The sequence below is a fragment of the Manihot esculenta genome, chromosome 17, assembly GCF_001659605.2.
Source record: "Manihot esculenta cultivar AM560-2 chromosome 17, M.esculenta_v8, whole genome shotgun sequence".
Lineage (NCBI taxonomy): Eukaryota > Viridiplantae > Streptophyta > Magnoliopsida > Malpighiales > Euphorbiaceae > Manihot > Manihot esculenta.
Genome location: NC_035177.2, coordinates 26616701 through 26760879, shown reverse-complemented (window position 1 = coordinate 26760879; position 144179 = coordinate 26616701). Strand labels below are relative to the sequence as shown.

Genomic DNA, 144179 nt, shown 5'->3' with positions numbered 1-144179 from the left:
TGGTGGTTCCAAAGGACTTTCACCATCGGGATTTCCTTGTTCCTCAACTTTCTGATCTGAGTGTCAAGAATCCGCACTGGCTGTTCAACATACGTGAGATCCTCTTGGATCTCCACATCAGGCTCGCTAAGAACCTTGCCCGGATCTGACACGAACTTCCTCAACATGGAAACATGGAAACCGGATGGTTCTTCCATAGAAGCAGGCAAGTCCAGCTTGGATGATACAGTCCCAATCCTTTCAGACTTCAAAGGGTCCCATGTACCGCGGAGCCAGCTTACCCTTTTTCCCGAACCGAACCACTCCTTTCTTGGAGACACACCTTGAGCAATACGAGATCCCCCTCCTGAAACTCTACTAGTTTCCTGGGATGTCTGCATAACTTGTTCTGCATGCTGGTGGCCAGCTTGTCTTATTCCTTATCTGATATGGGACCATCCTGCTGCGTGATTCACAGCTCAGGCCCTCCTAGACCTCTCTCCACCTCTTCCCAGCAAACAGGTGATCTGCACTTCTTCCATATAACGCTTCATATGGAGCCATCCCGATGCTAGCAGATAGGCTGTTATTGTAGCCAATCCACCAAAGGTTAGATGTTGCTCCCAAGACCGCCAAAGTCCAGCACACACATTCTCAGCATATCTTCTATGTCTGGATGGTCCTCTCTGACTGTCCCGTCTGGGTGTGGATGGAGGCCAGTACTGAAATCAACCTGGTACCCATGGCATCCTCAGACTCCTCGCCAAAACCTGGAGGGTGAACTGGGGCCCTCTATCTGACACTATAGATACGGGAACCCCAGGTCAGTCTGACTATTCCACACGTAACCTGGCCAACTTAGTCACAGAATGATCCACTAGGAATGAAGTGAGCAATTTGGTGAGTCTGTCCACAATCACCCATATGGAGTCTATCTGTTTGGACGTCGCCGGAACCCCAATACAAAGTCCATATATTTCTCCCATTTCCATTCTGGAATGGGTAGCGGGTTAAGCACATTCCAGCCGGCTTCTGATGTGTTCCAGCTTCACCCTTGACATACTTCGCAGGCTGACACAATGTGCCATCTCTCTCTTCATAGCTGGCCACCCATAACCTTCTTTCAGATCTTGATACATATTTGGTGGCTCCGGGGTGAATGCTGTATCTTGCATTATGAGCCTCTCTCATAATGTCTCTTTTAAGCCCCATGTCATCTGGTAACATAATGTTCCCCATAGCGGAGGATCCCCTTGTCAAATCTGAACTCACTGTCCTTGCCTGACTGAACAGTCCTGGCAATCTTCACTAACTCTGGGTCCTCATGCTGTTTCTGAGCCACCTGCTCCAGAAACACGGGGGGTACTTTCATCTGAGCGACCAAGCACCTGTACCAGACAACTCCAATCTGTAGACCTTCCTCAATGAGCTTTAAACTCCTTCACCTCGGTTCCTCTGCCGTGATTGGGATAGACTGCGAGTGATTTCCGGCTTAGGGCGTCGGCCAACATTCGCCTTAACGGATGAATGTATGTATCTTGCAATCATAGTCACTCAGGCAACTCTACCCATCTCCTCTGTCTCAAATTCAAATCTCTGTGACTCAGGATGTCTGCAGGTCTTATGATCTGTGAAAGATCTCACATTTTACCCCATAGAGGTAGTGCCTCCACATCTTGAGTGCAAAGATTACTGCTGCCATCTCAGTTCCAATGTGTGGGTGGTAATTCAATTCATGCCTCTTTAGCTGCCTAGAAGCATAAGCAATCACCCTACCATTCTGCATCAACACACAACCAGCCATACTCGGGACTTGCATCCAAAAAAACTGTAAAGTCCTCACCACTAGATGGCAGAGGCTAAACTGGGGTGTGAGTTCAACCTCTTCTTGAGCTCTTCAAAACTCTTCTCACTGGTTGGTCCACAGAAAATTTCTGATTCTTTCTGGTTAGTCTGGTTAGAGGAGATTGCTATTCTTGGAGAAGTACTGAACGAACCTCCTTGTAGATAACCGTGCCAAACCCAAGAAACTTCTGATCTCTGTTCAATGAGTGGGTCTAGGGCCAGTTAGCCACAGTCTCTCTCTTCTTTGGGGTCTACCTCATTCATTCTCTGACACTACATGCCCCAAGAATGAAATATCTCCTTAACCAGAACTCACATTTAGAGAACTTGGCATACAAGCCATTGTTCCCTCAAGGTCTGCCAAAACCAACCGCAGATGATGGGCATGCTCCTTCTGGCATTCTGGAATACACTAAGGATTCATCTATGAAGACAATAACGAAGTGATCCAGGTACTGGCTAAACACTCTGTTATGAGATCCATGAATGCTGCAGGGGCGTTAGTTAACCCGAAGGCATTACAAGGAACTCAAAATGCCCATATCTGGTCCTGAAAGCTGTCTTTGGCACATTCCTCTTCCCTGATTCTCAACTGATGATGACCCGGATCTCAGATCTATTTTTGGAGAAACAAACCGCTCCTGCTAGCTGGTCGAATAGAGTCGATCCTTGGCAATGGGTACTTTTCTAGTGATGTGACTTTGTTCAACTGCCTGTGTCGATACAAAGCTAGAGGATCCATCCTTTTTTTCACAACAAGAGTACTGGAGCACCCAAGGTGAGGTACTCGGTCGGTGAAACCCTTGTCACCTAGCTCTGCAATGCTTCAACTCTTTCATCTAGCTGGCGCCATCCTGTAGGGAGGGATAGAGATAGGCCTAGTTCCGGCATTAATCTCATCTCGAAACTCTATCTCCTACAGGGTTGGTAACCTGGCAGCTCGTCTGGGAACAACATCTAAGAACTCTCTACACCACTAGGCACGAGGCGGGCTCTCTAAACATGACTACCAACTCACTCACATGAGCTAGAAACCCTGACATCCCTCCTAAGCAACCTACGAGCCGGAAGAGCTGAGACATACCTCTAGGTGTACCCTCCTGTCTCTCTGAAGACACCTCTGATCCCATCCTTGACATCTAAACTATACTTGTCCTGCGTCCAAGGGTAGCACCATGGGTAGATACCAGTCCATCCCTAGAATGACGTCAAAGTCTGTCAAATCTAGAAACCACTAAGGTCGGCGGACATAGCATCTCCCCTCTACAAAAACGGGACTACACTGAGCAGATGACTCTGCAACTGAGGTCACAATTGGGTCCCACTGACCCAAGGGACACTCTAAATCAGAGATCATCAACCCAACCTCTGACGGCTCTCGGATGCAATAAATGAGTGAGATGCACCAGGGTCCATCAATGCATAAACCAGAACATCCAATGACGAGATTACCTGCACACCCGGTGTTGGATGCGTGTAGCCTCCTGCTCGTTCATTGTGAAGATCCTGGCTGGAGCTGACGGACTTCACCTCTGAACTCCGCAGAAGAGCTGGACCTCTCTCCTCGCCTCTGCCACTGGCCGTTTGTGTGAGGCTGCTCTGGCTGTGCCACACTTCCTTGAGCTCGCTGGTCGTGCCATGAGGAACGCTTTAGGACAATGCATGACATATGCCCCTCTTGACCCACATCGAAGCAAGTGTTCGTCCCAAAAACGCATAGCATACCCCTGTGTGCCTTCCACACATCGACACAACATGCATTATCGCCCCAGATAACTAGAATTCCCACTACCCCAGATAATTGACCTTGTTCCAGAAACTTTTTTTCTTACCCTTGGGTCTACCCATTCCTTACCTGCCTGAAGCTGCTGCACTCAAGAGAGGGATTAAACCCTTCCCCTCCCGGAGTTTTAGAACCAGAGAAGCTTGCCACTGTCTGTTACTGTCCCCTGAGAGGCACTAGCCTCCATTCCCTAGCCATGTCTACTATGGGTGAAAACTCTCTCTATCTGCCTGACTGTACAAGGAGGAATACTAGGATGGAGCTTCATGATATACCTCCTCGACTTCTTCTGGTTGTGCTAAGGTCTTGCCCGCAAAAGCAGCAACTCCAAAAACCTGTCAGTATATCTCGTCTACACTCATGTCATCAGTTTGCGCTCAACTGCTCGAATTCTATCATCTTCACAATTCCCTCGAACTATCAAGGAAAGCCCATCCTGCAAATTCTTAGCAAATCCTCCCAACGATAGCTTCCACCTCGGCTTCACATAAGTTTTTGACCCCTCGTGCCTTTTGCATTAAGCGTGAACCAGCCATCTGAATGGTCTACTATCATCAGCTCCGATCTACTCTGTGATTTGACCTTCTCCAAATACACAAACGGGTCATCACCTGACTCAAACTGGGGAGCACCCAACTTCATGTAATCTGTCATTTTAGCCTTACTTCCCCCAGATGAGCTAGGCTGAGTATCTGGGTATCTGGGCATGTAGGTGCTGGTGGTGGAGGAGGTACAGCATCCCCTGAGGTAGGGTTTTGCTGGATTTGGATATGTATGGTGGAGGGTGGGTAACTGTTTGGTACTGTGGATATGTGGGGTAGTATGGTGGGTATGGCATCTGTGTGGGGTAAGGGTTAAAACTAGGGTAATCCGATGTACCTCCCATCGAATACCCGGGATTTTGGTTGTAGGGCGGATAGTGAGGTGGCTGAACAAATCCCGAGGCCTGAGTGCCTCCTTGGGATTCTCCCATACCCTCTTCTGACATACTGACGCCCAAACTGCCATCCCTCCTTTGATCAACATCCATCTGATCCCCCATATCCTCTGACATACCTCCCTGCACTGTTCCTCTGACTGATCTGCTTCTTCCCAGATCTAAAGACCTTCTAGGGTCTCTCACTGCTCGGTCCCTGTTGGACCTACTCGACATTGCCCTAGGCAATGTTGAAGGACGGGCATCAATGCCCTCGTCCTGAGGTGGTATTCCAGTCAATCGTGCAGATCGACGGGTTCCTCTCATCCTGTTTTCTGAGAAACAGTAAACATCACATAAACATTAGCATTAAATGGTTCATGTCGGCAAGCATGAACCTCACAGCTACATTACACACATAGCATATCATCATGGCATATCATACAATCATAGCAAGACAGGACTCTACATCCTATCCTAGTGGACATGATTTTTGCCTATTGTGCTTGACCTTCTATAACATCTATGAGCCCGACACTCTAGGTCCGACCACATGAACCTAGGGCTCTGATACCACTCTGTAACGCCCCGGAAATCCGGACCGCTACCGGCGCTAGGATTCAGGTCGGCTTAAGGCCGCCGGAACCCGTAGCAAGCCTACATACATCCTGTTCACCTGTTTAATCCCATACATGATCAACAAACATACATAAGAATTAAAAACTTTTCTTTTTCTTCATTCACCAAACTCAACCTGTGCATGCACTATATTCATCATATACATAAACATTAATCCCTCTGTGGGATTTCAACAAAGCCTCAAGGGCTATACATCATATGGTGAGTTGGTTTACATCAATATCAAAACACAAGATCATGTACATACCAAGGGATTAACATATACTATGGTCAAGCACAACTCTATCCTCAATAACATAATTACATTACATTCTTATCATTTGTCATGTCCACATACTCTAGCTATTACATACATATGACTTTTCTCTTCTTCTCTTCTCTATCACTCCCGTACCTGCAAACCTGGGGTTAGGGGAGAGGGGTGAGCTAAAAGCCCAGTGAGCAGAAACTAAAAACATTATATTAAAGTTCATGCTTTCATGAAATGCATCATATCACAGACAATCCACATCAAGGGTGAACCTGTCACCAATTAGTCCCAACATAGTCTCGTGCCAGGCCGTAGCATGGGGTCCTGGTCTTCCTGTCATAACATACATAAAGTCTCGTGCCAGGCCGTAGCATGGGGTCCTGGTCTTCCTGTCATATCATATATAAAGCCTCGTGCCAGGCCGTAGCATGGGGTCCTGGTCTTCCTGTCATATCATATATAAAGTCTCGTGCCAGGCCGTAGCATGGGGTCCTGGTCTTCCTGTCATATCATATATAAAGTCTCGTGCCAGGCCGTAGCATGGGGTCCTGGTCTTCCTGTCATATCATATATAAAGCCTCGTGGACTAATTGGATCATACAGCATTCACCCACAACCACAAAATAAAATGCAATGCGACATATTCGTGAACTAATGCAATCAGCCTATTACATGTCATCATGATGCATGAAACATGCTCAAAACATTTAATTGCTTGATTTAAAACATTAAGCTTGTTTCCACTCACCTCTGGCTAGCTCTGACCAGACACTGAAGCAGCTCACTCACTGCTGGGGTCCTCGGTTCCTCGGGTCCGAACCTACACAGGTGGACTCCAATGAGGGACCAAACATATATAAACACAACTCTAATATATCCCCCAAAAACCCCCTAAAACATCATGAAAACATCACAGAAAATATGCATGAAACGGCTGAACAGGGCACCTTCGGCGGCACTTTCGGCGGCCGAAAGTCCTGGACAGAGACGAAACTCAGCTAGGTTCGGCGGCACCTTCGGCGGCCGAAAGTGCCAGACAGAGACGAAAGTCTCTTTTCGGGGGCACCTTCGGCAGCCGAAAGCTGCCTTCACAAGAGGGGTTCGGCGGCCGAAACTCCCTTCGGCTGCCGAACCTGGTTTCTGCCAAACGGCAGAAACTTGGTTCAAATGAACCTCCTGCCTCCCAAAACCATAGATCATGCATATTTCTCAACCAAAACACGCATACAAGTTCCTAGGGGTCTCAAACATGCATATACCCCATCTACAACACTTCATTCACCCACAAACAAGCTACATTGCTCAAACATCATCAAAACCCCATAAACTCAACATATGTCCTAACATGCATTTCTACCCATAGATCTTACTTAAAACTTGTTTAAAACATAAAAAGGGTTCAAGATCGACCCTTACCTCTTGAAGAAACGAGAGGAAAGCGATCCTAGCTTGGAGATGGAGAGATTAAGCTCTTTGAACCTCCAAGCACTCAAAACTTGCTCAAAGCTCACAAATCTTCAAAACAAAGTTATAAACTTGTTAAAACCATGAAAGATCTAGAGGAAACACTCAAGATCGAGGGAGGAACGGTGGAGACTCACCTTGGCCGACAATGGGAGAGAAAAAGCTCGCCCGTGCGGACCAAGGGGACCCTTTTATAGTGGCTGGCCAGGCCACGTTCGGGGGCCGAATGTGCCTCCGCATCCATGCAATGTTCGGCGGCCGAACATAAGGTTCGGCGGCCGAACCTGCACTTCCCTCACTTAGACTTTCGGGGGCCTAACGTGCCTCCCAAAGTCCATGCATGTTCGGCGGCCGAAAGTGAGTTTCGGCGGCCGAACCTGAGTTTTTCCTTAAAGAATTTTCATGCAAAAATTTATTTAAAATCATACTTAAAACATTAAAATACATGAAAACATTTTATAAAAACATGCTTTTACCCTTCTAGAGGTATCCGACACCCAAATTCCACCGGACGGTAGGAATTCCGATACCGGAGTCTAGCCGGGTATTACAATGAGCCTCTCTCATAATGTCTCCTTTTAGCCCCATGTCATCTGGTACACATAATCGACTCCCATAGCGGAGGATCCCCCTATTGTCAAATCTGAACTCACTGTCCTTGCCTGACTGAACAGTCCTGGCAATCTTCACTAACTCTGGGTCCTCATGCTGTTTCTGAGCCACCTGCTCCAGAAACACGGGTGTCACTTTCATCTGAGCGACCAAGGCACCTGTACCAGACAACTCCAACTGTAGACCTTCCTCAATGAGCTTGTAAAACTCCTTCACCACTGGTCTCCTTTCTGCCGTGATGTGGGATAGACTGCCTAGTGACTTCCGGCTTAGGGCGTCTGCCACGACATTCGCCTTACCCGGATGATACTGAATCTTGCAATCATAGTCACTCAGCAACTCTACCCATCTCCTCTGTCTCAAATTCAAATCTCTTTGACTCAGGATGTACTGCAGGCTTTTATGATCTGTGAAGATCTCACATTTTACCCCATAGAGGTAGTGCCTCCACATCTTGAGTGCAAAGATTACTGCTGCCATCTCAAGGTCATGTGTGGGGTAATTCAACTCATGCTTCTTTAGCTGCCTAGAAGCATAAGCAATCACCCTCTCATTCTGCATAAGCACACAACCCAGTCCCACTCGGGACGCATCACAAAAAACTGTAAAGTCCTCACCACTAGATGGCAGAGCTAAAACTGGTGCTGAAGTCAACCTCTTCTTGAGCTCTTCAAAACTCTCCTCGCACTGGTTGGTCCACAGAAATTTCTGATTCTTCCTGGTTAGTCTGGTTAGAGGAGCTGCTATCTTTGAGAAGTCCTGAACGAACCTCCTGTAGTAACCTGCCAAACCCAAGAAACTCCTGATCTCTGTTACTGAAGTGGGTCTAGGCCAGTTAGCCACAGTCTCTGTCTTCTTGGGGTCTACCTCAATCCCATTCTCTGACACTACATGCCCCAAGAATGAAATACTCCTCAGCCAGAACTCACATTTAGAGAACTTGGCATACAAGCCATGTTCCCTCAAGGTCTGCAAAACCAACCGCAGATGATGGGCATGCTCCTCTGCATTCCTGGAATACACTAAGATGTCATCTATGAAGACAATAACGAAGTGATCCAGGTACTGGCTAAACACTCTGTTCATGAGATCCATGAATGCTGCAGGGGCGTTAGTTAACCCGAACGGCATTACAAGGAACTCAAAATGCCCATATCTGGTCCTGAAAGCTGTCTTTGGCACATCCTCTTCCCTGATCCTCAACTGATGATACCCGGACCTCAGATCTATTTTGGAGAAACAACCCGCTCCTGCTAGCTGGTCGAATAGATCGTCGATCCTTGGCAATGGGTACTTGTTCTTAGTAGTGACTTTGTTCAACTGCCTGTAGTCGATACAAAGTCTAAGAGATCCATCCTTCTTTTTCACAAACAAAACTGGAGCACCCCAGGGTGAGGTACTCGGTCGGATGAAGCCCTTGTCTACCAGCTCCTGCAACTGCTCCTTCAACTCTTTCAATTCTGCTGGCGCCATCCTGTAGGGAGGGATAGAGATCGGTCGAGTTCCAGGCATCAATTCTATCTCGAACTCTATCTCCCTAGCAGGTGGTAAACCTGGCAGCTCGTCTGGGAACACATCTAAGAACTCTCTAACCACTGGCACCGAGGCGGGCTCTCTAACCTGACTATTTAGCTCTCTCACATGAGCCAAATACCCCTGACATCCCTTCCTAAGCAACCTACGAGCCTGAAGAGCTGAGATCATACCTCTAGGTGTACCCCTCCTGTCTCCTCTGAAGACAACCTCTGATCCATCTTGACCTCTGAACCTGACTACCTTGTCCCTGCAGTCCAAGGTAGCACCATGGGTAGATAACCAGTCCATCCCTAGAATGACGTCAAAGTCTGTCAAATCTAGAACCACTAGGTCGGCGGACATGCATCTCCCCTCAACAAAAACTGGACTACACTGACAGACTGACTCTGCCACTGATGGATCACACTTGGGTCCACTGACCCAGAGATGACACTCTAACTCAGAGATCATCAACCCCAACCTCTGGACGGCTCTCGGAGCAATAAATGAATGAGATGCACCAGGGTCCATCAATGCATATACATCCGAACATCCAATGACGAGATTACCTGCCACCACGGTGTTGGATGCGTCTGCCTCCTGCTGTGTCATTGTGAAGATCCGTGCTGGGGCTGACGGACCTTCACCTCTGAAACCCGCTGAAGAAGAGGCTGCTCCTCTCCTTCTGCCTCTGCCACTGGCCTGAGTCATGGCTGGAGCTGCTGGCTGTGCTACACTGCCTGAAGCTGTCTGCTGGGACTGAGCCATCGGGGCCGCTCTTGGACAATCTCGAGCCATATGCCCCTCCTGACCACATCTGAAGCAAGTGTTTGTCCCAAACCGACATACTCCCCTGTGTGGCCTTCCACACCTCGCACATAAAGCATTATCCGCACCAGAGCTTGAGCCACTCCCAAATCCCAGACTAGATTTGACCTTGTTCCAGAACTTGTTCTTTTTACCCTTGGGTTTACCCCATCTCTTACCGCCTGAAGCTGCTGCACTCAAGGTAGAGGGATCTACCCTTCCCCCTCCCGGAGTTTTAGAACCAGAAGCTTGTGCCACTGTCTGCTTAACTGTCCCCTGTACGATGGCACTAGCCTCCATTCTCCTAGCCATGTCTACTATGGCGTGAAAACTCTCTCTATCTGCCGACTGTACCAAGGAGGAATACCTGGGATGGAGCTTCATGATATACCTCCTCGACTTCTTCTGGTCCGTGCTAAGGTCTTGCCCTGCAAATGGCAGCAACTCCATAAACCTGTCAGTATATTCGTCTACACTCATGTCATCAGTTTGCCTCAACTGCTCGAATTCTATCATCTTCAATTCCCTCGAACTATCAGGAAAAGCCCATCCTGCAAACTCGTTTGCAAACTCTTCCCAAGTCATGCTGTCCACTCTCGTGTTCACATAATTTTTGAACCACTCTCGTGCCTTCTTGCACTTAAGCGTGAACCCGGCCATCTGAATGGCTCTACTGTCATCCGCCCCTATCTCATCTGTAATTGCCTTGACCCGCTCCAAGTACACGAACGGATCATTACCGGTTTCAAACTGGGGAGCACCCAGCTTCATATAGTCTGTCATCTTAACCTTGCTCCCACTGGCTGAGCTAGATCTAGGTGGCTGAACAACTGGGGCTGCTGGTTCTGCAGGTGGTGGAGATGGTGCAACATTTTCTGAGGTAGGGTTTGCTGGATTTGGATAATAGGGTGGAGGTGGATACATTGGGTACTGAGAGTACGGTGGGTAGTATGGTGGGTATGGCATCTGTGTGGGATAAGGGGTGAAACTAGGGTAATCCGATGTACCTCCCATCGAATACCCTGGATGGTGTGAATAGGGTGGGTAGTGATGTGGCTGGACATAACTCGAGGCCTGAATGCCTCCTTCTGATTCTCCCATGCCCTCTTCCGGCATGCTCACACCGAGACTGCCATCCCTCCTCTGATCTACTTCCATATCCTCAGACACTCCTCCCTGCACTGTTCCCCTTACTGATCTGCTTCTATCCAGATCCAAAGACCTTCTAGGGTCTCTTGCTACTCTGTCCCTGTTGGACCTGCTAGACATTGCCCTAGGCAATGCTGGAGGACGGGCGCTCATGCCCTCATCCTCAGGTGGTACTCCAGTCAATCTTGCTGATCGACGAGTTCCTCTCATCCTGTTTTCTGAAAAACAGTACACATAGCACAAACATTAGCATCATATGGTTCATGTGAGCACACATGAACCCGCATCACATATCATAGCATATCATTAATGCACATGCATATTATCATGGCATTTCACATCATCATGCAAGACAGGACTCCACATCCTATCCTAGTGGACATGATCTTTTCCTATTGTGCTTGACCTTCTATGACCTCTATGAGCCCGACACTCTAGGTCCGACCATATGAACCTAGGGCTCTGATACCATTCTGTAACGACCCGAAAATCGGACCGCTACCGGCGCTAGGATCCGGGTCGACTTAAGGCCGCCGGGACCCGTAGCAAGCCTGACATATAACCTGTGAACCTGTGTAATCCCATACATGATCAACAATAAGCATAAAAATTAAAACTTTCCTTTACATACTCATCAACCAAACTCAACCTGTGCATAAACATGAACATAACTTTGATCCCCCTGTGGGATCTCATCTGTGCCCTCAAAGGGGTAACATAACCTGTGTTGAGCTGGTTTACATAAACATCATCAAAATCTCTAAGATCATGTATAAAAAGGGATACAACATTCTATGGTCAAGCACACACTATCATCCATAAAACTCATTACATAACTATACTGTACTTTTACATTACAATTTGATCATGTCCGTTACTAGCTATTACATAACATGACTTCTTTACTCTATCCGGACTCCCGCTCTATACTGTACCTGCAAGCCTGGGGGTAAAGGGAGAGGGGTGAGCTAAAAGCCCAGTGAGTAGAGCTAGTAAAACACATTAACACTATGCTCAAATGGAATGCATCATAACACAGACAATTCACATAAGGGTTGGGTGAACTTGTCACCAAATAGTCCAAGTTAACTCTGTGCCAGGCCTGTAGAATGGGGCCTGGTCTTCCTGTCATAACATACATTACTTACCATTTTCCAGGGCCTCCTCTGGGCTCCTGGTCTTCGAGTCCCATAACCGTGCATTACTCTGTGCCAGGCCTGTAGACTGGGGCTTGGTCTTTCTTACTCTGTGCCAGGCCGTAGCATGGGGTCCTGGTCTTCCTGTCTTGGACTAATTGGGTCATCCAACATTCACCCACATCAACAACAATTTATGCAATGCGGCATATTCGTGAAAACTAATGCAATCATCCTATTGCATAATCATGATGCATGAAACATGATAAAACATTTAATTTAAAAGATTCAGTTTAGTTCCACTCACCTCTGGCTGACTCTGACAACACCGCAGCTGAACTCACTGCTGGGGTCCTCGGTTCCTCGGGTCCGAACCTACACAGGTGGACTCAAATGAGGGACCAAACATACTTGAACACAACTCCAAACTACTCCCCAAAAACCCCCTAAAACATCCTGAAAACATCACAGAAAATATGCATGAAATGGCTGAACAGGGCACTTTCGGCGGCACCTTCGGCGGCCAAAAGTCCTGGACAGAGACGAAACTCAGGCAGGTTCGGCGGCACCTTCGGCGGCCGAAAGTCCCAGACAGAGACGAAAGTCTCTTTTCGGGGGCAACTTCGGCAGCCGAATGGCCTGCCTCCCCAGCCATGTTCGGCGGCCGAAAGTACCTTCGGCTGCCGAACCTGGTTTCTGCCAAAGGGCAGAAACTTGGTTCCCCTAGCACATTTCGCCTCCAAACCTTCCAAACATGCATATTTTTCAACCAAAGCATGCATACAAGTTCCTAGGGGCCTCAAACAAACATATACCCCATCTACAACACTTCAAACACACTCAAACAACACACATTGCTCAAAACATCAATATATATACCCATAACTCAACATATACCCTAGCATGCATTTCTACCCTTAGATCTTGCATAAAACTTATTTAGAACACATAATAAGGGTGGATCCGAGCTTACCTCTTGAAGAAATGAGAGGGAAGACGATCCTAGCTTGGAGATGAAGAGATTGAGCTCCTTGAACCTCCAAGCACCCAAAACTTGCTCTTTGTTCACAAATCTTCAAAATAGAAGTTAAAACTCGTGAAAACCATGAAAGATCTAGGGAAAACACTCAAGATTGAGGGAGGAGCGGCGGAGACTCACCTTGGCCGACAATGGGAGAGAAAAAGCTCGCCCGTGCGGACCAAAGGGACCCTTTTATATGTGGCTGGCCAGGCCACGTTCGGGGGCCGAATGTGCCTCCGTATCCATGCAATGTTCGGCGGCCGAACATGAGGTTCGGCGGCCGAACCTTGACTTCCCTCACTCATGCTTTCGGGGGCCTAACGTGCCTCCAAAACGCATGCATGTTCGGCGGCCGAACTTGACTTTCGGCGGCCGAACCTGGGTTTTCCTCCAAAGCTATTTTCATGTAAAAACTCATTTAATTCACACTTAAAATCATTTAAAACATAAAAACATTTCATAAAAACATGACCTTACCCTTCTAGAGGTCTCCGACATCCGAGATTCCACCGGACGGTAGGAATTCCGATACCGGAGTCTAGCCGGGTATTACAGTCCAGGTGTGGCCTAATCGCCCCTGGCATAGAGTTATGTGAAGTCCAGGTGAGGCCTAATCGCCCCTGGCATAGAGCATTCTTGGTTTGTGATGAGATGAGATTTATGTGTAAAGGGCTAATGGTGACAAATTCATCTTTGTTGTGATTGGCTTGTGCTGTGATGCATTTCATGAGAGCATATGTGTTTATCATGTTTTATTGTTCCTACTCACTGGGCTTTAAAAGCTCATCCCTTTCCCGTAATCCCAGTTTTGCAGGTTCAGAGTTAGCTGGGAAGTCAGAAGCAGCAGAGTGTTGACTAAAGGATTGCTTGTGTAAGAAAATAGTATGGACATGATGTAAAATAAAGAGATGTACGTAAAGGCATGTAATAGCTAGTAAGTCAGTGTGTTATGGTTTAGAATGTGCATTGCCTAGTGTTTGCTTAATCCCTTGTGTATGCATGTATCCTGTTTTATGTTTCTTGATGAGAAATGAGTCAAACCAGGCTTAATAGATGTTGTGTTTCGAAAACTCCAGTGAAATATAACTGTGAGGGAAGAAAGGGTTTGATTCCCTTGACCCAAGACCAGGCTGTGAGGGAAGACAGGGTTTGATTCCCTTGACCCAAGATCAGACCGTAAGGGAAGACCGGGTTTGATTCTCGTGACTCTACGGACAGAGTTACTGGTGTAAGCCCTGGGGGCTATTTCAGATTGGTATATCTGAATATGTTTAAGGTTAAGTCTGGTAGTTTTACAGAAAAAGATTGAAAAGCTAGTAGTCGAGTCGGATCATGTATGGGATGTTTGGAGTTCAAGTTAGGCTTGCTACGGGTTCTGGCGGCCTTAAGCCGATCTGGATCCTAGTGCCAGTGATGGTTCGGACCGTTATAGAGGGGTACCGGTTTCCGGGTCGTTACAGCTGGTTTCTTTTTCTTTTCTTTTCATAACAGTTTGGGCAAATAAGCTCATAGGGAGTTACACTAACTTTTTATTCGCATGTATTTGTATTTTTATTTCTCTTGACCTCAGTAGATTTAAAGATTCAATTCAAGAGAAAAACTTCCTAAGTGAAGGTAACATACTGTAAATGATTCAATTTAGGCTTAAAGGGTTGGAAAATTTAATGGGGTCATGAGATAGGAAGCTCTTTTAACTTTGTCATCTATGCTGAGTAGAGCAATAGGCTAAAACAAAATTCTGTGTGTATGTGCAAAAAGTGAAAGATGTGTGCAAAAGAAAAAATGTGTGAAAAAAAAAATTTAGTGTGTTTAATAGGGTAAAAAGAAACAAAAAGAGAGCAAAAAATGGTGTAAACAATGCAAAAATAATGTCCAGTACCCCCACACCTATTGCAAACATTGTCCTCAATGTTAAATATATAAATAAAAATCAAGAGGGAAAGGGACTTCTTGGCCTGTGAGTGATTTGGTCAGTGATTTGGGCAAATCACTCGGCCAAATCACTATCTGTTATGGTCTGTGGGTAGGAAATTGTCCACAAGCAGTTGCAGTAGGCACTCCATGTGTTGCATTCTGTCCTCTATTTTGCTGAGGCGTGCTTCCACTGTCTGGTCTTGAGGTACTTCTAGTGGTACCTCATCTGTGGCTTACTGAGGTGCCTCTGGAGGTGCTTCTTCTGCTGGTTCGTTCACTGCCACCTCTGCTGGCTCTTGTACTGGACCTTCTGTTGGGGCAGGGTTCTGAGAAGTGGTTGGCTGGCTGGTTGTCCTCCTTCTGAATACACGCTCATGGCGTGGTGTGATAGGTCCTGCAGGTGCAATAGAAAAATTTTCCCCCACTGATCTTGAAGTCCTAGTGCTTTAAGGGTGCCATGGTTAGGGGTGAGCATTCGGTCGGTTCGGTTCAAAACCGAACCGAACCGAATAAATCGAAAACTGAAATTTTAGTGTTTATAAAAACCGAACCGAACTGATTTTGGTCAGAAACCGAATCAAACCGAACCGGTCTGATTCAGTTCGGTTCGGTTTGATCGGTTTTGATTTTTAATAATTTTTTTATTTTTTACACTTTATTTTTAATATTTTAAAATTTAATTAAAATATTTTAATCTTAATATGATTTAATTTCTCTATATTATTGAAAAAACATATTATTATCACTAATCGGTTTGGTTCGGTTTTTTTGGTTTTTTCTGATCAAAACCGAACCGAACCGAAATAACCGAAATTTCTAAAATTAAAAACTGAATCAAACTGAAATATATAAAAAACCGAACCAAATTTTCAAATCGATTCGGTTCGGTCGATTTTTTCGGTTTGAACCGAATACTGCGCACCCCTAGCCATGGTGTATGAACTTACCCGGATGGTATGGTAGAGAAGAGACTTTGTCCAGCCTGGCACGCTTAGATTGGTTGTTGAAGGTCAGCGCCTTTGTCACACGGTCTGGGTGCGCTGGTTTGGGCAAATCGCTGGGCAAGTCGCCTTCGTTGTGGCTCGTAGGGGATGCGTCTGGTGTGTCGATGGGGGCTTCGGGCTGTCGCTTTGGGCTCGACGATGGCGGTGGTGAAGGCATTCTTGGCCGTTTCTGCCCGTGGCTGGTGGAAGGCATGGCTTCTGGAAGTGTTGCGTCTTCAGGGTGGTTTGTTGCGACTGTTGGTGTGATAGGTGGTGGTAGGGGTGTGCATCGGTCGGTTCGGTTCGGTACCGAATCGAACCGGCCAAAACTGAATTAACCGAATTGTTTCAAAATGTAAACCGAACCGAACCAAATAAGATAGAAAACCGAACCGAACCGAACCGGTTCGGTTCGGTTCGAAACCGATTTTTGAACTTTTTTTTCTAATTTCATTGAATTATATAATAATTTGGGCCTAATAAAAATTGATTTAAACCTAATATATTTGTTTAGAATTTGCTGTAATTCCAATTTGCTGTAATTCCAACTTAGACATACTTAGACACTCATAGTATTTTTCCCTCTCAATTTGCTGTAATTCCAACTTAGACACTCAATTGCTGTAATTCCAACTTGCTGTAATTATGAGACTCAATGACACTCAATGACAAGGGCTTTTCATAGTATTTTTCCCTCTCAATTTGCTGTAATTCCAACTTAGACACTCAATTGCACAAGAGTTTGAGAATCAGATATCTACAAGAAACTTCTAAAGCCAAAAAGAAATCGACATTGCCAACCAAGTTCTAGAAACAATAGGAGAGAACTAGAGAGCATCAAAGCAGGTAGTGCAAAAACCAGCAACCAATGGCATTGACATATAATATTCTCATATCAACAAAAATCAGGAAGAGTAAATAGATACGAATCTCCATAACACAGTATCTACACATGTAATTTAACAATTTTCAACAATAGAATTTGAGATGACTAATTGTCATTAAAAAAGGCAGCAATTACATGCTCACCTACATCAGAACAACCAAAGGAGACAAAAAAATTTCATTTAAAATCAAAACCCAATAAACCGATTTTATACCTGTACGCCTTGGATAATCTAGAATAGGGGATGTCGATTACAAAGAGGGATTGAAACTGGAAAAGCGTTGTTCGGTTTTGAAGTCGCGAGAAAGAATACCAAAATCTGTCTGACCGCCGGTGTGAGTCGCGAGAATGACGATTCAACGAGATGACGATTCAACGAGAGAGCGACGGCTATGAGAGAGAGAGACGCGAGCGATGGCCGTGAGAGAGAGACGCGAAGGGTGGCAGGGTGGGTGGCCGGTGGGTAGCGACTGGGGTGGGTGGCTGTGGCTACGGATTGAAGACGCGAATGATGGAGATTAGGGATTTGGTTTGAGAGAGACGAAGGTATGCCGCGTGAAGAATGACGACGGATAGGATTAGGAAGTGAATTGATATAACCTATAATAAAACGCTGCGTTTAAAATTAAAATCGGTCGGTTCGGTTCGACCGAATTATTTTGACTCCAAAACCGAACCGAACCGACCAACCCGAAATTTTTTAAAATTAAAACCGAACCGAACCGATTTTATTTTAAAACCGAACCAAATTATTAAATTAAATCGGTTCGGTCGGTTTATTCGGTTCAAACCGAACAGTGCTCAGCCCTAGGTGGTGGTGCAATCAACGACGCTCTAGTTCGTTGGCGGTAGGTCTGAGCGACCAGACTTTCTGTGTTTCTTGTTTCGTCGGCTGTTCCGGTGTTGGCGTCGTCGGCGATGGGAGGAGGGTTGTCCATGACTTCCTCATCACTGTCAGTGGGAATGCGGATGGGTCTAGGTATCCCGCGCCTCCTCCACATGCCGGGGCCGCCGGTGGCCATTATCTTGGTTCTGGCCATGGTCCTTGTCTGCGCCGGTGATGGAAATCTCGGGGAAGAAGAAAGAGATGAAACAGAAAGGGATAGCGTGAGGGAAAAGAAAATAATAAAAAGATATTTAAAGTGATTTGGGGTAGTTGAACTGCCCTGATCATCTAATGCTGGGTCTGGGACTTCTTGGAGGGGTGATTTGGTCAGTGATTTGGGCAAATCACTTTGCCAAATCACTTCTTCATTGCAATTGCTTGATTGGCCCTGTTCACGTCTTTTTTTGATGATAGGCTGATCTGGCGATTTGGCCTGGCGATTTGGGCAAATCACCTGCCCCGATCACTTGTGATTATGGTACAATCAGTCAATTTGCCCCAGTGATTTGGGCAAATCACGTCATTTGGGCTGCCTCCCAGTAGCGCCCTATTTTCTGTCTTGGGCTGGACTGCCTTGTCTTGGTCAGCAGGCTGGGGAAGGGGGATCCAAAGGAACCTCCTCCACAAGATGAACAGTAAATCCTTCATAAAATTGCTTCAAATGGTGCCCATTGACCTTGAAAACTTTGCTTGTTTGTGGACTGCGTATGTCCACAGCCCCATGTGGATAGACATGCTCAACCAAAAATGGCCCAATCCACCTGAACGGAAGCTTTCCAGGAAATAATTAGAACCGTGAATCAAAAAGCAAGACCTTATCACCAACCTGGAATTGTTTTCTGGAGATGTGTTTGTCATGGAAGGCTTTAGTCTTGGCTTTATAATCCCATGAAGCTTCATATGCATCACGTCGAATCTCCTCCAGCTCTTGAAGTTGCAATTTTCTGTGGGCTCCAGCCTCTTTTTCATCAAGATTATACCTTTTGACAGCCCAATAGGCTTTGTGTTCAAGTTCTACGGGCAGATGGCAAGCTTTTCCATAAATCAGCCTATATGGAGACATTCCTATTGGTGTTTTGTAGGCTGTTCTATATGCCCACAAGGCATCATTGAGGTGCACACCCCAGTCCTTGCGATTTGGGCAGACTGTCTTCTCGAGGATGGACTTGATCTCCCTGTTTGATAATTCGGCCATCCCATTTGTTTGAGGGTGATAAGCAGTAGAAGTTCTATGGACAATATGGTGCTTTTTAAGGAGAGTTTCCACCACCTTGTTGCAGAAATGAGTGCTTTTGTAACGACCCGAAAATCGGACCGCTACCGGCGCTAGGATCCAGATCGGCTTAAGGCCGCCGGGACCCATAGCAAGCCTGACATGTAACCTGTAAACCTGTTTAATCCCATACATGATCAACAATCATACATAAAAATTTAAAACTTTTCTTTCATACATTCTATCATACACCAAACTCAACCTGTGCATGCACTGAACATAGCCATAATCATAAACTTGACCCCTCTGTGGGATCTCATCAATGCCCCCAATGGGTGGCATAACAAGTGTTGAGTTGGCTAAACATAGTCATCAATAAACATTAAGATCATGTATCAAAAAGGGATTACAATATACTATGGTCAAGCACACTTCTAACCTTAATATCGTTACATTACATATCCATACATCATTATACAATCTGTCATGTCCACATTCTAACTATTACATGCATAAGACTTCATTACTCTTCTTAACTTCTCTGTCTAACCCGTACCTGCAAACCTGGGGAATTTGGGAGAGGGGTGAGCTACTAGAGTCCAGTGAGCAGAATCATAAAGCATTTAAAACACATGCTATCATGGAATGCATCACATCACAACTAATCATATCAAGGATGAACTTGTCACCATTTAGCCCTCTACATATTCCAATCATGCCAGGGGCGTAGTGCAGGCCACACCTGGTCTTTCTCTTATACATAACATAACATACATAATCCATGGTGCCGGGGGCGTAGTGCAGGCCACGTCCGGTCTTTCTCTTACACATAACATAACATACATAATCCATGGTGCCGGGGGCGTAGTGCAGGCCACGTCCGGTCTTTCTCTTACATAGTGCCAGGGGCGTAGTGCAGGCCACACCTGGACTTCCATACCATATCATCATGTCATAACATATGAGGGCTAATGGATCATTCAACATTCATCCACATCAACAACATATTATGCAATGCAACATATTCGTGATTTCTAATGCAAACAACCTAAAATATCACATGGCATCCGTGATGCATGAACATGCTCAAAACTGATTTATTTACTTAAGAGCATAAGAGTTATTCCACTCACCTCTGGCTAGCTCTGACACTGACTGAAGCAACTGACTCACTGCGGGGGTCCTCGGTTCTTCGGGTCCGAACCTACACAGGTGGACTCAAATGAGGGACCAAACAACTAGAACATAACTCTAAAAACATCCCCCAAAAACCCCCTAAAATATCATGAAATAACCATAGAAAAACATGCAAAGGAGGCCTGGACAGGGCACTTTCGGGGGCAGGTTCGACGGCCGAAAGTCCCTCCAGAGCCGAAAGTCAGGCAGGTTCGGCGGCACCTTCGGCGGCCGAAACTCCCAGACAGAGACGAAACTCATGCATGTTCGGCGGCACTTTCGGCGGCCGAAAGTCCCTTCGGCTGCCGAACCTGGTTTCTCCCAAAGGGCAGAAACTTGGTTCAAACATGCACAAATGCCTCCAAACTCAAACCATCATGCATTTAGCTCAACCAAAACATGCATACAAGCTCCTAGGGGTCTCAAACTACCTTAAACCCCAACTACAACACATCAAACGCACATTACAAGCCACATTGCTCAAAAACTCATCAAAAACTCATAAACTCAACATAAGCTTACTCATGCATTTTCTACCCCATGAACTTCATAAAACTTACTTAAAACGTACAATGAGCTTAAGATCGGCTCTTACCTCTTGAAGATCGAGAGAGAGATGACCTAAAACTCGGAGGTGGAAGAGATTGGGTTCTTGAACCTCCAAGCTCCAAAACTTTGCTCAAAAGCTCAAATCTTCAAAACAAAGTTAAAACAAATGAAAAACTTGAAAGATCTAGAGGAAAAACATCAAAGATCGGTGAGGGACGGCAGAGAGCTCACCTTGGCCGAAAATGGGGAAAAAGCTCACCCGTTTTCGGCTAAGGGACCCTTTTATAGTGGCTGTCCAGGCCACGTTCGGGGGCCGAATGTGCCTCCGTATGCATGCCATGTTCGGCGGCCGAACTTGAGGTTCGGCGGCCGAACCTGGGCTCCCCTCACTCATGCCTTCGGGGGCCTAAGGCTCACCCGAAATGCATGCATGTTCGGCGGTCGAACCTGAGTTTCCTCTAAGGGTGTTTTTATTCAAAAACTCATTTTCTCTTTACTTAAAATCATCAAAACATTAAAACATTTCATGAAAACATGGTTTTACCCTTCTAGAGGTCTCCGACATCCGAGATTCCACCGGACGGTAGGAATTCCGATATCGGAGTCTAGCCGGGTATTACAGCTTTGGTCACTGATTATTGCTTTGGACAGACCAAACCTGAAAAATATGTGGGATTTCACAAAGTCAACAACCACTTTTGCATCATCAGCCCTTGTTGCTTTGGCCTCTATCCACTTGGACACATAGTCCACAGCCAGCAATATGTAAGTGTTGCCAAAGGAGGGTGGGAATGGTCCTATGAAGTCAATACCCCATCTGTCAAAGATTTCACAAACCATGATGGGGGCTTGTGGCATTTCACTTCGGTTGCTAAGGTTTCCCGTTTGTTGGCATCTTGCACATGACCTGCAAAATAGATAAGTATTTCGAAATATGTTAGGCCAATATAACCCACATTCAAGAATTTTCAAGGCTGTCTTGTGTGGACCAAAATGTCCTCCACAGCCATATGAGTGGCAGAAGGCTAGGACAGAAGGTATTTCTTGATCCGGGATGCATCTTCTTATCACTTGGTCTGCACAATGCTTCCATAGGTAAGACTCATCCCACACATAATACCTTGCATCTTTCTTGATCTTGTCTCTCATGTATTTGGGCAAATCAGAAGGTAAATCACCTGTGGCAAGGTAATTTACTATATCAGCATACCATGGTTCTTCTTCTTGGACAACAAATAGGTGCTCATCAGGAAAATCTTCATTGATGGGGCAGGTCTCCATTTCTGAAAGTATTCTACTGAGGTGATCAGCTACAAGGTTTTACTTCCCCTTCTTGTCACGGATTTCCACATCAAAGTCCTATAACAGCAATATCCAACATACCAGCCTTGGTTTTTCTTCTTTTTTCTTGACCAAGTACCTTAGTGCAGCATGATCTGAATAAATAATCACCTTTGTCCCAAGTAGATTGTAACAGCCCGGACGTGATCCCCGGCACTGTTACCGTTCACACCTAGGGCTATCCCTCGCCTGGCCTCTTGCCACCTCGGGCTTTCCACTGGCGTATGAACAGCTCTTAACATCCCTTCACCCTCACGGGTTCCGGGCAGGATTTGTCCCCTTGGGTTCTCGTCAAACGCATCCTTCCCCAAGTGGATTTGGCCCAAATTTCCCTTAGGAAATTAGGTCGCCTCCCCCACTGCTCGAACCCTTGACCTCCCACTTTAAGGGAATAGTCTGGTGAGAGTGAGTACCAATTGTGCCAATGGAACAATTGGTACTCACTCTCACCAGACTATTCCCTTAAAGTGGGAGGTCAAGGGTTCGAGCAGTGGGGGAGGCGACCTAATTTCCTAAGGGAAATTTGGGCCAAATCCACTTGGGGAAGGATGCGTTTGACGAGAACCCAAGGGGACAAATCCTGCCCGGAACCCGTGAGGGTGAAGGGATGTTAAGAGCTGTTCATACGCCAGTGGAAAGCCCGAGGTGGCAAGAGGCCAGGCGAGGGATAGCCCTGGGTGTGAACGGTAACAGTGCCGGGGATCACGTCCGGGCTGTTACATAAAAAGGCGCCTTTTTATGTAACAGCCCGGCCCTTCTCGCACGGCACTGTTACCACTCACGGCCCAGGGCTATCCCTCGCCTGGCCTCTTGCCACCTCGGGCTTTCCACTGGCGTCGTGAGCAGCTCTTAACATCCCTTCACCCTCACGGGTTCCAGGCAGGATTTGTCCCTCGGGGGAGCCATTACGGCCCGCCCTAGCCCGAGTGGATTTGGCCCAATTCCTTCCTCTGGGAATTAGGTCGCCTCCCCCACTGCTCGAACCCTTGACCTCCCACTTTAAGGGAATAGTCTGGTGAGAGTGAGTACCAATTGTGCCATTCTCTGTAACGCCCCGGAAATCCGGACCGCTACCGGCGCTAGGATCCAGATCGGCTTAAGGCCGCCGGGACCCGTAGCAAGCCTAACATACATCCTGTATAGCTGGTATAATCCCATACATGATCAAACATAAGCATAAACTGTAAAGCATAAAACTGTAAACTTCTTCTTTAACCCGTTTGACCTGTGTATGCACTATGACTGAACTCATAGAACCCCTAGGGTCAGCATACCCCTTTGTCAAACTCGGTCCATTACATGAAACAACATAAAACAAAACTCATGTACAAAGGGATTAACCAACTCGGGCCAAGCACAATACTAAAACTCTGATCATATAACATAATATCATAATACAATACAACTCTTGTTACATCAATACATAACCTTACATTACATCATGTCCACAACTATTCTATTACATAATCATGACCATGGACGTAACCTGCTGATCTCCTGACTATCTCTATCTACTCTGCACCTGCAAGACTGGGGTTAGGGGAGAGGGGTGAGCTAGAAAGCCCAGTGAGCAGAAACTAAAAATATTTGCTTTAATTCCTCCATTTTTAGGTATCTTATTATTCATTTTATTATTATTATAGTTCCTCCATTTTTAGGTATCTTATTAAGTAACTTTTTCTTATTCATGCTTTCATGAAATGCAACACATCACAAACATATCACATCAAGGATGAATTTGTCACCTATAGCCCTCTATATACTGTAGTACGTCCAACTATACCAGGGGCGATGAGGCCACACCTAGTATTTGCTTACATAACTCATATCCTAACAAGTCCAACTACACCAGGGGCGATTAGGCCTCACTTAGTGTCCGCTTACATAACATAGTACCAAGGGCGACTTGGTCTTTCTGTCTCATATCATACCATGGCATATCATATCATATCATCTCATCTCATACTGAGGGCTAAGGATCATCCAACATCCATCCACATCAACAACATATTATGCAATGCATCATATTCGTGAGTTCTAATGCAAAACAACCTAATACATATATCATGGCATTTATGATGCATGGATCATGCTCTAAAAACATTTAATTTCTTAGCTTAAAACATTAGGTTTAGTTCCACTCACCTGAGACTAGCTCTGCACCGATTCTGAAATGGTTGACACTGCTAAACACCTTGGTTCCTCGGGTCCGATCCTACACAGGTGGACTCCAGTGAGGGACCAAACATACATAAACATAACTCTACTATACTCCCCAAAAACCCCCTAAAACATCCTGAAAACATCACGTAAAACATGCAAGAAAAGTCTGGACAGGGCACTTTCGGCGGCACCTTCGGCGGCCGAAAGTCCAGACAGATCCGAAAGTCAGGCAGGTTCGGCGGCACCTTCGGCGGCCGAAACTCCCAGACAGAGACGAAACTCATGCATGTTCGGCGGCACCTTCGGCGGCCGAAAGTCTCGGACAGAGCCGAAACTCCAACTTTCGGGGGCAGGCTTCGGCAGCCTAAAGCTGCCTCCCAAGCTGGTTCGGCGGCCGAAAGTCCCTTCGGCTGCCGAACCTGGTTTCTGCCAAAGGGCAGAAACTTGGTTCTTCTTGCCCATTCCAACCCCCTACACAACCAATCATGCAAAGACCTATTCTTCAACATGCATACTCAAGCATACAAGCTCCTAAGGGTCTCAAACTAACTTAAACCCCAACTACAACACACAAACAAGGCACATTGCTCAAGAACATGCACATTGAACCCATAAACATAACAGAAACTTCAACAAGCCTACTCATGCATTTCTACCCCATAAATCTACTTAAAACTTTCTTATAACATGCAAGAGAGGTTGGATCTAAGCTTACCTCTTGAAGATCGAGAGGAAAAACGATCCTAGCTTGGAGGTAGGGAGAAATCCGCTCTTTGGTCTCCAAGCTTCCAATCTTACTCTAACTTCAAAACTCTTCAAAAACAAGATGTAACTTGTTAAAATCTGAAAGATTTGAGGGAAAACACTTAAAATGACCAAAGGAGGGCTAGAGCTCACCGTCGGCCGAAATGGGAGAGGAAACCTCGCCTGTTTCGGTCACGGGGCCTTTTATAGGGCTGGTTCTGCCACCTTTCGGCGGCCTAACGTGTCCCCACATCTCATGCATGTTCGGCGGCCGAACATGAGGTTCGGCGGCCGAACCTTAAGTCTTTCAAACAAGGCTTTCGGGGGCCAAAGGCGCTCCCAAAACCTATCCATGTTCGGCGGCCGAACTTAACTTTCGGCGGCCGAACCTGGTAAAGCCTCCTTAGGCCTTTTTCATTCAAAACTCATTTTCCTTTTTACTTAAAACATAAAATACCTTAAAAACATTTCATAAAACATGGTTTTCCCCTTCTAGAGGTTTCCGACATCCGAGATTCCACCGGACGGTAGGAATTTCCGATACCGGAGTCTAGCCGGGTATTACATTCTCCCCCCCTTAAGAACATTCGTCCCCGAATGTTCCTCAGCTAGGACATGCATAACATGAGACATAACATACAATCATAACAACACATAAGTTCGAATTTAAAAAGAAACACGGTGTCACTGGAGTATGAACTCTCGGTCTCCCTGATGCACTTTTCATCTTAAGGTGATTCTAAGGGACTTTCACCATCGGGATTTCCTTGTTTCCACACTTTCTAACGTGCGTGTCTGCGGTCTGTACTAGCTGCTCAACATAGGTGAGATCCTCTGCGATCTCCACCTCTGGTTCCTTCAAGAACCTCACTCGGACCCGACACAAACTCATATACCGTGGAAACATGGAAAAACGGATGGATTTCTTCCATTGAAGTAGGTAAATCTAACTCGTGGGATACATTCCCAAATCCTTTGCAGGATTTCAAAGGGTCTAATGTATCTTAGAGCTAATTCACCTTTCTGCCCATAACGAGTCACCCTCTCTTTAGGAGACATCTCCAGTAACCTCATCTTCCTCGAGAACCTCAACACGCTTCCACTGCGCACTCTAACAAAAACTCTTCTTCTCTTCTGAAATTTACATGTCTCTTGCGGACGACTCCATACTCTCCTGCTGACTCTCAGCAGTTCTGTTTCTTCTCATCGTCTGACTAGTGGCTTTCTTCTTACTGTACTCAGGGATGGGGTAAGTTGCCAAGTGGTTTCCGGTTGAGGGCATCTATCGAAATATCTGCCTCAGCCGAATATACCGAACCTTGAAGTCATAACCACTACGCAGTTTTTACCCATCTCCTTTAATTCAGGTTCTTCTCCCTTGACTCAAGATGTATTGCAAGTTTCATCGATCTGTAAGGATCTACTACCACGCCTTATACAGGTACCGCCTCCACATCTTGAGTGCAAAGCTTACCATTGCCATCCTTAGATCATGTATAAGATGATTCAACTCATGCTTCTCCAACTACCTAGAAGCATAAGCAATCATCCTACCCCTTTTTCATTAATACACAATCTAGTTCCACTCGGAACGTATCACGGGACACTGTGAAATCTTCATCACTGGCGGACAGAGCCACCACTGGTGCTGACATCTACTTTTCCTTTGGCTCTTCCAAAGCCCTCTTCACTCTGAGTAGACCACACACCTTCTAGTTCTTCTTGATCCGTCTGGCCATAGGAGCGGCAACTCGAGAGAAGTTCTAGATGAACCTCCATTAGGTAACCTGCCCAACCCAAAAGCTCTTGATCTTTGTCACTACAATGGGCCTGGGCTAGTCGGCTACAACTTCAACTTTCTCAGGTCTACTTCACTTTTCTTTTCTCCGACACATATGACCCAAGAAAAGTATGCTCCTTGACCGGAACTCACATTTAGAGAACTGAGCATCCAAGCCATGTTCTCTCAGGATCTGTAATCCTGATTTCAGATGATGGGCATACCTTTCTGCATTTCTGGAACTCACCGAGATACCGTCAATGAAGACAATAACGGAGTGATCCAGAAACCGACTAAAACTCTGCTTATGAGATCCATGAATGTTGTAGGGGTGTGCATTCACCCGAACGACATTCCTAGGAACCCATAGTGCCCATATCTGGTTCTAAACACTGCTCTCTGTACATCTTTTTCTTTGATCTTAACTGATGGTACCTGGACTTCAGATCTATCTTGGAAGGGCAACTAGCTCCTGCTAGCTGATTTCAACTAGATCGTCGATCCACGGTAACAACTACCTGATCGGGGTAGTGACTTCGTTCAACGACTTGTAGTCGATACAAAGTCCTAGGGATCCATCTTTCATTCTCATAACAACACTAGAACACCCCAAGGCGAAGTGCTCAGTCAGATGGAAACCCTCAACTACCAATTCTTACAACTGATCCTTATAACTCCTTTAACTCTATTGATACCATCCTGTAGAGAGGGATAGAGATTGGTCCAATTTCATGAATTACTTCTATTTTAAGCTCTATCTCCCTGACAGGTGGTAGTCCTGGGAACTCATCTGGAGAAACATCTAAAACTCTCTCTAACAACGGGCATTGAGGCGGGCTCCCTGACCTGACTGCTATACTCTCTCTGAAAAGCTAGAATCTCTGACAACTTTTTCCTGAACAATCTATGAGCCTATAGGGTTGATACTGAACCTCTAGGTATCCCTATTTTGTCCCCTCTACGGACTACCTCTGATCCATCCTGAACTCTGAACCTGACTACCTTATCTCTGCAGACTAGATAGTACCACTAGTAGAAGAACCAATCCAACCCTAGAATGACGTCAAACAGTCAAATCTAGAACCGCTAGGTCAGCTGGAAAGCATCTACTCACAACACAAACTCTGACTATGCCGGCAGACTGACTCTGCCACAGATGGATCACACTTGGGTGCACTGACCCCCAAGGGGATACTCTAACCCATAAGCTATCAACCCAACCTCACAAGGGCTCGCAAGTAAACAAGGAAAAGAGAAACATCATGGTTTATAAAAGCGTACACATCAAAACATAAAAGAGTGAGATTACCTGATCCCATCGGGTTTGATGTGTTAGCCTCCTGCTGGGTCATGGCGAAGATCCGCGCTGGAGCTGATGGACCTTCCCCACGGGAACCTGCTGAAGAAGGGGCTGCCCCCCTGTCTCCGCCTCTACCACTGCCCTGAAACAAGGATGGAGCTACTGGGTGAGCTACACTGCCCGAAACTGTCTGCTGGGACCGTGCCACCAAGGTCGCGGTGGGACACTCACGTGCCATGTGCCCCTCCTGTCCGCACCTGAAACATGCTGTTGTCCCAATCAAACAGACTCCCTTGTGCTGCCTACCGCACCGTATACATCTGGAGTTACCCGAACCAGAGCTCGAACCATCACCTAAACCCAGACCAGACTTTATCTGTTCCCAAAACTTGCTCTTCTTCGATCTTCTGAGGCCTCTGCCTCCCTTCTTACTCTTTTTGACAGCCTCGCTCGAAGGGGAGAGATCAACATCACTTGTCCCTGGGATTTTGGAACCCGAAGACTGTGCCACGTACTGTTTAACTGACCCCTGGACAATGGCACTAGCCTCCATTCTCCGTGCCATATCCACTATAGCATGGAAGCTCTCCCTTTCTGCTGATTGAACCAACGAGGAATACCTGGAGTGAAGCTTCATAACATATCTCCTAGACTTCTTCAGGTCTGTGTCAAGACCTTGTTCTACAAACGGCAACAGCTCCAGGAACCTGTCTGTAAACTTATCTATACTCATCTCTTCCGTCTGCCTTAGCTGCTCAAACTCAATCATCTTCAATTCTCTGGAACTATCTGGAAAAGCCCATCCTGCAAACTCATTGGCAAACTGCTCCCAGGATAAGCTCTCCAACCTTGGGTCCACATAGTTTTTGAACCATTCCCTTGCCTTCTTGCATTTCAATGTGAACCCTGCCATCTGAATGGCTCTACTGTCACTCGCTCCCAACTCATCTGTTATCATCTTTACCGTTCTGAGGTACTCAAAAGGGTCATCACCTGATTCGAACTTGGGGGCATCCAACTTTAGGTAATCTGTCATCTTTACTCTACCCCCAACTGATGAACCAGGTTTGGGTATCTGGACATCAGGGACAATTGGTTCTGCTGGTGGAGGAGGAGGTACAGCATTCCCTGGGTTAGGGTTAGCTGGACCTGAGAAAAAGGGTGAGGATGGAAACATGGGGTACTGTGGGTACGGTGGGTGAAAGGGAGGATAGGGCATAAAGGTGGGATATGGGTTATAGCTGAAGAAATCCGACGTACCTCCCATCGGATACCCTGGCCCTTGCGGGTAGGGTGGATACTGCGGTGGAACAAAACCCGAGGCCTGAGTGCCTCCTAGGGACTCCCCCATATCCTCTACTGACATACTCATGCCCAAACTACTATCTCTTCTCTGGTTATCCTCCTCTGTTTCCATCACATCCGCTGACATACCTTCATGAACTGATCTCCTCCGTCCTGCATCAAAAGACCTTCTGGGGTCCCTTGATGTACTTTCTCTGATCGTCCTACAAGATCTTGCCCTCTGCAGAGCAGGGGGATGGGCATCCATGCCCTCATTCTCTGGCGGAGCTCCAGTCAATCTCGCAGATCGACGAGTTCCTCTCATCTTCACTTCTGAAAGCATAACATAGCACATAAACATAAGCATCATACGATTCATGTGGAAACACATGAACCTGCATCACATACATATCATAGCATTAATGCACATGCTCATCATCATGGCATTCCACATCATCATACAAGACAGGACTCCATACCCTATCCTAGTGGACATGATCTTCCTATTGTGCTTGCCCTACTATAACCTCTATGAGCCCGACACACTATAGGTCCGACCATGTGAACCTAGGGCTCTGATACCACTCTGTAACGCCCCGGAAATCCGGACCGCTACCGGCGCTAGGATCCAGATCGGCTTAAGGCCGCCGGGACCCGTAGCAAGCCTAACATACATCCTGTATAGCTGGTATAATCCCATACATGATCAAACATAAGCATAAACTGTAAAGCATAAAACTGTAAACTTCTTCTTTAACCCGTTTGACCTGTGTATGCACTATGACTGAACTCATAGAACCCCTAGGGTCAGCATACCCCTTTGTCAAACTCGGTCCATTACATGAAACAACATAAAACAAAACTCATGTACAAAGGGATTAACCAACTCGGGCCAAGCACAATACTAAAACTCTGATCATATAACATAATATCATAATACAATACAACTCTTGTTACATCAATACATAACCTTACATTACATCATGTCCACAACTATTCTATTACATAATCATGACCATGGACGTAACCTGCTGATCTCCTGACTATCTCTATCTACTCTGCACCTGCAAGACTGGGGTTAGGGGAGAGGGGTGAGCTAGAAAGCCCAGTGAGCAGAAACTAAAAATATTTGCTTTAATTCCTCCATTTTTAGGTATCTTATTATTCATTTTATTATTATTATAGTTCCTCCATTTTTAGGTATCTTATTAAGTAACTTTTTCTTATTCATGCTTTCATGAAATGCAACACATCACAAACATATCACATCAAGGATGAATTTGTCACCTATAGCCCTCTATATACTGTAGTACGTCCAACTATACCAGGGGCGATGAGGCCACACCTAGTATTTGCTTACATAACTCATATCCTAACAAGTCCAACTACACCAGGGGCGATTAGGCCTCACCTAGTGTCCGCTTACATAACATAGTACCAAGGGCGACTTGGTCTTTCTGTCTCATATCATACCATGGCATATCATATCATATCATCTCATCTCATACTGAGGGCTAAGGATCATCCAACATCCATCCACATCAACAACATATTATGCAATGCATCATATTCGTGAGTTCTAATGCAAAACAACCTAATACATATATCATGGCATTTATGATGCATGGATCATGCTCTAAAAACATTTAATTTCTTAGCTTAAAACATTAGGTTTAGTTCCACTCACCTGAGACTAGCTCTGCACCGATTCTGAAATGGTTGACACTGCTAAACACCTTGGTTCCTCGGGTCCGATCCTACACAGGTGGACTCCAGTGAGGGACCAAACATACATAAACATAACTCTACTATACTCCCCAAAAACCCCCTAAAACATCCTGAAAACATCACGTAAAACATGCAAGAAAAGTCTGGACAGGGCACTTTCGGCGGCACCTTCGGCGGCCGAAAGTCCAGACAGATCCGAAAGTCAGGCAGGTTCGGCGGCACCTTCGGCGGCCGAAACTCCCAGACAGAGACGAAACTCATGCATGTTCGGCGGCACCTTCGGCGGCCGAAAGTCTCGGACAGAGCCGAAACTCCAACTTTCGGGGGCAGGCTTCGGCAGCCTAAAGCTGCCTCCCAAGCTGGTTCGGCGGCCGAAAGTCCCTTCGGCTGCCGAACCTGGTTTCTGCCAAAGGGCAGAAACTTGGTTCTTCTTGCCCATTCCAACCCCCTACACAACCAATCATGCAAAGACCTATTCTTCAACATGCATACTCAAGCATACAAGCTCCTAAGGGTCTCAAACTAACTTAAACCCCAACTACAACACACAAACAAGGCACATTGCTCAAGAACATGCACATTGAACCCATAAACATAACAGAAACTTCAACAAGCCTACTCATGCATTTCTACCCCATAAATCTACTTAAAACTTTCTTATAACATGCAAGAGAGGTTGGATCTAAGCTTACCTCTTGAAGATCGAGAGGAAAAACGATCCTAGCTTGGAGGTAGGGAGAAATCCGCTCTTTGGTCTCCAAGCTTCCAATCTTACTCTAACTTCAAAACTCTTCAAAAACAAGATGTAACTTGTTAAAATCTGAAAGATTTGAGGGAAAACACTTAAAATGACCAAAGGAGGGCTAGAGCTCACCGTCGGCCGAAATGGGAGAGGAAACCTCGCCTGTTTCGGTCACGGGGCCTTTTATAGGGCTGGTTCTGCCACCTTTCGGCGGCCTAACGTGTCCCCACATCTCATGCATGTTCGGCGGCCGAACATGAGGTTCGGCGGCCGAACCTTAAGTCTTTCAAACAAGGCTTTCGGGGGCCAAAGGCGCTCCCAAAACCTATCCATGTTCGGCGGCCGAACTTAACTTTCGGCGGCCGAACCTGGTAAAGCCTCCTTAGGCCTTTTTCATTCAAAACTCATTTTCCTTTTTACTTAAAACATAAAATACCTTAAAAACATTTCATAAAACATGGTTTTCCCCTTCTAGAGGTTTCCGACATCCGAGATTCCACCGGACGGTAGGAATTTCCGATACCGGAGTCTAGCCGGGTATTACATAGATAGGATCAAAATTTCTCCAATGCAAACACTACAGCCAGCAACTCTTTTTCTGTGGTGGAATAATTACATTGTGCTGCATCTAGGGTGCGTGAGTGACTCGCGGTTGTCGAAGCCGGTCAAAAATAACCTTTCTGGTTATCAACAATTTTACAACTGCAGATAGTGGTGAAAGGATCGAATCCACAGAGAATTGATTACCTATTTATTTTTCTTAACAAGACCAATAAAATAAACTGAAACAATAATAAATTAAAGATGAGATAAAAGACTGAAAGTGGAATCAAATGAGATAAACTGGAAGCAGAACAAAAATAAATTGCAATAAAAGTAAAATGGGGGGGGTTTGAGATTGATTGCAGTAACTAATAATGAGAGTAATAATAGAAAGCAAATAATTAAAATAAAAAAGTAAATCAATATGAGAAAAGCCTAGTTGAAGATATGGATCCACTTTGGTTGTTTGGGTTGATCATTGAAACTTAGATTATCTTGATTGGTTCAATAGATTAGTTATGGGGATGGAAGACGCTTCTCACCACCATGTCTCTCCTTATGATTAAATTAATTAGGGAACGTCATCTAATTAATTACTAATTAACAAATTGCCAAGGAACGTCCTTGGGCCATAGACATCAAAACAATTATCAATTGCATAAAAAAATAGAGAGATCCAATCCTAGCTACCCAAACGTATGGAAATAACGCTAGATCATGCAATTTTCTTGGGTTTTATCCCAAGTGTTCTAAGGTCAGAATATTTCCAGCAATTACGGACTAAAAATAATCCCAACTAACAATCAATTAACTTTGCAATTAAAATCAAGTGGCCAATTTGATCAAAACAACAAAGTAATCATGTAATTAAAGCATCAATTGCATAAATATTGAACAAAACCAAAGACAATAATTTATGTTCAGATCTCACAACCCATTAAACAACCTTAGTTTCAACCAATCCTCAACTAGAATTAAAGAAATCAGCCACTCATTGGCTGAATTAAAAACAGAAAATTAAAAGGAAAAGAAAAGAACCGAAGTTGAAATCTTGAATTCTGCTCCCTGCGGAAATTGCCGATTTGCCGAATTGAAGTCTGCTGGAAGAGATTGGAATTGTCCTTTAAATAGTGAGAGATGTGCGCCCTAATCTGGAGTTGCTGTCCACATGCGCATGATTAGGTGAAGCGCGGTCCATGAGTACAAGGTGGACGTGCGGGCTTGATCCACTGGAGGGAATGGCGAAGTGGGCGTCGAAGAGGGAATGGGCGTGAATGGATGGGGTCCACTGTCCATGTGAAGAAGCGCGGTCCACGAGCTTGGCTTAAGTGGGCGGTCCACGTGAAGTGTGCGTTGATGGAGTGTTTTGGTCCCGTGCTGATTCACCTGTGCGTGATTGTGCGGAAATGGGCCGTTTGCATGTGTCCAGTGCGCTGAACGAGCTTGGCCCGTGTGTGAAGTACTGAGGATGGGTGTGAATTGAGTGGCTCCATGGGCTGTCCATAAGCGGGCCCAAGTGTCCTTTGCTGCCCAATTATTTCTATGCTCCAAATAAGGCAGTTTTAGGGGATTTTTCTCCAAATTGTCATTTTACACTATTTTCTGCAAAATAATATTAAAAATAATAAATTAAGCAAAAATCATGTAAATATTTATCAATAATATTAATATAAAATGGACTAAATTATGCTCTATCAAATACTCCCACACTTAGCCTTTTACTTGTCCTCAAGCAAATAAACATAGTCAAACAAGCTTTCTCACTCTAGATCCTTATTTCCACTTAAACTCTTACTCTAAACCCCTATTTTGAATCATTGCAGTGAAGAATATATGTATGAAGATTACTCACCTTTTTTCCTTGTTTTCCTTTACTTACCATGGCTAGGATTTGTTTTCCTCAAGAGAGACCATACATGCACATTTTTGTTAAAACTTTTTCTAACTTTTGGATTGACTTGCCCTTACCTTGATGTACTTTATTCAGGCTTTTGCACTTTAGATCTCGCTCGGAAAGGTCACCAACCTATTTTTGATTTGAAGGTTTATATTTTTCAGTTGGTCACCTATCCAAGTGGCTACTTGCCTTGTTCATAGTCTTTTGACCATTGGAGCAATTTTCAATTTCTGCTTTTGAGGTCTTTGCCTTTGCTGAATTTTCTTTCTCTCAATGATTTGGGCAAATCAACACCAATCGCTAAATCAAGTCACATTAAGTTCATTCACACAATTTTAATTTATTCTCAATCAATTGAGGGTCATCAATATATTTTTCACCATGGCAAACTCAAAGATTCAATTCAAAAGGCAATTCTCAAGCATGAATATAACCCACTGCAAGTGATTCAACATAAGTTTAAAGAGTTTTCACATCAATGGGGTCATGGAAAGAAAGACTCATTCAACATAGTTCATCAGTTTTGAGTAGAGCAAAACAAAAAGAAGAAGATGGTTGTGGTTGTGTGTGTATTATTGAAAGCAAAAATATACTAAAAGAAAACTGAAAGCATAAATCGCATAACTGAATTTTTTTTTTTTTTTTTTTTTGAAAAATCTGAAAGGAGAAACTGCAAAAGAGGGAAGAAGAAGATAGAAAGAAAGAGAAAGAAAAAGGAGAAGAGATATGCACCCCCACACTTAAATCATGCATTGTCCTCAATGTAAAAGAAGATAGAAGAAGAGAAGAGAAAAAAAAAAAAAAGAGAGGAGAGAACAAAGGAAACTGAGTACTTCCCTGGGGTGTGGTGTGCATGGCATGACTATCTAGGCAGAGTGAGTGACGAACAGATGTTCGTCTGGGAACTCTTCTTTGACTGGGCATGGGACAGAACTATATGGAAGTCGGCTGAGGTGGTCTGCTACAAGATTCTCTTTGCCCTTCTTGTCTCTTATCTCTAGATCAAATTCTTGTAGAAGTAGGATCCACCTAATGAGTCTTGGCTTGGCTTCCTTTTTCTTGATCAGATATCGCAGAGCTGCATGGTCAGAATAAACAATGACTTTGGTACCCAAGAGGTAGGGTCTGAATTTTTCTAAAGCAAACACAACTGCCAAGAGTTCTTTTTCAGTTGTTGTGTAATTGCTTTGTGCAGCATCCAGTGTGCGAGAGGCATAGTGAATGACGTGGGGTGAGTTTCCCACACGTTGCCCTAAGACTGCTCCCACTGCATAATTGCTTGCATCACACATGATTTCAAAAGGCAAGTTCCAGTCAGGTCCTTGAATAATTGGGGCAGTCACAAGCAATTCTTTAATCAAGTCAAATGCCTTTTTGCAGTCTGCATCAAAATCAAAGGTTACATTCTGTTGGAGCAGTCTGCATAATGGCAAAGTGATTTTTGAAAAATCTTTGATGAATCTTCTATAGAATCCTGCATGGCCAAGGAATGATCGGATGTCTTTAACAGTTGTGGGATAAGGCAGATTTTTGATGGTATCCACCTTTGCTTTGTCCACTTCAATGCCTTTAGCTGAAACAACATGACCTAAGACCATACCTTGATTAACCATAAAATGGCATTTTTCATAATTAAGCACAAGGTTAGTCTCAATGCATCTTTGCAAGATCTTTTCTAAATTGGTAAGGCATTCATCAAAAGAATTTCCATGAACTGTGAAGTCATCCATAAATACCTCAATTGTCTTACCCACATAGTCAGAAAATATGCTCATCATGCACCGTTGAAAAGTGGCAGGTGCATTGCATAGTCCAAATGGCATTCTTCTAAAGGCAAAAGTGCCAAAGGGACAAGTGAAGGTGGTTTTCTCTTGGTCTTCTGGGGCAACTGGAATTTGATAGAAACCTGAATAACCATCAAGACAACAATAGTGAGACTTACCTGCAAGTCTTTCTAGCATCTGATCAATGAAAGGCAGTGGGAAGTGGTCTTTTCTTGTTGCAGCGTTGAGCTTTCTATAGTCCATGCACACCCTCCATCCATTTTGAACTCTAGTGGGAACAAGTTCTCCTTCAGCATTTGGAACAATGGTGATCCCAGTTTTCTTTGGGACTACATGCACATGACTCACCCATTGGCTGTCAGAGATTGGGTAAATGATTCCTGCATCAAGGAGCTTGACTATTTCTTTCTTTACTACCTCCATCATAGGTGGGTTCAGTCTTCTTTGAGCATCTCGAACTGGCTTGCATTCATCTTCCATGTGAATTCTATGCATGCATGTGGAACGAGAAATACCTTTTATGTCATCAATGGTCCATCCTATGGCCCCTTTGTGTTTCTGTAGTACTTTCAGGAGGCTTGCTTCTTCATGTTGGTTCAGTTCATTGGACACTATTACTGGAAGTGTCTTGTCAGCTCCCAAGTACATGTATTTCAGATGGCCTGGAAGAGGCTTCAGATCTGATTCTGAGATTTTCTGAGAAGGATTGCTGACTGAACTCGGCTCACCTTTTTCCATTCGCGCTTGACTTGTCTGCGTTGGGTAAAGAGTGGGCGAGATTTGAGATTGGGACTGAGTTAATGTGCTTGAAAGGCTTTCAGGTGCCTTTCCTTACGCAGGAGTGGACTGAAAGGGAGGCGGAAGGAGGCTGCTTTGCGCGGGAGGCTGTAAGGATGCGCATGAAGGTATTTCAGATGGCGCAAGGCTCTTCTGCGCATCCTTCTGGAGGGAGTTTCCCTCGTTCTGTGCTTGACTGTAAACTATCTGCTGGATGCTACAGACAGTTTCTTTCAGTTTTGGCTCTTTCTGGCTCTCAATCTGTACCTGATCAGTATCTCTGCAGAAATCACTGTTAAGAATATCATCTTGATTTTCATTAAAAATTTCCTGGCTTAAGCAGTCAACAATATCAAGACCATAAACAGGGGACATATCATGTGGATATTTCATAGCATCATAGACATTAAATTTAATCACTTCCCCTTCAAATTCCATAGTGAGAGTACCATCATGCACATCAATCTTAGTCCTAGCAGTACTCAAGAAAGGACGTCCAAGAAGTATATCAGAACTAGCATTGCAATTATCTTCCTTAGTATCAATCACATAAAAATCAACAGGAAAGACAAGCTCATTTACTTGGACTAGCACATCTTCTAGAACACCTATGGGATATACCACAGATCTATCAGCTAGTTGAATCACAACTCTTGTTTCTTTGAGTTCACATGCATTGAGAGATTTATAGATGGAGAGAGGCATGACATTAATGGATGCACCAAGATCACACATGGCTTTCCTTATACCAACATTCCCTATCTTGCAAGAGATAGCAAACATACCTTTGTCTTTGCATTTAGTAGGGAGTTCTCTTTTAATAACAGCAGTCACAACCTCACCTACACTTACTTTTTCTCTCTCTGCAAGCTTTCTCCTATTAGTGCAAAGTTCTTTCAGAAATTTAGCGTTCCTGGGAATCTGCTTAACAGCATCTAGCAGAGGTATATTGATTTGCACTTTTCTGAAAGTGTCAAGAATCTCCTTTTCTTCTTTTTCTTTTTGTGTTCTTTCAAATCTCTTGGGAAAAGGAGGTGGAATGTGGAAACTTACTTTCGGATCAGCTCTTTGCGCAGGGGGTGGTTCAGAGTGTGATGGAGGGGCTTCAGGTTGCCTTGGATTTTGCGCGGAGGATGTTTCAGATGGTGCAAGTTGCCTTTCTTCTTCATATCTTGCATCTTGAAGTTCTTTTCCACTTCTCAAAGTAATAGCGCTAACATTTTGTCTGGGATTTGCCTCAGTTTGAGAAGGGAGCTTACCTTGGGATTCAAATCTTCTCATGGACGTAGCCAATCCGTCAAGACGCTGAGTGATGGTCTGTAAAGCACTTGTGAAAGACTCCCTCATCTCTTCAAGTTGAGGGTCTGATCTTGAAGGTGCTGGTTGACCTTGGTCTCTTTGGTAATTTTGGTAATTCTGAGTATTGTTGGACTTTCCATAGCTGAAATTGGGATGGTCTTTCCAACCTGGATTATAGGTGTTGGAGTATGGATCATATCTAGGCTGATTGTTGTATCTCCCAATGGCATTGGCTTGCTGATGGTCTTCTTGAATGGTAGGGCATTGATCAATTGGATGTCCTACAGAAGCACAGATCCCACATGGCCTAGGTGGCGGAATTGCTTGCATTTGTTGGGCTTGGTTAAGGATAATCTTTTCCATAAGAGAAGTTAGTTTTGAAAATTGGGATTCAACAAATGGTGTACTTACCTCATGGATACCTCTTGGCGTTTGCTCCTCTTCTTCATATTGCTTAGATGAAGCTGCAAGAGTGAATATTAGTCCCTTCATCTCACTAGGTGTCTTGTCTGCTATGGATCCTCCACAGGCTACGTTAATGAGTTTCCTTTCTGAAGGAATTAATCCTCCATAGAAGAATTGTATGAGTGCCCTATCTGACATGTCATGTTGTGGACAACCTGTACACAATCTTTCAAGCCTTTCCCAATAATCATATAAGTCTTCAGTTGGTTTTTGTTTTATGCTAGTGATTTCTCTTATTATGCCAATTGATTTAGATGGGGGAAAGTATTTGTCCAAAAAGGTTTGGACCATATCAGTCCATGAAGTTATAGATCTAGGTGGCAAATAAAATAACCAATCCTTAGCATAATCATCTAATGAAAAAGGGAAAGCTCTTAACTTAACATGATCTTCAGAAACACCATGAGGTGTCATAGATGAACAGACAATGTTGAATTCTTTCAAGTGCTTGTGTGGATTTTCATTTTGCAAACCTCTAAATTTAGGGAGATGGTGAATCAAACCTGATTTCAGTTCAAAGGGAACTGTCAGAGGCGGATAGGCGATGCAAAGTGGTGCATAGTCACCTACAGGAGTTGCCAATTCTCTCATGGTTCTTTCTCTTTGTTCTTGGGGCCTAATTGCTGGATTTTCTTGAATTATTTGGTCATGGACAGCATGTCCATTATTGGCAACAAGTTGTGGATTAGGTTCAGCCATTGGTGCGGCTTGTTGGCAAAATTCTGTTGCTTCAGATGAAGCTTCTGTGGCTTGCTTTCTAAGTCTTCTGAGAGTGCGTTCAATTTCTGGATCAAATGGCAGTGTGTCCCTGCGTTCAGATCTGGTCATGAAAGAAAATTAAACAAGTAAAATCAAGTCCCCGGCAACGGCGCCAATTTTTGACTCGCGGTTGTCGAAGCCGGTAAAAAATAACCTTTCTGGTTATCAACAATTTTACAACTGCGGATAGTGGTGAAAGGATCGAATCCACAGAGAATTGATTACCTATTTATTTTTCTTAACAAGACCAATAAAATAAATTGAAACAATAATAAATTAAAGATGAGATAAAAGACTGAAAGTGGGATCAAATGAGATAAACTGGAAGCAGAATAAAAATAAATTGCAATAAAAGTAAAATGGGGGGGTTTGAGATTGATTGCAGTAACTAATAATGAGAGTAATAATAGAAAGCAAATAATTAAAATAAAAGAGTAAATCAATATGAGAAAAGCCTAGTTGAAGATATGGATCCACTTTGGTTGTTTGGGTTGATCATTGAAACTTAGATTATCTTGATTGGTTCAATAGATTAGTTATGGGGATGGAAGACGCTTCTCACCACCATGTCTCTCCTTATAATTAAATTAATTAGGGAACGTCCTCTAATTAATTACTAATTAACAAATTGCCAAGGAACGTCCTTGGGCCATAGACATCAAAACAATTGTCAATTGCATAAAGAAATAGAGAGATCCAATCCTAGCTACCCAAACGTATGGAGATAACGCTAGATCATGCAATTTTCTTGGGTTTTATCCCAAGTGTTCTAAGGTCATAATATTTCCAGCAATTACGGACTAAAAATAATCCCAACTAACAATCAATTAACTTTGCAATTAAAATCAAGTGGCCAATTTGATCAAAACAACAAAGTAATCATGTAATTAAAGCATCAATTGCATAAATATTGAACAAAATCAAAGACAATAATTTATGTTCAGATCTCACAACCCATTAAACAACCTTAGTTTCAACCAATTCTCAACTAGAATTAAAAGAATCAGCCACTCATTGGCTGAATTAAAAACAGAAAATTAAAAGGAAAAGAAAAGAACCGAAGTTGAAATCTTGAATTCTGCTCCCTGCGGAAATTGCCGATTTGCCGAATTGAAGTCTGCTGGAAGAGATTGGAATTGTCCTTTAAATAGTGAGAGATGTGCGCCCTAATCTGGAGTTGCTGTCCACATGCGCATGATTAGGTGAAGCGCGGTCCATGAGTACAAGGTGGACGTGCGGGCTTGATCCACTGGAGGGAATGGCGAAGTGGGCGTCGAAGCGGGAATGGGCGTGAATGGATGGGGTCCACTGTCCATGTGAAGAAGCGCGGTCCACGAGCTTGGCTTAAGTGGGCGGTCCCATGTGAGAAGCTCGGTCCACGTGAAGTGTGCGTTGATGGAGTGTTTTGGTCCCGTGCACGGGTGCTTGATTCACCTGTGCGTGATTGTGCGGGAATGGGCCGTTTGCATGTGTCCAGTGCGCTGAACGAGCTTGGCCCGTGTGTGAAGTACTGAGGATGGGTGTGAATTGAGTGGCTCCATGGGCTGTCCATAAGCGGGCCCAAGTGTCCTTTGCTGCCCAATTATTTCTAAGCTCCAAATAAGGCAGTTTTAGGGGGTTTTTCTCCAAATTGTCATTTTACACTATTTTCTGTAAAATAATATTAAAAATAATAAATTAAGCAAAAATCATGTAAATATTTATCAATAATATTAATATAAAATGGACTAAATTATGCTCTATCAGTGAGGCATAGTGAATGACATGAGGAGAGTTACCTTTACGCTGTCCCAACACTGCACCTACAGCAAAGTTGTTGGTGTCGCACATGATCTCAAATGGAAGGGTCCAGTCGGGTGGCTGGATGGCTGGGGCAGTGATCAGCAGTGATTTGATCAAATCAAATGTTGTTTTGCAGCTTTCATCAAAGTCGAATGGCACGTCCTGCTGAAGTAACCTGCATAAAGGCTGAGTTATCTTGAAAAAATCTTTGATGAACCTCCTGTAAAAACCAGCATGGCCTAAGAAAGAGCGAATTTTTCGAATGCTGGTTGGATAGGGCAGGCTCTTGCTAGTGTCTATTTTTGCCTTGTCAATCTCTATCCCTTTTGCTAAAACGATGTGGCCTAGGATTAGGCCATGGCTGATCATGAAGTGACACTTCTCGTAGTTCAAAACTATATTTGTCTCCAAGCATCTTTGAAGTATCTTCTCTAGGTTGGCTAGACATTCATGGAAAGAGTTGCCATACACCATAAAATCATCCATGAAGACTTCAATAATTTTCTCCGCATAGTCAGAAAAAATACTCATCATGCACCTTTGGAAGGTGGCTGGTGCATTGCAAAGGTCGAAGAGCATCCTCCTAAATGCGAAGGTGCCAAATGGACATGTAAAAGTGGTCTTTTCTTGATCTTCAGGTGCAACAGGGATTTGATAAAATCCCGAATATCCATCTAGGCAGCAGTAATGGCTTTTTCCAGCAAGTCTTTCAAGCATTTGGTCCATGAAGGGCAAGGGGAAATGGTCCTTCCTTGTGGCTGCATTGAGCTTTCTATAATCCATGCAAACTCTCCACCCATTTTGCACACGAGTGGGTACTAGCTCTCCTTCAGAATTAGGGATAATAGTAATCCCAGTCTTCTTTGGTACCACATGGATGAGGCTTACCCATTTGTTGTCAAAGATAGGGTAGATGACTTCAGTATCTAAGAGCTTCACTATTTCTTTCTTCACCACCTCCATCATTGGTGGATTTAGCCTTTTTTGGACCTCACGGATAGGTTTGCACTCATCCTCCATAAGTATCCGATGCATGCATGTTGAGGGTGAGATGCCTTTGATGTCCTCCAGGGTCTACCCAATTGCTTCTTTGTATTTCCTCAATACCTTTAGGAGGCTGTCCTCTTCTTGCTGGCTGAGTTGATTGGAGACTATGATTGGAACTGTATCTCCAGCCCCCAAGTAGGCATATTTGAGGTGCCCTGGTAAAGTTTTCAGATCTGGTGCAGTTGTTGTCTGTGATGTTGTTTGCTGTCTGTTCACTGATTTGGGCAGATTGTCTGGTGCTGGGTCTGGTAATCTGGTCAAATCACCCCTTGTCATTTCTATCTGCTCCAGTGATTTGGGTAAGTCAGGATCTACCTGTTCTGGCGATTTGGGCAGATCATCTACTACTAGTAGGGAACATCATGCTGTCTGGTCTGTTTCTGTCTTGGTGCTGATGTTGTCCATATTTTCTGGTCTGTATAAATCAGCATTAAGTGAATTATCTAGATCAAAATCAAAAATTTCTTGACTTAAATCATCAATAACATCAAGGCTATAAACAGGAGAAACATCATTGGGGAATTTCATGGTATCATAAACATTAAACTTGATAACTTCCCCTTCAAACTCCATAGTTAATGTGCCATCATGCACATCAATTTTGGTTCTAGCTGTGCTCAAGAATGGTCTTCCAAGTAGGATGTCAGAGGTTGTGTTGCTTTTGTCTTCCTCCATGTCAATTACATAAAAATCTACTGGGAAGACTAATTGGTTCACTTGCACCAACACATCTTCTAGCACTCCCTTGGGATAGACAACAGATCGGTCAGCCAATAGGATCACTATGCTAGTGCCCTTGAGTGTACCTGCATTTAACAAGTTAAAGATGGAAAGTGGCATGACATTAATTGAAGCCCCAAGGTCACACATGACCTTCTTTATCCCCACGTTGCCTATTTTGCATGAAACGGCGAACATTCCTCTATCCTTGCATTTGACTGGAAGCTTCCTTTAGATGACAGCTGAGACACACTCCGCCACACTTACCTTTTCACATTCAGCAATTTTCCTTCTATTGGCGCATAGCTCTTTGAGAAATTTGGCGTACCTTGGTATTTGTTTGACAGCATCAAGTAGAGGTATATTGATTTCCACTTTGTGAAGTGTCTCAAGTATTTCTTTTTCCTCTTTTTCTTTTTGAGATCTTGCAAATCTTTTGGGAAAGGGGGGAGGTACCTTGATCTTTTCTGCTGGTTGCTGTACTGTTTTTTGCCTCTGACTGGATTCTGCCTGGTCAGTCGATTTGGGCAGATCGACTTCTGCCTTCTCTGGTGATTTGGGCAGATCGCTACTGCTGGGCAGTTCAGTTTGTCTATCGATTGGGTCTGTGATCACTTTCTGGCAAATTCTTTTCAGTGACCTATTTTTGCATTATTTCAGGCCTGCTGTCTTGCAGTTCTTTTCCACTCCTCAATGTAATGGCACTAGCATTCTGCCTTGGATTTATCTCAGTTTGGGAGGGTAGCTTCTCTTGTTATTCAAGTTTACTCACTGAAGTGGCCATTTGGCTCATTTGTTGCTCAAGATTTTGCACGGTATTTGCTAAGGACTTCACAATCTCTTCAAGGGGTGCATTAGACTTTTGAGGTGCAACTTGGGCTTGATTTCTTTGTTGGTAGCTTGGATATTGATTGGCCCTTGCATAGCTGAAATTTGGATGGTCCCTCCAGCCTGGATTATAGGTGTTAGAATAGGGATCATACATTCTTTGCCCATTGAAACCTCCAACTGCATTGATATGCTGATCCTCTTCTTGAAGGGAAGGACATAGATCAGTTGGGTGGTTTATGTTTGCACATATCCCATATGGCTTTGGTTGCTGAATTTGCTGGACCTGTTGGGCGCGACCCACAACAAGGCTACGGACATCATTGGTGAGATCAGAAATTTGGGATGCCAAAGTGGATGTACTCACCTCATTCACCCTTTTTGGTGGCTGCTCTTGGTCTCCAAATTGTTGTGAAGCTGCTGCCATGGTGGAAATTAAATTCCTCATTTCTCGAGGTGATCTGTCTTGAATTGACCCTCCGCAGGCTGCATCAATAAATTTTCTTTCCGAAGGTAGCAGACCTCCATAGAAATATTCAATGAGAGATTTGTCAGAAATATCATGTTGAGAACAGCTAGTGCATAGCCTTTTGAACCTCTCCCAGTACTCATACAAGCCTTCAGAATGCTTTTGCCTTATACCACTTATCTCTCGACGGATACCAATGGCTTTTGATGTTGGAAAGAATTTGCTCAAGAATGCTCTTACCATACTTACCCATGATGTGATGGATCCGGGTGGCAAGTAGAATAGCCAATCTTTGGCATAGTCATCAAGGGAGAAAGGGAAGGCTCTAAGTTTGACATGTTCTTCAGAAATACCTTGAGGTCTCATGGTTGAGCACACAATGTGGAATTCCTTCAAATGCTTGTGAGGGTCCTCATTTTCTAGGCCTCTAAATTTGGGAAGGAGGTGGATCAGACCTGTCTTCAATTCAAATGGTGCTGTTAATGGGGGATATGCAATGCATAAGGGCGCTTGATCTCCTACTGGTTCAGCTAGCTCGCGGAGTGTTCTCTCCCGTGGCTGTGGTGCACGGATGGGCACGTTTTCAGCTTCGGCTTCAGCTTCTTCACGTGCAACAGGTGGTTCTGTCATTGTTGGATTTTCTGCAGCAACTTGGAATTCTGTTTCTGGTTCAAATGCAGCAGTGGCAGGTGTGGCAGTAGGCAAATCTGCTGGTGCAATAAATTCTGTAGCAAGGGTAGATCGGACGGTAGACTCCAGATTTATTGCTGTTGCTGATGAGGATGCTTTTGAGGCTTGGTTCCTCAAGTTTGCTTGCTTTCTTAGGCTCTTGACAGTGCGTTCTATCTCCGGATCGTAAAGAAGAGTGTCTTTACGATCAGACCTGGTCATAAAGGAAAAATACGTTAGTTTAAATCAAATCCCCGGCAACAGCGCCAATTTTTTATAGCGGTTGTCGAAACCGTAAAAAATAAACTTATTATCAATCAACAAATAATTTGTAGATAGTGGCAATAGGGTCGAACCACAGGGATTTGACATTACGGATTTTCCTAATAATGACTAAGGTAAACAAATAAAGTAAAAAGGGGGGGTTTGATTTGATGAATTAAAACTAAATAGCGAGAGAAAGCAATAATTTAAAAAGATGAGAATTCCAATGGGAAAAGGATTCTAGTTGAAGCATGGATCTATTTCAGTTTGTTTAGAATTGATCATTGACTCTTTAATACTCCTATTTATTTCAATAAATTAGTTTAGGATGTGGAAGATGCTTCTCACAATCCAAATTCTTCCTTAGTTCTTGTTTGATTAGGAAACGTTCGCTAATCAAACACTAGTTAACAAGTTGCCAAGGAACGTCCTTGTAACGACCCGAAAACCGGACCGCTACCGGCGCTAGGATCCAGATCGGCTTAAGGCCGCCGGGACCCGTAGCAAGCCTGACATAAAACCTGGGAACCTGTCAAATCCCATACATGATCATACATACTCAAAAACCTGTAAACTTTTTCTTTCCATAAACCAAGCTCAACCTGTATATACTCATAACATAACATAACCCACACACTGGAGCTCTCATCAAATGCTCCAATGGGGTAACCCAACATGCATACATTAAGCTTGGTTGAACATAAACATCATAAAAACATTCTATAGATCATGTATCAAAGGGATAACCACATACATAGGGTCAAGCACAACCTCTAATCCTCAATATCATTATTACATATCATGACTACATAAGACATTACATTACAATTTCATCATGTCCACAACTTCTAACTACTACATAAAATCAGACTTTACTCCTGCCGACCTCCTGGTCTACCCTGTACGTGCAAACCTGGGGGATAATGGGAAAGGGGTGAGCTACAAGAGCCCAGTGAGCAGAATAATATAACATTCAATTTATTTTTCATGCTTTCATGAAATGCAAAATATCACAAACAATTCACATCAATGATGAACTTGTCACCAATAGCCCACTACTGAATCCAATAGTGCCAGGGGCGTAGTGCAGGCCACATCTGGTCTTTCTCTTATACATAACATATCATAATATATCCAATCATGCCTGGGGCGTAGTGTAGGCACTTCCGGTCTTTCTCTTACATAGTGCCAGGGGCGTAGTGCAGGCCACATCTGGTCTTTCCACATCATATCATAACGTAGTGCGGCTGAAGGATCATTCAATATTCATCCACATCAACAACATATTATGCAATGCAACATATTCGTGAATTCTAATGCAAGCAACCTAGGATATAACATGGCATTTGTGGTGCATGATTCATGTTAAAACTTTCCTTTATTTAAACATAAGAGTTTATTCTACTCACCTCAGCTAGCTCTGACAAAGACTGAAGCAGCTGACTCACTGCTGGGGTCCTCGGTTCCTCGAGTCCGAACCTACACAGGTGGACTCAAGTGAGGGACCAAACATACTAGAACATGACTCTAAAAACATCCCCCAAAAACCCCCCCTAAAACACCTCAAAACAATCATGCAAAACATGCATAGGAAGGCTGAACAGGGCACTTTCGGCGGCAGGTTCGGCGGCCGAAAGTCCCTCCAGAGCCGAAAGTCAGGCAGGTTCGGCGACACCTTCGGCGGCCGAAACTCCCAGACAGAGACGAAACTCATGCATGTTCTGCGGCACTTTCGGCAGCCGAAACTGCCCTCCAGAGATGAAAGTGGTAATAGCCTGGAAACCGGTACCCCTCTGTAACGGTCCGAACCATCACTGGCACTAGGATCCAGATCAGCTTAAGGCCGTCGGGACTCGTAGCAAGCCGACTATACTCTCTGTGTACCTGATAAATCCCATACATGATCAAAAATACTCAACAATCCTGTAAAACTCTCCAGGCTTAACTACTGCTACTCAGATATGCCAATCTGAAATGGCCCTCAGGGCCTATACCAGGGACTACTATCTGCTGTGGGTCAAGGGATTGAAACCCTTTTAATCTGTAACACAATCCACTGGTATCTCATCAAAGCCATACATTAAGCCTGATACACACATTTCTCATCAAGAAACATAAAACAGGATTCATGTACAAGGGATTAATCATACATCACACTAAAGCAAAGACATTAGGGAAAGCACAAGTCTATCCAGTATATGACAGTACATATCTATACATTACATTACAACTAATCTTTTATTTCCATCATGTCCACTACGCTATTACAAACATACATTCATGCATATCTTTCTTTATTCTTGTTGACTCTGACTTCCCATAGCTATCTCAGAACCTGCAAAACTGGGGTTAAAGGAGTGGGATGAGCTCTATAGCCCAGTGAGTAGGAACAATAAAACAGTTCATTCATTACGTGCTCTTATGGAATGCATCACATCACAAACATATCATCTCACGGATGAATTTGTCACCAATAGCCCTCTACTACATGTCATAATATGTCCTGCTGTGCCAAGGAGACTAGGTCATCACCTGGACTTCTCTTATCTATCTCATATCATAACATGTCCCACTGTGCCAAGGAGACTAGGTCACTTCTCTTATCTGACTGGCGATCTGTCTATCTCATAGTATCAGGAGCGACCTGGACTATCCAAGAGCGACCTGGTATGGCTATCTCATGCCATATCTCATCTGATCTCATAGTATCTCTGCTTATATCAAGGGCTAAGGATCATCCAACATTCATCCATACAAATATCATCTTATGCAATGCATCATATTCGTGGATTCTAATGCAACACAACCTAATACATAACATGGCATTTTATGATGCATGAATCATGCTAGAAACGTGTCATTTCTCAAGTAAAATATGAAGTTTAGTTCCACTCACCTGTAGCCACTGCTTGACTAACTCTGGGCTAACTCTGAAGCAGCTACTACTGCTAAACACCTCGGTTTCTCGGGTCCAATCCTACAATGGAGGACACAAATGAGGCACCAAACATACTCTATGCAACTGATAAACAACTCCCCAAAACCCCTCTAGAACACCTCAAAACATGCATGCAAAACAAGTAAAGGAAGGTTGGACAGGGCACCTTCGGCAGCACCTTCGGCGGCCGAATGTCTCCTCCAGAGACGAAAGTCGGGCATGTTCGGCGGCCGAATCCTCCTTCGGCTGTTGAACCTGAGTTCATCTAGAACTCAGCTTCGTGCATAAACACGCCTCCCACACCTTCTAATCCTTCCCAGCATGCATCCAACCTCTCTAACTCATCCATATCTCAAAACAACAAGCACATAGGAGCTTAAGACAACTTAAACTCCAACAAACAAGCTCAGCAAGCAAACATAAAGCAATAAGGGTCCATAAACCCTAATATGCACAACTCATGCAAACTCAAGCATGAACTCCCCTTCCCTTCATAAAAACTCATAGAAAACAATATAAAAACCAAGGATCTCCACTTACCTCTTGAAGAACAAAGGCTGGTGTGATCCAAACTCGAAGATATGGAGATCCAAGCTCCAAACTCCTCCAAGCTTTCAAACTCTTCAAAAACACATAAAACTTACTTAAAACTTGTTTAACTTTGAAAGATTTGATGAAAAACCATGAAAACAATCCAAGGAGATCAAAAACTCACCTAGGCCAGAAAGAGAGAAGAATCCTCCTCCTTTTTTCTGGACTCGGTGCCCTTTATAGATGAATAACCGCCTCAGCTTCGGCAGCCGAATCGCATGCAAAACCATACAACGTTCGGCGGCCGAACTCAGACTTTCGAGGGCCGAATCTTGGGCATTTTTGGCGGCCGAACTTTACCTTCGGCGGCCGAACATGGCAAAATGCCTCCTTGGCCTTTTCTCTTCAAAACTCAATCCTTTCTCTCTTTAAAACCTTCAAACACTTAAAACATTTAAGAAAACCTTTCTCTTACCCTTCTAGATACCTCTGACATCCTCGAATTCCCCCGGGCGGTAGGAATTTCGATGCCTAATCTAGCTGGGTATTACAAAAGTCCTCTTTTGGGGGGCAGGCTTCAGCAGCCGAAAGCTGCCTCCACAAGCGGGTTCGGCGGCCGAACCTGAGTTTCTCCAAAGTGGCAGAAACTCAACTCTATCATGCACAAACGCCTCCCAAACCTTTTAAACATGCATAAACCTGATCTACAACATGCATACTCAAGCATACAAGCTCCTAGGGGCTTCAAACTATCCTAAACCCCAACTACAACACATCACAAGCATCACAGCAACCTACATTGACCATAAAACACATAAAACCTAACAAATGCTCATCTAACTTACACATACATTTCTACCCCCATGGATCAACTTAAAACTTGTTTAAAACATATAGTGAGCTCAAGATCGGTCCTTACCTCTTGAAGATTGAGAGAAAAACGACCCTAGCTCGGAGATGGGAGGGATTGAGTTTCTTGAACCTCCAAGCTCCAAAACTTGCTTTATACTCGAAAATCTTCAAAACAAAGAGAAAACTTGTGAAAATCGTGAAAGATCTGAAGGAAGAAACTCGAAATCGGTGAGGGATGGCGGAGAGCTCACCTTGGCCGACAATGGGGAGAAAAGCTCGCCCATTTCGGCTAAGGGACCCCTTTATAGGTGGCTGGCCAGGCCACATTCGGGAGCCGAACGTGCCTCCGCATGCATGTCATGTTCGGCGGCCGAACCTGGACTTCCCTCACTTATGCTTTCGGGGGCCTAAGGCACACCCGAAACGCCTGCATGTTCGGCGGCCGAACTTGAGGTTTGGCGGCCGAACCTGAGTTTTCCTCCAAGATTATTTTCATGCAAAAACTCATTTTCTTTTTACTTAAAACCATAAAACACATTAAAACATTTTATAAAAACATGGTTTTACCCTTCTAGAGGTCTCCGACACCCGAGATTCTACCGGACGATAGGAATTCCGATACCGGAGTCTAGCCGGGTATTACAGTCCTTGGGGATTTTTACTTTTCAACTGTTAACTGCCTTAAGACTTAGAGAAACCTAATTCTAATCTTGCCAACCGCATAGTCAAGTTTAGATTATGCAACTGATTATATTTGAGTTTAAACAACCTAAGCAATTACGGACCTAAATCATTCAAATAATATATTACTCAAGCAATTAAAAGCAAAAGGCCTTAATTGATTCTAAAAGCAAAGTAATGATAATAGAAAGATCAAGTTGCATATATTTGAAAGTAAACAGGAGTTTTAATAATGGAGTTTTAAATCTCCCAATTCATCACAAAACTGAAAATTCCGAACTTCAACTAGAAAGAAAAGTGTTTAGCCACTCATGGTGGACAAAATACACAAGAAGAAAGGAGAAAAGTAGAAGAAGAGAGGCTACTGGAATTCTGCAGTGTTGCCGATGAGATTCTGCAGAAGATCTGATGATGATTTGCTGATTTGGGGCTACCTCCTTTTATAGGTGAAGAGTCCTAATCCAATTAGGACTTGGAATCCTAATTTGAATTGGTCTTTTTGTAGTCTTTTACTCCTTCTTTGCTTTTGTATTTAATTATGAATGAATTCTTCTTCTTGAGAAAGTCTTTCTTGGAGTGACTCTTGGAGATGTCCTAGGATTGATCTTGAAGTGTTTGAAGTAGGATAAGATTTCAATGCTTTTGAATTTTGAATTTTGCCCTTTTCCCGCTCTGCTGTCCGCCTCTGTGTCATTTTGATTTGAGCAGTGACTTGCCCAAATCGCTTGCCCCAATCACTTTCTGTGAGTTAGTCCCAGTTTTCTGCTTCAGCTTGATTTGGGCAGTGATTTGGCCAAATCAATTTGACCCAATCACTTTTCCAGCTTTTTCAGCACTTTTTCTCCAACTTTTCATTTTCTTCCTTTTCTGCAAAAACATGACAAAAACCATAAATTAAGCTGAAAAATGTGTAATTAAGTAGTAAAAATGTGGCTAAATTATGTTTGATCCGGAGCCAAGCTTGGAAGCTGAAACTGAGGTCTTGCAGGCCTTCAAGGATGCCATTTCAAATGACCCTTTAGGATTACTTGCTAATTGGACTGATGCAAGCCATCACTGCAACTGGTCTGGTGTTGCCTGTGACTCTTCCTCAAATCGAGTCATCTCCATTTCTCTAGCTGGTTGGAAGCTTCTAGGCCAGATATCTCCATTTCTTGGAAACCTCTCAGCTCTTCAGGTTCTTGATTTATCTTCAAATTCATTCGCTGGGCACATTCCACCTCAGCTGGGACTTTGCTCCCAGCTAACAGATCTTTCTTTTTATCAAAATTCTCTTTCAGGTTCAATTCCAGCAGAACTATTCCATCTTCCAAATCTGCTTTTAGTAGATTTAGGAGACAATTCCTTGAATGGAATTATTCCTGAAAGCTTTTGTAACTGCACCTCCCTGCAAGAATTTGGTGTCGATTTTAACAATCTCACTAGCACAATACCCAGAGCAATAGGGAAATTGGTTAACTTGAAAAATTTCTTGGGAAGTCAAAACAACTTAAGAGGGTTCAATACCTGATTCCATTGATGGGTTGAAAGCTTTGCAAGCTTTACAGCTGAATTCAAACCGCTTGTCTGGAGTAATACCTAGAAACATAGGAAACTTGTCCAACTTAGAGTACCTTTTATTGTTTGGAAACTCCCTTGTTGGAGAAATTCCTTATGAACTAGGTCGTTGCAAGAAGCTTGCCCATCTTGAACTATACAACAACAAGCTTAGTGGAGCCATTCCCTCTGAGCTTGGAAGCGTGATCCACTTAGAAACATTACGTTTGTACAAAAATAGGCTAAATTCCACCATTCCTCCTTCCTTATTCAAGTTGACTTCATTGACCCATTTGGGTCTCTCAGAGAATCAGTTAACAGGAACACTACCTCAAGAGATAGGGTCTCTGAGGTCAATGCAAGTGCTGACACTTCATTCAAACAAGTTTACAGGGGAGATTCCTTCACCTGTAACATACCTGTCAAACTTAACGTACCTGTCTTTGGGCTTCAATTTCCTCACAGGGAAGCTTCCATCAAATATAGGAATGCTTTACAATTTGAGGAACCTTAGCCTGAACAATAACCTTCTTCAGGGATCCATTCCCTCTAGCATCTCCAATTGTACCCAACTTCTGAACTTAGGTTTATCTTATAATAGAACTACTGGGAAACTTCCCTGGGATTTGGGGCAGTTGCATAACTTAACGAGACTTTCTCTTGGTCCACATCAAATGTTTGGGGAAGTACCTGATAGCGGTTGTCGAAGCCGTAAAAAATAAACCTATTATCAATCAACAAATAAATTTGTAGATAGTGGCAATAGGGTCGAACCACAGGGAATTGACACCAAAGATTTTCCTAATAATGACTAGGTAAATAGCAATTAAATAAAAGAGGGGGGTTTTGTTTTGATGATGATGTATTAAATAGCAAAAGAAAGCAATAATTTAAATGAATGAAAATCTCAATGGGAGAAGGATTCTAGTTGAAGTATGAGTCTATTTCAGTTTGTTCAGAATTGATCATTGATTATCTAGGACTCCTGTTTTATTTCAATAAATTAGTTTTGGTTGTGGAAGACGCTTCTCACAATCCAAATTCCTCCTTAGTTTTAGTTTGATTAGGAAACGTTCGCTAACCAAACACTAATCAACAAGTTGCCAAGGAACGTCCTTGGGGCATTTAGCATCGAACAACTGTTGATTGCATTAAGACTTAGAGAAACCCAATTCTATCCTTGTCAACCGCGTGGTCAAGTCTAGATTATGCAACTGATTATAGATATGCTTAAATAATCTAAGCAATTACGGACCTAAATCATTCAAACAATTTATTACTCAAGCAATTTAAAAGCAACGGGCCCTTATTGATTCTAAAAGCAAAGTAATAATTATGGAAAAGATCTAGTTGCATAAATATTGAAAGCAAACAAGAATTTAACAACGGAGTTTTAAATCTCCCAATTCATCACAAATCTGAATTTCCTCAATTTCAACTAGAAAAGAATGAAATTAGCCACTCATGGTGGACAAAATCACAAGAGAAAAGAAGAAAAGAAAGAAAAGGACAAGCTGCTATGTTTTCTGCAGAATTGCTGAAGATGAGAGATGCTATTCTGGTTTGGATGCTGCCCTTATATAGTTGGAGAATCCCAATTCCAATTTGATTAGGGTTTTGAAATCTCAATTTGATTTGGTCTTCTTTGTAGTCTTTGATTCCTCTTTGGACTTTGTATTTGATTGAGAATGGAACTCTCTAAGTGAAGGGCGTGGCTCTTGGGACTGATCTTGTGGTGTTTGAAGTGGACTTGGACTTCTTTTCTTTGAATTTGGATTTTCTGCTCTTTTCCCGCTTCTGCTGTCAATTCTGCTGTCAATGTGATTGGGGCAGTGATTTGGGCAGATCGCTTGGTCTATCTGCCCCGATCGCTTTCTGCAAGTCTGTCCAATTTTAGTTTTCTGTCTCTGCGAGTGATTTGGGCAGTTTCTACGAGTGATTTGGGCAGATTACTGGCCCAATCACTTTTCTGCGCGTTGGCTCCGGGCTTCTGTTTCTGCGGGTGATTTGGCCAAGTCATTGACCCAATCAGTCTCCTGTGAGGTAGTTCAGGTTTCTGCTTTAGCTTGATTTGGGCAAATCACTGACCCAATCACTTTTCTGTCATTTTCTGCACTTTTTCTCCATTTTTCCAATTTCTTCCTTTTCTGTAAAAACAAGGTAAAAAACCATAAATTAAGCTAAATAATGTGTAAATAAACAATAATAAAGATAATAAAAATGTGGCTAAATTATGCTTGATCAAATACCCCCACACCTAACTTTTTGCTTGTCCTCAAGCAACAAATAACTTAGTCAATCAAGCTCCTTTTTCTTTTGAGCCTAAGTACCACTTAATCAGCCCCCTCTAGACTCCTAAATTGAAGTATCACAGTATAGAGTATATGCACCAAGGTTGTTCTTTTCTTTTCCTTTTTTCCCCTTACCTATCATGGTCAAAGGAAAGGTTTTTAATTCAATCATGCTTATTCTCTTTGTATAAGCTCAATGCAACCTCTAAGAGTGACTTGCCCTTCTTTGAGCATTTTATTTTATTTTATTCAGCAGCACTTTTTTATTCTTGCCTGAAAAAGTCACTAACCTTTTTATGCGAAGGTGCATATTGGTGATACCCACCCCCGGTTACTCAGTTAGTCACTTGTTCAAGTGGCTACTAGCTCTGTTCATAGCTTATTTGGCCATTGGAACAGGTTTATGATTTGTGCTTTGCACTGATTTTTCCTTTTTCTTTTCTTTTCATGACAGTTTGGGCAAATCACCTCATAGGGAGTTACACTAACTTTTTATTTGCATGTATTTATATTTTTATTTCCCTTGACCAATGCAAATTAAGAGATTCAATTCAAGAAAAGAACTTCCAAGGTGAAGGTAGCACACTATAATTGATTCAATTTAGGCCTAAAGGGGTGAAAAATCAATGGGGTCATGAGATAGGAAGCTCTTTTAACCTTGTTATCTATGCTGAGTAGAGCAAAAGCTAAGTCAAAATTCTGTGTGTGTGTGTGCAAAAAGTGAAAAATGTGTGAAAAATTTTGGTGTGTGTTTATGGGGCAAAAAAAATGCAAAAAGAAACAAAAAGAAAGCAAAAAGATAATGTAAACAATGCAAAAATAACCTAACAGTACCCCCACACCTACTGCAAACATTGTCCTCAATGTGTAAACATATATATGAAAAAATTAAGAAGGAAAGGGAAAGGGATTTCCTGGCCTGGGGGTGATTTGGCCAGTGATTTGGGCAAATCACTCGCCAAATCACTGTCTGTCATGGTGGTGGGGCAGAAAATGGTCCACCAGCAGCTGCAACAAGTGCTCCATATGCTGCATTCTGTCCTTGATTCTGGTGAGATGAGCTTCCACCAAATGGTCTTGAGGTGCCTTTTATGTCCTCCAAGGTCCACCCAATTGCTTTCTTGTGTTTCCTCAACATATCAAGGAGCTTTTCTTCTTCCTCCTTGCTGAGTTGGTTGGAAATAATTATTGGAAGTGTATTTCCAGCTTCCAAGTAGGCATATTTGAGGTGGTTGGGCAAGGGCTTCAGATCTGGTGCAGTTGCTGTCTGGGACTCTGCTTGCTGATTGGGGCAGATTTGGTGTTGATTTGGGCAAATCACTCTCTACCATGTCTGTCTGCTCCAGTGATTTAGGCAAGACAGGGTCTGTTTGCTTAGGTGATTTGGGCAGATCATCTGTTGATTTGGGCAGATCAACCTCAGTCATGTCTGTCCGCTCACTGATTTGGGCAGATTGTCTAGGTGATTTGGGTTGATCACCTTCTGTCATGTCTGTCTGCTCACTGATTTGGGCAGATTGTCTGGGTGATTTGGGCAAATTGAATTCTGCTTGCACTGATGATTTGGGCTGATCACCTTCTGTCATGTCTGTCTGCTCACTGATTTGGGCAGATTGTCTGGGTGATTTGGGTTGATCACCTTCTGTCATGTCTGTCTGCTCACTGATTTGGGCAGATTGTCTGGGTGATTTGGGCAAATTAAATTCTGCTTGCACTGATGATTTGGGCTGATCACCTTCTGTCATGTCTGTCTGCTCACTGATTTGGGCAGATTGTCTGGGTGATTTGGGCAAATCACTATCTGTCAAGTCTGTCTGCTCCAGTGACTTGGGCGAGACAGGGTCTGTTTGCTTAGGTGATTTGGGCAAATCACTCGCAGAAACTGCCCAAATCACTGTCTGGTCTGTGTCTTTTTCGGTGCTGGTGCTGGTGCTGTCCATTTTTTTAGATCTGCATAAATCAGCATTAAGTGAGTCATCTAGATCAAAATCAAAGATTTCTTGACTTAAATCATCAATAACATCAAGGCCATAAACAGGAGAAACATCATTGGGGAATTTCATGGTATCATAAACATTAAATTTGATAATCTCCCCTTCAAACTCCATGGTTAATGTGCCATCATGCACATCAATTTTTGTTCTAGCCGTGCTCAAGAATGGTCTTCCAAGTAGGATGTCAGAGGTGATGTTGCCCTTATCCTCCTCCATGTCAATCACATAAAAATCTGCTGGGAAGACTAGTTGGTCAACTTGTACCAACACATCTTCTAGGACTCCTTTGGGGTAAACAACCGATCGGTCGGCCAATTGGATTACTATGCTGATACCCTTGAGTGTACCTGCATTCAACAAGTTAAAGATGGAAAGTGGCATAACATTGATTGATGCCCCAAGGTCGCACATGGCCTTCTTTATCCCTATGTTGCCTATTTTGCATGAAATGGCAAACATTCCTCTATCCTTACATTTGGTTGGAAGCTTCCTTTGAATGACAGCTGAGACACACTCCCCCACACTTACCTTTTCACGTTCAGCAAGTTTCCTTCGGTTGGTGCATAGTTCTTTAAGAAATTTGGCATACCTAGGTATTTGTTTGATAGCATCAAGTAGGGGTATGTTGATTTCTACCTTGCGAAGTGTCTCAAGTATTTCTTTTTCCTCTTTTTCTTTTTGAGATCTTGCAAATCTTTTGGGAAAAGGGTAAGGTACCTTGAATTTTTCTGCTGGTTGTTCTTTCTGCCTTTGACTGGACTCTGCATGATCTGTTGATTTGGGCAGATCGATCTCTGCCTTCCCTGGTGATTTGGGCAGATCACTGCTGTGCAGCTCAGTCTGCCTAGCGATTGGGTCAGTGATTTGAGCAAATCGACTGCCCTGATCACTTTCTGGCAGATTTTTTCCATGGCCTGTTTTTGCAATTTTTCAGCCCTACTGTCTTGCAGCTCTTTTCCACTCCTTAATGTGATGGCACTAACATTTTGTCTTGGATTTATCTCAGTTTGGGAAGGTAGCTTTCCTTGTGATTCAAGTTTGTTCATCGAAATGGCCATTTGACTTATTTGTTTCTCAAGATTTTGCACAGTATTTGCTAAGGACTTCACAATCTCTTCAAGAGGTGCATTGGGGTTCTGAGATGCAGCTTGAGCTTGATTCCTTTGCTGATAGCTTGGATATTGATTTCCCCTTGCATAACTGAAATTTGGATAGTCCCTCCAACCTGGATTATAAGTATTTGCATAGGGATCATACCTTCTTTGCCCATTGAAGCCTCCAACAGCATTGACTTGCTGGTCCTCCTCTTGAAGGGAAGGACATAGATCAGTTGGGTGGTTGTTGGCACATATTCCACATGGCTTGGTGATAGGCGGTTGTCGAAGCCGACAAAAATAAACCTATTATCAATCAACAAATAAATTTGCAGATAGTGGCAATAGGGTCGAACCACAGGGAATTGACACTACGGACTTTCCTAATAATGACTTGGACAAATAAATAACAAATAAATAAAAAGAGGGGGGTTTTGTTTTGAAGATGTACTAAAGCTAATTAACAATAGAAAGCAAATAATTTAAAGATGAGTAAATCAATAAGAGAAAAGCTTCTAGTTGAAGTATGGATCTATTTCAGATTGTTTAGAATTGATCATTGATTCTTTAATACTCCTATTTATCTCAATAAATTAGTTTAGGATGTGGAAGACGCTTCTCACAATCCAAATTCCTCCTTAGTTCTAGTTTGATTAGGAAACGTTCGCTAATCAAACACTAGTTAACAAGTTGCCAAGGAACGTCCTTGGGGCCTTTGGCATCGAACAACTGTTAACTGCATTAAGACTTAGAGAAACCTAATTCTAACCTTGCCAACCGCGTGGTCGAGTTTAGATCATGCAACTTGATTAAATTTGTGTTCAAATAATATAAGCAATTACGGACTTAAATTATTCAAACAATTGTTACTCAAGCAATTAAAAGCAATAGGCCTAAATTGATTCTAAAAGCAAAGCAACAATTATAGAAAGATCAAATTGCATAAATATTGAAAATAAATAGAAGTTTAACAATGGAGATTTAAATCTCCCAATTCATCACAAATATGAATTTTCCAACTTCAACTAGAAAGGAAAGTGTTTAGCCACTCATGGTGGACAAAATCACAAAAGAAAAAGAAAGAAGAGATTGCTGCGTTTCTGGAGAGTTTCTGAAGCTGAGAGATGATCAGAAGATGATTTTGCTGGTTTGGAGGCTCTCCTTTTATAGCTGAAGAATTCTATCTATCTAGGGTTTTGAAATCCCTTTTTGATTTGGTGTTTGACTCCTCTTTTGATGTTGAATTTAATTGCAATTGGAATTCCTTGGATGAGAAACTCTTTCGTGGCTTCTGGTTTTATGTTGGCAGTGATTGGGTTGGATTTGGACTTCTAAAAATTTGGATTTCTGTTTTCTGCCCAAATTCCCGCTCTGCTGTCAGTTTCTGCTGTCAAAGTGATTTGCCCGGTGATTTGAGTGTTTTGGGCAAATCACTGACCCAATCACTTTTCTGTGAGTCAGTCCAGTTTTTTGCTCTCTGTCTTCTGCGAGTGATTTGGCCAGTGTCTTCGAGTGTCTTGGGCAAATCACTTGCCCATATCACTTCTACCTGTTGCCTCCAGGTTTTTGCTGTCAAAGTGATTTGCCCAGTGATTTGAGTGTTTTGGGCAAATCACTGACCCAATCACTTTTCTGTCAATTTTCTGCACTTTTTCTCCAATTTTCCAATTTCTTCCTTTTCTGTAAAAACAAGATAAAAACCATAAATTAAACTAAAAAATGTGTAAATAAACAATAATAATTATGATAAAAATGTGGCTAAATTATGCTTGATCAAATACCCCCACACCTAGCTTTTTGCTTGTCCTCAAGCAATAAATAACTTAGTCAATCAAGCTCCTTTTTCTTTTGAGCCTAAGTACCACTTAATCAGCCCCCCCTAGACTCCTAAATTGAAGTATCACAGTATAGAATACATGCACCAAGGTTGTTCTTCTCTTTTCCTTGTTTCCCCTTACCTATCATGGTCAAAGGAAAGGTTTTTGATTCATTCATGCTTATTCTCTTTGTATAAGCTCAATGCAACCTCTAAGAGAGACTTGCCCTTCTTTGAGCATTTTATTTTATTTTATTCAGCAGCACTTTTTTTTTATTCTTGCCTGAAAAAGTCACTAACCTTTTTACGCGAAGGTGCATATTGGTGATACCCACCCCCGGTTACTCAGTTAGTCACTTCTTCAAGTGGCTACTAGCTCTGTTCATAGTTTATTTGGCCATAGGAACAGGTTTTATGATTTGTGCTTTGTGCTGGTTTTTCTTTTTCTTTTCTTTTCATGACAGTTTGGGCAAATCACCTCATAGGGAGTTACACTAACTTTTTATTTGCATGTATTTATATTTTTATTTCCCTTGACCAATGCAAATTTAGAGATTCAATTTAAGAAAAGAACTTCCAAAGTGAAGGTAGCACACTATAATTGATTCAATTTAGGCTTAAAGGGGTGGCAAATCAATGGGGTCATGAGATAAGGAAACTCTTTTAACCTTGTTATCTATGTTGAGTAGAGCAAAAGCTAAGGCAAAATTTTATGTGTGTGTGCAAAAAGTGTGTGAAAAAAAAATGTGTGAAAAAAGAAAAAAAAAATTGGTGTGTGTGTATGGGGCAAAAAGATCCAAAATGAAACAAAAAAGAAAGCAAAAAAAAAAATCAATGCAAAAATATAACCTAACAATAAATACCCACACACCTATCCCAAACATTGTCCTCAATGTTTAAACATAAATATGAAAAAAATTAATAAGGAGAAGGAAAGGGACTGCCTGGGATGTGGGTGATTAGGCCAAGTGATTTGGGCAAATCACTGGTCAAATCACTGTCGTGGCTGGTCTCTGGGCAGAAAATGTTGAACCAGCAGCTACAACATGCTTTCCATGTGCTGTATCCTGTCTTGAGCCTCCACCAAATGGTCTTGAGGTGCCTTTTATGTCCTCCAAGGTCCACCCAATTGCTTTCTTGTGCTTCCTCAACAGATCAAGGGGCTTTTCCTCTTCTTCTTGGCTGAGCTGGTTAGAAATAATTGCTGGAAGTGAATTTCCAGCTCCCAAGTAGGCATATTTGAGGTGGCTGGGCAATGGTTTCAGTTCTGGTGCAGTTGCTGTTTGTGCTGATTTCTGCTGTTTGCTGTCTGATTTGGGCTGTGATTTGGGCAGATTATCTGGTGATCTGGGCAAATCACTGTCTGTCAAGTCTGTCTGCTCCAGTGATTTGGTCTGTGATTTGAGCAGATTATCTGGTGATCTGGGCAAATCACTGTCTGTCAAGTCTGTCTGCTCCAGTGATTTGGTCTGTGATTTGAGCAGATTATCTGGTGATATGGGCAAATCACTGGGCAAATCACCCACATCCAGCAAGTTACAGCAGTCTGCTGTTTTTTCTGCTTCAGCGATGTTGCTGTCCACTTCTCCTTTCCTGCAAAGACCATTATAAAGTAAATTTTCTTGATCAAAATCAAAAATTTATTGACTTAAATCATCAATAACATCAAGGCCATAAACAGGAGAAACATCATTGGGGAATTTCATGGCATCATAAACATTAAATTTGATAACTTCCCCTTCAAACTCCATAGTCAATGTGCCATCATGCACATCAATTTTAGTTCTTGCTGTACTTAAGAATGGTCTTCCAAGTAGGATATCAGAGGTGATTTTGCCCTTGTCTTCCTCCATGTCAATAACATAAAAATCTGCTGGAAAGACTAATTGGTCCACTTGCACCAACACATTTTCTAGCACTCCCTTGGGGTAGACAACAGATCGATCAGCCAATTGGATCATAATGCTAGTGCCCTTGAGTGTACCTGCATTCAACAAGTTAAAAATAGAAAGAGGCATGACATTTATTGAAGCTCCAAGGTCACACATGGCCTTCTTTATTCCTATGTTGCCTATTTTGCATGAAATGGCAAACATTCCTCTATCCTTGCATTTGGTGGGAAGTTTCCTTTGAATGACAGCTGAGACACACTCCCCCACACTTACCTTTTTATGTTCAGCAAGTTTCCTCCTATTGGTGCATAGCTCTTTGAGAAATTTAGCATACCTTGGTATTTGTTTGATAGCATCAAGTAGGGGTATGTTGATTTCCACTTTGCGAAGTGTCTCCAATATCTCTTTTTCCTCTTTCTCCTTTTGGGATCTTGCAAATCTCTTTGGGAAGGGAGGAGGTACCTTGAATTTCTCCATAAGTTGCTGTTTTTGCCTTTGACTGGATTCTGCCTGGTCTGTTGATTTGGGCAGATCACTCTCTGCCTTCTCTGGTGATTTGGGCAAATCACTGCTGGACAGCTCAGTTTGCCCAGCGATCGGGTCAGTTTCTACTAGTGAATTGGGCAAATCACTGCCCTGATCACTTTCTGGCAGAATTTCTTCCATGGCCTGTTTTTGCAATTTTTTAGCCTTGCTGTCTTGTAGCTCTTTTCCACTCCTCAATGTGATGGCACTAGCATTTTGTCTTGGATTTATCTTAGTTTGGGAGGGTAGCTTCCCTTGAGACTCAAATTTGCTCATTAAAGTGGCCATTTGGCTCACTTGTTGCTCAAGATTTTGGACAACAGCAGGGGATGCAATAGTGGCTGATTCAGTGGTGTATGTTGCTGGTTCAGTAAGTGCAACATCTTCTGGTTCAGTTGTGTCAATTTTTGAAGTTGCTGGTGTTTGGACAGCAACAAGGGATGCAATGGTGGCAGATTCAGCACTTGCTGATTTTTGGACAGCAGGTTCAGCAATTGCCGGTGCAATTTCAGCAGTGGCAGGTGTGGCAGTGGGTGAATTTGCTGGTGCAGAAAATTTTGCAGTAACCTGGAATCGGGTATCTGGTTCAGCTTCAAGTGTAGTGGTGATTTGTGCAGCAGACTCAGCAGCTTGGTCTATTTCTTCGTCATCGTCCCATAGATCTTGAAGCTCTTCCTCTCTTCTTAATATGTGCGCGTTCATTGAATTGACCGCTTGATCCACTTGCTGTTTCCCAGAAATTTCCAATTTCCTTACCATCTCTTCAAGTTCCATATTGGAGTTTTGAGGTGTTGCTTGGGCTTGATAGTTTTGGTAGTAGTCAGCCCTTGCATAGCCATAATTCGGATTGTCCCCCCAACATGGATTGTATTGCAGATCTCTTTGGTAGTCATGGTAGTGGTCTGTCCTTGTATAGCCATAGCTCATATTGTCTCCCCAACCTGAATTGTATGTGTCAAGGTAGGGATTATGTCTTGGCTGTCCATAGAATCCTGCATGTGCTTGTTGAAGTTGTTGGGCTTGACCTATACCATAATTTCTTACCATAGAGGTTAGTTCAGAAATTTGATAAGAGAGAAAAGACATACTTACCGTAGCCATGCTTGTAACGTCTTGGCAGTGCGTTCAATTTCAGGATCGTAAAGAAGAGCTTCTTTACGATCAGCCCTGGTCACAAAAGAAAAATACGTTAGTTAGATCAATTCCCCGACAACGGCGCCAATTTTTGATAGGCGGTTGTCGAAGCCGTCAAAAATAAACCTATTATCAATCAACAAATAAATTTGCAGATAGTGGCAATAGGGTCGAACCACAGGGAATTGACACTACGGACTTTCCTAATAATGACTTGGACAAATAAATAACAAATAAATAAAAAGAGGGGGGTTTTGTTTTGAAGATGTACTAAAGCTAATTAACAATAGAAAGCAAATAATTTAAAGATGAGTAAATCAATAAGAGAAAAACTTCTAGTTGAAGTATGGATCTATTTCAGATTGTTTAGAATTGATCATTGATTCTTTAATACTCCTATTTATCTCAATAAATTAGTTTAGGATGTGGAAGACGCTTCTCACAATCCAAATTCCTCCTTAGTTCTAGTTTGATTAGGAAACGTTCGCTAATCAAACACTAGTTAACAAGTTGCCAAGGAACGTCCTTGGGGCCTTTGACATCGAACAACTGTTAACTGCATTAAGACTTAGAGAAACCTAATTCTAACCTTGCCAACCGCGTGGTCGAGTTTAGATCATGCAACTTGATTAAATTTGTGTTCAAATAATATAAGCAATTACGGACTTAAATTATTCAAACAATTGTTACTCAAGCAATTAAAAACAATAGGCCTAAATTGATTCTAAAAGCAAAGCAACAATTATAGAAAGATCAAATTGCATAAATATTGAAAATAAATAGAAGTTTAACAATGGAGATTTAAATCTCCCAATTCATCACAAATCTGAATTTTCCAACTTCAACTAGAAAGGAAAGTGTTTAGCCACTCATGGTGGACGAAATCACAAAAGAAAAAGAAAGAAGAGATTGCTGCGTTTCTGGAGAGTTTCTGAAGCTGAGAGATGATCAGAAGATGATTTTGCTGGTTTGGAGGCTCTCCTTTTATAGCTGAAGAATTCTATCTATCTAGGGTTTTGAAATCCCTTTTTGATTTGGTGTTTGACTCCTCTTTTGATGTTGAATTTAATTGCAATTGGAATTCCTTGGATGAGAAACTCTTTCGTGGCTTCTGGTTTTATGTTGGCAGTGATTGGGTTGGATTTGGACTTCTAAAAATTTGGATTTCTGTTTTCTGCCCAAATTCCCGCTCTGCTGTCAGTTTCTGCTGTCAAAGTGATTTGCCCGGTGATTTGAGTGTTTTGGGCAAATCACTGACCCAATCACTTTTCTGTGAGTCAGTCCAGTTTTTTGCTCTCTGTCTTCTGCGAGTGATTTGGCCAGTGTCTTTGAGTGTCTTGGGCAAATCACTTGCCCATATCACTTCTGCCTGTTGCCTCCAGATTTCTGCTGTCAAAGTGATTTGCCCAGTGATTTGAGTGTTTTGGGCAAATCACTGACCCAATCACTTTTCTGTCAATTTTCTGCACGTTTTCTCCAATTTTTCAATTTCTTCCTTTTCTGTAAAAACAAGATAAAAACCATAAATTAAACTAAAAAATGTGTAAATAAACAATAATAATTATGATAAAAATGTGGCTAAATTATGCTTGATCACTTGGGCTGCTGAATCTGCTGGACTTATTGGGTTTGACCCACAACAAGGCTACGGACAGCATTGGTGAGATCAGAAATTTGGGATGCTAAAATGGATGTACTCACCTCATTTACCCTTCTTGGTGGCTGCTCTTGGTCTCCAAATTGCTGAGAAGCTGCAGCCATGGTGGAAATTAAATCCCTCATCTCTCAAGGTGATTTTTTTTCAATTGATCCTCCACAGGCTGCGTCAATAAATTTTCTTTCTGAGGGTAGCAAACCTCCATAGAAATACTGAATGAGAGATTGGTCAGAAATATCATGTTGAGGACAGCTCGTGCACAGCCTTTTGAACCTCTCCCAGTATTCATACAAGTCTTCAGAGTGCTTCTGCCTTATGCCACTTATTTCTCAACGGATGCCTATGGCTTTTGAGGTTGGGAAGAATTTTCTCAAGAATGCTCTCACCATATCAGTCCATGATGTGATGGATCCAGGTGGCAAGTAGAATAGCCATTCTTTGGCATAGTCGTCAAGGGAAAAAGGGAAGGCTCTAAGTTTGATATCCTCTTCGGGAATACCTTGGGGTCTCAAGGTGGAGCACACAATGTGGAATGCCTTCAAATGCTTGTGAGGATCTTCATTTTCTAGGCCTCTGAATTTGGGAAGGAGATGGATCAGACCTGTCTTAAGCTCAAAAGGTGCTGTTAATGGGGGATATGCAATGCATAAGGGTGCTAGGTCTCCTGCTGGTTCAGCTAGCTCTCCGAGAGTTCTTTCCCGTGGCTGAGGTGCTTGGATGGGCACGTTTCCAGCTTGTATTTCAGCTTCTACATGTGCAGCAGGTGGTTCTGCCATTGCTGGATTTTCTGCCATAACCAGAAATTCAGTTTCTGGTGCAAATTCAGTAGTAGCAGGTGCGGTGATGGAGGTCTCTGCTGGTGCAGAAATTTCTGCAGCAGGGGCAGTAGCTGGTCTGTAAGATGGAGTTGTTGATGAAGATGGTTTTGAGGCTTGGTTCCTCAAATTTGCTTGCTTCCTTAAGCTCTTGGCAGTTTTCTCAATCTCCGGATCGTAAAGAAGAGTGTCTTTACGGCCAGACCTGGTCATAAAGGGAAAATACGTTAGTTTGAATCAACTCCCCGGCAACGGCGCCAATTTTTGATAGCGGTTGTCGAAGCCATAAAAAATAAACCTATTATCAATCAACAAATAAATTTGTAGATTGTGGCAATAGGGTCGAACCACAGGGAATTGACACCAAAGATTTTCCTAATAATGACTAGGTAAATAGCAATTAAATAAAAGAGGGGGATTTTGTTTTGATGATGATGTATTAAATAGCAAAAGAAAGCAATAATTTAAATGAATGAAAATCTCAATGGGAGAAGGATTCTAGTTGAAGTATGAGTCTATTTCAGTTTGTTCAGAATTGATCATTGATTATCTAGGACTCCTGTTTTATTTCAATAAATTAGTTTTGGTTGTGGAAGACGCTTCTCACAATCCAAATTCCTCATTAGTTTTAGTTTGATTAGGAAACGTTCGCTAACCAAACACTAATCAACAAGTTGCCAAGGAACGTCCTTGGGGTATTTAGCATCGAACAACTGTTGATTGCATTAAAACTTAGAGAAACCCAATTCTATCCTTGCCAACCGCGTAGTCAAGTCTACATTATGCAACTGATTATAGATATGCTCAAATAATCTAAGCAATTACGAACCTAAATCATTCAAACAATTTATTACTCAAGCAATTTAAAAGCAACGGGCCCTTATTGATTCTAAAAGCAAAGTAATAATTATGGAAAAGATCTAGTTGCATAAATATTGAAAGCAAACAAGAGTTTAACAATGGAGTTTTAAATCTCCCAATTCATCACAAATCTGAATTTCCTTAATTTCAACTAGAAAAGAATGAAATTAGCCACTCATGGTGGACAAAATCACAAGAGAAAAGAAGAAAAGAAAGAAAAGGACAAGCTGTTGTGTTTTCTGCAGAATTGCTGAAGATGAGAGATGCTATTCTGGTTTGGATGCTGCCCTTATATAGCTGGAGAATCCCAATTCCAATTTGATTAGGGTTTTGAAATCTCAATTTGATTTGGTCTTCTTTGTAGTCTTTGATTCCTCTTTGGACTTTGTATTTGATTGAGAATGGAACTCTCTAAGTGAAGGGCGTGGCTCTTGGGATTGATCTTGTGGTGTTTGAAGTGGACTTGGACTTCTTTTCTTTGAATTTGGATTTTCTGCTCTTTTCCCGCTTCTGCTGTCAATTCTGCTGTCAATGTGATTGGGGCAGTGATTTGGGCAGATCGCTTGGTCTATCTACCCCGATCGCTTTCTGCAAGTCTGTCCAGTTTCAGTTTTCTGTCTCTGCGAGTGATTTGGGCAGTTTCTGCGAGTGATTTGGGCAGATTACTGGCCCAATCACTTTTCTGCGCGTTGGCTCCGGGCTTCTGTTCCTGCGGGTGATTTGGCCAAGTCATTGACCCAATCAGTCTCCTGTGAGGTAGTCCAGGTTTCTGCTTTAACTTGATTTGGGCAGTGATTTGGGCAAATCACTGACCCAATCACTTTTCTGTCATTTTCTGCACTTTTTCTCTATTTTTTCAATTTCTTCCTTTTCTGTAAAAATAAGGTAAAAACCATAAATTAAGCTAAATAATGTGTAAATAAACAATAATAAAGATAATAAAAATGTGGCTAAATTATTCTGTAAAAACAAGGAATTGGAAAGCTTTATAATCTCTGGACTCTCAAAGCTGGGTTCAATTCTTTCACAGGGAAAATTCCACCAGAGATTGGCAATTTAAGTCAACTGATTACTTTATCACTTTCTGGAAATTTGTTCTCTGGTCCCATTCCACCATCATTATCCAAGCTTTCTTCCATCCAAGGGCTTGGCTTGCACACCAATGCTCTCAAGGGTGCAATACCAGAGAATATTTCTGAACTAAAACATTTAACTGTTCTCATGCTGGGGCTTAACAGGCTAACAGGTCCAATTCCAGATGCTGTCTCAAAACTTGAAATGCTTTCGTCCTTGGACCTGCATGGAAACATGCTAAATGGGTCCATTCCTACAAGTATGGGGGCTCTTCATCAACTGATGTCTCTTGATATCTCTCACAATCATCTCACAGGTTCAATTCCTGGATCTATGGTTTCCAGAATGAAAAGTATGCAGGTTTTTCTCAACTTGTCATACAATTTATTGGGGGGAAGTATTCCAGTTGAGCTAGGAATGCTGGAAGCAATACAAGCCATTGATCTTTCAGACAACAATCTGTCAGGAATCATTCCTGCAACACTTGGTGGCTGCAGAAATTTGTTCTCTCTTGATCTGTCGGGTAACAAACTCTCCGGTCCAATTCCAGCTAAACCTTTCAGTCAGCTCACTGTGCTTTCGAGCATGAACCTTTCTAGAAATGAGTTAGATGGTCAAATTCCGGAAAGTTTGGCAGAGCTGAAGCATCTAACAGCCCTAGACATTTCTCAGAACCAGCTGAAGGGCAAAATACCTGGGAGCTTTGCCAATCTTCCCTCATTGAAACAACTCAATTTGTCTTTTAATCAACTTGAAGGTCAAGTTCCTGAGACTGGCATATTCAAAAACATAAATGCTTCTAGTTTGATTGGAAACCATGGCCTCTGCGGATCCTCTTTTGGGCCATGCAGCAAGAGAAGTTCAGATTCTTTTTCCAAGAAGACAATATGGATTCTGATATCACTTGGAGTACTTTTCGCACTTCTCTTCTTGGCGGTAATGATTACAATGATCCTCCAATGTGCCAAAAAGCCTAAAACAGATTGTGTTGAAAATGCAGAACCAGAATTCACTTCAGCATTGAAACTTATAAGATTTGAGCCGATGGAATTAGAAAATGCCACTAGTTTCTTCAGCGAAGATAAGCTAATCGGTGCCAGCAGTTTGAGCACTGTTTACAAGGCTCAACTAGCGGATGGACAGATTGTAGTTGTAAAAAAACTGAATTTGCATCAGTTCCCTGCAGAATCTGACAAGAGCTTCTATAGAGAAGTTAAAACACTGAGCCAGTTGAGACACAAGAATTTGGTTAAGGTACTTGGTTATGCCTGGGAGAGCACCAAACTAAGGGCTTTAGTTCTAGAATACATGAACAATGGCAGCTTGGAGAGCATCATCCATGACCCTAAAGTTAATCAATCAAGGTGGATATTGTCTGAAAGAATCAATGTCTGTATTTCAATTGCAAGCGCATTGGATTATTTGCATTCTTGCTACCATTTCCCCATTGTCCACTGTGACTTGAAACCCTCTAATATTCTGCTGGACAGCAATTGGGTAGCCCATGTGAGTGACTTTGGAACAGCTCGCATGCTTGGTCTTCATCTCCAGGATGGATGTAGCCTTTCATCATCATCAGCTTTTCAAGGCACCATAGGCTACTTGGCCCCAGGTAACATACATTTCTCTCTTTACTTTTTGACTATCTTTAAAACTTTTGCTGTTCTTCAACGGGTTTGATTTTGCGTGACGCATGTCTGTGGTCTTGCAGAATTTGCATACATGAGGAAGGTAACAACAAAAGTAGATGTTTTCAGTTTTGGGATTATACTAATGGAGTTTCTAACAAAACGAAGGCCAACCCAGTTGACAGAAGAGGATGGAGTGCCGATCAGTCTGAGTCAGGTAATTGAGAAAGCTCTTGGGAATGGCATCAATGGACTTCTTCAAGTTTTAGACCCCATTATTGCCATGAATATTTCCAAGGAGGAAGAAACTATGGTAGAGCTCTTTAATCTTGCCTTGTCATGTACGAATCCAAATCCTGACGATCGACCTAACATGAATGAGGTGTTGTCTTCCCTCGAGAAGCTAAGGAGGCAAAGCCAAATCCCAAATTGCAAACGAAGTAGATGAATCATTCAAACTTCTATGGTTCACTGACTGCTAATAAGAGTTGGAAGAGTAACTGCGGATTCAAATTGAATTGTAGATGGTACCCACAACCAGATGATGAAATATTTAGAATTTTATGGAAATTCATTTGCTGTTTTGAATGGAATTAAATCACAGCTTAGAATTTCAGCAAATTTTCGTGAGCAATGAATCAAAGCTAGTAATTTCTTGATCAATATAGCTTCAGTGCTGATATATTCTATAAAAATGCATATATATTAACAAAATTCACGAAGGAGAGACCCTTAGAAGTATTCTTAATAAGATTTTGAGTTATTTAATCAGGATTGGCAATAGGTGGCAGGGATGATTTTGCAATTAGTTTCTGCTACTGTATTTTTTATATAAGAGACTTACTATGAAGATTATAACTTGCTTAACATTAATCTTGGTGTTGAACCTTTTGCAATTTGACGGATTGGAAAATTAACCCATTTGAACAAAGAAAGAAGAACAGAAAAAAAAAAGTATTGAACTGAGCACAAGAAGGTTAAAAAATTGGATTAAAAAACATTGACCATCCACTCAGACATATTACATTTTGTGCACCACCAGTCCATCTCACATTTTTTTTCCCTTTGCTTTGGTAGGAAAATCACTCAAAATATTACAAGATTTCCCATTTACTTTCCAGGAACAAAGTTTGTGGCATAAGCCCAGGCATTGTTGTTGACAGGATCAGCAAGGTGGTCAGCCAAGTTCTCCAATGGTCCTTTTCCAGTCACAATAGCCTGAACAAAGAATCCAAACATGGAGAACATAGCTAATCTGCCATTCTTGATTTCCTTCACCTTGAGCTCAGCAAATGCCTCTGGGTCATCAGCCAATCCTAATGGGTCAAAGCTCCCACCAGGGTAGATTGGGTCTGTTACCTCACCAAGCGGTCCACCGGCAACTCTGTAACCCTCAACAGCGCCCATCAACACAACTTGGCATGCCCAGATGGCCAAGATGCTCTGTGCATGGATCAAGCTTGGATTTCCCAAGTAATCAAGACCACCCTCGCTAAAGATTTGTGCGCCTGCCTTGAACCACACAGCCTCACCAAACTTGACTCCGTTGCGAGCCAAGAGCTCAGGGAAGACGCAACCAAGAGCTCCAAGCATGGCCCATCTGCAGTGGATCACTTCAAGCTCACGGTTCTTAGCAAAGGTTTCTGGGTCAGCAGAGAGTCCAGCAGTGTCCCAGCCATAGTCACCAGGGAATTCGCCAGTCAAGTAGGATGGGGGCTCACCAGAGAATGGACCCAAGTACTTAACACGGTCTGGACCGTACCATGGGCTTCCAGAGGAAACAGCCTTGCTGGCAGTTTTCCTCATTGAAAAACGGCCATTGCCCATGAGCTCAGGGGCAGAGGGGGTGAGCTTCACTGCCTTGCCGGCAAGAGAAGGGGAGGAAAGGGCCATTGTTGAGGCTGCCATTGTTTAAAGGAGTGTGGGTTCGAATCCTCTGTATGTTGTTTGATTCAAGTGGTGAATTAGAGAAGTGGATTTGGTGGGTATTTATAATGAGTTAAGTGTAGATTTTCTTATCTTGCTGAAAATCCCACGTCCAGGATTTCACAAAGCTTCTTATCTCTCGATATCTAGAACTCTCATTTCATTGGAGGCTCAAGATTTTTGTCAGCTATCTTACGCGGCACCTTTCGGACCACCAAGTTCTTAGATTCATTTATTGCCCCATAGCCAGTCTGGGTGTTCCACGTGGCAAATCCAATATCTATGAGAATTTATATTTCATTTCTTATAAAACAGGATAAGAATTGCAAATATTTATTTTTAAACAATGTTTAAATATGAAATATTTTGTACTAGGATGTTATTTTAGCATAATAATACATATTACTTAGGTAGTCCTAGTTTGAGTGGCTGGTAAGTTGGCTGTAGAAAATATCTGCAGAAAAAAAAAATCGAAGGGAGCAACGTGAAAGCTTCCTACTAATTGGGTTGTGCATGGTCTCTAAAATGACAGCAAACTCTTTCAATTTCAGTAAAGATTTTGGAATTGCATATTTTCTTCTAGAAATTTCGTGTAATGATGATAATGCTATTATATGAGGTTATTAATTACCTGGAAATTATTAAAATTATTACAAGTATGGGGGCTTTTCATCGACTGATGTCTCTTGATATCTCTCACAATCATCTCACAGATTCAATTCCTGGATCTATGGTTTCCAAAATGAAAAGTATGCAGGTTTTTCTCAACTTGTCAGGCAATTTATTGGGCTTTTTACTTTTTCAAGTTTAAAAAAAAACAAATTTTTAAATTCTGATTTGATAAAAAGTTTTTTCTTTAATTGAACTCCAAAAAAGTGCGGTAAAACTTACCGCAATTTAAATGTACGATAAAAAAAATAATTAAAAAAAATATTTAAATATATTATCGTGTCTCAAAGCAACGCTAATGCATGAAAAAATATAAATTTAATTTTTATTTAATTAATTTTATTTATTTAATTATATATTAAATTTATAAAATATAATTATAAAAATTATATTAATATTATTATAAATATTAATTATTTTAATTGATTTATAATAAAATATTATATTTTCATATATATTATTTTATTTTATTATTTTTATTACAATTAATTTATAAATATTTATAAATTATAAAAATTATAAAAAATTAAAATTTATTTTATTTCATATTTTTTCATGTCAAAATATTTTATAAATTAAGAAAAAAGTAAATGTCTATATAATATAAGAAAATATTTGTTCATCTTTAATATTATTTTTTGACATTATTATTTGTATATATATTAATTTATTTTTATTATATTACTGTTTCTAAATATTTAAATGTATTTTTTTATTTAATTTTTTATACTTTCTACGTTGATAAATATGATTAATAAAATAAATTATATATCATTGGCATTAATTAATACATGTTTTTTGAATTAGAGATTGAGAATTGAATAAAACATGAGATCTCTAATTTTTTAAATTTATTTAAGTACGTAAATACCATATTAATACATTTATATATATTCTTAGCATTAATTAAATTATATAAATCAATAAAATAAAATAGTAAATATGATAAATATAATATTATTGATGACCGCTGGATTTCCCTACCCTCAATCCTGGGCCTAAATTACAGTCACGGCCCATGAAAGGAAGGCCCACACGCCCTCTCAAATAAAACAGGCCCGGACCACCAGATCCCTGAGGCCGGACTCCACCAGATTCTTCCTCATCGAGATCGGCCCAGCCCGTATAACCTCCCCACGGATTCCTTCTCCTCCTGGGTTCAGCGTCCAGCCCAGCTCTCGGCCCAGCCCAGAATCCAGAACGAGACTCGTCATACAGCCTGGCAGATCCGCTCGAGTGTACGCACGGGGGAGAATCAGAGGCCGTTACGCATGGAGCAGGTGCCGATATCCTCGTACGCCCATATCTGTATGGCAGAGACGCGTGGTCCAATCATGGGAGAGCCGTTATACGTCACCAGCAAGCAGGAAGAAAAGGATAAAAGGGATACCCCTTTAGGGAGATAGGCCAAGTTTTATTCATCAATACACAAACCCTTGTAAAACCCTATTCTATTGGATCTCAGATCATCAATTGGCGCCGTCTGTGGGAAACGACGGAGATCTTTTCATCACCGGAGTTTTCACTCTTAACAAAACCCACTGAGATCCACGATGGCTAATCACCAGGAAAGTAACCTTAACGTCCCAAATGACCTAAGCTCTGCCCAAGAGGGGCAACAATTCTCCTTTTCTAGTCCTACGACATTCAACAACCAAACGCCTGTTCCTCTTAATCCCTCGCCAAGTTTGGCAGGGAATACTCCCACTGTTACCCTGTCTAACCAGGATCTTCAAAATATGGCTTTCCAGTTACAAAATACTGCCCACTGGTTGGGGCAGATAATGCAACAGAGAGGCCTCAGCACCCCAGTAAATACACTCCCGGTTGTAGAGGAACCTCAGACCAATGATCCCCGACCTGCACCTGACCGTCTTCAAACCAGCAGCCGCGATACTGGAGAAAGAGGGAGAAGAGCCGGGGAAGAGGAAGAACCGGAGGCCCGAATCCATGCGAGGAGGGCGAGAGAGATGATAGAAAATGAGGAGGTAGATAACTATTCAGCCAAAACAACCGGGTGGACGGGAACTGAAGCAGAGGAGGAGAAATACCACCTGGAGAAAAAACCCAGCCCGGAAGACGAGAAGGTGGACCAAAAGTTGAAGAGATTGAGAGAACAGCTCTTAGTCGAGCTAGGTAAGAAAGACCAAAGCCAAACCTCTTTGCCTACTTCTTCCCCTTTCTCAAAGTGGGTGCAGCAAGAGACTGTCCCTAAGAAGTTTATGATGCCGTCAATGGCGGCCTATGACGGAGCTGGTAACCCGAGAGAGCACGTCATGAACTATAAGACCTTCATGGAGTTGCAAAATTTGTCAGATGCCTTAATGTGTAAAGTGTTCCCAATGACGCTCTCGGGACCAGCGCGGGCGTGGTTCAACAGCCTTGAGGCCGAAAGTATCAGAAGTTTCAGAGACCTAGCCACTCGCTTCATCAGTCGATTCATAGCCGGGGTGCCAGCAGAGAGGAAGACGAGTTACTTGGAGACAATAAGACAGAGAGGGGGTGAATCACTCAGAGAGTATGTCGCTCGTTTCAATACGGAGGCCCTGCAGATTCCTGAACTTGATGAAGGAAGGGCGGTAGAAGCCATGCAAAAGGGAACGACCTCTGCCAAGTTCTTCGGTTCCTTAAGCTGGAAGCCTCCGACTTCTCTGGCCGAGCTGATGAAGAGAGCGGAGAAGTATATAAGGCAGGATGACGCCTTAGTAACAAGCCGATTTGCCAAAGGGATGACAGGAAAAGAAAAAGCCTCAGAAGAAAGGAGGCCGGAGAGACATGAAAAGAAACACGGCAAGAGGCCCGAGCTGTACAAGCAGGCCTGGGAGCGAAGGGATCAAAGGCCTCCCCCTCCACGGGACCATGAGCCAAGATTGCCTCCCCCTTGGGTCCCTGAGAAGCTGACTCCACTAAATGCGTCCAGAGCCGAGGTGCTCATGGCTGTCCAAAATAAGGAATTCCTCCAGTGGCCCAAACCTATGTAGTCGGAAGCAGACCAATGGAATCCTGACAAATATTGTCAGTATCATCGGACGCATGGCCACGATACCAACAACTGCTTCCAGTTGATAGCAGAAATCGAGAGGTTGATAAAGAGGGGGCATCTCAAGAACTTTGTGAAGAAATCAGAGGGACAAAGGCCTCAATCCAGTCCGGCGGTTCAGATGCCGAGGAGAACAGGAACTGGACCAGTGAACGATGGATCCAGTGGGACCATCAACATGATTGTTGGAGGAACGGGAGGTCGGATGGGCTGCCGAGGGAAGAAGAGAAATCGGGAGGGAGAGAGCAGCAGTACTGAGGTCATGCAAATCGTTGACCACTCTCCCATGACCATCACCTTCTCTTCAGAAGATGCTCAGGGTATTCAGATGCCCCATGATGACGCGCTCGTCATTGAAGCCGTCATTCATAATTATTGGGTAAAGAAGGTCTTAGTGGATGACGGGAGTAAAGTCAACTTGCACCATATCGGGTTTTTCAGCAGATGGAAATTCCGGAAGAACAGTTGGTCCGAGACCAGGCACCAATCAAGGGAATCGGAGGAGTACCGGTGCTCGTAGAAGGGAAGGTGAAGCTGGCTCTCACCTTAGGTGAAACACCCAGGACTCGCACTCACCATGAGGTATTCTTAGTGGTCAAGCTTCCGTTGAGCTATAATGTGATCCTGGGGAGGCCTGCGCTGTTCAACTTCGAAACTGTCACTAGTATCAGGTATTTGGCGCTTAAATTTCCAACAGAAGAAGGGGTGGGAATAGTCTGGGGCAGCCAGGAAGAGGCAAGAGTGGTATACTTAGCCGCAGTAGCAGAACCGAGCTCCACTGGAAAAGCTCTTGACTCGGAAGTTCTAGAGGTTCGGGATGAGAAAACAGAGGCCAGGACAGAACCGGTGGGGGAGCTGGAGATCTTCCCTTTATCAGAAGCAGAGGCAGAAAAGGTCTTCAGTCTCAACGCCGGCCTCACTAAAGAACAAAAAGCTGAAGTCATGGCCCTGATCCGAGGTCATGCGTCTAGTTTCGCCTGGAAGCCCTCCGACATGCCTGGAATTGACCCTAAAGTAATGACACACAAGCTGAATGTACTCCCCGAAGCCAAGCCAGTAAAGCAGAAGAAGAGAGTAGTAGGAAGAGAGAAGCAGCAGGCCACCAGGGAGGAGGTGCAGAAACTCGAGGAGGCAGGCTTTATTAGGGAAGTTATGTACCCGCAGTGGCTAGCAAATCCTGTATTAGTCAAAAAAGCCAATGGCAAATATAGGATGTGCATAGATTTTACTGACCTAAATAAGGCCTGCCCTAAAGATTGTTATCCACTTCCTGATATTAATAAAATGGTCGACTCTACGGCCGGTTTCGATTATATGTCTTCTTTGGATGCTATGTCTGGTTATCATCAAATCCCAATGGAAAGGTCGGATGAGGAAAAGACCACGTTTATAACTGTAGATGGAACTTATTGCTACAGAGCTATGCCATTCGGATTGAGGAATGCCGGGGCAACTTACCAAAGATTGATGAATAAAATCTTCAAAAACCAGATTGGCAGAAATGTGGAAGTTTATGTAGATGATATGGTGGTCAAAAGCCCAAATTTCCAGCAGCACATAGCAGACTTCAAGGAGGTATTCGGGGTATTAAACCAGTACAAAATGAAGTTGAACCCAGCAAAATGTGCTTTCTTTATTAGAGGAGGAAAATTCTTGGGATTCATGGTGAGCGGAAAAGGCATCGAGTCTAACCCAGAGAAGGTAGAAGCCATATTGAAAATGTCAGAGTCGACCTGTGTAAGGGACGTCCAAAGACTAACCGGAAGAGTAGTAGCACTCAACCGATTCATGTCAAGGTCAGCAGAAAAATGCTTACCATTTTTCAAAAAATTGAGGAAGGTGCCAAACTTTGAATGGACAGAAGACTGCCAAAAAGCCTTCGCAGAGCTTAAGGGATATCTCGGCTCGCCCCACGTGCTCAGTAGTCCTATGAAAGGAGAAGAACTTCTGATATACTTGGCAGCCTCAGAACAAGCAGTCAGCGCAGTATTAGTAAGGGTGGAAGAAGGGGAGCAGAAATCCGTTTTTTACGTCAGCAAGGTACTCAGAGATACCGAGGTCAGATATTCGAACATTGAAAAAATTGCTTACGCCCTATTGCTAGCAGTCCGGAAATTCAAAGTTTATTTGGAAGGCCACCAAGGAGTTGTGATGACAGACCAACCCTTAAAGAAGATTCTACGCAGGCCGAAAACTTCAGGTCAGATGTTGGCCTGGTCCGTAGAGATCAGCCCTTACTGCCTAGAGTATCGACCTAGGACAGCTATAAAATCTCAAGCATTGGCTGACTTCATAGTAGAATGCACATTCAACGGGGAGCAAAGAGGATCATCCTCGGGGATAGCAGGAAAGGAACGTGAGGGGGAGCCTCATCCAGAATTTAACTGGAAGTTGTATGTAGACGGAGCATCAGGCACTGAGGGCAGTGGTGCTGGAATAATGCTTAAGGGGCCAGAGGATTTTAAGGTATGTTACGCCTTACGTCTAGAGTTCAAAACCTCGAATAATGTGGCAGAATATGAAGCCCTGATAAATGGGATGTTGGTGGCGCTGGAAGTGGGAGTAACCGATCTCGAGATAAACAGCAACTCTCAGCTGGTGATCAACCAAGTAACAGGGATGTATCAGGCTAGAGATCCCATTATGCAGAATTACCTGGCTAAAGTAAAAACTTTAGAAGCCGAGCTCACAAGTCGAGGAGTAACCATCAGATTTCAAAGAATACCCCGAGAGGAAAATGAGAAAGCAGATCTGCTTAGCCGATTATCCAAAGAAGAATTAGAACAGCTTCCCGATGAAGTGTACATACAACATGTCTATATACCTGCTTTTAATAAAACTAACACAATATTGCAGGTAGAACAGAACCCGACTTGGATGACCCCTTACTTAGAATACCTGGAGAAAGGTAAACTCCCCGAGGATAAAGATGAAGCCAAAAAGATAGCAGCTCGTGCCGCTAACTACCAAGCGATAAGGGGGACCTTATACAGAAAAGGAAAGTCCAGTCCGTGGCTCCGATGCGTGAGCCCGGAAGAGGCTAGGAAGGTGATGGAAGAAATACATAGAGGCATGTGTGGAGCCCACGAGGGAGGAGGGACATTAGCTAATAAAGTATTCAGGCAAGGGTATTATTGGCCCACTGTTAAAAAAGAAGCAGAAGAGTTCGTCCGAAGATGCGACGTATGCCAGAGATTTGCTAATGCCATCAAAACTCCAGCCACTCCTCAAGCTAGCATATCCAGTCCATGGCCTTTCTCGCAGTGGGGCATTGATATCCTGGGACCTTTCCCCAAGACTACGGGGCAGAGGAAATTTGTAGTGGTGGCTGTAGAGTACTTCTCAAAATGGCCAGAGGCGGAAGCAATAGTCACAATTACAGCTCGAAAGATGATAGATTTTGTGTGGGGACATATCATCTGCAGATTTGGTGTACCCAGAGTGCTTATTTCAGATAATGGCAGACAGTTTGATTGCAGCACCTTCAGAGCTTTCACAACGAACATGGGTATCTGGCATAAATTATCCTCCGTGGCTCATCCTCAAACTAACGGCCAAACAGAGGTCACCAACAGAGACATCCTACAAGGATTAAAAAAGCGACTAGATGGGACAAAAACAAATTGGGCAGAAGAGCTCAACAGCATCCTGTGGGCACTCTGAACCACCCCTAGAGCACCCACTAAAGAAACGCCCTTTGCACTTGCCTATGGTACAGAGGCCGTAGTCCCAGTTGAGTTGCAGATTCCTACTCATTGAGTCCAATTTGCTAGTAAAAGCACTAACGATGACAATCTAAGAAGCAACCTGGATGCCCTTGAGGAAATCAGGGAAGAAGCTCAAATCCGAACTGCCGCCTATCAACAACGGGCAGCACGATACTACAACCAAAAGGTCAGAGAAAGAAGCTTGAAAGTGGGAGACCTGGCCTTAAGAAACCTGGAAGCCACAGGAAAAAGGGCGGCAGCTGGTAAGCTAGCACCAACCTGGGAGGGCCCGTTCAAGGTAACAAAAGTAGTCCGGCCAGGAGTATATCGGATTGAAGATATGCAAGGGAATCATGAGCCCCACGCTTGGAATATTCAACACCTAAAGAGGTATTTTCCCTGATATAGTTGTAAAGAAAAACATTGTATTCTGATAAATATGAAGGGAACAAGTTATTTACACAATGAGATTATCTTTATTATCATGAATAATATTCCTCCATGAAAAAGAAAGGTAGGTGTACAGGATCCCCTAGATTTCCTGACACCACAAACCAAATTGAGAGCACAAACAGCCGGCGGGGCCCCGAGGTCACCCCGGAATAAAAACGGCCAGGATCCCGTAAGATCTCCTGGAGCAAAAACAACCGGCGAGGCCCCGAGGTCATCCCGGAAATACAAAAATGACCAGGATCCCGTAAGATCTCCTGGAGCAAAAACAACCGGCAGGGCCCCGAGGTCACCCCGGAACAAAAACGGCCAGGATCCCGTAAGATCTCCTGGAGCAAAAACAGCCGGCGAGGCCCCGAGGTCGTCCCAGAAATACAAAGAAGACCGGGATCCCCTAAGAACTCCCGGGAAAACAAAGCAAAAAAACAGCCGGCGAGGCCCCGAGGTCATCCCGGAAATACAAAAATGATCAGGATCCCGTAAGATCTCCTGGAGCAAAAACAACCGGCGAGGCCTCGAGGTCATCCCGGAAATACAAAAATGACCAGGATCCCGTAAGATCTCCTGGAGCAAAAACAACCGGTGAGGCCCCGAGGTCATCCCGGAAATACAAAAATGACCAGGATCCCGTAAGATCTCCTGGAGCAAAAACAACCGGCGAGGCCCCGAGGTCATCCCGAAAATACAAAAATAACCAGGATCCCGTAAGATCTCCTGGAGTAAAAACAGCTGACGAGGCCCCGAGGTCGTCCCGGAAATACAAAGAAGACCGGGATCCCCTAAGAACTCCCGGGAAAACAAAGTAAAAAACAGTTGGAGAAGGCCTTAAGACCATCTTTAAGCAAAAATTCCCCATATCATGTGCAGAGACAATTCATAAAAATACAGTTCCGACCTCACAAGAAAGATGAGTCCAAAGGCTACCAAAGAAAGGCCAAATTCCGACCTCCCGAAGGAGTTCGGGACACTATAACCAAGAGGCACTAAAATTGAGAAATGATCGCTGACGCTAAGCTGGCTCATCTAGCCTAGAAAGAGGTCGAGGCAGCAAATAGCCCGGAAAACATCCAGGGGTATGAGAAACATCACAGGCCATAGGTACAAAAGCCCAAGTAAAGAGTAAAGAGCCGAGCTCCCAACTCGGATAGACTCGCCACATAAAAACGCTCGAAAACATAAAGGCAAATGAAGACGGAGGACCGTGCTCATAACCAAGAAGAAAGGAAAAGTCATTTAAAATAAGCCCACACAAGCATATACAGAGTTTAAGGATTTACCCCCTCACCACCCATATAATGAAAGGTTGAGGAGGTAAAGGGGGCAATTTGGGAAGAAAGGACCTCAGCTTCATTTCCTGAAAAGTCAGAACTAATAGCAAAAAGGCAGCCCTGCTAATCACCATTAGAAGGTATGTGATCTGACTTCTCATGAGTTCAGATAGTTAGCTAAGAATCGAGCTCATGACTAAAGGCTAATCTAGTTCAGAAAAAGCTTATGAATAAAAATATAGTGTAAGCATTACAGTTATGAGAAGGAGAGATAAATTATAAAGCGAAAAATAGTTCAAGTAAAAAGAAATTAAAATTTCATTAAGAATACAGGGCTGTTACAATCTACTTATCGGACGAGGTTGAAGGAAAGATAGTCCTTAAAGGACTTACATTTGTAAGAACATCCTCGCCTACATTATGTTTATTTACAACTGTATCTGGAGGAAGCCCGACATCCTTTGGGTCAGATGTCTCAGTATCAACAACAGGGGCAATCTCCAACCCTGGATTGAGGTCCTCCCCTTCAGATTCGGGGTCGCCTCCTTCAGACTCAAGGGCTCCCATGTCCTCCCCATCCGGCTCGGATTCTTCTTCAGAAGATACAGCTGACGGGCCTCCAACGCGACAGTCCCCTCTAGGCATAGGGAAATCATCTTCCCCATATAACACCGGCTCGCCGTCAGAATCCACTTCGGCCATACGAAGCTTTTCCAGAGGAGTATCAGGAGCATGCCTAGCTTCCCTTATGCCGCGATTGTAACCGGTTACGTACATGCGGAAGGCTTTCCGCAGAACAGCAGCTTTCATGTCTGCAGAGGCTTTATATTCATCAAGATGTGATTCACAGGCCTCAGCTATAAATGCCTTCAACTCAGGAGAATCCTTGTAGTCCTGAAGGTAAGCTTCACAGGCCTGCTCAATCTTTCTTTTCAGCTCCTCTGACTCCTGATATTCCGCTAGACACCTCTCGCGTTCTAGCAGGACCTTGCCTTCAGCATGTTTCACCACCTCGAGCAGGGCTGAACATTTACGTTCCAAAGTCCTGACTTCATGGTTAAGCTGTTGATGGCAAAGTTGGGACTCCTCCGCCGATGAAGCCAGGACTCTGATACGTTCAGAGCTCGTGCTCAGCTCCTGCTCAAGGACTTCCACCCGAGCTAGGGCCCTCTCCTTCTGAGCATTCACCTCATTCAGGCGAACTTGAAGTCCTTCAGAATCAGCCTTTAAGGCTTCATATTGGCACTGGACTTCATTCCTCTGACTTACAGCCTCATCTCTTTCCTGAAGAGCCGCTGTCATAGAGGACAGCTGCTTTAAAACTTCCACACAACGAACTTCCACCTCAGCTGTCCTCTCATCAGACTCCTTGAGAACCCTGCGAGTACGAGACAACTCTACTTCCAGGGATTTGGTGTGCTCTGCTGCCTCAGCCACTCTGTCTTCAGCTCTTTTAAGGGCCTCCAACGCAGAGTGCAACTCCACCTGGAGGGACTGGGAATGTTCCCGGGCAGCTAGAAGATTGCCTCTGGCGTCATTGGTGGCAGATATATTCTCCTCCAGGCGCGCCTCTTCAATCCGGCGATCCACGGACTCCCGGAGGGAGTGGTCGCGAGCGTCCACCTCCATAAAAAACCCGTCACCTAGTAGGGGAGAACAACCGTCAAAAGAAAGAAATAAAGAAGACCAAAAGAGAGAGAAAAATAATTTACCATCAAAAGCATCTCCCTGATTGTATTCCCGAGCTCTTCACGAGATCGGGATCGGAAGGACGCTTGCTCCTTAGTAGAACTGGCTAAAAAATCAGTAAGGGCAAGCAGGCGTGGATCCGAGGCCTCTGTAGCTACGCCGAACATCCGTTCTCTAAGAAATTCGGCGACGGCATTGGCCGGAGATTGAGAGGTGATGTCCGCTATGTTCAGAGTGTCGTTGTCAGTAGAAGACAATAGAGGTACAACAGGAACATCTTTTCCTTTCCCAATAGGAGGAAGGGCAGGAGAAGATCCTTTGGAAGCCCTGGGCTTCTTCTGGGCAGGAGGAGGGGCAGATGTTCCATGAGGCGCTGGACGCTTGTCCCCGGTTTTCCCTACGGGGTCTCCAGACTCAGACCTGACCCCCACAGGGGCAGGGGCATCCCTGGCAGGCGCCTCCAAGACGTCATCCTCCACAAGGACGATCTCTTTTCCCTTCCCAGGGGCCTCCTCATCCTCGGTAATGGGGGACTTAAATTTTCCCCCTGACACCTCTTCAGAAGAATGAGCAAGACCCAACTGTGCTTGTTCAACGACCTCGGTCTGCTCCACAATGGCTAGAGAAACTTCCCTCACACCCTCTGAAGAAGCTTGAGCAGACTTAGGCTCTTCAGTAGGCTTAATAGTTAAGGCCGACTTGCCACGACTAGATGGCCGAAATGACTTAGAGCCTCGAGAGCTCAGCTTAGGATCTCAAGAGGAAGCCTTGGTAGGAGGTCGGCTAACTTTCTTGGAAGAAGCAACTTGAGCCACCTCTGCAGCGACCTTAGGCACTGAACGCCCAGCCCGAAGGGCATCGAAAATGGCATGCATGTTATCCCGAGACAGGACTAAGTTCTTCGGATGCTTGATCTCTTCTATTTTGACGTCAGAAGCTGCAAAAACACGAAACTACAAAGAATTAACGCATTTTATGATATCATTTACAAAGAAGAAACAGAATCGCTGAACAAGGCACTATACCCGTGTCCCGGATATCCCTAAGATTAGACACGAACATACACTTCTCGACGTCATATTTCCTCTCGACAGAAGTCAATCGAAGCAACCCCACCTGCTCAATAAGGCTTAATTGGGGCAGGTCATTGCAGCCCGGAGGAACATCCTCCCAACTTAGATCCACTTCCCATGATGAGGCGGATTCTAATTTCAGCTCCGCCACAAGGAAATTCTCAACCCATCCCTTTATGGAATCCTTGTAGCCCGTGAAAAGAGACAACCCACTACGGGGGGAAAAATAATAGAAATTCTGAACCGCCCTAACGAGACGGAAGAAAGTGACGAATAGACAGGCCGTGGGTGTGAAACCCCAACTTCGGCAGATGGATTCGAAACAACTCATGAATAGAATAGAATTTGGGGATAACATCCGGGGGGTTACTCCGAAGTATCGAAAAACCTCGACAAAAAAAGGAGTAAAAGGGAAAGGTAGACCGAAATCCCTCTGTTTGAGGAAAAAGACTATACAACGCCCCCTCTGGGGATCCATCAAACCAGGGGGGAGGGTTTGGAAGAACTATCCTTTCATTTTGGAAAGGAGCTCGAATAAGATAAAGCGGAGTATCTAAATACCTCCGAGAAATATGTTTATTTATGGTAGAAGAAGTGATATGCGACCTAAGATTAGCGACATCCGGGAGCTTTGGACCCTCCATGGAAGAACAAAGAAGCGTACCTAAAAACGCAATAGGGTGGAAAAAGCAGAAGAAGTTGCAGGAAAATAGAGAGCAGAAGAGAGCGAGTTTCTTCAGAAGACAGGGAGAATTCGAAGTGAAAGGCAATAATGAGATGAAACGTTGTTCTGAGCAGTTTTGTCTTGGAGCGGCGCGATCATTAATTGCTCTCGAAGTTTACCCTCTCAACGGTTAGATAATAACCGGCGAGAAGGTAAAGGGGCAAGGAGATGACCGCTGGGCTTCTCCACCCCTACAAAGGGCCAGGCCCACGACAATAGCCCATCAGTCGAAGGCCCACACGCTATCTACATAAGATAAACCCAAATTGTCAAAACCTTGAGACCGAGCTCCAATTGAATCTCTCGCTCAGGACGACCTGACACGCAAAATGCACATCATCACCGCTCAGGCAGTAAAAACTAAGGAAAAAGAGTAAGTCATAGAAAGACCCAAGGAGACAAACAGGGGGAAGCATGATAAAGGTCAGACCAGCCTATCACCTAAGAAGGATCATCATTAAGCAAAGGCCAGGAGCCCAGAACGAAGCGATGAAGACGCCTCGGAATCCTACAAAGTTATGGGTCAGAAGCTCAACCCATTGATTAAAAGAAAAGCTCACTGGTCGGTTAGTCCAGCTCGAAAAAAGTAAATTGAAAGCTAAGGGAACTTAGAGCTCGGCTCATTGAACGCAGACAAAGCTTACAGGTCGGTTAGTCCAGCTCGGAAAAAGTAAATTGAAAGTTATGGGTCAGAAGCTCAACCCCTTGATTAAAAGCCGAGCTCGCAGGTCAGTTAGTCTCGCTGGGATAAAGTAAACCGAAAGCGAGCTCGCAGGACGGTTAGTCTCGCTTGGATAAAGTAAACCGAAAGCGAGCTCGTAGGTCGGTTGGTACAGCTCGGAAAGAGTAAACTGAAAACTCAGACTGGCTAAATGGATTCTGGGTCGAATCAATTAAAAGGCAAGAAGGAAAAAACAATATCGTAGACTTCTCAGAGAAAACCACGAAAACAGTCTCAACATCTCATTCATAATAAAGAAGGAACAGTTCGGATATGAATGAAAAAATGAAAGTTTCATTACAGCACGTTACAAATACCCACATTACAGAATAAAAAGCTATCCTCAGAGGATTTACATGACCAGGTACATCATCTATGGTTACATCACTATCACCTATCACACTATCCTAGTTTTCGATACAGAGGAACTCTCGAATACGGAAAACGAGCCCTGTAGGCCGGCCGAGTTCTGCTTCGTTATTATAGGGGAACTGAATAAGTTGATTCCCACAAGTATTTCTCACTGTTCCCCTATAGGCAAACATTCGGTTGCCCAAGTGTGATTCACGGTACATACGAACAAGCTCAGATATTATATGCTGTTCGTATATCATGCATGAAAAACATAAGTCTTCGAGTTACGGCTTCAAAAAGATCACAGAGCATATATTCGAAGGCATCGACGGAAGCTTGACTGAGTGCAGCAGATCTCAGCCTCTCATAATACAGGTATTCCACACCAAAGGAGACAATAAATTGATCATTTTCGCCACCTCCATTTATATCAAAAGCAGACAACAGGGGCATTGGGGAAATTTCCTTCTCGAAGGAAGGTAAAGTCAAAGCAGACCTCTCAACAGCCCATAGCCTCTTTGGAGCTCGAACAACAACCAGAGGAGGAGGCCAGCCAGACGATCTGAGTAAAACAGTTTCAACGACCTGCCAAATGGACCTAGCCATCAACCGCCCTACTAGGAGGACCGCTGAAGCAACCTTCAGACTCCCTCGAGGTAATATCAGATTTTCAAGAGGTTTGGACTGACCCATCTTTATCTCAGGTACTGCAAAAAGTTCCAAACAGAGATAAGTCAGGATAATCTTTTGTCAAGATAATGAAAGCAAGATTAGAGCAAACCTCTGGGGCAACAAAGCAATGAAGCCCCAGGCTCACCTCAATCCGTTTGAAGAAGGCGCCAAATAGGTCCTTTGCAGAAAAAACAGGAGAATCTCGCTGGAAGAAGGAAATAGACAGAGGGCTGGAAAGAAAGACCCCCTTTCTCCGACAAAGGGCCTAAGAGTGAAGAGGAGTTGACGCTGATATATACTCAAAATCTGAAGTCTTAGCACAAAGTAAAGTAACTCTAGACTTTGAGCCCACGATGTCAGGATCTTTAAAAGATGTTCATGGAAAAGGAAAAAAAAGGCATGTCCAGGCGATAATGACAGGAAAGTAAAAAGAGCAGAGTATACGAGAGGTAAGGAAAGACCAGAAAGGGAAAAAGGCAGATAGGATTCAAGAAATGAGGAGTGACAAAAAGATGAAAGGGAGTTATGAAGGCAGCTACACACGAACAGGCGCGGTCATAATGGTTCTCGATATTCACCCCCTCGGCAGTCGGAGCAATAACTGCCAAGAAGGTGAAGGGGCAATTGATGACCGCTGGATTTCCCTACCCCCAATCCTGAGCCTAGATTACAGCCACGGCCCATGAAAGGAAGGCCCACACGCCCTCTCAAGTAAAACAGGCCCGGACCACCAGATCCCTGAGGCCGGACTCCACCAGATTCTTCCTTATCAAGATCGGCCCAGCCCGTATAACCTCCCCACGGATTCCTTCTCCTCCTGGGTTCAGCGTCCAGCCCAGCTCTCGGCCCAGCCCAGAATCCAGAACGAGACTCGTCATACAGCCTGGCAGATCCGTTCGAGTGTGCGCACGGGGGAGAATCAGAGGCCGTTACGCATGGAGCAGGCGCCGATATCCTCGTACGCCCATATCTATATGGCAGAGACGCGTGATCCAATCATGGGAGAGCCGTTATACGTCACCAGCAAGCAGGAAAAAAAGGATAAAAGGGATACCCTTTAAGGAGATAGGCCAAGTTTTATTCATCAATACACAAACCCTTGTAAAACCCTATTCTATTGGATCTCAGATCATCAATTATATTATAAATAATTTAAATTAATTAATATTAATATAATTTTTATAACTATATTTTATAAATTTAATATAAAATTAATTAAATTAATAAAAGATAATATAATAATTAATTAAATAAAAATTAATTAATATTAATATAATTTTTATAACTATAATTTATAAATTTAATATATAATTAATTAAATTAATAAAATATAATAATTAATTAAATAAAATTTTATTAATTAATATTAATATAATTATATTTTATAAATTTAATATATAATTAAATAAATAAAATTAATTAAATAAAAATTAAATTTATATTTTTACATGATGAATGCGACTCTCATGTAGTACCGCGCCTTTGAGGCGCGGTAATATATTTAAATAATTTTTTTTTTAATTATTTTTTTTACTGTACTTTTGCAGTAAGCTCTATCGCACTTTTTAATGTGCGGTAGAATCAAATTTCACCCTGATTTAGAAAAAAAACAAATTTCAGATTTGAGAAATTTTTTTTTTTTAACTTGAAAAAGTAAAAAGCCCCAATTTATTTTGGGGAAGTATTCCAGTTGAGCTAAAAATGTTGGAAGCCACACAAGCCATTGATCTCTCAAACATCAATCTGTCAGGAATCATTCCTGAAACACTTGGAGGCTGCAGAAATTTGTTCTCTCTTGATCTGTCGGGTAACAAACTCTCCGTTCCAATTCCAGCTAAACCTTTCAGTCAGCTCACTGTGCTTACGAGCATGAACCTTTCTAGAAATGATTTAGATGGTCAAATTCCTGAAAGCTTGGCAGAGCTGAAGCATCTAACAGCCCCAGACCTTTCTCACAACCAGCTCAAGCTTTGCCAATCTTCCCTCATTGAAACAACTCAATTTGTCTTTTAATCAACTTGAAGGTCAAGTTCCTGAGACTGGCATATTCAAAAACATAAATGTTTCCAGTTCGATTGGAAACCATGGCCTCTGTGGATTGTCTTTTGAGCCATCCAGCAAAAGAAGTTCAGATTCTTTCTCCAAGAAGATAATATGGATTCTGATATCACTTGGAGTATTTTTCACACTTCTCATTTTGGTGGTAATGATTACAATCTAACACCAAACTACTAAATAACTTGGTTAATCATTTTGGGTCAGTTTGGTTCAGGCTCTTTCATTAAGACACCATGATTGCCATGAATATTTCAAAGGAGGGAGAAACTTTGGTTGAGCTCTTTAACCTTGCATTGTCATGTGCGAATCCAAATCGTGATGATCAACCCAACATGAATGAGGTGTTGTCTTCCCTCAAGAAGCTAAGGAGGCAAAGCTAAATCCTAAATTGCAAATGAAATAGATGAATCATTCAAATTTCTATGGTTCACTGCCTACTAATAAGAGTTGGAAGAGTAACTGCGGATTCGAATTGAATTTTGTATGGTAACCACAACCAGATGATGGATTATTAAAATTTTATGGAAATCCATTAGCTGCTTTGGAATGGAATTAAATCACAGCTTAGAATTTCAGCAACTTTTATGAGCAATGAATCAAAGCTAGTAATTTCTTGATCAATATAGCTTCAGTGCTGATATATTCTATAAAAATGCATATATATTAACAACAATCAGGAAGGAGAGAATTCTCTTAGAAGTATTCTTAATAAAATTTGAGTTATTTAATCAGGATTGGCAATAAGGTGGCAGGGATGATTTTGCAATTAGTTTCTGCTACTGTATTTTTAATAGATTATAACTTTCTTAACATTATTCTTGGTGATAGCCTTCTGCAATTTGACAGATTGGAAAATTAACCCATTTGAACAAACAAAGAAGACAGCGAAGAAGTACTGAACTGAGCACAACAAGGTTAAAAAATTGGATTAAAAAACATTTACCATCCACTCAGATATATTACATTTTCTGCACCACCAGTCCATCTCATAATTTTTTCCCCTTCGCTTTGGTAGGAAAAACACTCAAAATATTACAGGATTTTCCATTCACTTTCCAGGGACAAAGTTTGTGGCATAAGCCCAGGCATTGTTGTTGACAGGGTCAGCAAGGTGGTCAGCCAAGTTCTCCAATGGTCCTTTTCCGGTCACAATGGCCTGAACAAAGAATCCAAACATAGAGAACATAGCCAACCTGCCATTCTTGATTTCCTTTACCTTCAGCTCAGCAAATGCCTCTGGATCATCAGCCAATCCCAATGGGTCAAAGCTCCCACCAGGGTAGATTGGGTCTGTTACCTCACCGAGCGGTCCACCGGCAACTCTGTAACCCTCAACGGCACCCATCAACACAACCTGGCATGCCCAGATAGCCAAGATGCTTTGTGCGTGGATCAAACTTGGATTCCCCAAGTAATCAAGACCACCCTCGCTAAAGATTTGCGCTCCTGCCTTGAACCACACAGCCTCACCAAACTTGACTCCGTTGCGAGCCAAGAGCTCAGGGAAGACGCAACCAAGAGCTCCAAGCATGGCCCATCTGCAGTGAATCACTTCAAGCTCACGGTTCTTAGCAAAGGTTTCTGGGTCAGCAGAGAGTCCAGCAGTGTCCCAGCCATAGTCACCAGGGAATTCGCCAGTCAAGTAGGATGGGGGCTCACCAGAGAATGGACCCAAGTACTTAACACGGTCTGGACCGTACCATGGGCTTCCAGAGGAAACAGCCTTGCTGGCAGTTTTCCTCATTGAAAAACGGCCATTGCCCATGAGCTCAGGGGCAGAGGGGGTGAGCTTCACTGCCTTGCCGGCAAGAGAAGGGGAGGAAAGGGCCATTGTTGAGGCTGCCATTGTTTAAAGGAGTGTGGGTTTGAATCCTCTGTATGTTGTTTGATTCAAGTGGTGAATTAGAGAAGTGGATTTGGTGGGTATTTATAATGAGTTAAGTGTAGATTTTCTTATCTTGCTGAAAATCCCACGTCCAGGATTTCACAAAGCTTCTTATCTTGGGATATCTAAATCTCTCATTTCATTGGAAGCTCAAGATTTTTATCAGCAATCCTACGTGGTACCTTTCAGACCACCAGAGTTCTTAGATTCATTTATTGCCCATAACCAGTCTGGATGTTCCACGTGGCAAATCCTATCTGTTGGAATTTATATTTCATTTCTTATAAAACAGGATAAGAACTGCATATATTTATTCTTTACAAAATGTTTAAATATGAAAAAAAATAATCTAAGGGAGTAATGTAAAAGCTGAGATTATTATGTTCATACATTAAGTTGAGCTCCTGCAAGTTCAAAGTAAATCATTTTTAAATTAAGTGCATATTAAAATTAAACAATTTAACCAGCTAACTTGCAACGTGGCAATTAGGTTAGGTTTCAAATATTTCAATCCATATTTTTTTAGTGAATCAAAGCTTCCCACTACTTGGGTGGTGCGTGGTTTCTCAAATGACAGCGAACTCTTTCAATTTCCGTAAAGATTTTGGATTTGCATATGTTTCTTCTAGAAATTTCTTGTGATGTTGATGATAAATGTGTGAATAATATTCGGTTTAAATTAAAAAAAATTATTGGAGTTAAATTAATTTAAAAATTTGGTTTAATTTTTTATTTATTTTAATTCAGTTTTATTTTTAATTTTAAAAATTTTAGTTATTTTAATTCGGTTCGATTTTGATAAAAAAAAATTAAAAAAATTAAAACGAACTAATTAGTAATAATACTATATTATTTTTAATAATATAGAGAGATTATATCATATTAAGGTTAAAATATTCTAATTAAATTTTAAAATATTAAAAATAAAGTGTAAAAAATAAAAAATTTATTAAAAATTCAAACCGATACTGAATTGAATCAATTCGATTCGATTTAATTTCTAATTAAAATCAGCTCGATTCAATTTTCATAAATAACAAAAACTTTAGTTTTCAGTTTATTCAGTTCGATTTAATTTTAAATTGAATCGATGGAATGCTCACCTTTAGACATCATACGAGATTATTAATTATCTAGAAATTATTTAAATTATTAAAAAATAAATACAAAAATTAATTTTAATATATTTTAACTTTAAACATTTAAATTTTTTAAAACATAAATATTGATCACATCTGAAGTAAGATTTTTTTTAAAAAAAAATTTAAAAATTTATTAATTAGTGTTAATTTTACCAATTAATTATTTTATCATTTAGTCATTATAATTTTAAAAAATTCATTAGTTATTCATATTTTTTAAAAATTTATTAATTAATTATTTATATTAAGAATATTTAAAATTTTTTTAATACGACTAATGATGGAGAGATTAAGTTAATAAACGTTTTAAAATGTTAAAAGTATACCATTTCAAAAAAAAAATGTTAAAAGTATTTTAATATATTTTTTAAAATAATTTTTTTATTCTAAAAGAATTAAATTATAAATTTTCTTTTAATTATAAGCCTATACAGAGGAGGAAAGAATTGTTCGCAGATTCATGTCATGGTGCGGATAATATATTTAGAAATGTAATTTTTGACATAATGCCTAATATTTAACAAAAAAATTATAGTTTAGTCTTTATTTTTTAATTAAAAACAATTTAATAGTTTTCATTTTATTGACAAATAAGCATTCTATTGAATTTATAGCTAATTAACTATAATTAAAGAATTTTACCAAAATTTAATAGATTAAATCATTCTAAATAATAATATTATTAGAATTAAATTATTATAAATATTAATATTATTATAATAAAATTATTATAAAAAGTGAAATAAGAAATTGATATAATCCAACGAGAATATTTTGTAATGAAATCTTAGTGATTTCATAGTAAAGAAAACTTATTGTTGATGGAGATAATACTTAATAGTACACTTTTTCCATGAAGATATATGGGTTATATCTAATAGGACAAGTGGCAATATTTTATTGGATGAAAGTACAATTTATAACATTGGTTGAGATTTTTGATACCTTGTTGGACCCATGGAACAGTACTGTAGGGATTATTGATAAGAGTGGTCTTGAGAGTGGCTAAGTTGACAAAGAAAATCACACTTGTAAATATCAACAACCAATAAGAATTCACTTAAAAATCTCCCAAGATAAGGACCATCTCCTCTCCTATGGCCCAATAAATAGGACCCTGCAAGCCTGCAAATACACAGCAACCATAACAACAGCACCTAAATCTGCACTTATCACTTCTGTCTACCAATGGCTGCGTCTACAATGGCTCTTTCCTCCTCCTTTGCCGGCAAGGCGGTGAAGCTCACTCCCTCCTCCCCTGAGCTCATGGGCAATGGCCGTGTATCTATGAGAAAAACTGGAGGCAAGGCTGTTTCCTCTGGAAGCCCATGGTATGGTCCTGACCGTGTTAAATACTTGGGTCCATTTTCCGGTGAGCCTCCATCCTACTTGACTGGTGAATTTCCTGGTGATTATGGTTGGGATACTGCTGGACTCTCTGCTGACCCAGAAACCTTTGCTAAGAACCGTGAGCTTGAAGTGATTCACTGCAGATGGGCCATGCTTGGAGCCCTTGGTTGCGTCTTCCCTGAGCTCTTGGCTCGCAACGGAGTCAAGTTCGGCGAGGCTGTGTGGTTCAAGGCAGGAGCGCAGATCTTTAGTGAGGGTGGTCTTGACTACTTGGGAAATCCAAGCTTGATCCATGCACAAAGCATTTTGGCCATATGGGCATGCCAGGTTGTGTTGATGGGTGCCGTTGAGGGTTACAGAATTGCTGGTGGACCACTCGGTGAGGTGACAGACCCAATCTATCCTGGTGGGAGTTTTGACCCATTGGGATTGGCTGATGACCCAGAGGCATTTGCTGAGCTGAAGGTAAAGGAAATCAAGAATGGCAGATTGGCTATGTTCTCCATGTTTGGATTCTTTGTTCAGGCCATTGTGACAGGAAAGGGACCATTGGAGAACTTGGCTGACCACCTTGCTGATCCTGTCAACAACAATGCCTGGGCTTATGCCACAAACTTTGTCCCTGGAAAATGAGCTTGAGAATGGAGTTTTTTAATGTATGAATTTGGATTGCTGGTTGTGATATGTAATTTGTTGTGAGTTAATCCAAAAGATGGTGTGAATTTCGCGTGATAAAAAAAAGAAGCCATTTTCTTAACCCGGACAACCACCCTCTCACTCTCAAAGAATATAGCAGGGAAGAAATTAATCAAATCTCAGTAATTGACATTAACTCGTAATAAAGCCTCAGGTATATCATTGGAGTAAAAGTAAAACCAAGTATTCAGCATTGGTCGTTTACCTGTTCATCAGGATTCAAGAATTACATCCATTTTGAATTGAAGAGGAATATCATCATCAACATAAAAAACAATAAAGAAGGAAGAGGGGGAAGAGTTGAACAGTAGTATAATGTAAGAAAAAAAAGTGAATTATGCAAAAAAAAAAAAAAAAATATTCTGCAAAATTAGTTCTTATTCTTAAGATTTCAGTTCAAACGCTCAGCAGGCTTTTCCCATATCGTCCGGTTAGTAAGTAGTATAGGACTAATTTCCACGTTTGCTTATTACTAAGCAGTATAAGAATATATAATTTAAACTTATAACACTCACATATTTAGTTTGATAGTAAATATATTTAAATAAACTGTAGTGATTTTAAATTCTATTATTTTAATTTTTCAATTTTTTTAAAAAATTATAATTCTAATCTATAAATTATAAATAAATTGAGTTAAACATTTTAAATTATTTAAAAAATAGTTTAAAAGTTATCAGATTGTCGGTTTGTGTGTGTTTTAACTTTTAAGTGCTAACTGATTCGGTTTGCTGGGTTGTTACTCCGACTGTTGCAAAATCATATGCCGCATGTTATTAAGATGATGCAAACTGACAAATCGAACCGCACCAAACCGATTCGGTTGATTACTAAGTTTTCGACAATTTTCGGTTCGGTTTTATAAAGAAGTCGGTTCAGTACTCATTGTTGGCTAAGCAATTCAGTTTCTTCGATTTGGATTATAAAAAAAAAAAATCAGTTTCTTCCATTTTTTCGGTTCGGTTTGTCCATTGAGTGTGAGTTACGGCGCCGTTCGCCTATTCTCCCACCCCTTCGATGCCATGTGAGCGAAGCAAATTTCCACTTCCCCCCATCTGTTCTTCCCACCGGGCGCCATCCACTACCTCCCGTTCATTGCTCGCTCTTCCCCGTCGGTTATTACCGCCTGGCGCCTGCTACACCTGGTTCTCACTATCTCTCCATTTTGTATGTCATTTCCTTTTTATTCTTTTTGTTGTTTTGATGGAACTTTACCAAATTCGAATTGTATAAGAAACCATGATTAACTATTGATTTTACTTAGTGCTGCAAATTCTTTGTGGTTTTTGTATGATAATTGTATGATGAGCTTCTCTCTATACCTCTCCAATTTTTCATTTTTTTTTAAAAAAATCTAATGTCTTTTTTTTTCCTCTCCCTTGTCTGCATATGGAAATTAGCCGTCCCATGAGAAATGTTTTGAGGGTTTGATGAATGTTTGAACAATTAATGGCTTGCAATTCTGATAATTGGTTCTATTGCTTTGAACAGTAGTGGTTCCTCTTATTTTGTACCAGTTAAAACCGGTCAACTGTTTTTTTGTGTTTAGGGTTTGTAATTTGGTTTTGAAGATTGCTTTGCTAACTGTAAGTACCCTTAATGAAGATTGATTTATTCAGATAATAATAAAAAAAAATGCAATGGCTGTTTTCATCTTGCACATACTATTTGGTTGGAAGAGTTTTGATTCTTAAAAGAACATATTATAATTAGCTCCTTTCTTTTAGATTGCATACTCATACATGTCAGCAATGGAGAGCAAAGATGAAAATTGCTTCTTCATTTCTATGGTCATCAGCATTGGCCTCATTTTTATTGCGATTGTTCGTGTTATCTATGTGATTTATCAAACTGGCAAACCCTTGCGCCCAAAATCTCCAAAGCCAATGAGTACTTTGATTGTTTTGGGTTCAGGTAAATTCTTGATATATTGTAATTCTTATGAATTGGTCAATTCATTGGTTGATTGTGTAGCTATGGTTCTCATAGATTGGATGTTGTGATAACTTTTTTGCTGTTGTAGGGGGACACACCGCAGAGATGATTAATGTCTTATCCACATTGCAGAAGGATAGGTTTATGCCTAGATTTTATATTGCAGCTGCTACTGATAATATGAGTCTGCAAAAAGCTCGTGTCTTGGAGGACTCATTAGTTGATACAGTACATAAATTGTTCTGCTTTATTTTTTTCCCCAACAGAAACTTAGTTGTTTACTTTGTTTTATATTGATTTAACAGAGTTGAATTATTTCAATATGGTCTACCTGTTTGATTGTCAATTTTGGAATCTGCTGCTTGCTCAGTTGGCTTTTGAGTATCTATATATTTTGATTTTAGTTTGCGATAGTGTCTAATAGGTGATGACATCACGTCAAGAGGCTATAAGTATGATTCTTAGATAGTTTCTCTTGTGAAACTATGATAATTAGGATCTACTTCTGTTCACAAGTCAAGTTTCATAATTGGTGAAATATCCCTCTGATATAGGTTGCCTTTGTAAAAGCTCCTTCATAAAAAAATCTTCCTCTAATTTGTTTGGAGTGAATAAAGGTTGTGAACACTATGCTCTTTGCAATAATCTGCAGTGCATTGGTAACGTTTGATGGAATATTAGAACTTCTAAAGCTAATTGGGCTGCTCACTTTTGGGGTGATTATGGCCTGTATGATATCAGTTAATGTTTTCTTCACTTTAAAAATATCATTTGCTTTGCAAATGTGTGTTTACATAAGTCAACATCTATGCAGAGATTGGAAATCATTGCTAACTTAAAACCTAAAACCAAAGGAAGAAGGGAAGATATGTATTATTATTGATAGGTAATCAAATCCTGTACAGCTACCAAGTACAAGTGACACTCCGAACTGTTTTCTTCTGTTCTTATGTAGTATTTGTGTAGATTTTCATTGTGATTCGAACTGCTGTTACAATTCATTTCACTGATTGTTCTTTCTGATTTATCTTAGATTCACAATTTTGCATTGTTTTTTTTTACAGCAGAATGGGGGCAAGGTGATCCCTGCAAAGTTCATGCAGATCTACAGAAGCAGGGAAGTTGGTCAGTCATATATAACCTCCATTGGGACAACTTTAATAGCTATTGCCCATGCTTTGTGGCTGATGATTAAAATAAGACCTCAAGTGGTATAATACTATAAGTTATATCTATGTATTACATATTTTTCTTCCATCTTCTCTAGTTACCTGAGAAATGCTCAAGTCAGATTATACTGACTGTTTCTACTTTTATAATCTAGATCCTTTGCAATGGTCCTGGGACTTGTGTTCCTCTGTGTGTCATTGCATTTTTGTTCAAGGTTAGATAACTTCACTTTCAGACCCTAGTCTTTGCTGTATGTTTTGATAAGATCGTATTGTAAATTTAACCTTCCTGCTTTACCTGCAGGTAATAGGGATTAGGTGGTCATCTATTTTTTATGTTGAGAGTATAGCAAGAGTGAAAAGGCTTTCTTTAAGTGGTTTGCTTCTCTACAAGTTGCACATAGCTGATCAATTTTATGTGCAATGGCCACAACTACAAAGAAAATATCCTCGAGCTCTTTATGTTGGTTGTCTCATGTAGTTGATCAGGTTCACATACTCACTAGAAACTCCAACTCTCCATGTTCTCAGTCTAATTTGCAATTTAGACCTTTTACTTTTTGCTGGTGTTCTACTTCTTGGTCCCAACTTCAGTTACGTGTGAGAAGTGGAGATGCATATGTGCACTGTGGATGCCAGGAGATGAAGAGAAATAGATGAGAGAGATTTAACTGTCATAAAGTTCTTATCGCTTAAATTTGTGCTTTACCTGATTGCATTGAATTCTAACTATATGTATTTTATTTGGCATAGTTATGAATTTGAATATACCTTTGAGGTTGGTTCTACAACCTGATGTATGCAAAATTTTATCAACAAACTTGATTTTATAAATTTATAGATTAATTGCCTTGTCTAGCACTGCACAGTAGTGAAGTTTATTGCTTTTGTAAACAATAATCATCTAATTATTTTAGCCGCTATTTTGGGTCATTAATGTACTGTTTTAAACTCTAACGGTACATGCAAATTGAGAATAACTGAGACGTGAAAATGCAAAAGCCTTTCGTTTTGTGTGATCTGCTGTGTTGTTTCTGTGAGCTGATTGACATTCTAACATTAATTTGAAAAAAGGACTCAAATTATTTAGGCCAAGTTGGAAAAATTGAGGAGAAGTTTTCCATATCTGGCAACTTATGAATCCCACACATTCTGCTGCTTATGATATCTATTACTTTTGAGAAGCTAGTTACGTGCAGTTCTGAAACATATAGGATAATGGATGCATGGCTTGTAAAACTTTGCAAATTTTTTGAAGGGGTGGGACTTGTCATCTCTTACGTGAAGCAGTAGTAAGATAGTATTAAGTGATTAAGATAAAATGGATAAGTAGATGTCTTTTCCCAATCAATGTCGGTGGTTCTTTGTAGCTTTCATTGCTTCGCCTAATTTGATACTCTATATTTATGACAATACAGGCGGATGGATGCATCTGACATTAGGAATCCAGGAACATGATTTTCCAATTTAATGATCACAAAGAAAACTGCAACTTGTCTTCTGCATATAGCCATAGCATTTCGGGCGAAGTTGACAAGTTTCTGGTCATTGGAGCTAAGTAATTGCAAAGTTTGTGTTTTATCAAAATTAATTAATTAACCCATATTTATAAATTAATCAATTCAAACATATTTATATTTTGTGGAGTCAATTTTTTTAGTCCTGTCAAATAAAATGTCAATTTATTTATTTTAATTTTAATTAAAGAAACTAAATATTATATATATTTAAAACCATTAAATAATATATATAATTAAAATTATAAGAGTTAAACAATATAAATATTAGAAGTTAATTTTACTAATATTATCTTTGATAAAATGATTAAAGATATATATAGTAATTCATCCAATTTCATATTTTACATGTGTGAAAGAAATGCTGTCTTGGGAATGGAAGTGATAGAGCAAATGCACAATTTATGCAGTTTGAAAGTGATGGATAGCTGCTTGGCAGTGGTCCATAATTAACATTTCATTGCATCATCTTTAACATTTTTTTTCTAATTTCAATAGATTGCAGTGATGATCTTTGTTTTCTTACCCCATCACTAATTGCCCTTAATGCTTGCATATTTCCCCTTTTTTTCTATATCAAGGGTCAGCCACACCTATGATAAATCAATAACGCATCTAAGGAGAGCTGTCAGAGAAAACTATCAGTTTAAATTTTCATTTTTAAGTTAGAATTGGTTGAATATGAAATTGGTTTTAACAAACTGCCAAGTTTTAGTCCTAGATTTTAAAATATTCATTTTAGGCCTTTTGAATATAAATGTTGCGTCTGTCACTATGACATACTATAATTGCAATAGAATGGAAGGAAATGGAAGTTTTAGGCCATTGTTGGATTAAATTTTTATTACATTCTAGTATGTTATTGCATGCTAGGATTGTCTGATGTGTTCTTGAATCATCTAAAAAAGTGTTTCAAACACCAGCAATAGCTGTCTATCATTCTGCACACTCCATTTTAGTCTTCTCCAGTATGAGAAGCTTTAGAAACCTCAATGGAACCTCTGTTTTCAGCCTTGGATTCACGATGGTCGAGATAATGCTGATAGCTATAAGAGAGGAATCCCCAGACAGCCAGCAACATAGAAATTGCCTTGACACCATCCATTTTATCATGGAAGACGAACACAGCCAGAACAGGAACAATTGGCAAGCCTAAAACACTTATGGCATTAGAAAACAAAGAAGAAACCTCAAAAATCAACCCAACACTTCCAATGGCAAACACCTGCCAAACTATAGCAGTCCAACTTAAGTTCATCACATAAGAAAACTTTCCCATTTGATACTCATCCATCTCTCTTGTCAAACTTTTCCACTCACCGCTGGCGAAAAGTCCAATCATTGCAACCCCAGTTGCAACTAATTCTTGATAGATTATCATATCCATGACTACCTTAAACGTTTGCTTTCTGATAACCTTCTTGAAGCAAAGCTGCGTCAGTGACAGCACCAGTCCATACCCAGCAGAAGCAGCTACAGTGCATATGAAACCGATTGCATACTTCACTTTAGAGAATCCAGTAGGGTTTGCAGACTCATTGTTGAAGACCAGGAGGACAGAGGAGATGGTTAGAAGAACTAGAGAATTGATTATGCATGGAGTGAACTTCTGGGAATTGAGGAAAAATGAGAAAACAGAATTGAAAGCTAACTGAGATGCACATATGAGAGTGTAAGTGGAGACTGGAAGGTACTGTAACCCAATTGAATACAGAAAGCAATCTGCTGCTACCAATAGGCCAAGAGATACATAGATTGCTGTGAGGGTTAGGGCTGATGGGGATTTTGTGGGAGTATCACTTGCAGTAGGATTTTTGAGTTTCATGATGAAATAGAAAGGAATGAGAATCGGGAAGCCAGCAAGCTGTACTACTGTTGCCATCCATTTGCTGTTTCCACCTTTAATGAAATACATCCTTCCTAAGATAACAGCTACTGACTGGCCAAGGAGGAGAAAGAGTACGTAGATCGAGATTCGGAGCCACCAGTTGTAGTTTCTTCTTTGTGGCAGTGTTGCCTGGCTGGTGACACTTGTAGACTCTGTTGAATTTTCTTCTTTAGCTTCCTGAACTGGTAAGAACAAAACTAAACATGTTACATACACCCGACCAATGACAAACAAGGCAAAATCATAGCAGGTCCCATATTTAATCATGTCTTGTTAGCTGAGTGTATATACACCAGTGCATGTAAGAAATTTCTGCAATAATAAATTCTTAGGGATCAAATTCTCATAAATTTCAAGTTTTTTAGTGGCTTTCAAATTTACCTCAGCTACATAGTAACTAAGGTTTAAGCAAGGTCTGTGAAAATTATGAATCTACTAATTTATAAACAAAAAACTTTCAGATGGAAACTAAAAAGAGTAAAAGAAAGCAGAGCATGTGTGGCTCTCCCCATGAAACTATTGCTTACCCATGATCTGAAGTTGCACTTCTTGGAGTTCTCCCATGTCAAAGGTTCATCAGCTGTTCCAAAAAGATGAAGTCTTGGAGAGAGAGAGAGAGAAAGAGAGATGTTTGTGTTCAAATGAAATGAAGCAGAATCCCATGTGTTTATATAAAAGAACATGAAGCAAGCAATTCTGACAGAAGTAATAAGTGACGGTAGGCCATAGTTCAGTTGACCCTTTGCTTCCCCTTGTTTGGAGTTGCACACACTTGTTCTCAATGATTTTGCTAAGCTCCTTTTGATTGGATTGTGGTGCGAGGTTAGCTGATTTTTTTTAAAAAAATAATATATTATTAATATTTAAAGCTTTTAAGTTGTTCTATCATTTGACATGTCGATGATTAAAAAATTTCATATTTAATTTCAAGAAAATTTTATTTTCGATAAGAATACTAAATAGACGTCTAGACAATATTTAGTATGGTGTAATTAAAAATATAATATATCTATAATTACTGATGATCGCTCCCCAATATAAGACCATACCCATGATGACAATCCTGATCCATGAATCAAAAAGCCCCCTCAATGAGCCGGTCTAGGCCATCCGGCCTTGAGATCGAGCCTCCCTTGGGCCTCAGTTTCCTCAAGCCCTGCTCAATTCTGAGACTTATCAGGAGATGGGATAACCGGGCCATCCGTCCAGCAGATCTGCCTACACGCATATCAGAGGGAATTAAATAGTCGTTACGCATGGAGCAGACGTATAATATTTTTGTACGTCCGTATCTATATGGCAGAAACAAGTGGCCCAATAACAGTAAGCTGTTAGACGTCACTAGTAGACAAAAGAAAAGAATAAAAAGATCTCTCTCAAGCTAAACTTACTCAACTATTATAAATTTTATTTTCTCTGGATATCAGATTATCAAATACATGTAATTGTAAATGCTTATTTTGATATATTTTTATTTATTAACAAACTGCTACTAATGAAATTTCTCATTCGATTATTGTTATAATCATCATTACACTTTCGATCAGCCATCACTTTTATAATATCTTTCATTATTCAATTATCTTATAATTACTACAATTATTTATTACCATCATCACCGCTTAATCATTACCACTTGGTTATTATCATTGTCACCCCTATCATCAATTTAGCATTATTATCATTGTTACCGTTATTGTTGCCACTGATACTTTACTATCACCGTCTTATCTCTACCATCACCTAATTACTGTTACTATTACTTTCACCGTTTAACTTTGATTAGAATTGATATTCAGACGGTTTGATTTAAAATCAAATTGAATCAAATAAACTGCTAACTAAAATTTTAACATTTATGAAAATTAAATTGAATCAATTTTGAGCAGAAACCAATTTGAATTAAACCGGTCTAATTTGATTCAATTCGGATTGATTTTATCAATTAGATTTTTTATTTTTATATATTATTTTTAGTGTTTTAAAAGCATTTTAATCTTATTTATGGTTTAATCTCTTTATATTATTAAAAATAATATATTATTGCTCGTTAATCGTTTTAATTTATTTTTTATCAAAATTAAATCGAATCGAATTAATTGAAAAAAATAAAAATTTAAGCTAAATTGGTTCGATTAATTTTTTCATTTTGAACTGGATACTGTTTACTATTGTTACCATAAATAAATTAAATATTAAAATAAATACTATAATTATATTATCATATTTTAATTTTACAATCAAATATAATAAGCATAGTTAACTACATTCATGATATTAGGTTTCACATTAAGTTTTCTTTTCTCCAAACTAGGAAATTGCAAAATTATAGGATTCCTCAGAATAAGCGCTTTTTCTTTATTGTGCCATTTCAGGCTAAAAGGCAGGTTGCCACATTCTGCTTCTATTAGGAATTTGACAAAAATCTAAATTATTTAGATTATTTTGAATAACCATTCTTTTTTTTTTAATAGATTCTTTTTTTCAATAGATTCTTCTTTTTATCAATTAAAACTCTTTTTGATGACTGGAGGTCCAGTCACTAGATCTGTCTTCCTCATCCCCTTTCTTGCGGTTAAGGTAACGAATTCGGATGGAATTTATATGAAAATGAAAAAGACAGATTAATTCATTAAAAAAAATGATTTTGAGATAGATTTATTATTCAATCAAAAAGATAATTTTAAAAAATACTATAGATATAATTTTTTAGTGTCTAATCTATCCTGAATAAGACCGGATCTAAGAAAACAATACAAACTATGAGTTCATGAAACCTCATTTGACTGACCGATTTATCATCTCAAACCTTGAGACCCAGATACCCGGGTCAGGCCAGGTTGACCGTGAGCTCAAGCCCAATGAAAAGTAATCCAGTCTGGTAATGTGATACGAGGAACGATGATAGGCCAAGCTCTATTCACATGTGCACCAGGGGAATTAAATGGCCGCTTAGCATGGAGAAGGGATCTGACGCGTTCGTATATACGATTTGAATGACAGAGAGCAAAGAGACCGTTAAACATCACTAGCAGACAAAAGAAAAAGAGATAAAAGGAAAGAAACGTTTTTCTCTCCATCTAAACTTACACTCATACCGTAAATCTTATTTTTTGAATTTCAGAACATCAATTTTTATATTCATATTCAAACCGAATTTTTATTTTTATTTTACGCCCTTAATCTGAACTATTATGCTCAAAGCAAGTAAGAGATAAAATTAATGGAAAAAAAAAATCAGCACTTAACATATTGCAAGTTGAAGGCAATGAATAGATATTTAATTGTAGCAACAGTAAGGATATCTTCATCATTTCTGGCTCTCAATAACTCTCCATTCCAAGAGCTGGTAGTTAGGCCTCGAGTAGGTGCATGTCTCATAAATTCATGACATTGATTTTCTTTCTTTCCTTCTTTCCTTTTTTTTTTTTTTTTTCCCTCAAAGATTGACATGATTGAATCTCAATAATTGAAAATGTTTACCCTTTACTCCCTATTGCATAATAAATTTTCGGACTATTTATTTAAATTATAATCATAAATTAACAGGTAAAATTTATTATTATTATATTTATTTTTATTACTTTTTATAATAATTTTAAATTATTATTAAATGATAAATATTCTTTAATATTGCTAAGATAATAATTTTATACTTATTATTAAAATTAGTGTATTATTTAATTACTTTATTTCTTTTACAAGGTAAAAAAAATTTTGAATATCTCTAAAATTATAAATATTGTTAACTAAAGAAACTAAGAAAAAGATAATATATACTGTTTTTTGAGTAGAAATTATATTTGATAAATAAAAAATTGAATGTATTCTAATGGGGTTTTATAAAAACTATCAATAAACTAAATTTATATTTTAAATTTGTTTCATGCCATAAATAAATTTGAACTTTTAAAAAATCTGTTAAACCGATGGATTATTATTTCTAGATAGAAATATTCGGTTTAAACTGAAAAAATTAATCAAATCGAATTAATTTAAAAATTTAATTTAATTCTTTATTTATTTTAGTTTAATTTAATTTTTAATTTTAAATTTTTTTCAATTATTTCAGTTTGATTCAGTTTTGACCAGAAAAAAATAAAAAAAAATCGATTAGTAATAATAATATGTTATTTTCAATAATATAAAGAAATTAAATAATATTAAAATTAAAATATTTTAATTAAATTTTAAAATATTAAAAATAAAGTATAAAAAATAAAAATTTTATTAAAAATTGAAATTAATTCGAATCGAATCGAATTAAATCGATTCAGTTCGATTCGATTTTTTATTAAAATCAATTTGATTTTATTTTTATAAATACTAAATTTTTTTTATTTATTCAATTCAATTTAATTTTAAATCGAATTCACTGCATACCGGGTATAATCCGACAACAGTAAGTGACTTTTCAAAGGCTTGAACAGTAGTAGAAACTTATTTTATTTATTTGGGAGGATGAGATTTCTGCTTGTGTTTAAATTTTAGGCAGCCATGCATCTTGAATTTTCTTACAACTTTGTTTTAGCATCAACAATTTCATCATATAATAATAACAGTCAACTAAAACGGTACTTATTGATGATCTGAGATCCAGAGAAATAGGGTTTTTACAATGAGATCTGTAAAACTTAGAAAAAACTTAAACCTAGAAGAGAGTATTTCTCCTTTTATAGGTTTCCTTTTGTCTGCTAGTGACGTGCCAATAGAACGAGTATCAGTAGACCACCTGTCCCTGCCACGCTGATACGGACGTACGAGGGAATCAAATCTCTGCCCCATGCGTAACGGCCTCTGATTCTCTCAGGGCGCGGGTAGGCGGGTCTGCAAGATGGATGGATGGATCCTCTTTCGGGTTCTGGGCTGGACCGGAGAGTGGGGACAAAGCAGGGCCTAAATGGGATCGGCCCAAGGTGCAGAGAAGACGTGGCCGGCCTGGTGGAGAGAGCCAGATAAACCCGGTCGTGAGGCTTAGTGGACTGGACCCAGCTGGCGTGAGTGGCTTGAGGATCTCTAAGCAATGGGCTATTTTCATGGGCCTGGCCCTAGACGGGGATGAGGTGAACTCAGAGGTCATCAATTGCCCCTTTACCTTCTCGGCAGTTATTGCTCCAACTGTCGAGGGGGTAAACCCCTAGAATCATTATGACCGCGTCTGTTGGAATTCGGCTTGCCCTTTCATCTTATTGTCACTTGTAGCTTTAAATCTTCTCTATCTTTTTTCTATATTTAGCTTTCCTCTGCCTTTTGTGCGCACTGTTACCCTCGCTTTCTTACTTTTATCTTCCCGGTACGTTCTCTTTCCTTTCTGGTGAATAGCCTTTAAGGATTCTGATGCTACCAGCCTAGAGTATAAAGTCGCTCTGTTTCACATTAAAAGCTCAGCCTCTGATTATATATTACTAACCTTTCCTTCTTATCCTTGGGATCATTAACAAAACAGCGAGATTTCTCTTTTCGATTTAGAGAAGGGGTATGGTTTGCTCTTCCATCGCCCCAGCTCGGGCTTCCATGCCGAGCTCTCGAGGTTCCGAATCTTCAAGGCTGTACACCAGTGTCAAGTCAATCTCAACTGCTTCAATTGTTCGAACTTTTGGGTCCTCTCGGACTTTGAGATCGATCGAGAACTTCAGGTCAACAGGATCAAAGCCTGCCCTATCCCCTGATGATGCCTTTCCGCATATGTTTTACGATATTGAAAGTTTAACTTGTTCCATTGCTCTTCAGAATGTTTCGCTGATTTTCCTGGGTGTGCATGAGTGTATCGTGCATCACACTTGGGTGTAGGCTTGCAACATTCACTTGTTCCATTGCTCTTCAGAACGCCTATCTATGATGGAACAGTGAATGGTGCTTACGGGGATCGACTTGTTCAGTTCTCCTATAATAACGAGACGGAGCTCAGCCGACCTGCGAAGCTCATCTTCCGAACTACGAGATTCTTCTAAAATCGAAAACTAGGATAGTGGGGTAGGCGATAGTGATGTAAACGTAGATGATGATGTATCTGGGCATGTAAATCCTTTAAGGATAGCCTTTTATCCCGTAGTGTTGGTATTTGTGACATGCTGTAATGTGTTTTTCTTTTAATGAAATTTTTGTTTTGCGTTCATACTCGAACTGTTCTTTCTTTATCATAACTGAAGTACTTAGATTGCTTGCTCCGTAACTTTTCCCAAGGGATCTGCTGTATTGCTTTCTCCTTCTTGCCCCTTTAATCGTTCAGAACTAGAGTTCATTCAGCCAACTGAGCTTTTGACTTACTTTTTTCCGAGCTGGACTAGTCGTACTCGTGGGCTCGATTTTTAACCTGTGAGCCGAGCTCTTGACCTTCTTAGGTAATAAGCAGGGCTGGTCTTTATCATGCTTCCATCTGCTTGTGTCTTTGAGCTTTTTATTTATCTTTTTCCGATCTGGATCAGTCGTAACTCTGAGCTCTGTTTTTAACCTGTGAGCCGAGCTTCTGACCTTCTTAGGTAATGAGCAAGGCTGGTCTTTATCATGCTTCCATCTGCTTGTGTCTTTGAGCTTTTTATTTATCTTTTTCCGAGCTGGATCTGTCGTAACCCTGAGCTCTGTTTTTAACTTGTGAGCCGAGCTTCTGACCTTCTTAGGTAATGAGCAGGGCTGGTCTCTATCATTGGGTGAGAGGTCCAAGTGGAGCCCGGTCTTAAGGTTTGAGCGAGTTGGGTTTGTTCTATGCAGATGGCATGTGGGCTTTTGGGTGACAGGCTATTGCCATGGGCTTGGCCCTAGACCAGGTGAGGAGAATCCAGCGGCCGTCAATTGCTTTCGGATGATGGGCTATTGCCGTGGGCCCAACCCTTAATAGAGGTGGCGAAGTCCAGCGGCCGTCGGTTATTGCCCCTTTACCTTCTCGTCAGTTATTGTATAACTGATGAGGGGGTAAACTTCGAGAGTAATTAATGACCGCGCCGCTCCAAGACAAAATTGTTCAGAGTGACACTTCGTTTCATTATTGCCTTTCCTTCCGAATTCTCTTTGTCTCTTGAAGAAACTTGTTCTCGTCTGCTCTCTGTTTTCCTTCGACTTCTTCTGCCTTCTCGACCTTATTGCTTTTCAGGTACGCTCTTTTACTCTTCCATGGAGGATTCTAAACTTCCCGATGTTGCCAATCTCGAGTCGCACATTACTCCTTCTTCCATAACCAAGTATATTTCTCGAAGTTATTTAGATACTCCTCTTTACCTTATTCGCGCTCCTCTCCGGAATGAAAGGATAGTTCTTCCAAAACCTTCCCCTCCTGGTTTGGTAGATCCCCAGAGGGGTCTTCGCATAGTCTTCTTTCTTAAACAGAGGGATTTCGGTCTGACCTTCCCTTTCACCCCTTTCTTCATCGAGGTTTTCCAATATTTTGGGATAACCCCCCGGATGTTGTCCCCGAACTCCATTTTGTTTATGGCTTGTTTTGAATCCATTTGCCTGAGTTGGGGTTTTACACCCACAGCGTGTCTATTTGTCACTTTCTTCCGCCTTGTTAGGGCGACTCAGAAATTTTACTATTTTTCCCCCCGTGGTGGATTGTCTCTTTTCACGGGCTACAAGGATTCAATAAAGGGATGGGTAGAGAATTTCCTTGTGGCGGAGCTGAGAAAAGATGTCGACGTGTCGTGGGGAGTGAGGCTAGACTGGGAGGATGTCCCCCCGGGCATCAACGACCTGCCCCAACTAAGCCTCACCGAGCAGGTGGGGTATCTCCGACTGACTTCTGTTGACAAGAAGTATGACGTCGAGAGATGTATGTTCGTGTCTAATCTTAGGGATATCCGGGACACGGGTATAATGCCTTGTTTAGCAACTCCGCTTTTCCTCGTAAGTGACATTAGAAAGTACGCTAACTCTTTCTGACTTTGTGTTTTTTGGCAGCTTCTAACGTTAAAATGGATGAGATCAAGCCCCCAAAGAACTTAGTTCTGTCTCGGGAGAGTATGAACGCTGCTTTAGATGCCCTCCTGGCTGGGCGCCCCGTGCCTGAGGTCGCTGCAGAGGTGGCTCGGGTTGTTTCTGCCAAGAAGGTTAGCCGGCCTCTTGCTAGAGCTCCTTCTCGGGCTCCAAAGTCGAGCTCCCATGGTGCCAGACCCTCTCGGCCATCTCGTCATGGCAGGTCGGCCCCTGCCTTGAAACCTGTTCAGGAGGCTAAATCTGGTCAGGGTTCTACGGAGGATGCGGAGGGAGCTCCCCTAACTGTTGTGAAGCAGGCAGGGGATATTGGACAGATGAGGACGGATCTTGCTCTTCCTGTTGAGGAGGCACCAGGGGGGAGGCTTGAATCCCCTATTATTGAAGAGGAGGCTCCTGGGACAGGACTGGAGATCGTTCTTGTTGACGATAGTGTCCCGGAGGTTCCTACCAGAGATGCCCCTGAGGAGGTGAGGTCCGACCTTGCCAAGGACGAGGATGTCATAGAGAAGGTAGGGGACAAACGTCCTGCCTCCCTCGAAGTGCCATCCCCAGCTCCAGCTCAAAAGAGATCCAAAGCTTCTAAGGGATCAGCTCCAGCTCTCCCTCCTATTGGGAAAGAGAAAGAAGTCCCTGTGATACCACTGCTGTCTGCTCCTGATAACGACATTCTGAACGCAGAGGATATCACTCATCAGTCCCCGGCTAGCGTGGTTGCTGAGATTGTCAAGGAACGGATGTTCGGTGGCGTCTTGGAGGCTTCGGATCCGCGCTTGCTTGCTCTCACTGGTCTTTTGGCCAGCTCTACTAGGGAGCAAGCAGCGTTCCGTTCCCGACCTCGCGGGGAGCTCGGAGATACGATCAGGGAGATGCTCCTGATGGTAAGCTAAGCTACCTCCTTTGCTTTTATTATGGTTTTCTTTGTTTTAACAGTTTTTTCCTTTGTTTTAGGTGATGGGCCTCTTCATGGAGGTGGATGCCCGCGATCACTCTCTCCGGGAATCTGTGGACCGCCGGATAGAGGAGGCGCGTCTGGAGGAGAATTTGTCTGCAACTAGTGATGCCAGGGGCAACCTTACAGCAGCTCGAGCTCATACTGAGTCCCTCCAAGCGAAGCTGCATTCTGCCTTGGAGGCCCTCAAAAGAGCCGACGAGAGGACGGCTGAGGCACAAGAGCATACCAAGTCCCTGGAGGCAGAGTTGTCTCATACTCGCAGGGTTCTCAAGGAGTCTGATGAGAGGGCGGCTGCAGCAGAGATTCGAAGTGAAGAAGTTTTGAAGCAGCTGTCCTCCCTGGTGGAGACCCTTCGTGAAAGGGATGAGGCGATAAGCCAGAAGGAGGAGGTCCAGCGCCAGTATGAGGCCCTGAAGGCTGATTTTGAAGGGCTTCAAGTTCACCTAAATAAGGTGAATATTCAAAAGGAGAGGGCCTTGGTTCGGGTGGAGATCCTTGAGCAGGAGCTGAGCACGAGTTCTGAGCGTATCAGAGACCTGGCTTCATCGGCCGAGGAGTCTACGCTTCGTAACCAACAGCTTAGCCATGAAGTCAGGGCTTTAGAGCGTAAATGTTCAGCCCTGCTCAAGGTGGTTAAACATGCCGAGGATAAGATCCAGCGGGAGTGCGAGAGGCGTCTGGAGGAGTATCAGGAGTCGGATGAGCTGAAAGGAAAGATTGAGCAGGCCTGTGAAGCTCACCTCCAAGACTATAAGGATTCTTCTGAATTGAAGGCGGTTATAGCTGAGGCCTGCGAGTTGCATCTGGACGAGTATAAAGCCTCTGCGGAGATGAAGACTGCTATCTGGCAGAAAGCCTTTCGCATGTTCAGGTCTGGCTACAATAGGGGTTTAAGAGAAGCCAGACGTGCTCCTGATACTCCGCTGGCAAAACTTCGAGCTAGAGAAGTGGATTCTGATGGCGAGGATGTTCTTTATGGGGAAGATGATTTCCCCTTGCCTAGAGGGACCTCTCGCATTGCGGCTGGGTCTTTCGGGGAAGAGTCCGAGCAACAGGGGGACAATATGGAGGACTTCGGGACTGAAGGCGAAGACCCCGAGCCTGAGGAGGGAGACCCTGGCCCAGGGTTGGAGGGTGCCAGATCTCCTCTGGATGTAAACGTAGATAAAGATACTATAGGTGATGACATTCTGAGAGATGTAAGTCCCTTGAGGACTGTTTTTCCTTCAAATTCAGCAGATAAATAAGTTGTACTATCTTCTTCTTCTAATGAAAGTTTAATTTCTTTTACTTGAACTATTGTTGCTTTTATTTCATTCTTGAACTTATCTTTTCTTATCGTAACTGGAGCACTTAATCTTCATATCTCGTGATTTATATTTGACTAAGATATTTCACTAAGAAATTTTGTTCATGAGCTTTTCCTATCTGAACTTAGTCGAGCTGGATTATTTCTAGCCATGAGCTCGGTTTTCAGATCACGTACCTTTTAATGGTAAATAACAGGGCTGATTTTTTGCCTTTAGTTCTGTCTTGACGGGGATTGGAGCTGAGGTATTCTCTGTTTCATGCCATTGGATTTCCCTCGGATTGCCCCTTTACTTCCTCAATATTTATTACATGAGTAGTGAGGGAGTGAATCTCTGTATTTTATTTGTGCTCGCATGGCCTCCCCTTAGGCGATTTTACTTTGCCTTTTTAGTTGTAAGGTCGGCTGTCTGGTCCTTGCCTTTCTGCGTGCTCCACTGGGACGGGGAGGTCGGCTTTTGTCGTTTTTTCTTTTTGTTTGGGTTGTTCTTGTTAAATGTTTGCTTATGACCAATTGGCTCGAGCTAGGAACACGATCTTTTGCCTGTATCTATCCTTCTGAATGTCACATATCGCGAGTCTATCCGAGCTGGGAGATCGGTTCTTTGCTTTTTGCTTAGGCTTTTATACCTACAATCTGCAGCGCGTCCTACACTTCTGAGCATTGTCCGGACGCTTTGCGGTTCGGACCTCTTTCTAGGCTAGCTAGTTCAGCACTAGAAGTTGATTTGTGAGGTTAATGTTGTACCGAGCTCGCCTTTGGAGATTGGCCTGGGGCTGTGACGCTCTTGGCTATTGTGCCCCGAGCTCCTTCGGGAGGTCGGAATTTGATTTTTCATCAGTAATTTAGGATTTGTCTTCTTTGTTTTCCCGGGAGTTTTGGGGGATCCCGGTCTTCTTTGTTTTCCCGGGAGTTCTAGGGGATCCTGGTCTTCATGCTCCGGGAGGTCTTTTAAGATCCTCACCGGCCGTTTTTGTTTTGTTTTCCCGGGAGTTCTTAGGGATCCCGGTCTTCTTTATTTTCCCGGGAGTTCTAGGGGATCCCGGTCTTCATGCTCCGGGAGGTCTTTTAAGATCCTCATCGGCCGTTTTTGTTTTATTTTCCCGGGAGTTCTTAGGGATCCTGGTCTTCTTTGTTTTCCCGGGAATTCTAGGGGATCCCGGTCTTCATGCTTCGGGAGGTCTTTTAAGATCCTCACCGGCCGTTTTTGTTTTGTTTTCCCGGGAGTTCTTAGGGATCCCGGTCTTCTTTGTTTTCCCGGGAGTTCTAGGGGATCCCGGTCTTCATGCTCCGGGAGGTCTTTTAAGATCATCACCGGCCGTTTTTGTTTTTTTTTCCCGGGAGTTCTTAGGGATCCCAGTCTTCTTTGTTTTCCCGGGAGTTATAGGGGATCCCGGTCTTCATACTCTGGGAGGTCTTTTAAGATCCTCACCGGCCGTTTTTGTTTTGTTTTTCCGGGAGTTCTTAGGGATCCCGGTCTTCTTTGTTTTCCCGGAAGTTCTAGGGGATCCCGGTCTTCATGCTCCGGGAGGTCTTTTAAGATCCTCATCGGCCGTTTTTATTTTGTTTTCCCGGGAGTTCTTAGGGATCCCGGTCTTCTTTGTTTTCCCGAGAGTTCTAGGGGATCCCGGTCTTCATGCTCCGGGAGGTCTTTTAAGATCCTCACCGGCCGTTTTTGTTTTGTTTTCCCGGGAGTTCTTAGGGATCCCGGTCTTCTTTGTTTTCCCGGGAGGTCTAGGGGATCCCGGTCTTCTACCCCTGAGGTTTCTCTACTACAGGGTCTTCGTATTCTGTTTTTCCTTTTGAAAAGTGACATTCATAATAGAAATAACATTATCGTATAAAGAATGGCGTCATTTTATTCAGTTGTGTTTTTCAGAGTATAATATTTTTCTTTACAAATATTTCAAGGGAAATACCTCTTCAAGTGTTGGATATTCCAAGCATGGGGCTCAGGGTTTCCCTGCATATCTTCAATTTGGTATACTCCCGGCCTGACCACTTTTGTTATTCTGAATGGGCCCTCCCAGGTCGGTGCCAACTTACCCATTGCGACTCTTTTTCCCGTAGCCTCCAGGTTTCTCAAGGCTATGTCTCCTACTTTCAAGCTTCTTTCTCTGACTTTTTGGTTGTAATATCGTGCTGCCCGTTGTTGATAAGCGGCAGTTCGGACTTGAGCTTCTTCCCTGATTTCTTCGAGAGCATCCAGGTTACTTCTTAACTTGTCATCATTAGTGTTTTCACTAACGAATTGGACTCGATGAGTGGGGATTTGCAACTCCACTGGGACTACAGCCTCTGTGCCGTAGGCAAGTGCAAAAGGTGTTTCTTTAGTAGGCGTCCTGGGGGTAGTCCGGAGTGCCCACAGGATACTGTTGAGCTCTTCTGCCCAGTTCGCCTTTGCTCCATCCAGCCATTTTTTTAATCCTTGGAGGATAGCTCTGTTAGTAACCTCTGTTTGGCCATTAGTCTGGGGATGGGCCACGGAGGAGAATTTGTGCCATATGCCCATGTTTGCTGTAAATGCTTTGAAAGTACTACAGTCGAACTGTCTGCCATTGTCTGAGATAAGCACTCTTGGTATGCCAAATCTGCAGATGATGTTTCCCCATACAAAGTCTATCATCTTGCGAGCTGTGATCGTGGCTATTGCTTCTGCCTCTGGCCATTTTGAGAAGTATTCTACAGCCACTACTACGAACTTCCTCTGTCCCGTGGTCTTGGGGAAGGGTCCCAGGATATCTATTCCCCATTGTGAGAATGGCCATGGACTGGATATGCTGGCTTGAGGAGTGGCTGGGACTCTGATGGCATTAGCAAATCTTTGGCATATGTCACACCTTCTGACGAACTCTTCTGCTTCCCTTTTGACAGTGGGCCAGTAGTATCCTTGCCTGAATATTTTATTGGCTAAGGTCCCTGCCCCTTCGTGAGCTCCACATATTCCCCTGTGTATCTCTTCCATCACCCTTATAGCCTCCTCCGGGCTCACACACCGGAGCCATGGGCTGGACTTCCCTTTTCTGTACAAGGTCCCCCTTACTGTTTGATAGTTGGCGGCACGAGTTGCTATCTTTCTGGCCTCGTCGTTATCCTCGGGGAGCTTTCCCTTCTCTAGGTATTCTATGTATGGGGTCATCCAAGTTGGGCTTTGTTCCACCTGTAGCACCGTACTTGTTTTACTGAAAGCGGGCGTAAGGACGTATTGTATGTACACTTCGTTAGGAAGCTGTTCTAGTTCTTCTTTAGACAACCGGCTAAGCAGGTCTGCTTCCTCATTTTCTTCTCGTGGTATTCTTTGGAATTTGATGGTAACTCCCTGATCTATGAACTCGGCCTCTATTGCTTTTACTTTTGCCAGATAACTCTGCATGGTTGGATCCCTAGCCTGATATGCCCCAGTAATCTGATTGACCACCAGTTGTGAGTCGCTATTTACTTCGAGGTCGGTTGCCCCTACCTCCATTGCCACCATCATTCCATTTATTAGGGCTTCATACTCCGCCGCATTATTGGAAGCCTGGAATCCTAAGCGCAGGGCGTAGCAAACCTTAAAGTCTCCAGGCCCCTTAAGCATTATTCCTGCACCGCTGCCTCCGGCGCCTGAAGCCCCGTCCACATATAACTTCCAGTTGAACTTTTGGAAGAGTTCTTCTTTCCTCTCCTTCCTTGATGCTTCTGAAGATGATTCCCCTTGTTCCTTACTGAACGTGAATTCTGCCATGAAATCGGCAAGGGCTTGAGATTTTATAGCTGTTCGAGGTCGGTACTCTAGGCAGTAAGGGCTGATCTCGAGGGACCATGCGAGCATCCGACCTGAGGTCTCTGGTCTATGCAGAATCTTCTTCAATGGTTGATCCGTCATCACTACTCCTTGGTGGCTTTCTAAGTAAACCCTGAACTTCCGGACTGCCAACAATAGAGCATACGTTATTTTCTCAATATTCAGATATCTGACCTCAGCATCTTTAAGCACCTTGCTGACATAGAAAACAGGCTTCTGCTCCCCTTCTTCCACCCTTACCAATACGGCACTAACTGCTTGTTCAGAGGCTGCCAGGTATATCAGAAGTTCTTCACCTTCTATGGGGCTGCTAAGCACATAAGGCGAGCTGAGATAACTTTTGAGTTCTTTGAAGGCTTCACGACAATCTTCTGTCCATTCGAAGTTTGGCACTTTCCTCAACTTTCTGAAGAACGGTAAACATTTTTCTGCCGACCGTGACATGAATCGATTGAGTGCCACTACTCTTCCAGTCAGTTTCTGGACGTCCCTTACACAGGTTGGTTCTGACATATTTAGTATGGCTTCTACTTTCTCCGGATTGGGCTCGATGCCTTTCCCACTCACCATGTATCCCAGGAATTTTCCTCCTCTGATGAAGAAAGCGCACTTTGCTGGATTCAGCTTCATTCTGTACTGATCTAATACTCTAAACACCTCCTTCAAATCTACCACGTGCTGTTGGAAAGTTAGGCTCTTGACCACCATATCGTCTACATAAACTTCTACGTTCCTGCCGATCTGCTCTTTGAAGATTTTGTTCATCAGTCTTTGGTAAGTTGCCCCGGCGTTTTTCAATCCGAAAGGCATGGCTCTATAGCAATAAGTCCCATCTTCTGTTATGAACGAGGTTTTTTCTTCATCCGACCTATCCATTGGGATTTGATGATAACCAGACATTGCGTCCAAAGACGACATATAATCAAAACCGGCCGTAGAATCTATCATTTTATTAATATCAGGGAGGGGGTAACAATCTTTGGGGCAAGCATGATTCAAGTCAGTGAAATCTATGCACATCCTATATTTGCCATTGGCTTTTTTGACTAATACAGGAATAGCTAACCACTGTGGGTACATGACCTCCCTAATGAAGCCTACCTCTTCTAACTTCTGTACTTCCTCCCTTGTAGCCTGTTGCTTTTCCCTTCCTACCACCCTCTTCTTCTGCTTTACTGGTTTGGATTCGGGGAGGACATTCAGCTTATGTGTCATCACTTCGGGATCAATTCCGGGCATGTCAGAAGGCTTCCAGGCGAAGCTTGGTGCGTGACTTCAGACTAGAGTCATGACCTCGGTTTTCTGCTCTTTTGTCAGGCCGGCATTAAGACTAAAGACCTTATCTGTTTCCATTTCTAACAATGGAAAAGTCTCCAGTTCTCCTACTGGCTCTGTCCTGGCCTCCATTTTTTCATCCCTGACCTCTAAGACTTCCGAGTCCAGCCCTTCCTCTGTTATGCTCGGCTCTGCCACCGTAGCCAGGTATACTGCCCTTGCTTCTTCTTGGCTTCCCCGAACTATCCCTACTCCTGCTTCTGTTGGGAACTTCATCGCCAGATATCTGATACTGGTGACAGCCTCAAAGTCGAACAGCACAGGTCATCCCAGAATCGCGTTGTAACTCAGGGAGAGTTTAGCCACCAAGAACACCGCATAATGGGTGCGAGCCCTCGGAGCCTCTCCCAAAGTAAGGGCTAGTTTTACTTTCCCTTCTACCGTCACCGGTGCTCCTCCAATCCCTTTAATCGGGGCTTGATCCCGAACCAGTTGCTCTTCAGGAATTCCCATCTGCTGGAAGACTCGATAAGGCAACAGGTTTACCTTGCTTCCGTCATCTACCAAGATTTTCTTTACCCGGTAGTTGTGAATAACAGCTTCAATGACAAGGGCGTCATCGTGAGGCATCTGAACACCCTGAGCGTCCTCCGAGGAGAAAGTGATGGTTGTTGAAGAGTGTTCAACGATTTGCATGACCTCAGCACTGCTAGTTTCTCCTTCTCTGCTTCTCTTTTTCCCCCTTCGGCTCATCCGACCTCCCGTGCCTCCTACGATCATGTTGATAGTTCCACTGGACCCGTCATTCACAATGTTAGCTCCTGTTCTTGGCGTTTGGGCTGCCAGATTGGGTTGAGGTCTCTGTCCTTCCGGTTTCTTTACAAAATTCTTTAGGTGCCCTCTCTTTATTAACCTCTCAATTTCTGCAATCAACTGGAAACAGTTGCTGGTGTCGTGACCATGAGTTCGGTGGAACTGACAATATTTGTCAGGATTTCGCTGGTCGGCTTTCGATTTCAGGGGCTTGGGCCATTACAAGAATTCTTTATCCTGGACAGCTACGAGCACTTCGGCTCTAGAGGCATTAAGTGGGGTCGGCTTCTCCGGAACCCATGAAGGGAGTGGCCTTTGTTCTGAGGACCGAGGGGGAAAAGGTCTTTGGTCCCTTCGCTCCCAAGGATGTCTGTAAGGCTCAGACCTTTTGCCATGTTTCTTTTCATGCTTCTCCGGCCTTCTTTCCTCCGGGGCTTTCTCCTTGCCTGCCGTTCCCTTGGCGAATCAGCTTGTCACCAGAGCGTCATCCTGTCTTATATACTTCTCAGCCCTCTTCATTAGCTCGGCCAGTGAGGTCGGAGGCTTCCTACTTAATGAACAGAAAAACTCGGCGGAGGTCGTCCCCTTCTGCATGGCCTCCACCGCCCTTCCTTCATCAAGCTCGGGAATCTGCAGGGCTTCTGTATTGAAACGAGCTACGTACTCTCTAAGTGATTCCTCCCGTCTCTGCCTTACTGTTTCCAGATAGCTCGTCTTCCTATCCACTGGCACCCCGGCGATGAACCGGCTGATGAAACGAGTGGCCAGGTCTCCAAAACTCCCAATGCTTCCAGTCTCCAGGCTGTTGAACCACGCTCGCGCTGGCCCTGAAAGTGTCGTTGGGAATACCTTGCACATCAAGGCATCCGATAAAGTTTGCAATTCCATGAAGGTCTTGTAATTCATGACGTGCTCCCTCGGGTTACCAGCTCCGTTGTAGGCTGCCATTGATGGCATCATAAACTTCTTAGGGACAGTTTCCTGCTGCACTCACTTCGAGAAAGGCGAAGAAGTGGGCAGGAAGGTTTGGCTTTGATCTTTCTTTCCCAGCTCGACCAAAAGCTGCTCTCTCAACTTCTGCAGTTTTTGGTCCACATCTCCATCTTCCGGCCTGGGCTTTTTCTCCAGGCGATATTCCTCTTCCTCTGCTTCACTCCTGGTCCACCTGGTTGTCCCGGCGGAATAGTTGTCAGCCTCCTCATTTTCTATCATCTCCCTCGCCCTTCTTCCGTGGACTCGGGCCTCCGGCTCTTCCTCTTCTCCGGCTCTTCTCTCCCTTTCCCCGGCGCCGCGGCTGCTGGTTTGAAGGCGATCAAGGGTAGGTTGGGGCTCATTGGTTTGGGGTTCTTCTACCACTGGGAGTGTATTTATCGGGGTGCTGAGGCCCCTTTGTTGCATTATCTGCCCCAACCAGTGGGCGGTATTCTGTAGTTGGAGGGCCATGGTTTGAAGGTCCTGGTTAGATAAGGTAGCGGTGGGAGCATTCCCTGCCAAACTTGGCGAGGGATTGAGAGGAACGGGTGTTTGGTTGTTTAGTGTTGTAGGGCTAGAAAAGGAGAACTGCTGCCCCTCTTGGGCAGAGCTTAGATCATTTGGGGTGTTAAGGTTGTTTTCGTTGTGATTAGCCATCGTGGATCTCAATGGGTTTTGTTAAGAGTGGAACTCCAGTGATGAAAAGATCTCCTTCGTTCCCACAGACGGCGCCAATTGATGATCTGAGATCCAGAGAAATAAGGTTTTTATAATGGGATCTGTAAAACTTAGAAAAAACTTAAACCTAAAAGAGAGTATTTCTCCTTTTATAGGTTTCCTTTTGTCTGCTAGTGACGTGCCAATAGAACGAGTATCAGTAGACCACCTGTCCCTGCCACGCTGATACGGACGTACGAGGGAATCAAATCTCTGCCCCATGCGTAACGGCCTCTGATTCTCTCAGGGCGCGGGTAGGCGGGTCTGCAAGATGGATGGATGGATCCTCTTTCGGATTCTGGGCCGGACCGGAGAGTAGGGACAAAGCAGGGCCTAAATGGGATCGGCCCAAGGTGCAGAGAAGACGTGGCCGGCCTGGTGAAGAGAGCCAGATAAACCCGGTCGTGAGGCTTAGTGGACTGGACCCAGCTGGCGTGAGTGGCTTGAGGATCTCTAAGCAATGGGCTATTTTCATGGGCCTGGCCCTAGACGGGGATGAGGTGAACTCAGGGGTCATCACTTATATTTTTCATTTTTTTAATCTATTTTTATTAATTTAATCCTAAAAATTTATCAATGAAAGGCAAAAAATTTTAGCTTTTGATAATGATATAAATTTAGGGATAAAATATTTATAATGATAAACTCTAGGATAAATTAAATTATTTCTACTTATATTGATGATAAAATTAAAATTTAGAAATATTTTAACATTTTTAAAAATAAAAAGTTAATTATAATATATAAAATTAAAAAATATATATTATTTTAGAGAGATTTATTATTTAATCTCTGTATATTATCATTATTAATAAGTTAGTTTTTATATTTTTAAAAATTTATTAAAACATTTTTATTTTTTATTTTTATCAATAAAATAATCTTTTTATTATTTTTTCCGTTAAAAATATATAAAAAATAAGAGAGAAAATTTTTAAAATTTATTTTTGCCCTCAAATAAAACCCCTTATTTAGTTTTTGAATATTACTATTATTAACAAGTCAATCTCTATATTTTTAAAAATTTATTAAAATGTCTTTATCTTTTCTCATATCTATTAAAACATAATTATCATTTTTTTCGTCAATGAAATAGTCCCTCCTCCTCCTCAAAAAGAAGAGGATAAAGATTCGATGAAGAAGAAGGAGAAAAAAAAGAAAGGGGAGTAATTTGACATTTTTTTATATTTTTAACGGTAAAAATAGATAGAAAGATTATTTTATTGACGAAGATAAAAGATAAAAATATTTTAATAGATTTCTGAAAATAAAGATATTTCTTATTAATAATGATAATATTTAGAGATTAAATTATAAATTTTTTATTATTTTATTGCTTGTTCCATGGAAATAATATTATCTTCTGAAAAAATAATCATTTTGAAAAAAATATAGACAGTTATTTACTTTGCTATCCATTCCTAAAAAAATCATTCCCTTACTATTCAATTTTATTTTATTTATTTATTCAATTTTACTTAATAAATTGATATAATCTGAGAGTGAGAAAATATTTTATTTATAAATTAAATTTTAATTTAATTAAATTTAAAATAATTAAGCAATCATTTTCAACATTATTGAAATATTAACCTTCCAGAAGCTCTTTTTTCATAACGTGATTGAGATTTATAATATAGAAATGGCAATTTGAATATGCCTCAGTAAGAAATTTCGTTTGTTCTAATTTAAAAATATATATTAAAAGAATTTCAAGTTTAACTTTTTTTGCATTTTTTATTTTAATATTTATATTATTCGATGAATGGTCAATCAATTAATCCTTTGTCTTACTGCAAGTAATTTACTAAATTGCCATTGTCTACTAAATAACCACACTACATGTATCCAGGAAGAGACAACTCAATTGAAAGAGATTTAAAGAAATTTCTTTTTGCTTTTTAGCATTTTTTATTGTAAATATTTCTGCAATGTGTCTAGCCGAATATCATTTTCCAACAAAGAAACTAAATTGGAAATTCAATGAAAATATAAAAATTAAAAAAAAAAAAAGTCTTCCTAAAAGTTCAATATATTTATTACAAGAATCAACTGCTGGCAAGAAAGCCAGTGCCTGGATCAATTACAATGTGTCAAGCAAACAGGAGTAGCCATATCTCCCAATTGGCATAAAAAGGTTCTTATTCATGTATTAGTTTTCGTTCTGCAGAGGAAAAGTTAGAAAACTTTTCATGGGCATTGTTTATTCCAGCTTTGGACTTGAGATAATCAAGATAGTGCTGATAAACGTATGAAACAAATCCCCAAATAGCCAAAACCATAGCAATCACCTTCAAGCCATTCATTTTGTCATGGAAAATGAAGACAGCAAGCACTGGAACAATTGGGAGACCCAAAGTACTGATGATATTAGAGAAGAGTGAAGAAACTTCAAATATCAACCCAGTACACCCAATATTGAAAGCTTGCCAACCAATAGCTGTCCAAATCAAAGTCATGAGATAGGACACATGTCCCAGTTCAAACTCTTCCATTTCTCTCTTCAATGTCTTCCATTCTCCACTGGCAAAAAGTCCCACCAATATAGCTGCAGTGGCAACCATTGATGGGTATATAATCATATCCAAAACCACCTTGAAATTTTCTTGTTTGAACACTTTTCTGAAGCAGAATTGTACTAAAGAAAGTATCAATCCATACCCAGCCGAAGCACCAAGTGTGCATATAAATCCAATCACAAACTTCCCTTTGGAGATCTTTTTTGAATCTGTGGAGTCCTTATTGAATACAAGGAGGGTTGAAGAGATAGTAAGAAGAAATACAGAATTGATAATGAAAGGTGTAAACTTCTGGGCATTGAGGAAGAAGGAAAACAAAGCATTGAATCCTAGTTGTGATGCACAGATTAGAGTATAAGTAGACACTGGCAGGTATAGAAGTCCAAGTGAATACAGCATGCAATTTGCTGCTAGAAATATCCCAAATGTTGTATAAATCAACAGACGAATCAATTTAGAGGGAGAGTTTGGCTTAATAGTATTGTTGGTGGTGGGATTTTTGAGTGGTGATGTGAAGTACAGGACAAGGATGAAAGGGAAGCCAGCAGTTTGAACAAATGTAGCCATCCACTTGCTGTTTCCACCTTTGTCAAAGTATAGTCTTCCCAAGATTGTTGCCATTGTCTGGCCAGAGAGAAGGAAGAATGTGAAGATGGCTATTTTGAGCCACCAACTAAAGTTCTGCTGTAGGAGGACTTTTGGCTGGTTGGCTGCATTTGAGTGCTCAGGTGGAGTTCTCTCTTCAGCTTCCTCCCCTGGCAAAGAAATCAAATACAAAATGCTCAAGAACACTTGCAGAAGCTAGCTCACAGTTGTTGCATATCTCCTGAACAAAGAGCTTTTTTTATTTATTGTTATCAAATTGAGATTGATAAATTACTTGGGATTGATAAATTACTTGGGAACTATTTAAATTCATAGGACGTTCTACTTTCAGCAAAATTGTTATTGGCTCTATAAATTTTATTTTAATATTACTCTCCCATCACTCTTGCTTTGACATGAATGACCCAAAGAAAAGGAAATGAAAGGTAATTTTAGTTAATTAAAAACTTGCTTACCCGTGATTTGTAGTTGCACTTCTTGATCCTCTCCCATGTCAAAGTTGGAGAAGTCAAAATGATCAAGCTCAGATGGAGATGGAGAGGGAGAGAGAGAGAGAGAGGAGAAGAGAGTTCTTAGTTTGTCCAAACAAAACAGAAGAAATTCAACATAGACAATTCTTGCAGCTGATCATTTTGCTTCTTTTTCTTATCTGCTTTTAGTATATAAATATGGATACTGACAACTTAAGGATAATTTGGAAATTAAGATAAAATGTAGAATTTTAGGTATTGAGCAGTTGTCAGTCAGTGGTCTACTTAGCATTGATGGTCCCTGCTTGTCTTTTAGCAGGGAATCATGAGTCATTTTGTGAAACCTACAAGGTTTTTCAATTGGTTTTGTTTGGATTTTAATCAATCTGCCGGCCTTGAAGCTTTTAGTTTTACCATAATGTCGTATTAGAATTGTTGGAGTAAAAAAACAAAGAAAAAAGAACAGAGAGAAGCCGTAGAATTGTGGACTTGAATTGGTTTGGCTTGTCTTCTTACTTCTTTGAGCAAAATTTTGTACTTTGAACATTAATCTGACGTTGCACATTTTTTTCTTCAGGATTGTGATTTGTTTGAATTCTTGCTTAACCTGTTATTATAATTATGTTTCTGCTGCTTATTAGATGATGATAAAATGAAGTGAGCTTTGCCCTGCCTAGAATTTTGCAAGAATTTAATTCAATGGATCTTTTTATTTTTTATCAATTCTCTAGTTTGAAATAAAATAATTCATTTGAATCTTATTATTACAAGTAAATTATCTAGAGAGTAAATAATTGAATTATTTCTTTCCAATTGCAAAATCATTAATTTCAAAGAGAATGTAAAAGTACACACTTCCAATAAAATTGCACTGATATTGAATCTTAAATCGGTTTGATGACAAACAACAAATCTATGTCACAGTAACCTACAACTTCTTTCATAGATGGCACAAAATGGGAAAAGGGTGTTAAAAAAAAGAACAAAAAATATGACAACAAAAGGAATATACGTGATTTGCAATATATCCAGAAAAAAAAGGGAAAAAGAAGAAGAAAACAATCCCTTTCCTTGTCATTTTCCTGCCTGCCTGCCTGCCTAATGCCTGATTCCCAAGGCAAATCCAGTATGTGACTTCAGCTACGGCGTGTCATCAGAGAGCATTTCTCCATTAGGTTTGTTGAGAACTATCGTCTTTACCTAGATCTGCTAGCAACAGTTTCCAAGTTCCGTTATTTCACTTCTCACTTCTCTTTGAACGCGCCACAGAAAAACTCGTATGTGTATTCTTTTTTTAGTCTTCATTTGTCAGGCCTGTGTAAAGAAGCTTTGATTATTGGCAGTAATTAAGCGAAAAAAAATTCCAAATCTATCACAAGTTCAGTTGTAATTATCATGTGGCAGAGAGTTACTTACGGAAGAATGAGGGATCTGAAGAATTATGAGTGAGACAAAATATAGCGACAGACAAATGGCAGCCCCCGCAACAAAATTATAAAAAAGCCGCCGATTGTCTTTTGTGGGTATAAAAACAGCCTTCAGTGTGTTGGTTAATTCAAAAAGCCGAAGAGATACCTGCAGAAGAAAGTGAAGATGCACGAAAGAAAATCAAATTACTTGCTACCGCTGGCTCTCGAAAACATTATATTGTCAAGTTAACAAATGCACTTACTAGGACATAGATGGCACTTGTGAGCATGAAATTCAACAATGGATATTCTGGTATAATGGAAAGAAGCCACTTGGGCTGTCCATTGGGAACGTTTGATCTGCGCACACAACATATTGAGGAATGTAGGAATTTAGAAAAAAGGGGAGAAAAAAGAACAAAATATTGTATAGCTCAAACCTCAGCCAGATGTGGAACTGTGAAATATAGGTCTCCAAAGTTATCTTGCCCAGCCAACTGTAAAGAAAGAGAGAATTAGAGCAAGCACAAAATACCATGGCAAATATGCAAAGAAAAGATTCACATAATAATCAAGCAAATTCTGAGAATTCTTTCTATAAAATAACGTATAGGTAAAATAACATACGCAAAGAGAGTCAAAGAGAAACTCCGTAGCTGCTGAGTGAAGTTCCTTAAGCAAATGTAAACACTGGAATCACAGTAAGCACATATATTAAGACAAAAGAAAACTAAATAAATCATATCATGTATCATGTTCTGCACACCAACTAAAGAGCTCCAAAATCCTATCTATCAACTATCAAAATCCCAACCCAAAACCTTCTTTCCAAAGAGATTAGTTGTTCTTGATACATACGTGATGGGAATCCACGATGTGTAGGGGTGGTACTGGTTGTATGCAACCTTGTCCAGCTTGTAAATGTATTCATACCACAAATAACCAACCTTGGAAATATAAAGAGAATGAGATCAAGCAACAATCACAAACAAGAACAGATTATGAAAAATCTATAGGCCAATATTGGTACTACTAAGCTCACAAAATAATGCAGCTCACCACTAAAGAGACGGACACAATTCCAGTTTTAATTGAAAGTTTCTTCTTGGTTTCAGATTCCTCCAATTTCTCCATCCATTTCTCTACCTGAAATTTGAAAACATATTTCATTTAGAAGTTGGGCTATTAAGAAGGAATACCCATAAGATGGACAAAGGTTCAAGTAGTTACATTTGGGTGGAAATATGCATATATCATTCCAATGATCCAAATATAGCGATCAAGTCCAGATCTGAAATGCCACTCGTGCATTCGAGGGATATCTGGCTTTGCAGGATCAGTATAACCTGCCATAGAAAATAACTACTGTTCATATCCATCAGCCAAAAGGTATGGATGCTATTTAAGATCTTGAAATAGCAATTCAAACAAATCACTTTGAAGTCAAATTAACCAAATTTTTTTATATATAAATATTTTAAAGATTAATATGGCCAAAATACCAATAATGAGTGAGGTGTGCATATAGAAGAAAAACTAAACCTGTAAATTTTGTTAAAATATGATAAACAGGAAACAAAACCCTATAACAAGAGAGCCGAAGCTACCAAATGAAAGAAATTTTAAAGTCATTCTAATTACAACAAAGAGGTTGACTTTTAAATCCATTCCAACATTAACAAGGTTATGGTGCTTCAAATTACTCAAACAAATAATCATCCATAATAACCAGAGAAGATGTTCCAGATACTGACCTAACAAGTATAGGAAAGGACTCCAGAGAATATCAAAAACTCCAGGTATTTCCCAAACCAAGATAACCACAAGAAAGCATGAAAGAATCTTTACAGTCATCACTGAGCCACTCTCGTTATACTTATTAAATATACCAAGGGCCCCATACACCATTAGAGTGAATAGCGTGTGCATTGGGCAGATGTAATACAGCATATAATCGTTGTTAAGAACAATACAGCAAAATGCCACAAAGAAATTGAGCCGCCACATCATCTGCACCAAATGATAAACATTAAGACCATTTTGTCCCTCATATGTATTAAGTTCAGAAAATGTTGTTGAGCAAATATAAGGATCAGTATCACTAAATATTACCTGAGCAAAGCGTGCAATGCTAAAATCCTTTTTAATGTAATAATAAGAGAAATTGCCAAATCCAGTCATCCAAACATATGCAGCAATAAAGACACGTATTGCATTGTAAATCTCTGTTGCAGCAAAGTAATGGTACATTAAGAATAGGACCTGTTAAAACAAAGCACAAAACAAGAAAAAACAAGGGGTTAATGAAGCCTCCGAAACTATGTGAACTATTTTCTATGAAATGAATGTCACATGTTGTTTGAAGACAATCCAAGCAGTCAAACGAACTCCAATATAGGAATCAATAAATTATGGATAAAGGTTTTTCAAGGCCAAACATTCTGATTTCAATTATATTGTCGAAAACCAACTTCACTGATTTCCATCTAATATCCATATAGTTGCTTGACATCTTTTTAACAGAATTGAGATGGATTTACTACAAGAATACTACATAATATATACAAAAACAAATTCTGCGCAGTTATTCTGAAGTCCAAACAACAACAGTGACGATCAAAGAAAAATTAATATTACATTATCCAAAGAAAAGGAGCAGTACCATCACACGAATTCTCAGAACAAAGACATAAAGATTGGTGATTACTCCCCCCCACCCCCACCCCCCACCAAAAAAAAAGAAAGAAAAAGAAAAAGTCAATCTGGACATGTTAAAGTAATCTTACTTTCTGAAAGTGAAAGCTGAATAGTTTAGTGTACAAGTTACAAAGATTAATACGAATACTTGCCTGCATCCATCCTTTCCACTCTTCAGTTTGATGCCGGTTAAGATAAAGTATGGATTTTCCAGAGAATGCTGATTTATCATTGTGCTTCTTCAATGAAGTCATTCCTGATACTATAATGAGAAGAGAGTAGAGGAAGAGGAAAAGGTCGCGATCATATTTCTGTCCAAAGAGAAGAGCACCAAAAAAAAAGATCAACAGTGGCAATTATAAATTCCGTCATATTTTGTTGTCTTGTATCAGAGCATGTATATGAAGTATGACCTCAGCATGATTAACCAGAAAATAATAGTTCTTTCAGGAAAGGATCACCAAATAAGCAGGTATTCATCCCACACATGAGTTTTTATACATATACTTTAGAGCTGGGGGGAGAGGTGCTGGGGTCCAGCCAAGTATGGTGTCTATCATGCTTATATATTACTACCATTTGTAACAACTTTGTTGCTTCAAACTGCTTGTCAAATGTGGTAGAGTTACGATTAAACTGATACAGGATCAAGAATTACAAAGGTTTCCACAAGTTGTATGATTTTCTGAATGGGGGTTTGAAAGCCTAAACTAGTATACAAACCACTTAAACCCAAGAACAAAAGCCAATAAACTATGACATATCCCTTTTTCTTACTAACCAGCGAGAGATGGAAGGAAGCACAATTATTGATGCACTCAATTGAGCGAAATTTTGAATTAGATTGTGCTACTTTAAAAGTACATTGCTTTTGTAGCAGTCCAAGGGGTGGGTATAGACAGGGAATGTATACACATATACGTAGGAACAGGTAAAGTCCTCATGGGGACAACTGTATATTATTACACTTGAAAAGTAGCCATCTGAGATGAAATCATGAACAAGGATAACATGCAAACCAAGTAACAGCCGAAGTACCTTGGTGGAGTCTCCCAGCAAGTTTGTGCGATCACAGATATAGAAATAAATCAGAATCATCCCAAACTCAGACCTACATGAATTTATAGGTAAAAATTCAGGAAGATTCAAGAATTAGCATTGATTGTGTATCCCCATCTACAATATAATAGACTCACATTGCTCTCAAAGTTGGTCGATTTTCTAGCAAGAAGGAATCGTCCATAGTAATAAACCTATAAACCAAAAGTTGCAGATGGTAACAGAAATTTAGGTAGTCAAGATAAAATTCTATGAGAATACTGCATGAGATTGCAAGTAACCTGATTAAGTTCAGTTTGACAGATGAGCTGTGAAATTTGGCAGATACTGTTCTTGTAAGACCTCCTTCAAGCAAAACAGCCCGATTATCTTCTCTGCTTGTCTCCTTTTCCAACTCAAGCAGATTATTGTCTGAATGGCTGCAATCCAGATAGTTCATCAACATCAGAAAGAAAATAATAGAGTGAAAAAAATCAGTTTTTCATTGTGTAATTTTCATAAAATAGCAAATCTTCCTGATTGTATCCTTCATGTTGACAATTTATAACAACTGTTACAGATTGAGGAACCCTTTGCTCTTGTACTGTGGGAGTGTTCCTCCTCGCTACTTTGATCCACTCCCTTTTAGTTTTCATTTCAAACATTTTCTTATAACCCATTATACCATATAACATTTAACTTCTACATATTTTCAATTCCTAGGCAATTTATCTCATTCACAAGAGGAGCAATTTTAGTAATAGTCACTGGCCAGTTTACTATAGTTACATTATTTGGTACCTCAGCGTACACAATGTTAGGCCTATTAACTAAATTAACAAGTTTGAAAAGCACAGTAAATGGGCTACTACCATAAAGGGAATACACTTACACTTTAGAAGGAGATGAAGATTTCTTGTAGTCTAGGAACTCTGAATATATCCATGCAACAAAAACTGGGATAATTCCAAGCAGAAAGGACACCTGAGACATGATAAAGAAGGCTTCATTGACATGCCTGTTCATAATGACTTAGAGCAAGAAGTGCTAAGTGAAGATAAAAACAACAAAAGAGAGAACAATAAGTAAATGCTGAATATGGCGTGAAATTTTCAATAGTACAAGCAGTTAAATATTTCATCTTTAAGTTGTCTCCATTCATTACAAACATGTCATTTTGCAATGGCATGCGAAATGTGTGTTTGACATATGGCAGCAGCATAATGTATTGAAGATAAACTGGCAAATTCCGTGCTGAGAATTAAAAATCTATTTATCAAATAATGAATAAGAACTGGTAATTCTTTTGATAGCTAAATATCAGGTTCTTGAAGGAAAGAACCCCAAATTTACAGAAATACACACATAAATGACTATTCTTGTTAGAGAATCTGGATTCATCCTCAAGATTCTAATCATGACTTTCAGAAAACCGTATTAGATTCAGCATTAATCTAAACAGAATTTAAAGTCTGCCCTTGCATGTTGAATCTAAGGAGTAGCAGAGGCAATTCATCAAAACTAAAGTTAAATTCATAAAGTCTGAATGAACCGAAACAAAATGAAAAAAAATAAATAAATAAATAAAACCAAGCAAAGCAAGCAGCACACTTATTGAATCATCCTCATCATGTCTTATTAAAAATGTAGCAATTGAAAAATGTTAGTTCAAAAACTTCTTAGAGCCAAAAACTACCAGGAACTTAATTATTTCCAGCTTGTGAGTTTCTTTTCTCCAGTCTTACAGATCTCCCAGCAAGAAAAACTATTATTATCAAGCAAGCACCAAATTCTCAATGAATTAACGCAAACGCATTCAACATTCAAGTACTATTAGAATGATCCACATAGTAAATGACCAGTAAACAACATTACAACCAAATAAATAATTGCAAACAAATGCTTAATAAACAAAAAACCGCACCTGTCCAGGCGTAACTGGCCCCTGTATCACCATATTTCTGATCGAAAAACCTGCCAAAAATCCGAAATGAAGCCGAATCAGATCAATGAAGCAAGCGCCACAAATCCATTCAGATCAACAAAAAAAAAAACTAAAAAAAGAAATAATGAAGCACCAGAGGGATGAGGAAGGGGTCAAGCAAGATAGGCAGAGAGCAGTGATCCAAATGACATGGTCATAAATATTACTAAGAAAACGAAACCAAATCACAATCACAGAGAGAGAGAGAGAGAGATCTGTGAAAGAGAGAAGAGTTTGCTTGAAGAATTAACAAAAATGGCGGAGGAGAAGTCCCTCTCAGTCTCAATACTTCCTTCTTCTTCCTTCAATGGTTGATCAGCAGTTGGTAGCGGTGAGTGTGTTTGGTTTCGGTTGTTGTATTGCTTTCATTAGTTTCGATTACTGTTTCTAAATTTTTATTTTTCTCACTGAATCCAACTGTTTTTTCTTAATATAAGAACATGCAGTTTTTGTTAATAAATAAATAAATAAATATTCCTACTGCCGTATCTTTGGGTCCAATGTAATGACTACGATTATCAATAATTAATTATTCATTATCTTGACCAACTATGCTCATTATTCTCTCCTTTTAGGACATTTTACTTTTTACCCCTTGTTTTTTTCCATTTTTTCATTCTACTCCCATTCAAACTTAAATTGGAGGTATTATTTTTTTTTCTTAATAAAAAGAATATAAATTATTTTAATTTAATTAAATTACTCCAAAAACATGAAGTTGAATGAGCTGTCCTAGCGCACAGATGGACGGCTTCATTTGCGGATTTACTAGCAAAAAGACAACTCACATTGATCGTCTCTTGAGCAGGAGATTTACAATCATCAACAATCACACTAAAATGAAATCTATTGTTAAAATCTGGATTAGTAATAGCTAATATAACTCTTTGTGCATCAGACTCTACCAACAATTACTGTAGCCTTGACTCTTTAACCAACTCAAGACTTCTCTTATAGCCATGGCCTCCGTTAATTTTGGATCATAAATTCTACGGAAGCGCAGACTTCTTACCGTCAAAAACTGATCAGCCATGTCTCAAGCCACAAAGCCCAAACTAGTCGTACCATACTGAAGCATCGATATTCACTTTAATCCAACCATACGGGGCTGTTCCCAAGCAGCTTCTACTTCGACGGCTGCCGGAGCAATTACTATAGTATATACTATTTTTTGTAATTTATTATATATTTATCTTTACTCTCAAAAAATATATTCTGTGAGATTCAATATATGTGACGTTTAGAATCTCATATCGTAAGTAATATATATTTCTTAGTTTATAATTACTAATTAATTTAAATTAATCATTAGGATAAAAAGAAAAATAAATTTAAAAATTATTTAAATTTATTTGGATAGAACTGTTACAATTCGTATCAGAACCACTTTAAATTAGAAAATTATATAAAATTAGTAAAAAATTACTGTGGGAGACAAGACGGAGCTATTCAAAATACTAGCAAACCACTCGAGTGAATATACGTGAAATTCAAAATTTCACGTCGTTTCAAAAAAAAATATTATGTAATATATAATTTTTAATTTAAAATTATTAAATAACTTAAATTAATTATTTTAAATTAAATAAAAAATATATTTAAAAATTATTTGAATCAATTTGAATTCAACTGTTATATATTTTCTATTATTATTATTTATCTTTTTTACATTAGGAAATGTGATTAATCGGATAAAGTATTAATTGAATAAGTGACGAAATATAAATTAATTCATATTATATATATGAATTTATTTTTCTAACTTTAAAGAGGAAAATTTATGGTGAGTTGGAGAACCTCATGACCCTTTACCATAACTAATAAAAAAATAATAATAATTCTAATTGTAATAATAAATATACCCACAAGTTATGAGCTTTTCATCAGATTTGGAGATCACTTCATGAATGAGCAATCAATTAAAGAGATTTAGATTCTTTTCACTAAATCATATTTGACTACATTTCTTTTCCAATTATTCCATTTTAATAAAAATTTACAAAAAAATACTTAAAGATTTATTTCACCACTTTGATAATGAGTATAATTCTCAAATTTAGATAAAATTATTATTTACTCATGAAATTAATTATTTAGTTTTTATGTTAAAAAATATTTTATGTGTTTTTTATAAAAAAAATATTTTTTAATAAAATAATTTATTTTTTATTATTTAATTTTAATTGAAAAAATAAAATATATTAAATTACATAAAAATGTTAATAAAGTTATTTTAAAAAATCTATTTTAAAAAGATGGAATCATATTTCTTAAAATAATTTATATTATTCTTTAATAAAAAAATATTTCCGGTTAATATATTTGAAAAATATTTTTTTATAAAATAAATGGAACTTAATTTTAACCTTATCATTAGTCTATAACAGTAAATTTAATAATAAATAATTTTATTTATATAATTGATGTTTTGAGACTTAGAGAATATAGTTTACGCTAGTTATCTATATTTAAATGGAGAGAAATAAGCTTCTCTCACTTTTATTCCCTTTTCTTTGTCTGCTTAGTGACGCCTAACGGTTTCTCTGTTACAGTGTGATTTGTTCATGTTCTTCAAATTCGTATGTACGTATGTGTCAGAGCTCCTCTCTACGCCAGACGACCATTTAATTCCTCTTAGAGCGCTTGCGGATGGAGCTGTGAAATGATTGGGTCTGTTATCCTTCCTTATGTCACGTCATCGGGCTGAACTTCTTTTCGCTGGAGCTAGACTAGGGAGTGATCCGACCCGTTCCACATGTTTGGGTCAGGGCAGGAGGCGTTGGTCCAGTCTGCCCGAGTGGACTTTGAGAGATCTAGACTTGATTCGTTTCTTTAGGATCGGCCTTCTCTTGGGCAGGGGTGAGCATTCGGTCGGTTCGGTTCAAAATCGAACCGAACCGAATAAACCGAAAATTGAAATTTTAGTTTTTATGAAAATCGAGCCGATTTTGGTCAGAAACCGAATCGAACCGAACCGGTCTGATTCGATTCGGTTTGATCGGTTTCGATTTTTAATATTTTTTTAATTTTTTACTCTTTATTTTTAGTATTTTAAAATTTAATTAAAATATTTTAATTTTAATATAATTTAATTTCTCTATATTATTGAAAAAATATATTATTATCCCTAATCGGTTCGGTTCGGTTTTTTCGGTTTTTTTCTGATCAAAACCGAACCGAACCGAAATAACCGGAATTTCTGAAATTTAAAACCGAACCGAACCGAAATATATAAAAAACCGAACCAAATTTTTAAATCGGTTCGGTTCGGTCGGTTTTTTCGGTTTGAACCGGATTCTGCTCAGCCTACTCGTGGGTGGCTGTGATCCGACAGTTATCAATAATTATTTAATTTTTTATGAGGATTTATTAGTGACAGTGAAGTTTCAACTTAAATAGATAATAGAGTGGAAGATAAGCAATGATTTAATTTAATTGCCACTCTCTGCTCAACTTAAAGTAGTAGTAGTAGTTGCTTAATCATTGTTGTCTCAACCATTTAAATTATCTACCTTATATAACAACCAATTAAAATTTTAAATCTCTATATTTTTATGACTAATTAAAATTGGTAAATTTTAATATCATTTACATCCATTCAATAATTGAGATTATTTAATACAACTAGGATATAATAGAAACAAATCCCATTAAAGCATTGTATTTAAAAAATAAAAAAATTTATAAACTAAATTATAAAAAGAATAATTATTAAAATAAATTATCGATTATTTATCGACTGTTTAAAATATCAATAATAAAATTATTAATGATGAAATTATCAATTATTTTGAATATATAATGGATCGAATTACAATTAGTGGGATATAATCATTTTTAACTTTAAAATATATAAAAAAGGAAATTCCAACTCAAAATGGAACGAGATCAATTAAGCTTTCTATAATTATAATTTGATATAGAAATTTAAAATTTGTTTTTAATCTGTATAAAAGTTGATATTTTGAAATTTAGAAAATAGAGTTTTTAGTGTATAAATTTGGTAAAGGAAAATCACTGTCCGTTCTCTTTTATTCATTTTCCTTTTATCTGTTAGTGACATCTAACCGTCTTTCTATTACAGTACAATCTGTTTCTGTCATTCAGATCCGTACGTATAGACGCGTCAGAACACCCTTCCATATCAGACTACGATTTAATTTTTTTGGCGCGCGTACTGTTAGGGCTGCAAAATGATTGAGTTGACTATTTTCCCTCACATCATATCACCGAACTGGGTTATTTTCTCTTAAATCTGCACCTATGAGCTATCCGGCCTACCCTATGTATCTGAATAGAACTTGCGGTATTGGATCGGTTTGCTTGAGAATGGTCTGATGGGTTTTGAGACTACATTATTTTTTGGGGTCCAGTCTCACTCCAGATATAGGAAGGCCGGTGGTTATAAAAATAAAATAAGTTTTGAATATAAACAATTTTATAATTAAAGATCAATGAGATTATTTAATTCAGAATTTGTAATTATATATTTTTTATTTTAATAATTGAATCGAGTTTAAAATTCTCCCTTCATCTATTTATCATTTGGACAATAGCTCAAATTTCTTCTTTTCTGAAAACTTAAATGGGCTTCACCGAAGCACAAAGCCCATTAGGCCCACAATACTCCAATATAGAGTTCATTCTGGCTGTTCAATTTATGAAATTGTTAGCAATTAAATTTCAATTCTATTTTAATAAAACTAATTAAATTCAAATTATATAGTATGAAAATTTATATATTTATAATACATTTTAACTATTAAATTTATTTGAGTCATATATTGATCAGAATTTTTAAAAAATAAAAAATAAAAAGAATGTTGTTATATTTTTATTTTATATATATTTTATAAAAAATAAACTTTTTTATCATAGTTAAATATATTTATATTCTTAATAAATAAGAGGAAAATAATTAATTAATATAAGCACATTGATTTTATAATATGAAATTTACAATCAATAGAATCACTAAATTCAATTATTTTAAGTGAATTAAATTAAAGAAATTTCCAAAAATAAATTTATTTTTTAATTTTTATTTATTTTGCATCCAAATGATTAACAATTTGGACTTCTCATTTTAAAAAACATGTTTTAAATATGTATTTCTCTGGTCAAAATTCCTAACTTCTCTATAGACAAAATATATGGACCCTTCTCATTACAAACAAACAAAATCAACTCTTTCATTTTACACTCAGAAGTTCTAGAAAATTTACTATTCCGTCCTTATTTAAAAATTACTCAATTAAAATTGAACTATTTATTTATTTTATTGAAAATATAATTAATAAAATTATTCTAACTTTAATAAATAAAATAAAATAGTATAAATATTTAAAATTATAAAAATTAAAAATAATACATTTAGTTAAATTTATATGTACCAAACATTATAAATATTTAAGATAGCTAACGATTTTTTTTTTATATAAATATAAAGACTTTTATTTTTACAAAATAAAAAAATAATTTAATGGAATAATTCTGTAAAATGAACTAACTAATGAAGTTGCTAAAACTACAGGGACTTTATCGTAATTTTTTCTATATATAAAATACACAGTAAACAAAAATAATCAAGTATTTGTAAATATTTAATTTGATGTTAAGATAACATTCAAAGAGTATATAATTGAGGTTATGAAACATTTGATTTTATAAAATAGTATTTATAATGGATTTGAATTATTAAATACTAATTATTTGAATTTATTTATATAAATAATTAAATATAATTATAAAATAACTATTTAATATTTATATTTTTTAAAATTTACCAAATGGGTTTTAGATAATTAATATTAAAATTATTTTTAATACTGAAAAATCTCGAATTAAAATTTTTTTAAAAAAAAAATTAAAAATTTTTTAATATTAATTTTTTAAAAAAAAATTAAAATTTTTTTAATATTAATTTAAAAAAAAAAGAAAACTCTGACGGTATATTTCAACGTGGTGTTTCTGGTTTTTCGGAAGATAATGGTACACCGGTAGTTATTGAAACTTTAGCTCTCCGTTACTGTTTGCTCTTTGGACGGAATTTTTGTCATTTAATAGCTGCATTCTTATAAACTGTTTGAAGGTGATACTAGTTTTTCAGCCTCCACATTTAGACATTTTTGAATTGGATATAATTTTAAATGATTGTAAATTTTTATTAGATTTTAGAACTGATATTTCTGTTAAATGAGTTCGTCATTATGCCACTAACTGCTTTGACTAGAAAATCTATTAGGTATGATCGTTTTTCTTTTGGGATGATATATCTCTTTATTCGATGAAATTTTATTAATACAATTAGTAGTTTTGCTTTTTTAAAAACTCTTTTTTTTTAAAATGTAGATGGAAAATATGAATAGACCGAAACGAAGGTAGGTTTATAAATGATATTATCATGTTTTCCATTTTGCTTTCATGTCTTTCATTTCAGGCTAACTTAAAGGTTAATGCAAATTTACCAAATTCAAGAAAAAAAAAATAAAAGAGAGAATGAATTCAAAATCGAAAATGATACCTTACGATTACTATATGGCATGTAGCCCACCATTGAAGTTAGCTATTCCATCAAGTCATCTATTGTATTATTAGTTTCCTATTTATACACATTTAATTAATTTTCAAGCAATAGATGAAAATGAAATGTGAACTCTTGCATTCTTTCCTTTGACTCAATAATTTTTTATTCTTTTAAAATTATAAAATTTAATCAAAATATCTCAAATTTCAAAAGGGTATCGAAGTATTTCACCGATTAATGACCTAAAAAAGTCTAGTCGTGTTTCTTTTTTCCGTTTTATGATTCATGAAAAATAAATTCTTTCGACTTTTTTATTAGATTTGAAAATGCATATGCTACCATTATTTTTATATCGAAATATAAATTTAAAAAAATATTTGATTTTTAAAATGATATCTATTTTTTGTTATTATTATCAAATAAAACATTGAAAAACACAATGAATAAGCAATTTCACATCAAAATTAAAGGAAAAATGGAAAATTAAATTAATTTTGTTATTTCCTAAAATATTGTGTGGTCAAAGTCATAGCTAGTTATGTGAATATATAGCTAACCATTTTGCCATTCAAGGGTTTGGCAATTGAGTGTAAAAGCAATGTTAGTTTGGCAATTACTTGATGCTTAGGGCTAATCTTCTAGCTTCTTCTTTTCATATCATTTATAGTTTGTTAGGTAATTTAACACTGACATAAAATAATTTATTAATTAATTAAAAAAATATTTTTTTTTATTAGAAATCACTACCCAATTTGATGTTTCCCACATACAAACACAAATAAATAATATTTAATTTATTCTGTTCAAAAATTGCAAGTCTTCCATGAAGTGTTATAAGAAAATTTTGGTCAAAGAGTATTGTTCTTCATGAGAATTTATTCTGTTTCAAACATATACAAATAAATAAAATTTAGGTTTAGGTTTCAAAAGGGCATGCAAATAAATAATTACTTATCTTAATTATTGATCAAAACCTAATTATAATAATAGTAGTTCATCTTGACTGTCTTTAGACCATGGAATTACATAAATTCTTTATATTTGGATTTATATATAAATTAATGCCGACCTAATCCTTATCACCCTAATTATTTAATTTATTAAATATAATTAACACGATAATTATAAATTAATAATAATAATTTACGAATTTTACTATTGTATTTTAATTTATTAATAAATTATCGTCTTAATAATATTAAAAAAATAATAATTTGAAGAAAAATCATGCGTTAACTAGACAGGTACATTTAACCCAACTAAATAAATAACCATGCATGTGAACTTATCTTTGCTTCAACTCTAAGAAATTAATTTTCGTCTTTTTTTTAAATGGAATCGAAAATTAAGAGAATATGATCTAAAATCTCTCATATTTATTCATTCAGATATAATTATTATCGGTGGCTGTAATTCTAAGAGACTAATTAAACGTGTTAATTTACATATTCTTTTAAAAAAACATGATCCCATGATCCCATTTTGATCCACTTGTCCTTATGACTCAACGTTGGGACCAGCAAGAACAGGTAGAAGAACAAAACCCTATTTTGTTTTTATACTTTTCTGAATGGACTTTTGCAATTTTTTTATATATGTTTCATCAACTCAAAGCAATATTCAACTGTCCCATGAGAAGAGGCAGTCAAAATTTTCTGCATTTCAGCCTCTATAATTGAAGGAAAAAATATATATATAGAAATCCCACATGATTAATTCCAATATGACCAATTGCATTTTAATTATATATTTATTTTTGGAAGAAATTTTGTAATTAAAATATTCAATTTATGGAGAGAGCTAGTGAAAAAAAGAGAAATAGAAAGGAGAAGAAAAAGGGAAAAAAAAAAAATCCCCTGAAGAAGGATCTCATCTCAAATTTTCATACAATAATAAAAGCATCCAATGGGATTGCATTTTGCAGTACAAGCACATGCAAATGCAAATCTTCTAACACTACTAGGTTTTTGAAAAACAGCTCTACCGGCGGCTGGCCTCATCATCTTCTTGGATTCTCTAAAACATTTTTTCCATTTTTGATCTATATATCATCTCATCAAGCAAATGATCGACTCCAATCTCTAAAGAAAACCATAAATAATCCACTTCTTGGTAGTATTCGAAGTGGGTATTAATCAAGATCGATCAAGAAAGACAAGAACCATGAACTATAACCTAGCTAAAAAGTCAGGGACAATGACGGTAATTGAAAACTAATAAGCAGTTGAAGTATGTATATGTACAGATGATCTGCAAACAAGAGAATTAATATCTCAGGGCTCTTGTTTAAAGACCATGGAAGGGACTATGTCTTGCAAAAGTCCATAGTCAGGAACCTGATACTGGTGGTGAGGATGTTGGTTCTGTGGGTATATCGAGCCTGGACCAGCAACAAGTTGGCTGCCTATGTGGGGTGCCATTTGAGCCAAAAAGTCCTGAGGAAAGGTAGCCCTGGTGCTTCCTAAGGGATTTGGTGTGAGCATAGAATGTGAAAACATGGCCGCAGCGTTTCCTCTTAGCGTTGCAGGGATCTGATGATTATGCTGCCCTTCATATGTTGTGATCACAATGGATGGATCTTGAAATGACCTCTCTACTCGTTTCTTCACAGTACATTTCTGAGTCGTGCACCTGTAATAGCTCCTGCAATGTGTGAACAAGCTTGATGAACCCAATTATCAATGGAGGTTAATTTCCTTTTCAGTTGACAATAACAGAACAGAAACAAACATATCATGCAACTAAACTTGCTGTAATTGTATCCTTCTCTTTGCTTGACTTTGGCAATCAAGAAATGTAAAAAATGTATAAGAGTCAATGGAAGATATTAATTATTTGTAACATTCAAGTTCTTGAAGAAGGGTTCATTTTTTCTTCAATAATAGGCTTATGCTTTAGGTGCAAGGAATTAAACTAGAGGGCATACCTTGGATAAGGGCTATTTTTAACAGCCTTCTGTCCATATTTTCTCCATCTATATCCATCTTCAAGATGATCAACTTCACTCTTAGTCATGAAGGCAAATCTTGGCTCTCTTTGCTTTTTCTCTCCTTTTTTCTTTGTCTTGCCCCTGTTAAAATATACACAATCACAAATTGCACCATCTTCAAAAGAAATTAAAAAAGAACATGGATTAATCTACATGTAAGATCAAAAGCTTACTCTTTCTTGGAGCATTCTCCTCCATCTTGCTCAGTCCCTTTTGGTGGGCTCTCTTTCTTGGGTTTTGCTGAATCTTCTTCACCGCCAGCCTCACTGGAAGAGAAAGAAACTGAAGAATTTGGGGTGACTGGATTTTCAGTACTGTTAGCACCTCCTCCAAAATCTCCAATTTCTACAGGCTTTGGATTTCCTTCTATGGAAGAAAAAACTTCAGAAGATGAAGGCGACATGCCAAAGGCCTTTGCTAGAGAGTTATAGTCCATGGAGCCATGTAAACACTCAGTGAAACTCATGTAAGAAGAAGAAGGATCAAACCCATGATTAGAGGAACCCACAATGGAATAAGGAAGCTTTTGATTGTTGTGGTTATAAGAGCCAGCTTCATTGATGACATCGTAGTGATCTTCATGGAAAGGAGCATGGTAGTAGAGGTCACTGTGTTCATCCGACATGGAGAAAGAAGAAGAAGGAGGAGGAGGAGCTAGGAGGAAGAAGAGGAGGATGAGGTTAAAGGGGTTTGGATTTTTTGCTTGTTGGTTAGACTTTTAGTTCATCGGTCTCTATATATACATACATGCTAGTGAGGCATTTGAGATTTTAGAAGAAGGTTGACAATCAAAACTTCCAATTAGAAGAGAAAAAGGTGCCTTCTCTTGTGGAAACAAAACCCTCCCCATTCATTTACCACCTTTCTATTTTCACTTCCCGGCCATTTTCAAGTACTTAAATTCATATATAATACTGAATTAAGTGAATATTTATAATTAAAATAAATAAATAAAAATCTCTTAACTTAAAAAATAATTTATATATTTATTTTTTCACAAGTATATATATATATGGGGAGAGATAAAATAATTTATTTCTTAAAAAATAAAATACTAAGAATATAAATAAAAGTAATTTGTAGTAAGTGGGGTAAAAAAAATAAAAGGAGCGTGTGATGACGCGCTGAAGGGGAGAGTGAAGAGAAGAAATAAGTAGGACGGGATGAGTCATCGGAGATTACCGGTAACCGGCACTGGTGACTGATGAGATGGGCTTTAAAAGAGCGGGGTGTTTTTCTCATTGGGTCAAAGATTCAAAGTTTACTATTAAAGAGGTACGGGATATCAGGCTAACACGTCTCGTTATTGGCACCGGCATTTGACCGTAGCCGACATATGACCCTGGCACGTGGGACTTGGGAAGGATCACTGCGGCATTTTTTGTATTCAACGATGATAAGGATACAACACGTCACCGTTTTGCCCATCTGACTGTCTGTGGGCCTCCACCCTTGGATTTTATGTGGCGTGTTATGCGTTTGCTCCTCATATTGAACGGGCCTAATTTTTTTCCGCAGCCGGTAATTTAAAAAAAATTATTAATTTTTTTTTTTTTAATATTATATCCTCCTTAAATATGTTAATTTTATTAAATATTAAAAAATATTTAAAATATTTACTTTTAAAAAATAATATTTAATAAAAATATAATAAAATTAAATAAAACTATAATAATTAATTTATACATTACTATAATATAAAAATAATAATAATTTTAAAATAATTAAAAAAATAAAAATTATGAAATAAATAAAATATATATTAAAATAATATTTTTTATAAAAATATATTGATAGATTTGTATTGTATAAATATTTTAATGTGAAATTTATTTTTTTTTATTTTTTAAATACATAGGAAAAATATTTTTTTAATTACTGGTTAAAAAATATTATTCACCAACTTATCATGTTTTTATAATTTTATACATTCTATTTAATAATTCTTTTTTCTAATAAATGGCCTAAAATAATTTATTTAAATATTTACCAAATACATTGTATTTTAAATGTACAGAGAATCAATTTACAGAAACATCTTCCCTTGATAATATTATATTATTATCTCTATCAAATAATTTTTATTCATTTTATTTTTTTATACATATTAAATAATATAATTTTTAATTATATTCATTTTAAATATATTAAATATTAAAAAATATTTTAAAAATAAAATAAATTTAAATAGAATTATAATAGTTAATTTATATATTATTATAATAAAAAAATAAATAATCATTCTAAAACAAAAACCAAGCTTTGCGTGAGAAAAATAACTTGCTGCTTAATAGTAATCTTATAATATTCAAGAAGAGGCAAAATTCATATATAGCAATCATTACATTGGCTGAAATTGAGAGATGATATTAATTAGGGTTATGATTTTATTTTTATATTTTAAAAAAATTCAATAATCATTAATTAATCTTTTAATTAAAAATATATTATTAAATTATTATAAAATTTTAAAAATTTATTAATTAATCACTTCATTAATTTTAATAATTAAATATTTAAAAAATTAAAATACTTTTAATACGAAAAATTAATTAATAAAAATTACTATAATACAAAAATTAAATATTAAAATATTTAATAATTAAAATTAATAAAAAATATAAATATTTAAATATATTTTTTAAAATATAAAAAATTAATTAATAAATTTTTAAATAGTAAATTTCTCACTACGACATAAACCAAACTAGAATTGGATATCAACATCAAACTTTTGAAATATCAAACAAATTTCTCTCTCTATATGTATGTAAAATAGGGATCTACTTGTCTGTTTGATATATTGCCTACATAAATTAATTATTTTCTTCATTATATAATTTATTTTTTAAATTTATTATTTATTTTTATTTTTTACATTATAATAATATATAAATTTAGTATTATAATTCTATTTAATTTTATCTTATTTTAAAAAAAATTCACAAAATATCTTTTAATATTTAATAAAATTTTATGTTTGTAGGATGAATATATAATTAAAAAATATTTTTTTAATATATGATAAAAAATAAAGTAAATAAAAATTATGGAAAAAAAATTAAAAAACCTGCATAGTAAAGATTTAAGTCTTATCGGCATTAAAGCCAATTTTTGTATGGTTTGACAATTTAATTTGATTTTTTAACTTTTGACATATTAATCTAGATTTTTTTAAATGTTATAATTTTATGTAATTTTAAAATTTAATTTTTTAGGAAACTATGTATTATACACTCATATTTTTTTATACATAAGTTACTCGTGAAGCATTTTTTTTAAAAGGAATTAATAGAAACATGTTTTTTTTTTTTTTATCTTCAAATATTTGTTTAACTAGCTAATTGTGAATTTATTTAAGAAATTGAATATATATAATTTAGATTTTATTTTTATACAAAAAGTTTATTGGTATTTTCATTTTTTCATTATTAGCTTATAAAAATTCCAAATCTTAGGATTAAAAAATTGTAGATTTAATAGTTATATTTTAAGAGTTATATTGTAGATTTATTGCACTCCAAGGTTTAGCCTGGTGAAAAGTGCATCCTGTAGTCTTGAAATGTCTAAGTTCGACTCCACCAATCCCTATTTCAAAAAAAAAAATAGTTATATTTTAAGAGTTACGTAGTTAAATTTTTATTGATAAATTATGAAATTGTGATCATCGTTGATTTTCAGATACCCAAGCTATGGTCCAGCTTTCGTAGGAAAATTAAGTTTAAAACCCATCAGATTCTATTATATGAGTCTATTCACTAGCACATAATTTATACCGCGTTTCAACAGGGATGACAGATTGAGGTTTGATCTCAACATAAAGAATTCAGCTCACTTAACTTGATAGGTTAGTGAGGAAACGAACCCATCTATATCCATGACCTTATTAGTACAAAAGTGTGAAAAGAAGTGACGATGATAAAAATGTCAAAATTTATTTTTAAATTAGAGGATGAAAATCAAAATTGTTAAAATTTATTTTTTTAGTATAAATTTACACTTAAATTATTATTATTAAAGAATTAAATAAATTTAAATAAAATTATATTAATTAAAGAAAAACTCCCAATTTTAAATATTTATAAATAATGATTTTATTTAATTTTTTAATAATAATTTAGAGATAAATTTAGATTAAAAAATAATTTAATATTTTTAATCTTAACTATATGATTTAGAGATAAATTTGGCTTTTTTAATGAATGGTGGATCATGTATGGAGTAGGAATGTAGGTAGGCATACGTAGAGGCCATGTAGAATTGAAAAGCAAAATGGTATAATGTATATATAGTGGAAAATGAACAGGTTTCTGGTAAGAATTCAACAAAACTAAGCTGCGTGATTTGTGGCCAACTAATAGCTCAGTAACGTGAGTCTCTCGCATGACATGCTCAATTACATCTGTCTTTGTCTCTTTATATTCTATGAAAAATATTTTTTACTTTTCTTTAATATGTGGGATATTTAATAAAATTAGTTGGTGAAAAATATTTTTTTAATTAGAAAAAAATAAATATTTTTAAAAAACAAAACGTTTTTTTAAAATGAGTCAATTTTTAATCTTTTAAAACTTTTTATTAATAATTATATATATACATATAGAAATTTATTAATATATTTTTATATTTTAAATTCCAACAAAACAATGAAAAATAATCTATTTTTTAAATATATTTAGTCAACCGCTATCGAGAGTGTTGGTCCCATCTCATAAAGAATGAAATGGCATATGTCACCACTTTTACATTCATTTTTGAAAATATAAAATTTTTTGCAAGGAAAAAAATGACAAAAAGCTAATTAAAGAAGAAAATGTTCGAAAGTTTGTTAGTGCTTGAAAAATAATAAAAACTCATTAGGGATGAGAAAATGTATGGAAACTTATTGGGTTGTAAGAATACATGTAAGTCTGTCACGGATTTAGATTTTAGTAATTGTCTGGAACCGTGCGGCACTTACTTGAACGCTTTCAAGTCAAATCAGCCTTAAGAATCACCGGATATCCTATAAATATGAATATCCTGATCTCATAGTAGGTACAAAAGGTAAGAACTGAACATGAGAATTCATGAACATATTACTTATTTTATTCCAGGAGCAAAATAATAATTATACATTATTATCGACGCAATCGTTACAATAATTCTCACTTCTCTTATAAATAGGGGGAACGGTCTGCAAGGAGTGAAGGTACAATTCAGGATCTCCGTAGGCCTACGGTAGCCAACTGGGCCCAGCCCCAGTTGGCCACACTCCCCCCTAAAGAGCCTTAGGAACAACTAGGCTTGTGGCAGGAGGAGACATCAACATGTCTCATATGACACCCCAAAATAAATACATGGAAATGAATTACAACAAATTGTCTTAGTATCCCACTATTGCTTTCTGGGAATTCCAATGTTGAAAAATTATAATTTTGATCCCTGAAAACTCTATGACCTTGACACCTAGCGCATGCCCAGGCCCCGGCCTTACTGGCCCCCCAAGGGGTGATTAGAGAATACACGAAACTCGTCAGGACTAGTCGGGACAAAAAAATTCTCTAAAATACGTCAAGATTGAAAAATGTCCGGAAGTTTAATAAGATTAAAAAAGGTCAAGGAGCTCGCAAGGGCTAAAAGATGTCCGGATGATCCCGAAAACTAGAGAAAGTCCGAAAACTCGTTAAGGTATTACTATATCATTCAGATTAATTTTTGCTAAACAAGATATTGATTTTGACTTGTCAGCGCAGCTAACAAGAAAATAAGAATATCGTGCACTCAACCTGAATATACGAACCACATTACCCAAATCATGAAAACAATTGTCAAGTTCGAATATAAAGAATCGAAGATAGCGAGGAGACCTCTGATATTACATGAAATTCGCCTAAAGTGGACAGTGAGTTATCACCATAAAACAGAGTCACATGACAAAAACATGATGTAACGATCCGGAAACCGATACCCTACCGTAACGGCCCAAACCGCCACCGGCGCTAGGATCCAGATAGGCTTAAGGCCGCCGGGACCCGTAGCAAGCCAAACATACCTCCTATCACCTGGTCAAATCCCATACATGATCAAAACTTTAACATAAAAACTCAAACATCTGATGTACAAACCGAACCTGACCTGTATGCGACATAACTGAAAACATAAAAGGACCCCCACTACTAGAGCCCTCATCAAAACTCTAGCTGGGTCTACATAACATACATCAAGCCGGAGTCACATCCAAAGAACCACACCTAACCTGTGCATGCATCAAACCACAACACAAGACCTCCACTAGGGTCCTCATCCATTACTATAGCGTGGTAAACAACACATGCCACAAGATTAGTTCCAACACAACTCAACATCTAGCATAACATACATCATGTGTTAAACAGGGGCTAACCAAGTCTCAGGGCCAAGCACAGTACTAAACCATAAATATTACTCCACTTAACTTTACATTACATTCTCTTGCAAATCATTATATCAATTTATAATACATGTCCACACTAAAAGTACTAAGCTAATACTATTACATAAGCAAAACCTTTACTTTTGAGACTTCCCGATCAACCTCAAACCTGCAACACTGGGGTTAGGGGAGAGGGGTGAGCTAAAAAGCCCAGTGAGTAGAAACAAAGAAAACAGTTCATTAATTACATGCTTTCATGGAATGTGTCACAGCACAAACAAATCATATAACGGATTGGACCTAACCCCAAAACATCCCTTCCAGTCTCAGTATGCTCGGCCCGGCCGGGTCTCACAACCTTCGTATGCCTGGCCCGGCCAGGTCTTACAACAACTGTATATGTATGCCTGGCCCGGCCAGGTCTCACAACATCTCTAGGGCTAGTGGGGTCGTCCTTGGTCCAATCTCCATCAACAGTAAATAATGCAATGCTTCATATTCGTGTAACTAGTGCAATCAACCTATTACATATAAACATGGTGCATGAGCATGCTTTAGGCATTTGATTTCATAAAGTAAAAGATTAAGTTTAGTTCTACTCACCTCTGGCAGACGCTGAACTGACTCTGCAACTGCTAACACTGATGGCCTCCTCGATCCCTCGGGTCCGGTCCTACACAGGTGGACTCGAATGAGGTGCCAAACACATTCTAACCACTCATAAACAACTACCCAAAAACCCCTAAAAACATCACTTAAACATGCATAGAAAACAACCTTGAAAAGGCTGGACAGGGCACTTTCGGCGGCACCTTCGGCGGCCGAACCCTCTCTCCAGAGACGAAACTCGGGCACCTTCGGCGGCCGAAAGTCCCACTCCAGAGACGAAAGTCAGGCACTTTCGGCTGCCGAATCCTTCCTTCGGCGGCCAAAAGTCTGCTTTCAAGCCAAAACTCAGCTTTCGGGGGCAAGGTTGGGCGGCCAATCCATGCATCCAAAGGCAGGTTCGGCGGCCGAAACCACCTTCGGCGGCCGAACCTGAGTTCTTCCCCACTCATGCATACACTCTCCCACATGCATAACCTAGCCTAAACATTCAACATAGCATCATATAAACATACATGAGCATCACATAACATACATTGGGCATAAAACCCACATAAATCCTAACATGCATATCTACCCATACTCTACCATTAAAACCTTCATAAAACTTCAAAAGACACTAGGAAAGCAAAGATCTACACTTACCTCTTGAAGATCGAGGGTTGCGTGATCTCTAACTCGGAGGTGTGGAGAATCCAAGCCCCAAAAGCTCCAAGCTCCCAAAACTTCGATCTAAGCTTTAAAACTTCAAAACGAGGGTAGATCTCATGAAAACTTTGAGGGATGGGTAGAAAAAGCATAAAAACGACCAAAGGAGCACAAGAACTTACCTG

The 144179-nt window shown here is 40.1% G+C and overlaps 10 protein-coding genes across 14 annotated transcripts; 4 read left to right on the top strand and 6 right to left on the bottom strand.

Annotated features, from left to right (window-relative positions):
* The first annotated feature begins 51050 nt into the window (after positions 1-51050).
* Positions 51051-68875, top strand: LOC110604901 (LRR receptor-like serine/threonine-protein kinase FLS2). Its single transcript, XM_043952433.1, has 4 exons — positions 51051-51563; positions 51658-52357; positions 66699-68411; positions 68511-68875. Exons 1-4 carry the CDS (start codon positions 51051-51053, stop codon positions 68873-68875), a joined length of 3291 nt encoding a protein of 1096 aa, XP_043808368.1.
* A 515-nt stretch (positions 68876-69390) lies between these two features.
* Positions 69391-70400, bottom strand: LOC110605286 (chlorophyll a-b binding protein of LHCII type 1). Its single transcript, XM_021743730.2, has one exon. It carries the CDS (start codon positions 70333-70335, stop codon positions 69538-69540), a length of 798 nt encoding a protein of 265 aa, XP_021599422.1. The 5' UTR covers positions 70336-70400; the 3' UTR covers positions 69391-69537.
* Positions 70401-86421: 16021 nt separating this feature from the next.
* Positions 86422-86733, top strand: LOC110604900 (LRR receptor-like serine/threonine-protein kinase FLS2). The gene has a single exon (XM_021743188.1). The coding sequence runs from the start codon at positions 86422-86424 to the stop codon at positions 86731-86733; it is 312 nt and encodes a 103-aa protein (XP_021598880.1).
* A 946-nt stretch (positions 86734-87679) lies between these two features.
* On the bottom strand, positions 87680-88692 carry LOC110605195 (chlorophyll a-b binding protein of LHCII type 1). Its single transcript, XM_021743574.2, has one exon. The coding sequence runs from the start codon at positions 88622-88624 to the stop codon at positions 87827-87829; it is 798 nt and encodes a 265-aa protein (XP_021599266.1). The 5' UTR covers positions 88625-88692; the 3' UTR covers positions 87680-87826.
* A 2232-nt stretch (positions 88693-90924) lies between these two features.
* LOC110605576 (chlorophyll a-b binding protein of LHCII type 1) lies at positions 90925-91912 on the top strand. The gene has a single exon (XM_021744198.2). The coding sequence runs from the start codon at positions 90994-90996 to the stop codon at positions 91786-91788; it is 795 nt and encodes a 264-aa protein (XP_021599890.1). The 5' UTR covers positions 90925-90993; the 3' UTR covers positions 91789-91912.
* An 863-nt stretch (positions 91913-92775) lies between these two features.
* On the top strand, positions 92776-95816 carry LOC110604528 (UDP-N-acetylglucosamine transferase subunit ALG14). Of its 4 annotated transcripts, XM_043952281.1 has the most exons (7): positions 92776-93018; positions 93579-93765; positions 93875-94014; positions 94851-94997; positions 95111-95170; positions 95260-95444; positions 95550-95816. In XM_043952281.1, the coding sequence occupies exons 1-6, from the start codon at positions 92869-92871 to the stop codon at positions 95434-95436; spliced, it is 861 nt and encodes a 286-aa protein (XP_043808216.1). In that variant the 5' UTR covers positions 92776-92868; the 3' UTR covers positions 95437-95444; positions 95550-95816. The 4 variants fall into 4 exon arrangements, with proteins under 4 accessions (XP_043808216.1, XP_043808215.1, XP_021598418.1 ...); XM_043952280.1 differs by having other exon boundaries at positions 92777-93018; positions 95260-95816; XM_021742726.2 differs by having other exon boundaries at positions 92781-93018; positions 94854-94997; positions 95260-95816.
* Positions 95817-97271: 1455 nt separating this feature from the next.
* Positions 97272-99186, bottom strand: LOC110604527 (probable purine permease 10). The gene is made up of 2 exons (XM_021742725.2): positions 98888-99186; positions 97272-98542 (listed from the first exon to the last, which is right to left on the bottom strand). The coding sequence occupies exons 1-2, from the start codon at positions 98922-98924 to the stop codon at positions 97428-97430; spliced, it is 1152 nt and encodes a 383-aa protein (XP_021598417.1). The 5' UTR covers positions 98925-99186; the 3' UTR covers positions 97272-97427.
* An 18868-nt stretch (positions 99187-118054) lies between these two features.
* LOC110604526 (probable purine permease 10) lies at positions 118055-119927 on the bottom strand. Its single transcript, XM_021742724.2, has 2 exons — positions 119689-119927; positions 118055-119382 (listed from the first exon to the last, which is right to left on the bottom strand). The coding sequence occupies exons 1-2, from the start codon at positions 119723-119725 to the stop codon at positions 118250-118252; spliced, it is 1170 nt and encodes a 389-aa protein (XP_021598416.1). The 5' UTR covers positions 119726-119927; the 3' UTR covers positions 118055-118249.
* Positions 119928-120558: 631 nt separating this feature from the next.
* Positions 120559-127243, bottom strand: LOC110604525 (protein REDUCED WALL ACETYLATION 3). Of its 2 annotated transcripts, XM_021742723.2 has the most exons (17): positions 126926-127242; positions 126772-126821; positions 125740-125831; positions 125150-125287; positions 125006-125062; positions 124848-124920; positions 123962-124120; positions 123225-123374; positions 122867-123122; positions 122343-122458; positions 122172-122258; positions 121971-122059; positions 121740-121802; positions 121553-121609; positions 121376-121472; positions 121120-121278; positions 120559-121017 (listed from the first exon to the last, which is right to left on the bottom strand). In XM_021742723.2, exons 2-17 carry the CDS (start codon positions 126802-126804, stop codon positions 121012-121014), a joined length of 1632 nt encoding a protein of 543 aa, XP_021598415.1. In that variant the 5' UTR covers positions 126805-126821; positions 126926-127242; the 3' UTR covers positions 120559-121011. The 2 variants fall into 2 exon arrangements, with proteins under 2 accessions (XP_021598415.1, XP_021598413.1); XM_021742721.2 differs by having other exon boundaries at positions 122867-123374; positions 126926-127243.
* Positions 127244-135198: 7955 nt separating this feature from the next.
* On the bottom strand, positions 135199-137192 carry LOC110604542 (WRKY transcription factor 28). Its single transcript, XM_021742749.2, has 3 exons — positions 136520-137192; positions 136284-136427; positions 135199-136000 (listed from the first exon to the last, which is right to left on the bottom strand). The coding sequence occupies exons 1-3, from the start codon at positions 136969-136971 to the stop codon at positions 135631-135633; spliced, it is 966 nt and encodes a 321-aa protein (XP_021598441.1). The 5' UTR covers positions 136972-137192; the 3' UTR covers positions 135199-135630.
* Between the last annotated feature and the right edge of the window lie 6987 nt (positions 137193-144179).

Bases quoted from the DNA above. Each gene is read 5' to 3' on its own strand.
- LOC110604901 (XM_043952433.1), top strand. From the start codon at position 51,051: ATGTTTGATCCGGAGCCAAGCTTGGAAGCTGAAACTGAGGTCTTGCAG. The intron at 51,564-51,657 runs GTTAACTTGAAA...CAAGCTTTACAG, and splicing joins CCAGAGCAATAGGGAAATTG to CTGAATTCAAACCGCTTGTC. The intron at 52,358-66,698 runs GTAAAAAATAAA...TGTAAAAACAAG, and splicing joins TGATAGCGGTTGTCGAAGCC to GAATTGGAAAGCTTTATAAT.
- LOC110605286 (XM_021743730.2), bottom strand. From the start codon at position 70,335: ATGGCAGCCTCAACAATGGCCCTTTCCTCCCCTTCTCTTGCCGGCAAG.
- LOC110604900 (XM_021743188.1), top strand. From the start codon at position 86,422: ATGTTGGAAGCCACACAAGCCATTGATCTCTCAAACATCAATCTGTCA.
- LOC110605195 (XM_021743574.2), bottom strand. From the start codon at position 88,624: ATGGCAGCCTCAACAATGGCCCTTTCCTCCCCTTCTCTTGCCGGCAAG.
- LOC110605576 (XM_021744198.2), top strand. From the start codon at position 90,994: ATGGCTGCGTCTACAATGGCTCTTTCCTCCTCCTTTGCCGGCAAGGCG.
- LOC110604528 (XM_043952281.1), top strand. From the start codon at position 92,869: ATGCCATGTGAGCGAAGCAAATTTCCACTTCCCCCCATCTGTTCTTCC. The intron at 93,019-93,578 runs GTATGTCATTTC...CCTTTCTTTTAG, and splicing joins TCTCACTATCTCTCCATTTT to ATTGCATACTCATACATGTC. The intron at 95,171-95,259 runs GTTAGATAACTT...CTTTACCTGCAG, and splicing joins TCATTGCATTTTTGTTCAAG to GTAATAGGGATTAGGTGGTC.
- LOC110604527 (XM_021742725.2), bottom strand. From the start codon at position 98,924: ATGGGAGAACTCCAAGAAGTGCAACTTCAGATCATGG. The intron at 98,543-98,887 runs GTAAGCAATAGT...TGTTCTTACCAG, and splicing joins AGTGCAACTTCAGATCATGG to TTCAGGAAGCTAAAGAAGAA.
- LOC110604526 (XM_021742724.2), bottom strand. From the start codon at position 119,725: ATGGGAGAGGATCAAGAAGTGCAACTACAAATCACGG. The intron at 119,383-119,688 runs GTAAGCAAGTTT...TTTCTTTGCCAG, and splicing joins AGTGCAACTACAAATCACGG to GGGAGGAAGCTGAAGAGAGA.
- LOC110604525 (XM_021742721.2), bottom strand. From the start codon at position 126,804: ATGGTGATACAGGGGCCAGTTACGCCTGGACAG. The intron at 125,288-125,739 runs GTAAGTGTATTC...TCTGGATTGCAG, and splicing joins TCTTCATCTCCTTCTAAAGT to CCATTCAGACAATAATCTGC. The intron at 124,121-124,847 runs GTACTTCGGCTG...CTCTTTGGACAG, and splicing joins TGCTGGGAGACTCCACCAAG to AAATATGATCGCGACCTTTT.
- LOC110604542 (XM_021742749.2), bottom strand. From the start codon at position 136,971: ATGTCGGATGAACACAGTGACCTCTACTACCATGCTCCTTTCCATGAA. The intron at 136,428-136,519 runs GTAAGCTTTTGA...ATATTTTAACAG, and splicing joins GGAGAATGCTCCAAGAAAGA to GGGCAAGACAAAGAAAAAAG. The intron at 136,001-136,283 runs GTATGCCCTCTA...CACACATTGCAG, and splicing joins AAAAATAGCCCTTATCCAAG to GAGCTATTACAGGTGCACGA.